The sequence below is a fragment of the Acipenser ruthenus genome, chromosome 13 (assembly GCF_902713425.1).
Source record: "Acipenser ruthenus chromosome 13, fAciRut3.2 maternal haplotype, whole genome shotgun sequence".
NCBI lineage: Eukaryota > Metazoa > Chordata > Actinopteri > Acipenseriformes > Acipenseridae > Acipenser > Acipenser ruthenus.
In genome coordinates, this window is record NC_081201.1 from 34,000,007 (window position 1) to 34,144,185 (window position 144,179).

At 38.0% G+C, this 144,179-nt stretch overlaps 1 protein-coding gene across 2 annotated transcripts; it reads right to left on the reverse strand.

Annotated features, from left to right (window-relative positions):
- Positions 1-24,982: 24,982 nt before the first annotated feature.
- Positions 24,983-67,197, reverse strand: si:zfos-911d5.4 (uncharacterized). 2 transcript variants are annotated; one of them, XM_034030750.3, is made up of 7 exons: positions 67,015-67,197; positions 66,196-66,337; positions 64,959-65,059; positions 64,273-64,421; positions 61,359-61,587; positions 60,985-61,205; positions 24,983-25,156 (listed from the first exon to the last, which is right to left on the reverse strand). In XM_034030750.3, exons 2-7 carry the CDS (start codon positions 66,321-66,323, stop codon positions 24,989-24,991), a joined length of 996 nt encoding a protein of 331 aa, XP_033886641.3. In that variant the 5' UTR covers positions 66,324-66,337; positions 67,015-67,197; the 3' UTR covers positions 24,983-24,988. The 2 variants fall into 2 exon arrangements, with proteins under 2 accessions (XP_033886641.3, XP_033886640.3); XM_034030749.3 differs by having other exon boundaries at positions 67,008-67,197.
- Between the last annotated feature and the right edge of the window lie 76,982 nt (positions 67,198-144,179).

Consider the following 144,179-nt stretch of genomic DNA (forward strand, 5'->3'; position numbering starts at 1 on the left):
ACTTGCTGCACAAAAAAGCTTGTCAAGGCTCTCAAGCACTTTGCAAGCAGATGTATTAATATTCCTTAGCGAGTTTATCTGCAGTTGCAGTGAGTAACCCCTGAGGGTTTGCATTCAAATGCTTGTTGGCTTCATTAAAATACCTTCTGATTTCTGTGATCTTCATAGCTTTATCCTTTTTAGGGTCCTTGTTCATAAAATGGGGATGCTTATGCTCTTATTTTGCACCAATCTGAACCTTTATCCTACACTCCTAGCCTCTGTAGATGTTTTGGATTAGATGTGACTATAATCTGATCAACTCTTGAAATATTTGTAATATCTCACGTACCGTGCACTTGTTTGCTCGATCATGTGGACTCAAAGTACAGTATGTGCAGGCACTGGTTATTTTACAGTGTTTTAGTTTGTTGTAAAAACGACGATGAAAAACAAATAATGCAATACTTGTCTTAGTAGACAACCAATCCCAATGCGTCTCACATAAAAAGAAACCGCTTACCTCTGAACGCTTCTGAGATAACATTTTAGTCATGTGAGAAAATGAATTTCCTTTCCAACCTCAATAAAAGCAAGAATCGTTATTCCCAGCAGGCCAACGAATAATTGCCCACCAGGTAATTCAAGAACAAGCAACAAAGGTTTTGAGCTAAAAAAAAAAATCAAATAGAAACAGATACAGTATGTAGCACTGTAGGGATCACTTGCTGTATACCTGTGCCAAAGCATTACTAACGACAGGCAGTTTGGATTTATTGTCAGCTACGGTCAGGTTGCGGTAGACAGCACTATAGGGAATTTATTCAAACATTGATGTTTATCCCCTTTAAATTGAACTATATTGCAGGTCTTTCAGTTCCCCTTCATTGTTTGCCCTCTGTTGCTATGAAACTTTTTCTTGTGTTAGTTAGTGTGTTCATTGCTGCGGGGCACTGGGTGCAGTTAGTTCTTCCTGCAATTAGTATTCATGGCTAGCTAAGCAGAACTAATGCAGCAAATCTTTGAGGGTTAGGTTACAAGTTTTCAGAATAGCCTGAGGGAAGATGAAACTATGAAGATGGCATGGCCATATATCTATTACGATCTCAAAATTATCAATCATGTTATTTATTGGTAATTCACTTTGAAGAAATCATATATATAATTCCTTATCTATACCTGAGATGATTAGATGAATCTTGCAAATCATCTCTCTAACAATGCACTCAATATAACATTTTTATAAAACAACACAAATTCTAAGCAGAAAATTAAATTGTAATATTTTGTTCAATGAGTAATTAAACAAACTGCAGTAATGCAAGTAAGTGAAGATTGAAAACGCACTTTTTCTTTATGTACAAACTGGGGCACATTGGTAGACCTATTGTTTTCTCCCGTTGTGAATCACTGTTAATCAGATTTATACAATATTGTTAGGATTGCTGTAACAAAGTTGCTTTCATTGTAAAGAATTAGGAGGACAGATGTTGTGATCAGCAAATAGTTAGGTATGTTCATTGTTAGTCAGGACTCACTCCATTCGCCAGAATCTTATCATAGACAACTGTTAATGATGATCCACACCATCATTAATTTCTTCAGAAAAGTGTTGCCAGTTGAAAACCATGTAGTGTTGTTGCTTGGTTCTAGGTTTTTAACATGCTTGGAGGTTTAAAGCTTGTTTAACATAGAGGTTTTTGTACCCATCAGTATGGTTCAGGGGGCAGGAGCGAGGGCTCTTTTCTTACACAGACATTGCTCTTGTCCAGTGAATTATTAGTTGGGATTATTTTTTTGTGTAACGTGCTTACTTGTCTACTAGGAACACAAATCCTTGCCGCTAAGTGAACACAAAATAAATAGAAGTCTCCAGCACTATTTCAATCTACATAGGATAAACACTGGTTTCAAGCCAAATAAACATCACCCCACGTTCGTTCAATGCTTGAAGCTCTTGGTATGCGTTTGCTGTTTTAATGCCCAGATTTCATTTTGCAGCTCATAAATAGCCTTTCGCAGTTCCCATGTTGCTCAGCTCCTGAAAGTGAATTGGGATTATCTTGCAGTGTACTGACCTAATCATTTAAAAAATCAGCAATGCTATCAGTTACAGACAGGTACAAGTGGTCGCTAATGTTTCTGATTGATCAGCACTGTCAACAGAGCCCTGTCTGCCTTTAGGAACCCAGTGAATTCAGGTTGCAATGATCAAAGTCAATAGATCTACTTTTATCAGCTTTGGCTTCAGCCGTACCAGTAAAGTGATGGGAGAGGGAGGAGATTTTTTACACCAGGGCATGAGCTAGAAAGGAAAGATGAGAATGAGCAGATAGCCCAACAATCTGAACAAGATAACTGATAACCATGGCATTGGAATCCACTTCATTACCTCTTATACACAGCCTTTGTCTGTCTGTCTCTCACTCACACTTACAGAGATCTAGAGAACCACTTATCCAATTTTGATTAAACTTGCTAAGGGCATTCTTAGGGCAGTTTGCTAATCTGACAGTATATAGAGGTACCTGTCAGCCTGTCTGTCAGTGATACATCCCATGTTTACCTGTGCATACAGTCAGGGCCGGATTAAGGTTATGAGGGGCCTAAGGCTAATAGGAGGGAAGGGCCTAAGTATGTATTACATATGGCAAAAAATTATGAAGTCATCATGTATCATGTACTGAAAACTGAAATGATCTCAATTAATACTCTGCAGTTTATTAATAAGAGAAGCTATCGCTATTTAATGATAGTAGGTATTGCTAGCAATAGATTTTAAATTCTGTACGCAAAAGAAGTTTAAATAATCCAATTTTATGTAAAGGGCGATACAGGTATTATGCACACAGCTATGAAAATTTCAATCACGATTTTCTTGAAAATGGTTAGTCCTACACAAAAATAGTAAATGTCGTAAAATATTAAACTTTAGAAGATCTACAATTTTTGTTCATAGCATTTTCCGACGATTTAGTTGTTAGAAAACTCGTGGTGATTTTATTTTTTTTATTTATTGGTTTATTCTAGTAATCGTTAACTTTTAACATAAAGTTTTGAAAATCACTGCTTACCATCAGGATTATAATATGCTTTATTTTTATTTTTATTTGTATTGCCCAAGAGATGTGATGGATACACTTCAAAATACATATGCATTATTCACACTACATAAACATGTGTTACATTATTTAATACAAGTCCACAACAGTCCCTAATGTATATGATCTGTAAAAGTACTGTGTGATATAAATTGCATTATGTACGGAGCTCTATTCTCACAATCACATAACTGTGAGTGAAGTGCAGGTAGTAAAACTGTGTAAATGCTAACTACAATGTAACTGCTTCTAGTTATTGTACATGTATTTTGAAGTGTTTCCAGCATAATCTTCAGTAATGCACTTTTAAAATGTATTTTCCATGCACATCATTTCAGCACTACCAGCACACCATGTTTGGCATGTAATAAAACAACAGGAGAGATATGTACTGTACTCATGCAACACCTCTGAACTGCAGGTGTTGGACGACATGTAATTACGTTCAGGCAGCCAGTGTGTTAAACACATACTGGCCTGGCCGTCCTACCTTGCATTAGCTTTGGTGCCACTTTCACTCCTCTCCCAGTCACAGTGTAGTTGAATGCATCATTCTTACGTATGTAGATGTTAAAGCTGGTCTCTCATTTGCGTTTTGGCTCAATGGAGATGAAGATGGAGAGAGGCCGTTACATCCACTCACTATGCATTGGATATTTGATTGAAAGCTACAGCTAATCCATTTTTTATTAAAAAAAACAAAACTATACATGGGTATTGTTTTATGAGATGTGTGTCTACTTCCTACGTAGGTCATGGTGACCAATATATTCTTGGTACTGTCTGACACTAGTAATAATTAAATATATCCTTGGTGAGGGAGTATATATGTTGCTCACACACCTTGTTATAAATACATTGTTAGCTATGGGGCCCTATTACAGCCTCTTGTAACAGCATGCATTATTTTTGTGTTGCCATCCAGGTATGTTTTTTGACACAGCAGCGTTTGAATTTCACACGGGTAGAGTGGCAGAGGTCTTGTGTGTTTTTGGTAGTTGTAGCTCTCTGACTCCAATACAACTGAGACCATTCTCCATTCTGAGTATATCTCTTCTGAAACTTGTGTCATAGGATCTGCTTATAGAGTTGCAAGTTCTTCGCTGCTACACAATCTTTTTATTCCTGAGCAACACAAATGTCATATGTCAACGTTGTAAAGTGTGAACTGGGGCCTCACTTGCAGAATAAAATTACACACACACACACACACACACACACACACACACACACACTCCCACGCTCCCACATTCACACATTAGACACGATTATTTGTAAGTCTCTTCAGAAGAAGCTGAGTGATTATTGCTTAGCCATTTGAAAGGATATTGTATCTCCTCGGAGGAGGAGGAAAGGTATACTTGTAAAAGCTTCCATGGCTTCTTACACAGATGTATCAAGCCATTGTTAATGCAATGAATCTGCTTAGACTCCAGCTCACTTTGATCAATGGTGACATCACCTTTCTCTCCTGAGATCTGTCGACAGCTACACTTTCTATTATCACTCAGTGGCATTGGCTATTTAAAAAAACCGCATTCACTGCACCTAAAGGTTGTTTTGCTTTCCTTTCCCTCTCTTTTGTACAAAGCAGCGGTGGTGATTTATATAAGTGGCGTGAGCTGGTGAATGTAAATCTGTTAGCTGCAAAATGCAGAACATGGCCATATGTTCAATAGTAATAGCAAGGGACAGAAATACAGTTTTAGCCAAGAGAAGTAATTACAGCAATAATCAGTGTAATTCATAGTAATGGTTGAATTGAATTTCACAGCATAGCTCGAAGCACTTATACTTAATGAATGTAGTTTGTACCTGTTTACTAAAAAGGTGTTTTAGCAGAAAATCGATAATGTAACTGCGCTGCTTCTAATTGTGATTGCAATTATTTTGGGATAGAGATGAAGGCACATGAACACCAGACTGCATTGCAGTTTGATGTTTTAATTGGGTTACCTGGACATCATTCATTAATACCTCCTTAGTAACAAAAAAAAGTAGCCTTTTTTTTTTTTTTTTTACAAAAAAATAAAAATAAATATATGGATTATATAATAGATGAAATGACCCTCTGTTGTGTTAACCTTGTAAACTTCATTTTCAATTATGCAGGAATCAAAAAGGCCATGTTTGAAATGAGATGGAAGGCTTGGTCTAGCCCTCCAGAAAAAACGAAATGAAATTCAAAGCTTTTACTAATGCAAATTTAATTATACAAATCAAACGCTCTCATTGGACCCATTTTAAAATCCCACCTTGACGTCACCTGGATTTCATGAATTTTGTGTGCACCTGTACATGTTGATTGTTATTGTATATAGCGCTGCTGTGAGGGTCAAATACAATGTGATGAAATCATTATGGGAATCGTTTAAGTAATAATAATAATAATAATAATAATAATAATAATAATAATAATAATAATAATAATAATAACAATAACAGACGGGGGGGGGGGCTTTGGGGGGGGGCGTATTTATTTATTAGCCCCCTGAAGGACAATAAACACACTATTAAAATGTGTGAGATAAGACCTCCACAATATTTACAACACCACTGCACATTGTTGGATTTCTGGATTTGTCTGTTGTGTATGGATAATGCCTCCAGCACAGATCAATACTGGAAGTAAGGACAATCATCATTTTCCCTCCAATAAAATGTACTACTGTATTCTAAAAAAAAAAAAAAAAAAACTTAAATTGGAAAATGTAAAATTGTATTACTTACACAAAAAGGGATCAATTGTACTGAATGAATCAGTCACAGGTCTAAATTCTAAAGACAATTATTACATACAGTGGAATGAGGTCAGCAGAACTACAGTATTAAAACCCACTGCTGTTTTACATTTAAATAGCCTCAAATGTCATTTTTGCACAACATTTATTTAAAGGCGTTTTCTAACCAATACATTGTCGGATTCTTATCCTCACTTTCTATCCTTTTAAAGAAGTGAGGACTCTGCTACGAAATGAGGTTTCTTTTAGTGAGCGGACTCCTCAATTTTACACAATCTCTTTTAGAATTAGATAGAGAGAGAGAAACTCAAATTGCCTGAGGTTTAAGGTTACATGATAATTTTCCTATCGTTACTTGCCTTCAGCACTAATGCCGGCCTCAGTATTTTACAGCAGGGAGCAGTACGATCTGTTATGCTATAATGATCACTAGCTTTTTTCCAGCCAATGATTACCTGTAATTATGCTTTCCCCTTGACTACTATCCTAACTGGCTGTTGTGCAGCATAGAGGAGGTGTGTGGAGAACAAGGCTGCTTTTATACACTGTCTGCTAGGGCCACTCAATACTGCTGCATTTTTTAATTATTAGGTCCCATTCCTTTTGAAGTCTCGGTTAGCGCAACATCTACTTATAGGATGGCGCTGTGCTTAAAGGTCTGATTAGCAGAAGCGCTGTAATACTCTCTCTTTAGAACTGAATAGTCTTCATTAAAAAAAATAAAATAAAAAAAAATATTGATCCAGGCCAGCATTGTCACACATGAATGTTCTATTTTATTATCTCCCTGCAGTGCCTCACTTCAGAGAGGATGTTTAAAAAGAGAATTGGGATGACACAGTTAGGTGGATTTGATATGTTCATTTGAGTTCAATCTATTCATATTTAATTTAACCACAAACCAAAAAAATATATATGTTGGCCAGAACCTTGTATTTAATGGACAATGAAAGATGGCAGGTTTTTATTGTGAACTTTACCTTGTTTTTAAAATCTGGAGTGTTTAACTTTGTTTTTACATCTCCTGCTATCAGCACATTGACATTCTCCCAATTCCTTTATTGATCTGCTATTGATCTTTTCGTTTTCCAGACTTCACTAAAATGAAGTCAGTGATCTGCTCCAAAGTTTGTGATTACCACATGTTTTCCTAACATTCTAGTGAATTGCTTATATGGAAATGCTACATTGGACAGAATTGTGTATGAAATCCATGGCCAGCTGTATTCACTTTCCCGCCAATTGTAAATGTTATGGTGATACAATGTTACTCTGGGATCAGATTTGTCCGACTGTCATTCTTCATAACTCAGGCCGTGTGTGTGTGTGTATGGGTGTGTGTGTGAGTGTTTGAGAGGACAGTTTGACACTGACAGAGCACTTCCTTTCAGTTGCCACAAGGGAGCTGTTGGGTATCCTTTATGACATCACAGATAAGATGCTGCATTTGGATTCTGCTTCCATCTTTGTGTATAATTGCCTTTTCCTCTACTTAAATGGCACACGCTGGGTTTAAGTAGCGGGGATAGTTTATTGGTTTAAATGTGATAGAAAATATAGTTTAATTTAGTATTTTTCCAGGCAGGGTACCCTTCTACAGATCAGCAGATGCCCAGACTAGTTTTATTGACCCCATTCTAGCTGCTTGCCTGGAAAACGCTGCCTAACTGAAGAGTAATTGAATAGAATTCTAATTGGGTGTGAATACTGGAGGAGGGGTCTTTCTCTTCAGGCTTGTTAGTGGTTTTCATTCGGAGAGCCATATAGGCCATTTTCCATAATCTAGGCCATATTCACAAAACTTAAAACTCATGAATTATACACGGACAATCAACCTTCTTTTCTGGAGTTATGCCCAGTACAGTTAGATTTAGTATTTTAGTGAAATACCGTCTGTGGGCTTACTTCTTTGTTGTAACACAAATTTAATCCAACATTTTTTTTGCATTTTTTTAATCAATTAAACTGTATGGTATCTATAATTAAAAATGTCACATAAATCATCAATAGGTTGTAACACAGGTGGTTAAAATCTCTTGCTGTTAAAATGTATTAAGAAGAATGTGAAAGTGCCCATAGACCAGAAGAGCAACACAAGCAAGAGATGCCACACCTGATGAGAAGTTCAGACAGATTCATTATGATGAAAGGAAAAAAGGAGCATGAAATTGATTCCTTTATTTTAGACTGAGCTGATGGCTTTTAAAAATAAATCTCAATAGAAACACATGTCAATTTTCAATAGTGAAATCCTGGAATGTAAGACTTAACTCTGGCTCTCTGGCTTTGAACATTACCTCGTAAAAATAAAAAAAATAATCCTAATGATTTACAGTAATTATTATTCTTTTTTTTTAACTGAGTTTTATTTTGACAGCAGCAATGTGATTAGAAAACGGAAGCTGGTTGAGGGTGTAGTGTCCCATTGATTCAGATTTCTATTTGTATAACTAATGTAAATCACAAGTTCAATGTGTTTGTCTAGTGCCTGCTCATTTGGAACGGTAATGCATCAGTATCTAGGCTAGGAAATGTTCAGGCCAATTCATCATTACCCATACATTCTATTATTATTGATAGCTTCCCCCTTTAGCCTGTCTATTTATTAACAGATTTCTTGACAGATGACAGCTACCCCTGCGCTATGTTAGATGGCATTTGTTTGGCAATGATGCCAGGAGCACTCTAAGCTGCAGTGTTGCATATTTATTGATCTCCATATTCCCAATAATCTGATGCGTGTCACATTTGACAACATTATGTGGAGGGGTCACCTAGATGGGGCTAATGAAACTGTTTCGAAGATGGATGTTGTTTTCTAGAACATTAACCTTGCAAATAGCTATCAGAATCCTGCTTTTCCGCATGCGTCTGTGTGTGCCTACCCCCCTCTCTGTCTCTTTCTCTCTCACTCTCTCTCCCCTTAACTTTGTCATTGTTGACATTAACATTAAACAAAACCCGAATCCATTAAATCTGAGTATTTATATACAATACAAAATGCGTCCAGCGTGGCATCATTCCAAATGAAAATCTTATTAACAGCATGTGGTGCTTGTGGCAAAATCCTGAGTGATTTGAAAATTGTTTTGGCTGTCTAAAATGTATGACAGATTAGCTAAAGATGATGTAACGGATGGAATGGGAAACAGCTGAATGTTAGAGGTTTGCACAGGCAACTAGAAGCTGTTAGTTGAACCAGCAGTTTATTGGACTTACATAATAATGTCCCAATGCCTCTTTATTTACCCTGACAAGTTTTTTTTACAATTGGATAATAGTTTTAAAAGACTATAGTAACATTTAGGCTAGCACCTATAAAAGTCAGAGAGGATTCCAAAAAGAGTGAATAAGAAAAAATACAGCACACCTGTTTCATTGCATATTATGTTATATATGGAAAGGTTGCTTGTTATCCATTTTTTTCTCATCCAAGTCACAAAACTTACAAAGAGCAATACTACAAGACTATGGCATATAGCTTCTAATTTAACATATTTCAATTCTAATTATTAAGTCACATTCATTATCTAGGAAATCAGAGATATATAATAATAATAATAATAATAATAATAATAATAATAATAATAATAATAATAATAATAATAATAATGAGGTACTTTGAATTTGATGAATATAGCTCTGCTGTGAGTTTTTTTGTTGTAATTTTGTCTTTGGTTCGATTTGCTGTTGCATATAAGCTATTATATCTTGCACACAAATTAAAATCCAAGAAATGGATGGTCAACGTTGTGTGCACATGGCGGGAGACCAGTGCTGCAATGTCTACTGGGTTCCTGCTGGTGGCTCGGTACGACAGTTGGCACCAGATCACATGATCAGCGAAGAAAGCTGTGGTATCCCACAATCCTGTTCAGTTTACACTAAATGTGATTGTGGTTATTAGACTGAGGTACATCATCTTGTGATGTTTACATCCTCCAAACTTGGATATACATTGGGTATTTTTGTATGTTTTATTACTGTATATAACAAATCAATAGCAACACTGACATTGACATTTTAGCATGTTTTTAAATCTTAGTTTTTTAAATGAAATGATCAATTTAACATGCAACAGTTAGAAGTGGCCCAATCTAACGTGTACCACTAACTGTGTTGTGTGATATTTATATTTTTCAAGGCCTTGCTACTGCCCCAGCACCGTGTAGTCCAATTAAATGTGTTAGAGCAGCTCTGTGGATCTGTAAATGGACTTGAAACAATGGGCTATTACGCTATTGATTTTGCTGTTACAGGCCTTAAGGTAAATGCCTTTGAGTTTAAATAAGAAAGAAATGGCAGCTTGAAAATGATTATAGTCTCACAGCTCTTCCCCTGGACAGTTTCTTCTCTTTCTACGCAGGCCTTCTCAGGGTAAGCATTCAATTTCATATATAGACCCCTGGACCCCCAGACTGTAGGCTGTAAAGCAAAGGCTTTGAACCAGTTCAGTTATCTAGCCCTCATCCGCCTAACCAACTGCTGTTTGTAATTAACCACACGCACACACGCTCACGCACAACATTGTCCTCGGCTCCTCAGCTAATGTGCTTAGAAGAATTTAATAACAGGTATTACTGCTGCAGTGGTAATTAAGGACCTTGGTCAATAAGAAGGAATAGATGGTTCGCAATCAGTGAGCCCTTGAGAGTCCAGTGGAGTGAAAGGCAATGAGAGTGGCAATCCATTCAGTGAATAACAGGCTCCCCTGCCACCTCCCTTTAAAAACCATAAACCACCAACTGTGTGATGGGTGAGTAGTGGCAATTCACTGGACAGGGAATGTGACTGAATGGAAGGCAGTGTGTCAAGTCAGTCTTTATTATTATTATTATTATTATTATTATTATTATTATTATTATTATTATTATTATTATTATTGGCTAGTTAGACTTAGTTAACTTTCTTGCAAGCCCCTTTATCATTTTATTTTGCAGACATTTTACTTTCTCTTTGACTTGTTTATCTTGCCACCACACTAGAGACTCACTTCCTGTGCATCAGATATTAGGACCCTGACTACATATCACTCAATAGCTACAGGGCCCTCAACAGGAAGAGATACAAGCATTTTTTTAAATAAAAATGGGGAAATAAAATTGTATTAAAGTGACTTGTGGAACATTGATATATTCTGTATCAATGTTCCACAAGAAAACTAGACAAATAATGTTGCCTTTGCTTTAGTGTCTGCAAAGTAACTGAACCCTGCAATGGTGAATAAGAGAAAGACCTTTCATTATATTGACACCACTCTGAGATGCGCATATTGATGCCGTATGTATTTTCCCTAAATGTTAAAGCTAGTTATTAGGAAATTAATACATTTTTAAAATACTTTTTTTTTTTATGTGAAGTACCTTTTGATATATTTTCCTTAGTAATAAAGGTGGCATTCTAGACAAATTTAAAGTAATTTGCAATCCCATTTCCCCAAGCCATTATTCTCCTCTCCTTCACTGATGCATCTGTAACAAGGAGTTTGGCACTGATAAAAGACAACAGGCATTTGGTGATAGTCAAAGCAGTCTCTTAGATGCGTGTTTTTCATTAAAATTCTGTGAAATGTACTCATGGTGTTTTTGGATAAAGATGCTTCTCAATTATTATTTTTTTGTTGTTCAGCGAGTAATTGTAAGTAGGAAATGGCCTGCTTGTTTGGTTCCTGATCTAGGAATGATTAAAGGTAGAGTTTTTGAGGCATTAGTGGCAGAAAAAAAGAGTACAGTTAATGCTGCTTTAAAAATAAGAGAGACAGATAGAAAGAGAGGGGGCCCTCAGAGAATGGCAGGTACTCAAACCGCTATTAAAAGCATCATGCTTGTTAAGACCTGTAAAAAGGCAGGAAATCAGCGAGTGAAATGCAGCTTCTTCACCAATTACTGAAGAGAAAGTGCACACCTTAAAGCACTCTTTGTATTGTGTCGTACCAGCCTCTCTCCCTTGTGCCATGGCTATTGAGTCGGGTACATTAGTGATCAGCAATGAAAAAAAAATAAAAAAGGACAGGTTTACAAAGCTTCGCTGAGTTCACGTCTCGTTTGTTGTTCGCGACCCTTTTAGGCCTCATTGACTGTGAGCAGAGACAGTTTTAAATGGCTCACCCCACCTCTTCACTCAGCCACTTGCTTTTGTCCTTTTTTCTTCTTATATTTAATGCAGAAGAAATAATTGATAAAGCATTCTACCCGCTCTCCTGTCCTAATGTCTAATGCATATCCACCTGTTTAAACCCCCCCACCCCCACCAGGCTTCTAATGCTCTCTCTGTGGTTCTGTCAATTTAAACAATTAAACAATACCGTTATTAAAAAGAACCTGGTCCAAATATATGCCTGCAAATGTGAAATAAGGCAATATGTTGTGTGCCTCTTATTGTAGAAGAGAGATCATCTTGTGTAGTTTGGGCTGGAGGACTATAAAGATAATGATTTACAATAAGACACCCAACAAACAACATATGCCTATCAAATATATATATATATATATATATATATATATATATATATATATATATATATATATATATATATGTACAGACATGCTCCAATTTGTTGGTACTCCTCCACAAAAAACGAAGAATGCACAATTTTCTCTGAAATAACTTGAAACTGACAAAAGTAATTGGCATCCACCATTGTTTATTCCATATTTAATAGAAATCAGACTTTGCTTTTGATTTTTTATTCAACATAATATTGTAAATAATAAAACAAATGAAAATGGCATGGACAAAAATGATGGGACCGCTAACCTAATATTTTGTTGCACAACCTTTAGAGGCAATCAGTACAATCAAACGTTTTCTGTAGCTCTCAATGAGACTTCTGCACCTGTTAACAGGTAGTTTGGCCCACTCTTCCTGAGCAAACTGCTCCAGCTGTCTCAGGTTTGATGGGTGCCTTCTCCAGACTGCAAGTTTCAGCTCTTTCCATAGATGTTCGATAGGATTCAGATCAGGACTCATAGAAGGCCACTTCAGAATAGTCCAATGTTTTGTTCTTATCCATTCTTGGGTGCTTTTAGCTGTGTGTTTTGGGTCATTATCCTGTTGGAGGACCCATGACCTGCGACTGAGACAGAGCTTTCTGACACTGGGCAGTACGTTTCGCTCCAGAATGCCTTGATAGTCTTGAGATTTCATTGTGCCCTGCACAGATTCAAGGCACCCTGTGCCAGGCGCAGCAAAGCAGCCCCAAAACATAACCGAGCCTCCTCCATGTTTCACTGTAGGTATGGTGTTCTTTTCTTTGAAAGCTTCATTTTTTCGTCTGTGAACATAGAGCTGATGTGACTTGCCAAAAAGCTCCAGTTTTGACTCATCTGTCCAAAGGACATTCTCCCAGAAGGATTGTGGCTTGTCAATATGCATTTTAGAAGATTCCAGTCTGGCTTTTTTATGTTTTTCTTTCAAAAGTGGAGTCCTGCTGGGTCTTCTTCCATGGAGCCCACTTTCGCTCAAAAAGCGACGGATGGTGCGATCAGAAACTGACGTACCTTCACCTTGGAGTTCAGCTTGTATCTCTTTGGCAGTTATCCTTGGTTCTTTTTCTACCATTCGCACTATCCTTCTGTTCAATCTGAGGTCAATTTTCCTCTTGCGGCTGTGCCCAGGGAGGTTGGCTACAGTTCCATGGACCTTAAACTTCTTAATAATATTTGCAACTGTTGTCACAGGAACATCAAGCTGTTTGGAGATGGTCTCGTAGCCTTTACCTTTACCATGCTTGTCTATTATTTTCTTTCTGATCTCCTCAGACAACTCTCTCCTTTGCTTTCTCTGGTCCATGTTCAGTGTGGTGCACACAATGATACCAAATAGCACAGTGACTACTTTTCTCCATTTAAATAGGCTGAATGACTGATTACAAGATTGGAGACATGTGTGATACTAATTAAAGAAACTAATTAGTTTGAAATATCACTATAATCCAATTATTTATGATCTTTTCTAAGGGGTACCAACAAATGTGTCCAGGCCATTTTATAATATCTTTGTAGAATAAGCAATAATTCATCTCTTTTCACAGCTTCTTTGCTTTATTCTATGACATACCAAAGGCATGCAAGTATACATGATAAAATAGCTTTTAATTTCATCACTTTTCAGGAGGAATGAAGCATTATTTCAATGAGCTGTAAGGGTACCAACAAATTTGAGCATGTCTGTATATATATATAAATAGAACTATATATGCCCCAAAATAGAGCATTTAGGTGCTATGAGGCACAGTTTAAATCCAGCTTGGGTCTGTAATAAATCGAATTCTATGGCACCGCCATATAGTAGCTATATTTTATACTGGCTATAGCGTTGCCATTATTCTGATTTAATCCAGGCCTTGATTACTAATGAGTTTGGTGATCTCTCCAGGACAGACTTGAGGCGTGCTCAAAGCAGGAAGCTCACTTTGCCTTGCCCCTACCTGTTCTGCTTCTACATAGAGAATCAATAACTTGAAATTCAGTTTCCACTGATCACCAAAAAACAAAAGCAGTTGTGGAGTGAATGGGAATAAATAAAAGCAAATGTCATGGAAGGGTTAATTTAGTGAAGTCTGGCTTTTTTCATGGTTTATTTATTTATCTATTTGTTTTTTGACAGACATTCTACTTAAAGACAATCTTACAAACTCGATTGGGTTTTAAAGAAACAGACCAGATTATTGCAAAATTGTTGGCTCTATTCCATGAGACTCATTTTGTGATTAGGTGAATCATGGATTTCCTGATTTTGTATTTATGGTAAAATGGTGCAGGCTGTCTGAACTGTTAAATATTTTACATGTATATTGTAGATGAGCATGAGGGATGACAGACTGTGTACAATATAATTTGTAGATATGTCTATGGTCTGTGGTTCTTAAAGTAAATCTGAAAGCTATTGTGATTTTAACATGCTAACGCTTCATTCTTTTAAAATGTTATTTATATTTGAGCACGATTAACGGCTGTCGATTTATATTCATCAATGACTTATTGTATTCCTTCAAATTTAAGATGCACTTTTTAAACCATTTTTTTCCTCTCAAAAATACAGTAGTGATGCGTGTATTAAAATCGCCAACAAAAGACATGACTACCTGAGTACACAAACAGCAACGTGACTGACTGCCAAGAAAAGATGAACCAAAACGTTACTGCCCGATCTCGAATCATCCATGACATACAGGCAACAATTTTCAAAGAAGCATCATTAGCTTCTGAGCAATTCAAAGAAAAGTTTTTACAATTTCAATTTCTCACAAGCAGTACCAGCTTGGACAGATCAGAAATGCTGATCAGGCCCCCGTATTTTTTGACATGTCAAGCAATACCACAGTTCACAAATTGGGAGAAAAACAGGTGTGAGTAATCACGGCTGGAAATGACAAGCAGCACATAACTGCTTCCATATGCGTAATTGAGGTTGTATCTTTGTAAATGCCTACTTATTTGATCTTTTACTTTTTCCTCAAATTGAAGGTGGGAAATTTGGGCTGCGTCTTAAATTCGAGGGTGTCTTATATTTGAGGGCGTCTTAAATTCGAAGGAATACGGTATTTTTCTAATTTAACCAGGTATTTGAACACAGCTTGAGGTATTGGATTTGGAAGAACCAACAAAAACATGGAAGCTTTTAACTTAGATTCAATGCACTTTTATTTTAATGGTGAAATAAAAGTTTGGAGTAAAAAAAGAAGAAAGAAATGGAAATAGTGCCCTAAAATCTGTAGCATGCTCAATGGCGAATTTGCTGTACAGTATGTGGCTTTTAAAGGAGTGCCATTTAATTTATTGTTTATGGAAACAAAGCAAATCTGAAAACAAAGCAAGTCCATAATATGGGCATGTTTCTTATTTGTGTTGATAGCATCTTAACATGCAGTCTTTTTTTTCCACAAAACAAGGCTAAAAACAATATTATGGGGGCTCTAAGTTTAAAGCTGGAAGTTGTTTTCTGCAGGGCAGATATTTTACACATTATTGTTTGGATCTTATTGGAGCTTTAATGCATTTAATACATCTCTTTGTCCTTTTAGAAATAGGTTCAATGGTAACATGGGTCTAGAATTGACCAACAGCAGTCTGAATCTTGTTACTGCTCTATCTGTATTTTTTTATTGGGTGTTGATTTGATCGAAGAAACACTGAAGTAACATAGGAACAAAGGACTGTCCATTTTAAAACCTCATTAAACTAACTAGTTCAAAAAAAGGTAAAAAAGGGTTGCTTTTTTAAAAGTCCATTTTGTTTAATAAAATCTAATTTGCAATTCAGGAAACTGTTGACTTAATCTACTTTTCAAGAGATACAAAATACAGTCCTTAAAAAAAAAAAAAAACAGAGACCAAAACCAAAATGTTAAGAAGAGAATGCGTTTAAATAAATTAAATAACCATGGCATCTCCCAGATCTGTGGTCCCCCTTTTTAGGATTAAAGTCCAGTCTCAATTTTCTGCTAAACCTATTTGGATTCTGCTATTTTGTAATGCACAGTAATTTTTCAATCTACAGTAATGTGCCTTATAGTGTGTGCTCCTAACTGTCTAAACGTCGGAATCATTTTAGCTGTTCTGTGACTACAATCACACTTGTTCTGTAAATCTCATGGTAAACATAGCAGCCTCTGTCCTATAATACAAACTCCTCTTGTTGCCTATTTCCTGTAAAAGCACTATTCGTCATTTTCTAGGAGCTTGCAAATTATCAATACTTACCTTGTTTGCAGCATGCCTTAAACACAGCAACACTAACAAGCCAAACCGGGGAATATTAATGTATGTGGTTGCATGGTTTGCTAGGAAATGGCGATTTATAATTGTGTGTATTTACGGCCGCCAGCACTCGCCATGTTGATGGCAAGCTGTCAGGTCTAAATTGGTATTATGATGATTTATGTCCATATCATTATGTCATGTGCAGTTCTACAGTGTCTGTGTAAGAAAGCCTTGCCAATGCTTATTGCGATTACAGACCGAATTGTGGATGCTCTTATTGCTGTTAATGTTTCAATATCCTAATACTGGCTAGCAAGGTTCCAGCGGTGTAAAACTCATGTGCTTACTTAAACCTTCCAATTAATTTGGTGTTTGAAAGCTAATGCACGCAGCCGAAGCGTATCTGCCTGCCTAGTTCAGTTCTGGCAGCAATTTTTATGATGCTGGAGGAGCACCAGCAGAAGTTCGCCAGCAGAAGAAATGGCATCTCGAGAGCAGATCTGACCTGCCTCCAGGGGTTAGCAATCCCCTCAGAGGCAGACTGGGAGGTCGGCTAAACTCCTGTTTATTTAAGACATGAATCTTACAAAACTGAGAATCAAACCATTTGAAAGAGCGTAACTCCTTAAACACAGCAGATCTGTATACAGATGTAAGAAAAATTAACTATGGCAATATGGGAAATATAAATCATTCAAAAACTTCACAAACTGAAGACCAGTAAACAATTCTTGTGTATGCCCATTAATATCCATTCTTAACTGTATCCATTTTATTCAATGACTTAATTAGTCATCCTAAAGCTGTCTTTCTGGAAGGTTACTTTATTCTGAAAGAGTTTAGAGACCTTTTATATAACTAAGCTGTAGGAGCTGATTCAATACTGTAGAAAACGTTTAGACAACACGCCCCCACAGGTTGTTTAAGGAAAGATGTAGGAAGCTGTGGGATACTTGTGAGCTTACAATAGTATTTAATATTAATGCACAACATCTGGAGTGCCTGGTTCCTTTGGAAACCTAGTTCAGGGTGACTGCTGTCTATCCAGAGAAGGCAAAGTAACCAGTGGCCTGTAGCAATTAGGAAGATCCTGCCCTTTCACATATGGCAGCGTGACTCTGCACAGGACGGTCTGCGCTGCTCTGGCCATTAGCTCGCTGCAGTTCAAGTACTTGGTCCTGTCAGGGTCATTCCTGTCATCTTTGCCGTGCCATCCGGGAGACAGAAGGTGAAAGACAACTCCACGGTCCAGAGGTCAGGGTCGAAAGCCTGGAGGGCAAAGTCTAGCCAGCAGAGTTGGTAATGGCATGCTTCTAAGTGACAGGTCATGAAACCTTTAGCTTTCAGTTCTGTTACTCGTCTGGTGGACACTGCTCAAAATCTGACTGGTATTAGAAACATACAGAGAGGCGCATCCAAAATTAGATGACAAGCGGAATGTCTCTGCCATTCACTTTCACTTAAGTCCAACTGTCCCTCCCGATTTCTTCATACACTCAATGCACCCTGCCCTGTAGTTATCGTTTACATATTTTATATTGACCTTCTAGTACTAAATGTTTATTTCAGGCAACATACTTTTTTGTTTGTTTCTGCTTTATTAAAAAAAAAAGAAAAATAAAAAAAAGAAAACGTGTTGCCTTAAAACACCATTTACCTAGACTATTCAGTAAGGGGCTGGAAATACACTTTTTGGCTTCCTTTTATCTTTGTGCCATTCAAAGGAAAACATAGCGTATTATTAATTTTTTCAATTAACAGTCAATTGTCTTTTCCAAAAATGAGAAAAAGAAGAACATTCTTTGAAAGGGGCTAATGTGTATTAAGGCTGGGCAGGCCCTGGAGCTGGATGGATCTTGTTGGTTGCACTGCAGTCCCTGTGGTAACAGAAAGGAAGTGGAATGGACAAGCTGGCAGAAATCCGGGATGCTTTTGTGCATTGACCCGATAAGAGCGGGTACTTATGAGGACCATACCACATGCTGGCACAGATTTGAAAAGAACAAAAATCTACTTTGTATCACCACAAGAGCCGTTTAGGTACTGTGCAACCATCGGGTCCATTGCTAGCGTGGTAATTTGCATACTTTGTAAAAAGAAACAGGCTGTTAAGACAGGTAAATTCAATCAGGAGGTTGTTTAATGCTTTTAAACAGGTACTTACGTTTCTAAAAACGAACATTTCAGCTTTCGTGTTATTTTTAAACAAAAAGTCCAAATGGACTTGTACCCATACAGCAATACAAAAAAGCTGCAACTTGAATGGCATATTAAGCCTACAGAGAACACTAATGGGCTGCTAATGACTGAAGACTTTGAAGCCGTACCATTCAAGGATCACTACAAAGCACAAGTAGATAATACTAACATACTCATGAGTTTGACATTTGTTAAAAAACATCATGGGCAAGAGTGCTATTACAGAGCAGAGGCTTGCTTTGTTTTTCTCTTCTCATACATTACACAGCTATTTAAATAGATCTTAATGGCTGAACAGCAGCGCTGGAAAGCCATAGAACTTGATTAAAAAAAAAAAAAGAGGTCAGAACATGAAAGATGAAAGATACGTAACAATTTAAATTCACATTCCCTTTTGAAAAAACGCACTCCAAAAGGCTCTAAAAGTGCATCTAAAGGACAGAATGCCAAGAGAACCTGTAATTAAAATGTTGGGTTCTGGCCATGATAGGAATTCAGTTTTTCCGGTTAAATCTGGTGGATTGCTTTTCATAAAGTAAAATGCTAATAAAAAAAATCATCATTGTAACACCAGTATACTGTCACGGTGTACTGTAAATAGTGAATAACGCAAAATACAGTTTTTGGACATTTTCAGCATTCTTATACGCAGGCTTCAGTGCTGAGAGCACAACAAAATAAGAAAAGCTATTCAACCTATCAATGTTCGTCCTCACCACTATCCGTGTAAAAAAATGGTCTCCTGCCCTCTGTCCCATCTTAGTAATGTCACCCTAAAACTACCCAGGGCTTCAAACATTAGTGCTGCTATGTCATAACACAGTAGGTTGATTTTTTTGATTTCTTTGTAATTATTGAACTAAGGAACGCTAGTACAACTTTCAAGCAGTTTGCAAGAAAATCATATTAAAATATTTAGTAACAAAAACTGAAATCTATTGTTCGCATAGAGGAAAGTTTACCTTCTCTGTTGCATCAGGTTACACTTTTGGTCTAGTAATTAAAATTCTTTCATCTATGTCTACAGTGTACAAGTGTTTCTTTGTGGTGCTGTTCAATGATTCAGTGATCCAAAAACAGGAAGAGGTTGTGTTTTTTCCATTCCCAGACACACTTCAACCCTCCCTTTTATTAGGTTATTCAGATTTGAAAAGTCAATGGATACCTCTTGGTCATCCCTGTTGTGTCTTTGATCTGTGTCCATGTATAGCTGGTTCATGGTTAATAGACAAGACATACTGACAACAAAACACATTCTACCAAGTGCAATGAAAAGAAAAGCCATTTACCGTGGCCAACCAGTTAGAAACTGTCCAATAATGACCTTTGACCATGGTCCTAAATATATACAACAAAAAAGGTTTATGTGGACATTACGAGCAAGCTCTCTCACACAACAGCACAAGACAACACCCCTTATTTTAATTCTAGAAAAAAAGAACACACATTTATTAATGGTAACTTTGTTTTTTTTTATACAGCACAATAAAAACAAGAAACACTGCAAGATTGTACTGCTTCGTACCCATCGTATGTCAACTACAAGTCTGTGGCACTCACACAAACCTTTGGGGTCACGGGTAACTTAAAGGGGCAACAGTAATATACAATGTGGTTTGTCACAAGCTGCAGGGCCTGTATGGCTGATGGCGGTAGCCCTAGACTCTTCCTTGTAAACTTGGTTGCTTTTCTGCAAAGGAGAATCCACCCCTAACCAACACGTCATCAGCAAGCACATAAAAGCTGTGTGTTATTCTTCCATGTCGCTCCTTTTTATTTCGGCTGCTCAGTCAAGCGCTGGTAAGCTGAAACGAGAGTTGACTGCTTCGAGTCTGGTGGAAGGGCTGCCCTCAGCCATGGTTCCCTGAGGTTTCCCCCTAAAAAATAAAAAATATGTGAGTCGGGGTTTTTCCTTACCTGAGTGCTGAGCGGTTCATATTTAGTTCTGCGGGGTGAGTGGTCGGGTTGGACAGGCTGGGCTCTCTCCCCCATCGCAGTCATGCTCTGGGGGACGGGCCGTGTCTCAGCTGCTGGTTTTCATTAAATTCGATATTTGGGGTATAGGTGGCAGGGCGCCACTGTGGAGTGCGTTAATTAATTCATGGTTTGGCGGCCTCGTCTTTTTGGGGGGAGGTGGCCCACAGCCACTTCCTATCTGCGGCACTGGGATGCATGTAACTGTTCATGTTTTTCCAGCCGGCCTCGCACAGGTAACCGTCGGGCACCCAGGGACGAGGCCTCTGGTCAAATTTATCTTTCACTCAGGCCCTGAGCGCCCACCACAGTCATCGGGCCCTGAGCGCCCATCACAGTTCATAAATCATCTGCAATTGCAATCATCATCAATCATTCATTCATTCATTCACTGCGGATTCTCCGTGCTGAGTTGCTATTTCACTTCATCAATGTTTTGGGGTCAAAACATGTCACTGGGTAGAATACATGCCAGTCAGTAGAGGTGCAGCCAGTTGGTTGATGTCAAAGAGGTGGGGACAATATCAGTCTCCAGGTGAAATGGCCAAGGAAGTGTAAGACGGAAAGTGTTTGTAAACCCGTATGTTCTTTTTCATCTATTCTCTCGAAAAAACGCTCAGTGTTAAACCCGCAAAATATGGCCCAGGTTTATTTTATGTGAATATGTATTGATTTGACAACGAATACTTAATAAAAACAACTATGAAGGAAATAGAATGATACCTCATTTAATTTCCATACAAATTACAATGATAAAGGGAATACAGGCAAGTCTTTGAATCAATAAAAAGCATGTAGTTCATCCTGAGGTTTAGCATTATTGAAAGGTAACACTTTAAGATCTATAAATTATCACTTAACAATACAGCCAATACACAGTAAGTTGGATTTGCATAGTTAACACAATACAAGAGGTGAAGCAGCTTGTTAATAAATAAATAAAGACAAAAATAGACAGATCTAATTTTTATATATTTATTTATTTTTTGTACCATTACGATGCTTGCGAAGTGGGAATTAATAATTAAGAAAATGTTACAGTATGCCCTTAGGCAAAGGTACAGTTATAAGTGCACTGAAAGTGTTAATTGTTAACAATGTAATTACAATATATTATTAATTCAATGATATGAAATTAACGGCTGCATGCTAGGTTTAGTGTGAAAGCAAATGATAATTTCAAGGAACATCAAATACTAAAAGTAACTTTAATCTAAAAAGTAAAGTTACTTTTAGTATTTGAAGTATGTACAGGTAGTGGACAAAAAAATGGAAATATCAATGTAAAGTCACTTAATAGGGCGTTGGGCCACTATGGTATCCCACTCTGTGGAGTTCTAGGCGGACCGTTTTTGATGAAACTGGCTGCTCGCGCCCCAGGTTGAAATTTGCAGTCAATTGATCTGCTGTTGCTCGCCTGTTTTGCCTTGCACTTCAAATTAATGCACAGATATCACGATCCTGGAGTATGCGCTTCCACCCACTGTTGCCCTTTGCAGTTCCATGCTGACATCACTTTAGACACTGTTGCTCGTGAAACATCAGCAAGTTGAGCTGTCTTGGTCACTGAAGTTCCTGCCAAACGCGCCCCAACAATCACCCATCTTTCAAAGTCACTGAGGTCTCCTCTTGCAGCCATGCTAGCCATAATTATAGGTAACCAGGTCTGTCCAGCATTGCTATACATGACCCTAAGCATGCTGGGATGTTATTTGCTTAATTAACGCATGAGCCACACCTGTGTGGAAGCCCTTGCTTTCAATATACTTGGTGTCCCTCATTTACCCAGGTGTTTCCATTTTTTTGTCCACTACCTGTAGCAATAAACATGCTAAAGACTTGAATGCACCCAACCAATGAGAACTCAAATGCAAAAGCAACTACAATAAAATGCATTACTGCAATTGCGTTTTTTGACCTGATGCACAAGATATTGTCATTATAAATCGAAATACGGACTGCATTAATGTAGTAGTATTATTATTATACAACTAAAATATACCCAAAGAGATAGCCTAACCAAAGAGAGACAGTCTAAATCGATCAGAAACTTATGTGAAAAACATGCAAACAATAACATTCTATAAATACCACTTAAAAACAATCTTTGTTTCCTGAACAATAGAAAACCAACAACAAACATTAAATTGATGAGGTTTCCATTTGTTGATCAGTTCCAAGAATGCAACACTGTTTTGTGTACATAATGGACACACAGTGCAGCTGTAGTTAGTGAGCATAAAGTGTCAAAAGTGATGTGCTTTCTAACACCTGCTGTACATTATCAGGTTCAGGACTGCGAGACAACATTTCATTTCCCAGAGGTCTGATTCAGATCCCATTGTCAAAACCATTATTTGACAGGACTTGCTTTAATTAATTCTAAATAATCACCTGCTTACATTTTTTTTTCACTTCCTAAGCTTTAAGAGATCAATACATATCATGCATCATGCCTAGGACATGCTGTAAAACTGATCACATGTTAAAAAGATGTTGACAGTTATTAACCAGGAATAAGTTTATTACAATAACATGTTAGGTATACACTCTTAAAACACTACAGTATTGCTATACCTGCAGCCTGGCATTATTATTATTATTATTACAGTTCATTGTTTGTAGCCATATTTCTAACACATTTCTAGAAACATTATTAATTGTTTGTAAAAGATACTAGTGTGTTACTGGAAAAATGAACATTGTCAGGTTTATGACAAAATGCACAGAAGCTTATGCTATGGAATAATTTATAGTCAGAGAACAATGAATTCTATTTTAGTGTAAAACTAAACCTGATTTTTTGGGAACAATGGATCCTCTCCATGACAACTGGCCAGCTGGTGGTGGCTCTGTGTGCTATAAACAAATTGTACTGGAAAAAAATGAATGGGAAGAAATGTTTCCTTTATTTTCTCGCACACCTTCAAAATAGTTACTTTTCAAACCAAGATAAACAGACAAGTGAAATTAGCTTAAAGAGGACTCTAAATCCAAGACTTTAACCTGAACTGCATGATGTAACCATCTGACACTACCGACCCCGCCAGACAGGAATAACTTTATTTGAGTCAATTACAGACATGGAAAATTGACTGTATTGACCTGTTAATGAGCAACGAAAGATAAGGCTTCGGGAGGGAAAAAAAAACAAACTAAACACTATTCTTTGTACTAGCTATGAACTTTTAAATAAGATCAAGAACTGAGAGACTGCTAAATGACCTGACAAGTCCTGCACACTATATCAAATGCACAACTAACACATTTAGAGATCTGTGGCTGTAGAAGAACTGGAGTGTTTAAATCATTGAGCTACTGAAACAATATTTGTCATAAGTTTATACCACTTTCTAATTAAATGCCGCACATTTTTTAATCACTCCAATTAGAGTGTTAAAGTCAGGGTAACACAGACCTGAACTGCACTGGAGGAAATTAGCTTGCTGTTTTAATTGGTAATTAATGACTACTTTAAAGTGTTCGCAGGCACTGGAATTGTAATTCAAAATAAGATAACATTAATCATGTTAATTACTAGAAATATCTTAATTCGCATAATAGAAGCTGCTGGGTTTAAAGGCCAGTGGACTCTACAAGCCACGAGCATGCACTGTCTCATTTTAAGATTGGGCTTTAATATTCTGCAGGTTTTTTATTTTTTATTTAGTCAGATTCAATCAAAAAGTAGAACTCAAAAGTGGAAACACGTAATAAAAACAATCATTTTTTTTTTTTTTTTTTTTGCAATTTCTGAAAAACCTTGGTTAAAAAAAACAACAACCATGCATTGACTGACTGGGATTTCATTACGGATGAGGAGTAATGACATACCTCAGTAGGAAGATAATCCGTCCAGCTGTTTTGGGAATATTGTAACCGTGAGCAAAACCCACAAGATGGATGCCTGACAGTCATGCTGAGGGCTTCCAACCGCCCTGTAAATTTATAATGAATCCAGCTTTCCTATAAAAGCAGACTCCTGATTGTCAGAATATCTATACACTATGCACTGGACCTTGTACTTGTAACACAATGCATAGTGCACTGCTTAACTATAATGGTGTGAGAAAAAAAAACAAAAAAAACTTAACTAGACTATTTAAAAAGAATCCCCCCCCTCATCGGTCGCTGACCTACAAAATCAAATGTTCGGTGTTCCCATTAGCTGAAGGAGAACGCAAATGAACTGATCAATAAAAAATGGCTGCATGTTATTTGTGTTGGCCCAGAAAGCAGCTGCCATGGCCAGTTTTTTTTTTTTCGCCCCCCCACCCCCACCCCAATCAATTTCAAATGCTCAGACAGATTGTGTCAATGTGTTTGGCTGGGATCTTGGCATCTGCTTCTTCACCGCAGACCCTGAAGACGATGTGCGTGTTGTAGGGGATGATAGCCGTGCCGCTGAGCGGCTTCCATAACCATCCCTGACCTCCTCTCCTGTACATCTTGACAGTAACCTTTAAAAGAGAGAGAAGACAAGGACAGCAGTTAGCCAGCAGCTTAATGGCAGTGTTGGGGGCAACTACAGAATGGTCTTGGACATCATCAGACCACTTCCAATTCTCCCCTTTCACCAATGAGGGCACTGGGCCAAAGCAAAGGTCGTTGAGCCACGAAAGTGATGCTTGCACTGTATTGGAAAAAGCAGCAAATATCATTAATCGGAGGTCAAAGTGCTTTTATCCCAATTTCTCTATCTCTCTCTCTCATCCTTGTACATGTGGGGAAACTTTATCTTGTTTACTGCACTGAGTAATTTGCATCTGAATATTTTTAAACTAGAAACTCAAGTCCAAAATAAGCGAAAATGTATCTACTGAACTCAAAGCATCTGTTGCCTCTATGGTGCAAGTTCTGTTAACTCTGAAAGCCACAGAACATTAAGCATTCCCCAAAGAACTTCCAGATGTATTTTATTCTAATAGCGTCATTATATGGTAAATTAAAAGGCAGGGTAAATGGAACTGTAAAATTGAAATTACTTGAAAACCGCATCTCTCAGGCTTGAGCAGTCTTTTGAGGGGCTGGCGGCACAGTAAAAGGGATTCAGGCAACAGCAATAAGTGTTAATCATATATTTATAAAATAATAATGAGGGAATGAATAGTACAGTAGGGTAGCCATACACATCACTATCAATTATTGTTAATATTCCAGCTGAGAACACAATAAGACATGTGCAAAATGGTTTGTTTTAAGCAAGGCATATAGCGTGCCACAAGGCTTCTCGTTGATTTTCCTTCCTGTTTTTGTTTGAAATGCATTTTTGTGCAAGAAGTGGTGTCTCTTTTCCCAGTCGCATAATGATGCAAAGAAGCAGTCAGGATCATTATCTGCAGTCACGTTAGCTGCATTTATTTATGTATTTATTTAAATAATTTAACCAGGAAGAGCACTGGTTATTTATGAGCTAATTTGCAGGTGGCTAGTCTGGCAATGGCACGGAGTACAGAATGCTACACAATAACTGAAGCCACTTTAACACATTAGGGACTATGCATCTTTTAAAGTCTGAATTTGCAGATAGGATAAGGCTTAATTACCTTATATTAAGTTACTTAAAAAAGTAAACTTATTAATCTGAACCTCTTTTTTTTTTTTTTTTTTTTTTAATTGTAATTGTTATGTTGATGTCATCTTCCAGAACCATTGCAGATACTTATGAAATCAATTATCCAATCATGTGTCTTTCCCATTGCCTGGCCTGTGTTTGAGTTGGAAGACCACCCCCCCGATGTCTCTGAAGGCCTGCAGAGGTCACTGGGACCCCTGGACTGAGTGAAGCTTGTTAACCTCTATCTAGACCCTTACAGCTACTCAGTGGACTTAACCTTTTGCCTTCTCCAAGCTGTTGCCAATAGAATAATAATAATTAAAAAACCCAACAATTAATTCCTTAGTAAAGTATTTTACGGCAGATTTTTTTTTTATTAGCAATGACCTGAAGCCCTCTTGGTGTTGCACTGGTAGATGTATAGCAATCAGACTTTTATGACTACAAGTTTAATTGCCATCTGATCATACATTAGATGTCTAAATTGCAGTCAATAACCAAATATATATTTTATTCCCCTTCTATGTGTCATTTTTACTATGTGTTCTTTGTGTCCTTTCAGATGTGGGGAAAGCACCGCAGCAGGACTCCAACATAAAGAAGGTTTGAAACTACATTTAAGCAACAATAATGAAAACAGAGAGATGTAGGAAATGCCATTGTTAAAACAACTCTCGTAATCCTATTTAACCTAACTTAAATACATTTTAAAAAAAAATACTGCATGGCTAACTCAACTCCTCTTCTGATTATAGTTATTACTGTTCTTTTCCAGCGTTAATTATAATGCCACTGTCAGCTTTCATCTCCCCATTTCCACTCAGTCCTTGAGGTTAGCTTGTTCTCACTTCACTGGCAAATGGAATTTCAATTTTCAGTTTTTTACACCTGAAACTAGCCTCCACTGCCCTGATATTTGTATGAATTTAACTTTAATGTTCTCGTCTTTCATCTCCTAAATGAGTCTGTATCATATACAGATCGCCCTCCCAATATTGCTTTTCCTGTTTATTTGCCTTAACAATAGATTCATTAACGAGATTTTGTCGCTCAGATAATTGGCCCACATGTATTTCAAAGGAAGATTTAATGGCATTTCTTATTTTGCTACATTCAGAGAAGATTAAAGTATATTACAATACCTTTTTACTGTTCTATTTTCTTCATTTTTAGAGGTGGTCAATTTTTAAATTATTTGTTCTTTTCTTTCATCTCCCAGTATTCAATACATTGTCTAGGCCTTTTAGTTGATAGTTGCAGCGGATTGAGTCCTCTATTCCAGCTCAGCTGCATTGTCTGGGTCATTGTAGAGGCCCGATAGTCCTGTTATTCACCCACACAACATCAAAAGGACGTATAAATATCAGAGGTGGGTAAAAATTACTTTGAGTTGTGTTATTTTCTTCTTATCAGTAATTGTTGGTGATTATTTTAATAGTCAAGAGGTGGTGGGTTTTAAGGATTCATGAACCAGGATCTGCTGTTTGTTCTTTAAGGTATTATCCCTCATTATCCAGCTGCAGGAAAACTAGTGTTCAACACTTCAAATCAAATGGTAAGTTCTGGTTACGAATCCATTTTCAGCTCCGATGCCTATATTACTGTAGTAGTGATTTCTATTCAGGGCATTTAGCAGGTAGCAATTAATTATGAAGGCTAAGCAGCTAGTGTTGCACCTCGCAGTTTAAGAGCTCAGTGTGACTGATATTAAAACATAGCAGTTGACATACAATGCTTGATGACCCATAATTTTTTTTTCACGTAAAAAAAGGGTTAACAGCGTTAGATGTTTTGACTTAGCTATTTTACCACAAGAATTCATATTGATATTAAATCAATATACAGTAAGTCCCTTTAAATATGTATTGCTACTGTGTTATTGGTTAAAGAAAAGCTCTTATGATCCAACAGTTCTGGTTTTCTTCGTTGCATAAATAGAATAGCACATCCTATTGAGCTTTATGTGAAAAATGGTGCGGCATTATCACGTTGGCTTAGCAAACTTTCAAAGTTTTTCCATATAAAGCCCCTGTGGTCTGTCTGCTTCACAAATGGAGCTTGGATTTTTTGGCTTAGAAGGCTGATTTCTGAACCTGGAGTCCGGAGTTTGATCCTCATACAATACCTTTTACATTGGGTTAAGATCGCTGACATCCTTGACCCAATGTAAAAGGTATTGTATGAGGTACATTCAGTAGCCAGAATGTACATACTGATGTTACATAAATACTGCAGACAACACAAGACTTGCTGGATAAAGTAATTGAAAAGAACAGTACTGCAGTTCCAGAGAAAACAAACCCTGCAAAATATATATATATATATATATATATATATATATATATATATATATATATATATATATATATATATATATATATATATATCAGAAACTATACTGTGCTATCAAATCAAAGGCCTTTGGGACAAAAAAAACCCCCAAACAATTCTTACTATTTAGGGTCCCTGCAGTGGTCTACAGAGTAAGCTTTTTATGTAAGAAAACTAGATTTCAGCCCAGAGGGGGCTGCCACTGCTGCCTAATGGATGAAAGTCTGCTAAAAAATACTATTTATTTCTTAGCTTCAACTGTCATAAATACTCATAACCTTTTGATGATTTATGACCTTTACAGAAACGGCAGAATTGATTTTTCTGTTTGTTTGTTTGTGTGTGGGGGGTGGGAGATGTCGGGGTAAGAAAAAGTGAACACCAAACAGCAGCAGGGCGCTAACGCCTTACAATATGATGCAATTATTTATTTCCTTTTGAAAGGAAGGAATGTTCTTATATTTGTCTTTTTCACATCTTTTTAATACATAATTTGCATCAGTGCATTCATTGGTGTCATTTTTAAATTGCTGTAATTAAAGGGTGTTGCATTTTTTTATTTTATTATTATGGCATCACGATTTTACAGGAAACTTGCTCATGCTAAAATATCTTCAAATAGCCCCTAACATTTTCATACATTTCAACTGGCTTAAGCAAACAACATTCTCTACCTTTGCAATATGATTGGGTAAGAGGATCCTTTAGGTATATGAGCAGTAATGAGAACCTTTAATGGAGTTTTTGCATGTACCAGTGAGCTATGAACAAAACAGATGGAGGGCATCAACAGATGAAGTTTTTATATATACCGAGCATCAAAAGAAACTTATCACTATTATAACACATTTATTTTCGAAAAAAAGTAAGGTATATAAATGATGGACATTGACGAAATGTTTTGGTTTCTTTTTAATCACTTGATTTCAGCTGTTGAATTGCAAGGTTGAATAAAAGCAATAAAGAAAATCACATAAAAAAATATATATGCCACGTCTGTCTAGAGAGCACCGCCTTCATGCAATCGGCATGTTGGAGGCTGGACTAGGGCAGCGTACTGTGGCTTGCCGTCTTGGGTGCTCTCAGCCAGCAATTTCAAACCTGTCGAGATGGTATAACCAGACACACTCTGTCAATGACAGGCCACGAACTGGGAGACCAAGATCGACAGATGCCCAAGATCGACAGATCGTTCTGCAGCATCTTCGTGATGTCAATTGTTAATCGGCACAATAAAAAGTCACTGCACCTGCTCTAAAACAGAGTTTGTCATTTTTCGATCACATCTAGTGAATTTTATCCAAATATAAGTGATAAGTTTCTTTTGATGCTCAAATATAAGTGATAAGTTTCTTTTGATGCTCAATATGTGTGTGTATATTATTATTATTTATTTATTAGCAGGTGCCCTTATCCAGGGCAATTTATAATTGCTACAAGATATCACATTATTTTTACATACAATTACCCATTTATACAGTTGGGTTTTTACTGGAGCAATCTAGGTAAAGTACCTTGCTCAAGTGTACAGCAGCAGTGTCCCCCACCTGGGATTGAACCCACGACCCTCCGATTAAGAGTCCAGAGCCCTAACCACTACTCCACACACACACACACATGTATATATCTACACGTGCATGCATGCACTAAGCAGGCTACACCCCTGCTCGTATATCTTGATTTTAAAAGACTTAGTTTGGGATAATCTCCTTTTAAATTGGAATAAGATTTTCTAAAATTGATAAAATCTAGACTCAACTTTAAACAACATTATTATAAAAGATTAGTCATTGTTAGCAAAGAAGTGTGATGTAATAGTAAACAGATATGGCCCAGTGCAAAATAAAAGTTGACCTTCTTTGCTGGGTCTGAGACAGGAAGGCCCTTTACCATACATACAGTTGTTTGGCAAAGTTAACAGGGTGCTTTTACTGGACAATCAAATATTGAGCTCAGACATAACTTTACTGTAACACACAGAAAATGTCTGGGTCAACTCACTAGGTTAAGGCAACAATTGGTTAATTGGATTGTGGCATCCAACTGCACCTAACATGTAGAATAAAAAAATACACTTCAGATACAATTGTTTTGAAGGACTTTTGAGGCATCCAATGATTTCTGTGAAATGTTTTCATGTAAATAATAGTTGCAACGTTGTGTTTTAGAACTAAATAGAAACTGGACTGGGGCTGTATTACCCTATATTTTAAGGCTGTGTACAATTGCGACAGTCAAATGCTAGTGTTATTAGGAAAGCTGATTTTTATCTTCAGTAATAATAATGTGATTCTTAGTGGATGAACTCTGACTACATGCCATAGTGTGCATAGACAATACTTATGCACTAAGTCACTAAATTTTTCAGTTCAGTATTTGGCAGCATATCCAGTTGTGGGTGGTTTGGTAACCTATACCAATCGCACACAATGGTTATCATTATTTTGCTTCTGTGGTGAACTGACCACTAAACATGAATATGGTAAATTACACACTAATGTTCCGCAAACATCTGCTAAAGTATGCAAGTTAATGTAATTCCTTTGAATAACTGCGAATGGCACACAAACTTTGCACGGCAGCTGCTTTACCTGTGTGCCTGCATGTCTGTATGTGCTGCTGAACCACAAAGCATCTTCTGAGCTGATCATTCAAGTGCCAATGCATACAGGGCACATTCTTCAGAAAATATAAGCCAAACTTGGAACCTGTCAGATATAATGTTCTCATTACAATCACCTGCATATTTAGAGCATTGTGTCGCACACAGTGGCTTCCAGGTACAAACCCAGACTAGGTTACCAGCATAACAAGTTTTAGGGGTCTATTTGATCAATCTTTACCCCGTCGGGGTCAGCCAGAGATGGGTTTTATTGAGATGTTTTTAAGCACTGGGGAATCCACCTGGATTGTAGCAGTTGTTATCCTGGCATTTAAAAATAGGTGTTTCCAGAGTGCTGTGCAGGGGCGGCTTGTCCTGGTGGGTCTGTTACATCTATTATGAAATACTACATAAGAGTGACAACTAGTATAGGTGAGTTAATAACTGGTTTGAGCGAGGAGAAATATATAGTCTTCTTTCTGTGCAATTCCCTTATTACAACCACTAACGGGTCAGAGTTTATAGTACATACTTGTTTGTATCCTGGTTTATCTGTAAAATTTGTACCTGCTTTTATTTATTTATTTATTTATTTATTTATTTATTATAATTATTTTAGAAATAAATATATATCTCGTCTGTTATCCCAAACGTCTCCAACCTCTGGATATAATTATTCTTCAAAACACTACTGATAAATTGTTAGCTTAAATGGATGACACTAACTTAAAGTACTTAAACATGCAATTGATTTATTTTGTAATAAAACATGCACAATTAGAGACCATCCATTTGACTTGTTTTGCAGAAAGCACAGAAACACTGACAGAAACACACTCAGTTTACAGTGGGGGGGGGGGGGGGGGGATGTGGTTGATTTTTTCTCTTTTCTTTCAAAACAAGGACCAACATCCAAATCTGTTGCATGTGCTGAAGCAATTTATATTCTAAATCATCCATGGGTTGCCAGCTCATATTTGGCAAAAAAGAAGAAAGACAGTTACTGTCTCGCAGTAAAAGTGTTTATTGAAACAGGATGACTTTATTTTTATACCGTGCAGTGTTAAAAAAAAAGCCTTGTAGTGTCTTCAGCTTGACTGCAGAAATACGATTTCTTTGTTACCTAATGCCAACCTTGTTTAGAACCGAAAAGAAAGTCTGTAATGTAACCAAGCACTGTGAGAAAGCATGGTCAAAAAAAGTCTGCAAGCTATAGAAAAACTAACAAGAAAGTGATTTAGACTGATAAGCCGGTTTAGAAAAGGTGTTTTTTGCTTCATTTAGTAACGTACATTCAATTGTCAATCCTTATATGCAATTCCAATCTCACCCCTCTGCAAACCGTAAAATAATGGCTTCTGCCAACATCAGGGGGGAGTGTTTCCCCCCTCCCCCCAACCAAGATGCCGTGATTACAGTTAAGACAAAAGCCTCCCTGTTTGTTCTGTGACAGCACATCTTCAATCATCCTTGGAGTTTTTTATTTTTTTTTATTTTACCCTTCTCTCTAGTCTCTTTTCAGCAACAACAACAACAAAAACATTAACAGAGAGTCGTCAGATTACCTCTAAACATTGCCCTCTGATCTATGTCAGGTGTACTTCATTGTAAGAATGCAACATATAGATTATAAATAAGGTTTGTGATTATAGATACAGAGCTGTTGCATATACAAAAAAAGGACTTCATTATTGCAGTAATTTACAGTGTACATAGACTGAGCTCTATACATATACAAGCATGAGTTTTATGCTGCAGTGATAAATGAATAAATGTTACTTGTTGTGGCAGGGTGCCCTGCCCCTGTGCGTATTTTATGTTTATATGTATGTGTGTAGTGGTACACAAAGTGTGGGTTATGTAGCACAGCTGATTTAAATTGTATATTTGTATTTAGGTACTGGGATTGGAATAATGGGTGACAGGGAGGAAGTTAAAATCCTCCCTGCAAAAACATGTGGGAATGCGGCTGGAGCCGTGAATTGAATAAGTGATTAAATGATTAATTAAGGCTCCAGCCACAGGTGTATAAATAAGGTGATCACGGGTGATATGGGGTTAGTGTGTTCAGAGGCAGAACGAGATGTGAGTCGTGAGATAAAAAGGAAAGCTAAAATACAGATAAGCAATTGCTACGCTTACTGGTGTGATGCTTGTTTTATTTAGTGTTTGTTGCGTATCTGTTTTGTTTGTCTGTTTTGGCCATCATGCCGTTTATTTAGAGTGTGTTTTATTTTGTTTAAACGTTTTATTTATTATTAAATCTGCGCACCAGTGTATTCATTACCCCCAGTCTGGTGATATCCATTCATTTCCTTGCCTGACGTCACCAGGCATCCTGGTCACACCTGTCACTGATTTCTTTCATCCTTCCCACCAGGGGGCAGAATTGAAAAATGAGCAGTAGAGTATCAGTAATGGAATAGGGGTTTTAGATAAAGCTAGTTTTAGATAACATCCAGCAACAGGACCTTGACTTAAGGTCTCACTTGAAAGGTTGCATCTTCAGCAACATAGTACACCCCCCTCATACTGCTCGTGCGTTGGCAACAACCCTCCCACCCCCAGGTCTTTCTACAAAACGAACAACACTTTGTTGCAATGTCGGGGTAGCTCTATCACCTGTCACATATGACACTGTTGCTGTTGACCCAGGAGTAGGACTTGACAGGCAGTGACTGGAACTACTCCTATCTAACCTCTCCTAGCAGGTGTGCTAAGAAAGACTGAGGAGACTGTTAGAGATTAGCCACTATGTGAAGAAGACCTGTCAATTAACCAGCAAACATCAGAACAGTGAAATGCCCATCAGCCACAACAAAGCAAAAGAGGGCAGTGGCAATGTTCTTCAAAGCAGACACATGACAAGCTACAAAATGCAAGTCCTCTAATACTGCCTCAGCTGGGGCTGGCTAGCTACCACCGCCCAGCCCCTCTCGCTGCCTCTCTCAATTACCTGGCCAATAATCACCACTAATTACCGCGTTATGAAAAGCCACATTGTGCTGGCTTTATTGAGCTCAATCCCCTTGAGCTCAGGCTGTCAAACTTTTTCTTCTTTCTTTTTTTGAATGCTTCTTGTGAGCAGCACTGTCAGCCCCTGGCCTGCTCCTCCCCACTGCAGCCGTTCACAGCGATGATCTCAGAATGAGGGCCAGGGTCTTCAGGCTGCTCGCACAACTGAATTAGGCCTAATCTAACTATTGTCAGGTCTGCCACTCTCTCACTCAGACAATTAACCTCTGCCCATAGGAAGATGCTGCTAACTAAATAAACACAAGCAATGATGAAAGCTACTTTAAGTATTCTTTACAATTTCCTTGCATTCTTAAATAGGGTGTGCACTGCTGATGAACACAAACTAATCTTGGTGTTCCACATTACACTTTTTTATATTTCATATTGTTGGCCTACTGTGTACATCTCTTAATGTATCTTTGTACAAATCTGCATTATGGACGGACATATAATAAATGTAATAAATGTAGATCAATCTTTTATTAATTTTTTTATACATCTAGATCTGTGTTATAATAACTATGTAAAAGCATTTGCTAAATGATTAGGAAGTAGGGAGCGACACTATTCTTTATATATAGTATTAGCTCATTTTTATATGTATTGTATTTACTTATTTATTTGTTCTTTTAGATCGCTACTATAATACAGCAGTGTGGAGTAGTGGTTAGGGCTCTGGACTCTTGACCGGAGGGTCGTGGGTTCAATCCCAGGTGGAGGACACTGCTGCTGTACCCTTGAGCAAGGTACTTTATCTAGATTGCTCCAGTAAAAACCCAACTGTATAAAAGGGTAATTGTATAAATGGGTAAAAAATAATGTAATTGTATGTAAAAATAATGTGATAGCTTGTAACAATTGTAAGTTGCCCTAGATAAGGGTGTCTGCTAAGAAATAAATAATAATAAATACCTGATGTTTGCAAACATGAGGACGTGCTACAGGAGTTACTGAATTCAGATTCCTGGGCAGGTGAATGACCAAGCAACTCCAGATAATGTATATTTTATAGAACCAATAGCGGCCCTGAGGAATCTGAAGCCTGAAGAAAGAGTTAATGAAGGGTCTGCCATTGTTATACATAAGACCAGACAGAGTGCATATAAAACATGCATTTTGACACTGGTATATGGATCATGTTTACAGTTTCATGTACACGCAGTTTTATACAATGTTTGTATTGTTATGCAACTTGTTGACATTTTTATTGCAAGTTGTTTACAATTTCATCATGTAGTGAAGTTATGTTGTGTACTATAACTATAGGTTCAATAACGCATGTTAAATTGTCAGGGTACCTACGTTAACATCATTTATATAAAACAAATGTTCTATTATTGAAAAACACCTCCAAAAGGTAGGAAAAAAATATATAAACCAAACAAGCATGTTTTTTTTTATTTAACTGGCACACACATTTACTTGACCAGATGTGTATAAACCATGTTAACAGAGCTAGCATAACACATCAATCAATACAATACCTATTCAGGCTTTAATTACTAAGAACACTGTATTCATTCATGAAAGTTTTCTTTGAGCTAAAAATAAGACCCATGTTGTGGCAATAATCACCTATGAGACCTTGCTGGCAGCTTATCAAATTTACAGGTGGCTGTAACAAAAACTGGTCATTCCGGTTCTTTGGTGTTTTGTGTACAGATTTGTGCTGGTCGGTATAGTTTAACCTACGCTCCTACACAGAATCTATTGAGTCCAGACTAGTAGCCCAGACAACACTCTGTGTTGACAGGAATGGCCAGTGGGAGCAGAGGGGAGGAGTCTTAAGCGTACCTGTGTGGCAGTGATGCCGTAATGCCTCATCTCTCTTACCCTTTCCAACGCTTCAAATAGCCATGGTGTTTAAAATTGAACTCACACAATGCTCTGTACAGCAGCATCTCATTAGCCGAGCTACAATCATTGCTAACCCCTTTGTTATTTCTGGATAGAGATTTTCCATTTACTAACCTTACATTTGATACAGTTGCAGCGGGGGCAGAAATTACAGGTGCATACCCTTTGGTGGTCATTTTTTTCAAAAATAAAATTGAACACCTTAGTTTGGTAAAATATCTAAACAACAATAGAGATTGACAGAAGCATCTCTTTAAGTCCTAGAGCATTCTCGAAAGAATCTCTTGCAAAATGTCTTTTGCTGTTTAGGTAATGGATTTCTTCTCGGTTGCTAGAAGTATCTATGGCATGGTCTTCCGTTTACTACCATACAAACCTGATGTCTCTCAACGAAACACGCACAGAACAAAATTTTTTAAACATCTCTTCTTTTATTTTGAGCTTAAAAAATAGCAGGAGATTTTATCAGAAAATGGAAACCCAAGTGGAGGTTTAGTCACCAAACAAACCTCTTCGTCCTGGAGATGAGGTAAGCATTGGATCTTATTTTTCTTAAAATACTGTAATAAAAGATTTTGACGTCCAACTCATTAATTTTAATACTTAACAGCAACCATAGCATCCTCATATTGTAAGATGATCTCGGTAAAAGCTTTAATGTAACAGGATATATGGCTGCCAAAAAACAAGGCATTCCGGTCTTTTTTTCCGGACTATGCCAAAACAGTAAATTTATGTTCGATATGGGCTTGAACTGACAACCGTTGTCCTGTGAGTAATGACACGTACTTTGTATCTGGGAAGTCATGTCATCACCTGCATGTTCGCTATACAATATGCACAGGGTTTTCCTTGTTAATTTACACAATGCATGAATATTACTGCAAAGGAGTTTTACCTGAAGCAATAGGTGCCAGGTTTCAACTGAGCCTGAATTTAGTGTAAACCCATACCAGGGTAATAATGACAGCTACATTGCTAATATATCTGTCATTAGACATAAGAAATAACAATGCAGCCAGGTGAAAGGGTTTGGCGCTTCACGTTTTTTCAGTGTGCAACATTTTGGGAGGACATCTTGGTAACTCTATAGTGGCCAGATATACAAAGTCAATTCAGTGATGTCATTTTTACGGAATGTGCACATTTGTAGCTAGCTATCATGCATTTAACATGCACTAACAAACTGTTATTGCATGTACCTGTTCTATATTGATCATTATATCACGTTATTAAAACTGATTTTCCTCAACAAAGATTCATTTATATATTGTGTTAGAAGGGAAATACCCCTTCTTTAAACAAACCGGGTCTGCCAGTACCAGATGAAACAAACTGCCTGCCATTCCTATATTTGGATTCCAGCTTTGTACAAACTAAAAAAAACAAAAAAAACAACTGCCATTCACAAATTAATCTAAGACATCCCAAACCATCAAGAACAGTTCACTTAATATTGTTTTCCCTTTGTTACATTTCATTTTCTGGAACGATAATGCATATGGATTCAGTCCTCAATATATTAAGGCATTTGGAAAAGGCTTCCTGCACACATAAGCAAATGTGCTGAATTTGCCCGCTTACAGTACGCTGCAGTTTTGAACTCTGACCTAGACATACACCTCTATGGATATTTAATCTTGTATATACTCAAATCAAAAGCTGTCAATGTCATGAAGCAACATTGTGTCAAATTGTTTGACAATTTCATAGGTACCGCTGCAATGTTTCTTTGCTGACACAGTGGTCATCGTCCATATCCGCAAGGCCTCTTCCACCATAAATTACTGACGAAATACGAAAGTTCTATTTAAGTACTATTAAAATGACTCAAAGCCTCAACATTAATGCTCTATACCCAGCCACTGGGACACTAAAAACCTACTGAACAATTGATTCCAGTAGGGCAACTGTATGATCAGCCAACCCTTTTGTTTACAGTCATCAGCTCAGGGTTGTTTTGTCAACATCCATGCACATAAACTACTATAAACTGGAGCCAACTGATCAGACCCTTCCAACACTAGCTGCCCATCATTCCAAGGAACAAGCAAGCCCTCTTCACTCAGCCCAGCCATGTCCTAGCTGCTAAGAGCCTGGGGTTTCTAAACAGTCTGTGAACAGCTACCTGTCTGTTTGGTTTACCCGCCCACTCCTTTCCATCCAAGTGGAGTCACCCTAGGGTTAAACCCTTAATAGATGTTGTGATCAGTGGGCTGTAAGCGAGACATAAAAAAACTTTTTACTGAAAGTTAGGAGGGTGGGTAGTTGGCTGCTAGGTACAGTATAGGCTGTGGGGGAGCCTGGAGCTATAGATGCCACTGTTTGAAGCGAATGCTGTGAAACAAAGCAACTAACTGCTGCAGGGGAAAAAAAGGGGGGAAACACAAACGCATTGCCAGCCCTGGAAAACAACAGGGTTAAAGCAGGCCTGGAACTACTCGATCACATGTACTGTACAGCAATTTGGAAATAACTGTTTTTTATTGATATATTGAGACAGTGTGCGTGTGAAACACAAGAGAATAAAAAAGAAAAGGGCCATCCTAACGTTTAAAAAAAAAAAAAAAGCGTCTGTTTTGATCAACCCCATTAGGTGGATAATCTGCTATTTGGTGACATGCACAGTTCAGTTTAATCACCAGATTGCCAAAGCTATGACCTCAATCACTGGTTAACTTTAAAATAGCTCTGCCTACAGCCTGACATAGCTAACAGGAAGCCATTAGAGCTCCAGCAATTACCATTTACATCCATCCACATAGTCCCTATTTTATTTTAATCTGTTTAAGTGCATTTTCTGCGAGAGGTTAAAATATGAATCCCCTTCTCCTGAATGAGGCTGCTTTTCTGGCTGACTTGAGAGCACAATTTATGACTGATTTAATTTGTTCTTCACAAACATTCCTAATGACATTACCGCGGTGCATACACTGACTGCCTCCTCTTATTCCATTAACTCCCAAATCGGGTTTAAAGACCATATTGATGCTGGATGTTATTATGGGTGATTATCAAAACAACAGACAATGGGGCAAAGTGTTTACTAACTGGTTTATCTGTAATTTCACGTAACTACAACAGATGGTAATGCTACAAATTATAAATCAACCTTTTCACTGCTGAAGTACACTGGCTTTCTGCTCTGCAGAAATGCAGCGTCTATAAACACATACATTTACAAAACCTCATTGATTACGGTATTTATCTCCTTTGGTGGAATTAGTGCGCTGCTAACAAACAAATAAATAAATAAATAGTCGAACATGAAATTCAAATTTACTTTTAGAAACCCTTTAATGCTACATTTAGCTGCACTTCCCACTTAGAGCATTTTCTTACCATAATATTTGTGTTGTATGCAATTTGTCCTGCTATGGTACAGTTGCAGCTGAAGGCTTTTATTCCCATTTTAATATCCTCTGCTATTTCACAGCTTGAAGAACACAGAGATAAAACGCTGCTCTGTATCTGCATGCATTTATGCAGCTTTATAGACTGACTTCATTAATATGATTGTGTTATTAACCCTGAAACCCTTTGCAACAGCTATTTACAGCAGGGTAAATACACAGCAAAAAGAGCTGTCAGATGCAGCCATGGCTGGTTGTTGTTTGGAGTTGTAAGAGATTATAACTGTGAGGTCAGTAGAAGAAGCAATTACTACTGTAAACATTGAGTCTACTTGGCGCAGTGTGCTAATACACAAGCCTTTCACCTGTGGAGGCCTGTGTTCTGATTGCGTTCAGGTCAAAACTGGAATAAGTTTTGTGGTCTTGACAGCTCACATCACAACTCACTACAATCTACAGTTAAAGACTCAAGTGTATTTGTGGCGTTTTAGTAACTAAACCCACAATGTAGTCAACCGCTACAGCCATTGCAAGTACTTAAAGGTTGTTTTCTGGTGAATATTCATTAACAGGTGCAATGGTTTAAAATTAGTAGAATACTCTTAAATCTCATAGATGTAATACAGTTATACTGATCTAAATGTATCCCTAACACAATACTTTTTATCCGGCTCCTAGTTTTTGATGATAACTGTAACTTTATGTATGCGTTTAATCTGACATTGTACAGCACAGCACATATAACTATTTTTAAACTATTAAACTCTCCCATCAAAAAAAAAAAAAAAAACCTCCTAAAAAAAACTAAGCACGACAAAGACCTTTTATTCATGTTACACAAAGCTGCAATCTGATTATTTGCAAATTGCCTCCCCATATTTTTTGCAGTCCTTTTCAGAGACCCCCAAAGCACTCAGTGCTTCTCAGTGCAAACAAAGTGATGTGAGGCCACAGTGCGATGTGACACTGTGATAGATATGCTAATTTCTTCATTCACTCCACTTCACTCTCTTTATTCTTTCCAATTAAAGCAAATGCTACTGAAACTGTAATTAAGCTGTGCCGAAGCCATGACTGCCTGCTGTTTTAATGAAGCCCTATTGATTTTTCTTTTATTTCTATTGGTCGCCTGTAACACTCAGTAGCCGAAACAAATGGAAATAAAAAGCGCAGCTACTGAGCACAGTTTGCATTGTGCAGAGAGACTAATTAAAGCAAAGAGAAGCAGAAAGCTGTACAGCCAAAACTAGTGTTTACTTTTTTAAAGCAATTTTCTTTTTTTTTTGTTTTAATAAATTTTGAGTGCCCTATTATTGTAACCCTGATTTTTCTCCCCAATTTAGAATGTCCAATTACACTGTGTAACATTTTTTTTTTTTTTTTTTTGGTTCCTGGGTAGTAAGTGTTATTTCCTAATTGCTTATGCCTCAAAAGTATAGAAAATGGCTATTATTCCCCACAAACTTTGCTTTTGTGACCAGGACAGTGATATTTTGAAATTTACCTATTTTCCAGAACATTCCAGATAGATTCAGTGCTGAGCAAACTTGGAGTAACTTCTAGAACTTTCCAGTAATATAAATAGTAGTATAAATACAAGGGCCTTAAGCCCACCAGTTCAGTTTAGTTCCAGCTGCCTAAGTGGATACATATCTGCATTTTTCTGAGATGGCATCAAGAGGCTGCAATGGTGGCATTCCTGATGGGTCTCCAAGGCGGTTTTACCAAGTTTCCCTGCTATCTTTGCCTTTGGGACAGCAGGGACACCAAGACGCACTACCACAGGCGGGACTGGCCACAGCGGACCGAGTTCTCTGTGGGGAGGAACAACGTCAAGTGGGAGCCACTGGTGGACCCCCGGAAGGTGCTGATGCCACCACTTTGAACGCCGCTACCAAGGACAGTATAACGAGAACATGATGGGAGACTACATTTGGGGGCTGATTCGTGAAAGTGATTTACAGTATAATCGTAAATCTCGAAAAACTACTCACTTCTAAATCTTTTGTAGTCATTTTTGTATTACTTTAGTACAAATACATGTTAATTTGGATTCATATGTTGTTTTTTTCTGACTTTATGTGAACGAAAAGACACAAATTCGCCCGTTTTCTCATTGGAAATAGGTACATTTCAAAATATCACTGTCCTGGTCACAAAAGCAAAGTTTGTGGGGAATAATAGCCATTTTCTATACTTTTGCGGCATAAGCAATTAGGAAATAACACTTACTACCCAGGAACAAAAATTGTGTTACATAGTGTTATTTTTACCCCACCACAGCAATTCCGCACACAGCTCAGGAGAACTGAAGGTTGGGTGGGCGTCCTCTGATCCCACGACCGAGCCAGCTTCCTCTTCTACGCCCAGGAACTCGAGAGCGGATGTCAGTGAGCTACCGGCCGCTGGAGGACAAAGACCAGCACGTGTCTGCCCGAGCTCAATCAGTAGGGTCCGCTGTAGTGCAAGAAAGCCCTTTCTCGATTTGCCTCCCTTACCTACGGGAGCGCCAATGCGACGCTCCCTCCAGAATCCCCAGCGCAGACTGTCGACTTCGCACAGGCAGGACATAAACCTGCGCTCCCCTGACTGTATGACTACACCTGTATACCACGTGGATATGCTCATATCAGCAGATCAGGGAGATGAGAAAAGTATATATTGTATTCTTGCATTTCAGGCATTGCTTTTATCTAGAAACTAGATTTTCTTATCTGCGTTCATTAATTTCATACTAACATGTTTAATTGATAGTATCTCTGTGTAACGTTTGTTCTCTGCAACAATGTCTGAGATAGTCTTTTAATATGAAAGAAAAGAACAATGGAGATTGATATAGAATGGATATAGAAAACTTGAAACAAAACAAAAGTAGGCATGTGTTACTTTAATAAGACAAGTATTTTTTTATATATATATTTTGAAAAATGAAATAATTATAAAGAATGATATATTTAAAAACTGCTCAAGTCTGCTTTTTGTGTCTTCTGTGGCTCGAAGTATTTTTGAACAATGTTCAACACAAAGTTTGTTAGCTGCTTTTATTTGCCTTTGAACCATATCAAAAACATGCAGCCTTGTACATTGAAGAAGCTATGTGGTCATAACACATGTAAGCAGATCCACAATAAATCTATTTTCTTTAAAACAGATTTTCCAAAATATTTTTGTCCTTGGGGAATTGCAGTATCTTGTTACTGCATCAAGCTTGCAGTGATTTGCCTTTCCATTCAGGAGATACACAAAATTAAACGGACACACAATTTGAAGTGTTTCATGGTTTCCTAAAATAGACACTTTCATAAAATGTACAATTCAAACGTATGGAGCGGAAGCTATTCACAACAAGAGAACTAAAAAACCCTCCAGGTCAAAACCAGCTTCCTAAGATTAATATTTTATACTGAGAGATTATTCATCCATAAAATCAGAGTGAAACTAAAGAAATATTTTAGTCTGTGCCATTGAATAGTTTTGCTAAGAGAAGGCAAAACTATGCTTTATGAAACCACATCCTCACACCCCCCTGGGAATTTCCACTGCTCCTGGTCAAACTGTAGACTGATGTGATGTCTAATGATTACAACAGGCTTTTAATGGTTCTGTTAAACAGCGGACCCCAGGCATTTGGCAACTAATTCTCAAACACCATGCTTCACTTTAAAACAGTGTAAAAGCACTTGAAAGTGCAAACGTTTCATCAGTAACATTTCCAATTTTGTAAAGCACCAGATTCTACATTAAAATAAAAACCATCTGAAATTCCGAAATAAAAAGGGTACTGTTGTAATCTCTCTCTCTGTCTCTCTCTCTGTCTCTCTCTCTCTCTCTCTCTCTATATATATATATATAGACAATTTGCGTTTAACTGTTCCTTTTATATCGCTTTTGGATTTCTAGGGAGAGAGAGTGTACGAAGCACAAAACCACAAACAGGGTAATGCTTTTAATTTTTTTTTATGCACTGTTAACTGATGATTTTACAAGGACTAGATTAAAAACACATTTGTGAATGCTCTTCCCAGCTAAACCAGTTAAATGTAAATTACAGCAAAATTGAAAACACATTTCTCAAAATACAGGGGCATCCAACACCTTCAAATATAAAACGTCCAATGAAATACAACTAAATCAGACCAAAATGAATATCACCAAATAATGTATTAATAATACAATTGATAGAAGCTTTTATTAAGAGTAAACAAGTAAAACAATAAAATTAGAACACTTTTGTGTGAAATGCCACCCTCTTAATGGTTTCCTGTATGGAGACAAAGGTAATTTACACTGTGTCCTGCTGAAGATGGCTCTAATATTTAATAAAAGCAGCTGAATAAAAGAAATATATATATATATATATATAAAAGCACAGGCCTGGCAAAATTGCAAAAGCTACTACGGACAGCCGGAAAATGGCCTCCCCCCTTTGTGTAATTAGATTAATTAAAAGCACAAATTAGTTAATGTACCCTGCTTTTTTCATTCCTTTCCTACCCATTTCAGCTTGGAAAGCGTGTGGCTTTGCTTTAGCAATGCAGAGAAGAATGTCGGCAGTAAGTAAAAATTAACAAGCTTAATCTGTGTGTTATCAGCTCTGAGTCATAGATGAAATGTATCTCCAGCAACGAGAGGCTAATAATTCGTGATCTCCCTTTTTTTATATGCCTAATAGATCTTACAATAAATTAACTGCATTTTAGTTTGCAGCTCTGGCTCCATTAATCCGTACAAAGAGACATGTAGTCAAGTTACACTAGAAAGAACTCAACTGGTGCATTTCAGATATGCAATTAGAGACCATTAGCCTGATTCTAATTAGGCCGGGATGTTGATATTTCAAGTACTGTTTTGTTATCGTGTTTCATTTCTTTGGAGCATCTTCGGTGACTGCTTTAGGTTGGAAAGGATGGGGATGGATAATAGGCGCAGGTCATCCGAAAGTCACACGAGGGCCCCTGCATTAATGGGGAGAGCAAAGAGCAGCGTAGCACTTTATAAAAAAAAAAAAAAACCTTGGCTGAAATTAAATTGATCTGCTTGAGGTGCCACATTTAATTGTTATCCAACAGACGGACATGACATCTTACCTCCGCTGCAGCTCCCAGCGAAGCTCACTATCTTGGCACATTAGTCCACCGCACCGATTCGAATTCAGACTGGAGGCAGACAGTCTACCACCACTGCCTGCATTAACAGCTACTGCTTCTCCCTAAACAGCCCTGACTCATCAGTGTCCTTGCTTTCCTCAATGAAAGACAAATAAAAGGTCAAATCAACAAAAATTGAACAAGAAAAAATAAGATAGATATACAGCTTGTTTTCTCATTTCTTTTTGAAATCTAGCCTACTTTTTAATAAATGTAGATGTTTATTTTCTTAACCCAAGCAAAAACAAAGAAAAAAAGAAAGTGCCACATTTATCTAAACTATTTTTTTTTTTAACCACCAAAGAGTAGATAATCACAAACAACTGAATTCATTACAGCCAATTACAGTGTGATTCATCTGTCCACATACCAAATCTGTGCAGCTACACTAACTGGATAATGCAGCTGATTAACCCCTAACATGTTCTACAGCTATTTTTTATTACGGGTAAATCAGAAACAGACCTCCTGAGTGAAAAAGCGTAAGATTGGATCTGTCAATCTTATTCCACTCACTTATGGCTGTTTAAGCCAGGGCTGCCCTTTCTGTGACAGGCATCTCAGGAAGCTGCCTACAGCTGTGAGGCAGGAAACTGCTCCCTGATCTGGTGAACACAGGTGTACAGTGCTGCTTTGATGAGGCTATTAGGAGTCCCTTGTAGATGTACTTTTGGGTATGCTGTCAACACTAACTGAATGCCACAGTGCACTGTGCAGTAGCAGAGGTGAGATTTGTTTTACTGCTGGCCTACAATTAAATGTGGTGCTTTTGGACCAAGAGGTCATAGGTTCAATCCCTGCCTGTGTTTCAGACAACCTTGATACAAGTCTGGTACACTCAAAGTGGGTCCCAATGGTCAATTTATAGTCTCGCTTTGTTTCCATTTATAATTGAATCTGTACAGACCCGTACTAAACATGGACTGCCACGCATGCAACACACAAACCAAGTGCTTCACTTAGCATCTCCTGATGCATATATCGCTACCTTTCGCAAAAATGAACCCCTATTATTTAATTACATGGTGTTCTGGCACGTCACTTCAGTCAGGGACTGATTGTCTATGACTGCTTATTTACAGAGGGCCATTGTGATACTGAAACAAATACAATTCATTAATTAATTAACCACATACACGTTAGGAAGTGGCAAACAACTTCTATTACAGTATAGTATTAGTCTTAAAAAAACACAACATTAAGACATTACAAAGAAGTTACAACATTTAATTTATATAGAATGTACACAGAAGTCAAAAAAATATAATGCCATATACAGTATTATAAACACTGCCTTGCTTAAATGGCCATGGAATCTCAGAACAGCATATATTAAGGTTTAAGTGTTGATTTACAATGTGTATGAAATACTCAGGCCCAGATTTATAAAAGGATTGCGCATGTTTTACGACTGTAAAACGGGCGCTGAGGGTTCTGAATTCTTGGATGGGATTTATAAAACACACGCAATGGCATAAACATGCAATTAAAACGTGATTTGCGGGGGAAATGTCTCTGCGCTTTAGCCCTTGATGCATATGTAATTCTGGGACGTTTCTGAAAGAAACCGCTAAAATTGGGTCTATTAAATATTCTAATATTCTGTCTAATTTATTAAAGCTGCCAGTAATTACGGGCCTTGTATTTGCTTGATTATTTTAAGAACTCTGAAAAGCAGGCGTTAATTTGCCGCAGTCAGACAGTAGGCTATATAAAAGGCAAGGTGATGTGGGAGAGTTTTCTGCAGCACTGAGGAGACATCGTTTTCAAGGACAAAGAAACGTTTAATAACACTTTGCAAAGAGCTAATTTTTTAGCCCTTCTGATCAACTCAGTTTGTAAATTGCGGCTTAAAATTCTGTATTGTTTTGCATTGTTTGTTTTTCAATACATGTTTCATAGCTTACATGACAAAAAAGAAAGTCTGCAAATAGAGAATATAGAATCCATGTAAAAAAAGGTTCTTAGAAGCACCTAAAAAGGTCTCCCCACAGTGACAAAGCAAGGTTCTAATGAGAGCCTTTACTTCTACAGTGTAGGCATTATTATAAGAACGGTGGAGGAGATTAAGAAAAGATGGAACGATATTCCGAGGCGCACTAAAGAAAAAGTCTCATATACAATGAGGGCTCATCCTCCACCGTTATTTTACTAATGCCTACAGAATTTATTTTTTGTAATCTGGCATTCTGGTATTTAACAATACTGGTTCAGGCAGTACTGTTAAATTCGAGTTTGAAATAAAATGGTAAAAAAAAAAAAAAAAGACAGAGGGACAGATGACTCAGTTAGTTTGTAGCTACAGCAAATACAGTACAGCTGGTTGTAGGCAGATCTGAATAATGTAGCTATATTATAGACCATACAGATATACTTTAAAATCATACATAGTCAGAAATAGACATACATAAGAAATAGGAGAGTTGTAACTGTATAAGAATTTAAGAAGATATAAGTCGCAGTTAAACTGAAGACTGTTCGTATGAAGCTGTATGGAGTTATTGTTGTTGAACATATTGCTGTACAATGGAAGAATTTTCCACCCATTTGACTGCCATGGATGTAAGTAAATAAAACATATTGTTTCTGAAGTTTGAAAAGTCTAAATGCCTGGAATTACTCTATATGAAATAAGAATGTCTTTGTGTGCCATTCATTTTCTTTTGAAATGTGTACCCTACACACGCAGGGTTGACCCAAACCCGCTATTTATTGTGAGAGGTGTGTAATTCTCCACTGCTAATTGCGGTGAGGGGTATTTAAATTGTTTGATTGCGGAATCGCCTGCTTCACCTAATTAGCCTTATAAAATAGGTTGTCATTTTGACGCTGAGTGCGGCCGTACTGAACACGCACATTACGTAGCTTTTTGTGGTCGTTTTTTCCCCTTTATAAATTTGGATCTCAGTGTTTGGTATAAACGTTTGCTAATCCAATGATCCATTCAAGTATTATATATAATCCTAGCTATTGATGACTGGCTTTAGAAGCTGATTTAAGAATGTCCCTTTTTTATGGTGACATCTGTTTTATGTAAGAACGGTTTGGGCACTCCAAATCCATCTTCTTGCTGCCTGTTTAAAGAACAACATGCGCCAATTAGATTTTCATTCCAGTAATGTTGGACATCTGCTGTCATATGCTGTGTATCACCACAATTTATATCAGTCTGAAGTGACAAGGAGCCAAATTATCAGGCAGTTTAAGTTAGTGGATCGCTTCCTTTAACATCAGTGGTGCTCTATTGTAAAGCTCGTTTTGATTCACTGTACACTCAATTTCCTGTAAAACCCATTGTTATTATTAATGTTTAGAATTAAGACCTCGGCCTACAAACATATTTTACATTGTGTTTTTCTTACAGGCTCTTAATACTAAAAATACCCTATATCTTAACACTCGTCCTCCATGCCATTCCAGTATGGCAAAATAACAAAAGATACACCTTCTGGAGTGACTGTCTTATGTTATTTAATGCAGCGACTGCTCCCTTTTGCTCCAGGGCTGGGGTTAGATGTGTTGATGAATATATACTTATAGGGGTATCATGAAAGGGTAACTTCTACAATCATTTTCTTTTCTGCACCAAGGTTATACTGAAAGATAACTACAAAGCCAAAATCTCAATATGTTTTCCCTTACACATTTTCAGTACATAATACATATAGACTTGGTTTCAATTGTGTTCCTTGACATCTACAACCATGTCATCAATGGTCAATGGGTCCACAACAGCATACATAACCAATCATAAAAAAGAGGTACCAGTGCTTGTTTGTATGGTCCCTGTTTAGAAAGCTTAAACTCATGACATATTAAAAAAAAAAAATCACCCAAACTTTTCTAGACTGTTAAAGAAACCAACAACAGTCAAGCAGCATCATTTACCCATCTGTCCCAGACAAACCTGATGAGGGCAGTCCAGTTCTATAATAACAGTGGACTTCACCCTGTCCAATGCTGTTTCCTAGTGGAAACCCTTTACAGCTGGTAATTGCAGCATGCAATGATTTTACTCCACTTTAAACAGCTGCCACGAGTGGCAGGTCAGTGCAGCTGATCAGGGCTCCTCTTGCCTCTGTCTGTTTACAAGTAGCAAATCAAAGATTCATCTTATTTCTGGGGCTGAAAAGCGAGTCTGGGGAGCTATCGGGTGACTCTGGTACATCCAAGCCTCCCACAGCAGCTGCTACTTACAGCCTAATACTCATGTATTTGCAAAATGAACATGGTAAACATGCTGCATAATTAAGTGCCTTAGTGCATAAAATAAAATCTTTTCTGAAACATTTATTCACTAGCGTTAAGTCTGCATCGCTGCTATGGCTTTCCCTGTGTTTCGGGAAACTGTTTATTAATGTTGATTGTAAAAGATGAAATAGGAACCTTCCCTGTTGTTAATACACTTAAACTGAGCCAATATGACCACAAACTCTTTCAGTAATTTTTAGCAGGAGAACATCTTTAAATCTGGTGAGATTGTGTATTGGGTGGCTCTGTAACACATCAAGGAACTTGCTAACAACGACAAAACACAACTACAAAAAAAGTATAAAGCACTACTCTGGGTACACAAGGGGAATAAACAGTGAACTCCACTTTGTTATCAACAAATAATGATATATTTACAGCTGAACATACAGTACTTTTATGAATATAACACTGCATAATGAATTCCACCTGGTCCAGTATGAAAGGTGCAGTAAGTGTGTTAGATTCTGTTTAATTTCTGAATTTCCTTTACAAATAACCATGTTCAAACAATTATACCATAACATACTTGAAATGTCTGCAACCAATCATAAAACTCTGGGAGTCATAAAATCATAAAATTTTGGGAAGTAGAGTGATGTTATTGTTCTACACATTACTCCAAATATTGAATATAGGACATAAGTTAGCCTTTCACTGTAAAAACACATTTTAAAGAAGGTACAGTAAATGTGGCTTGTAATTAGAACATTATTTGTTGCAATTACAATTTCACAATTTGTGTTTCTTTGTATGTACTGTACAGTCGGTTAAATGAATAATGTGTGTATTTTTTTCATCTACAATATTTCGTTTCTTGTTATTGATTCGTATCTTGTAGGATCCAGACACTAGATAAAGTGCTGCTTTCATTTTCAGAATTAACATCCCATATACTGCATCTATCTACATTCTTAGCAATATGCCATCTTCAGTTTGACTGTTATAGATTTTTTGATCTTCACTCAATTTCATCATTTCCATATAGATTTTGTTTTGCTTTTGTATTTCAGCTTAGTAATACTTGATTTTCCTCGGTTAAGTGTTGTTCTTTCAGTAAATATGCTCAAATTATGACTATTTTTTTTAGTTCCAGATGCTTACTCGACATATGTTACCAAGCATTTAAAATAACCCCCACGGGAAGTAGCCAACATTTTTACATGTTTTCGAATCCCGTCCCCCACCTAAATAGAAAAGCATAGATTTTGTGACATCTATACAACAAGCCTCGTGTTTCCCTGTGAAAGATGTTGTAGGGACCACATCATGATGGACCAGAGTGCTTCCATTTACAAATATTTTTTGTAAATAACATATCAGGTTTTAACAAAGCATGTCCCGAAAGGGATTCCTATATCCACAGGAGATTCAAGATTTCATGTTTGATTGGTATCATATGTAAAGCATCTGGCTCAGCTGGTGCTGTGCCCCTCCGCCTGGGATCTGAGGGGATTCCACAGGAGTATTGCAAGCCTAAGGTTCAGCAGTCCAGCCTCCCCCAGAGAACTAGCCTTATGTTACCCAAAGGACTCCCTCCATTACAACACGTAATGGATCTTGTGTCCCATTATAGCCTACAGGTCCTCCCACAGGACTGCGAATACGAAGACCTCTGCTTGCCTTTACCCTTGACTTCACTTTCTTAGAATGCACTAAATATTCTTAATTTGACAGCAGTTGAATTAAAATGGACTTAAAACAGCATAATTTGCCACAGATGATCAAATATTGATAAATGGGTAAATGTGCTGCTACATTAATTTCACTTTATATAAGGTGGTACACAATACATAGCCATGGTTTATTTGTATTTTTATGAAAAATTATTTTAAATTAATTGTACATTAAACCGAATATATATTTTCTGTCTTGATAAAGGTTAGGGAGTATGGGCTATTGTTTATTGCTATATGTGTATCAATTCACATAGCATTAGTGGTAAAGAAAAGATGTATAATGTAGATCTATTTTGTTACTTTTCATGCTGTCATTTATGGACTGTTTATGGTACAGATCCTTTATAATGCTGTAGTCAGGAGCCATAGGTATGAGACCATGCAATTTGTGCTCCGCCTTATAACAAGATCACAAGTACTACTGTGATGGCATTATGGAGTAAACAGAATCCATTACCATAATGCCTTATAACCTGTTCTGTGGTATAAAGGGCTGCCTTATAACGAGGGAGCACTGAATAACAAACACATTGTTGAAACAGATCTGTCTGAAACAGATTTCTGATGTTGTGTGGTGTATTGTTCCTTTCTACTCTGAAGGCACTACAGAGTCAGTTAAATGATGTACTATTGAACCAAAACCCATTGCAATTTACACCTGATTTCTATGGATGTCCTGGAAGACTGCTGCAGTACAAGGACACGGTGGCACTCGGAGTAAAGATCATGTGGCACTACGGCTCTCCTACTTGCACAGGTCTTTCTTTTTTCTACATAGTTGTCGTCGTAGTTGTAGAACTAATAAAAGAACACATTCTGTAACTGAGATACATAAAAAAGAACATGTTTCTAATTCAGTTGGTGCCGCCTAATCATGATACTGATAATTGGGATTTCTGTTTAAATGGGATACAACTCGAAGACGGTTCTTCCCAATGCTATTTATGTCGTTTAATTGGGACATCACTTTGTGTAATTGGGATACAGTATTTTCAAATGATGAACGGAGATCGCTTTTGAGAGCAAGACAGGTCACGTAGCACAGTGCAGTGAGTACGTGATTACACTGTGCCTTGTGTAAATTGCGTAAACCACATTGAACTCTTGAAGGAGGAGTCTCCTGTGGTTTCTTGCGCTGCTGTTGCAAAGAAAGTTGGTGTGTTAACATCGCAGTTGCCCTGCCTTGTGATAACATGTGATTTCATGTGTAATAAAAAACAACGATTAATTTTGTTTAGGAATAAAAAAAAACATTGACCATGTATTTAACATTTAATCATAATGTAATGTGATTTCATTCTATTTCTTTTTAAGAAACAAAAAAGTGTGACTAAGGTTGTCTCAACTGCCTCTCGTTTATTTGGGACAGCAGCTTATTCTGGATATTTTTTCTGCTCCTTAGGCGTCCCGATAAAGCGCCGCCGACTTTATATTCATTTTGGCTTGCAGAACAGCAAGTGGACTGTAGTTAAGTGACTGTGTCCCTGTGGAAAACCACTTGGTTAACCACTAGAATGGGAGCTATTTTTCACTCAGCTCCTATTTTCTTCTGTTCTCAGTTTCAAAAGGCACCAAGGAAGTGAGAAAGCCTATGAACATCTGGTTGTGAACACAGTGATTGAAATAACAATGGCAATCAATTTAAACAATACCATAACTGGTAGCCAAGGTGATGAGTCAAATACAGAAGAATAAACATGGCTGCAGCATATATAATAACAGTAACTCATTTGGGCTGCTGCCATATTGCCTGGAAAGATTATACGGCATATTCACTTCATCAGCTAAATCAATTAATTGCCTCACTCTAAAATAAACAAAACAGAAATTCCAACTGTTCGCCTATTAAAGCAGTGAGCGGGCTGGGTAGCAGCTTTTAGATGCAACATTTACATGTAATTAGCTTCTTATATAATTAACTGCATTCAGTTAACAAGCGTCCTGCAAACAGCTAGCATTGTCTACCTAAATGAATGCTCAGTCACACAGAACACTGAGTGACTAATTATCGCTCAACATACCAACGTTAATGGCAGTGATTTAAAATAGAGAGAGAGAGAAAGAGAGTGAGTTAGTTTAATGGTGTGAAATAATGCATCCAAGTCATGTGATTCAGAGTGCGGAATAAAATAATAAAATGCCATCAATGTTTAATTTGTTGAATTTCTAGGTTAAACAGTCCTTACTCCACTCTCATGACTTTCAATGCAGGGATAAGAGCTTGAACAAGGGATAATAAATGAAAGCTTTCTATTATCATTGATAGGAGATAGTGGTCAGAAATGGGGCCTGGGAGCCAGCAGACTATATTAAATAGATGTGGGTATTTTCCATGAAGTACTGTACCTAGGCACCCTAATTAGAAGTGTTTAAGGATTACTAAAAACAGGGTTATTTTTTAAATTCATACTTGGTACTAGTAACACTTAAATGTTGTGCAGATACATTGTAAAACAGAACAGTCCTCTCATTTAAGATCACACATTGGAACCAAGAAGGGATTTAGATAGGATCGAGGAAGCAATGTTCAAGTAACATATTCCTGAATCATAGCTGTAATTGAAGAAAAGGACAACATACTGTATGCAGCTGCACTATAAAATCTACCAACCCACTTAAAATGATGTTCCAAAACTTCTACTACTGTACTGTATTTGGGTCCTTCATAAAATAATTGATTATGTATTTTTGTTCAAGAAGAGTTTTTCTGTCATTTTAGATAAAGTATGTTTAATTGATTTAATATGATGACAGAATACATTACATGCCTTGCGTGGATCAATACAAATCCCTTACAACTTTGCATTTGTTTTGTTTTAAGCTCAAAAATACCTGCTTTCCTTAAAATGTCATGACCATTTCACATTATTTTATGGTGCTGCATTAAAAGGCTGAGTGATTATTGGTCGTCATTTAAATAGTCAAAATATCTAAAAGTGAAATGTTCATTGTGGTTCTGCAGGTTAATATAACTGTATTCAAGCTTTCATTTGTAAAGGTTTCATGCAGGCAGTTATATTAAGCTCCAAGACTTAATATACACAATTTAGTTTTCTTTTATACAGGATCTTTTACCATTTTCTGGTTACTATAGCAACTGGAATACACTCCACCGCACCTTATGAATACTATAATAATCAGCTCTTTATTTCTTCTTTGTCAAAAATATTTAGTGCTGTGTATTAAACCTACTTGAAACAATATTGTTTAGCTGCTGATTCACACACAACAAGAAACGGGTACAATCTGCAGGGAGTCACAAATTAATTTAGTCTGAGACAGATTTATTTTTTCAAGATCAAAGTGAAACTAAGTCTGGATACAGTACCATATCGAACACCCAATGCATGAAAAGCACAGAACAATCTAATCACTTTTGCAGTCACAATACGAGTACTGGATATTGACAAACACATGTTTAAAGGGCATCTGTATTAAGTTATTTGCAACACTCAGATTTTAAAGATAAATCTGATCACATCTCTCAATGTTATCCAGCCTTGTTATCAATTTTCTACCCCAAATAACAGTTCTTACACTGGTCTACATGACACATGATACAGCTGAAGTCAACATCATTGTGTTGGTAATATTGGTGCTCTAGTCACTGTACCCTGGTGTAAAATATAATAAAACTAGGGCACTGAGTTCAAAGACTGAAATTTGAAAAGCTGCCAAAATGCTATCATTACGATTGCTACAGATTATATAAAAAATGAATATGCAACTAAGTGAGAGTATCCATTTCTACTAGAAAGGTTTTTTATTTTATTTATTTTTTTACTGTTATTCCAAGTTAGGGGTAGATGTACTAAGATGGGCCAGTCGCAGTGCAAACATACCGCAGTTTGCATTTTCGTTACGACAATTCGCAAAGTGCACATTTTGTCTTATGTACTAAGAAAAAATATGTTAATGAAGAGAGCCGCAATACACTAATTTAAATATTATTTGCGTCATCTTAGCGAGATCTCTAGCGAGAGTTGTGCTCTAGAAAGAGTGCAAAGAAGAGCGACCAGAATTATCCTGGGTTTAAAAGGCATGTTGTATGCAGACAGTTTAAAATAATTGAATCTATTCAGTCTTGAACAAAGAAGACTATGCGGTGATCTGATTCAAGCATTCAAAATTCTAAAAGGTATTGACAATGTCGACCCAGGGGCCTTTTTCGACCTGAAAAAAGAAACAAGGTCCAGGGGTCACAAATGGAGATTAGATAAAGGGGCATTCAGAACAGAAAATAGGAGACACTTTTTTACACAGAGAATTGTGTAAGTCTGGAACCAACTCCCCAGTAATGTTGTTGAAGCTGACATCCTGGGATCCTTCAAGAAGCTGCTTGATGAGATTCTGTGATCAATAAGCTACTAACAACCAAACAAGCAAGATGGGCCAAATGGCCTCCCCTTGTTCGTAAACTTTCTTATGTTCTTATGACATTTTTTCAAATAAAATTGCGGCAGTTGAGCTGTGGTTTGCTGCAGCCGAGGGTGCCTGAAGGATGACGTCTATACATGCAAGGGTGCAAGAATCAAAATAACATTTTAAATGTAACCGTCATCTGTACAATGTATTCTGTTCTGTCTTTATTTGACCTGTTATATATATATATATATATAGTAAGACAGCGGGTTGTGTGAGACGGCAGGGAGGGGGTTAAAACCTCCCTGAAGAGAGAAACGTGTGTGGAATGCATCTTTTTGTTTGATTGTGTTGCTTTATTGTTTCATTTAATTTGCTAATTGATTTGTTAATTGTGTTATTGTTTAGTTTAACTGTTTTATTATTTAATTATCCCCTGCACCTGGGCAGTAATTATTAAATTAGAACCAGGTGCAGGGTATAAAAGAGGAGCAGTCAGAATGCTCAGGGCTGCTGAGTAGAAGGAGGCAGAAAGGGTGCTCTGTCTCCGAGTAGCCAGAGTTAAAGAAGTAAGTGCTGTATCAAACCTGTGTTTTTGTAAGGACGGGGAAACAGCTTAGCTGTCCCGTGGTAGACAGGGTGTCCCTGAAAGTTGAGTTAGTGCTCCAAAAGAGCTAGGTGTTTATTTTTTGTTTATTAAAAATAGCGCAACCGCGCTTGAAAACTAAATTTCCTCTGCGTTGGGTCTATTTTTAAAGGGGCACGAACCCGTGTGGGCAACGATCTTTCACAATATATATAAAATGAAAGGCAGTTTAATCCCATCAGATTCTATAGTGGGGCCCCAACCTTCACCCTCAAAAAGCTTTAATCATATAAGCTTTAATCATATAACCCTCAATAATCATACAGCAGCCCCTTGCTAAACCGGACATGTTTGTCCGATATAAGGAGGTGTCGGGTTTAAAAACAATACAATAAAATCGCACACACATACATTTACAGTTCTCAATGTATTTTAAATATAAATCATTGTGCTGAAATAACACTAATGTGTTTTGGGTAGGTTACACATTACATTATTTAAAAATATAAATCTGTACAGTAGGCCTATACAGTATACAGTACAGTAGTAAAATCAAATGAATACCTAGTACACGTTTTTTGTACCTACTGGTAACACAAAATAAATCACTGGTGTACAATGCAAATAAAATATTATTTTATTGAAACTAAATGATTTTAGGGTTTTTTAAATTTCATTTTAATTATTATTATTTTTAACTTGGTCTTCTTAGTAGCCTAGACAATTAACACACAATAGATCACGGTCCTATACAGATGCTCAGAATGAGCTGGAGGGGTTAGTGGCACATGTGTGCCGGCTATTGCTCCCAACACGCTGGGAAAGCTTTTCAAAGCTTGTAAGTACACCCTGTCTTTAATGAAAATTAGGTACTTGGGTGTTCGTCTTAAAAATGCATTGAGCACAACCGGCAACACACAAGAAAAAGCGGACTGGGAAATGCCAGCAACAATTGCAAATGTTTAAAACATGCTTTCAAAAGTTCTTAACAAACTGATGCAATTGTAAGTGTCGCAATTGCCCGCAGCTTTAGTACATCTCATTACATATTTTTGATCCCTCATTTGAACTGCGACTGCAAAGCATTCGTTAAAATGATGCTGACAGCATTGTGTTTGTTTAGTACATTTCACGCTACGCTTCTGTCTGGTTTGCATGTGGTTTGCAGCGATTGCGACAGACGCAATACTTTAGTACATCTACCCCTTAATATCTTGCTTCATTGGGTAAAGTACAGTATTCACAAATAACTTAATTAACTCCAGTATTTTCTTTGCTTTTATATTTGAGGGCACAATGCATCTTTACGGGGATCCCGTAAAAGTAAAGTTGTTGTTAACAAAATAAATTAATTCAACAATGTGGAGTTTTAAAGGCAAGTCAAAAACAATCTCTTTGTTGATGCCCCGAATTGTCAGTTGACTACCGTGTAAAGCCAACAGTTTTTCCAACATGTACTTTTCTATTCTGTACAAGATGTACTACAGTACATGTTACAGCTAAGAAGCTTTTAGAACTTGATTACAGTGCCATCTACTGGCAAGGAATTCAAGCTTTAAATCAAATCTGACATCTTATTGCAGGCGAGTAAGATGCAGTATTAAACAAACAATTAATGAATAGACATTTTTACCCTCTACAGTTACTTGAACATGCCACTTTTACCACATGTTGAGATATCTGTGGTAAGAATGTTAGAAAGCAGTTGAGTGTAGTATATTGGGTGATATATGGCTCATTTCATGGTTACGGGTTTTAATGTTTCATTCATCCCAAATAAGAAATAGTAATGCAAAATAAATAAAATAAAAAGGTAATTAAAAAATACATTGTTGTGCATGATCTAGCAATACATCCTTAAATCATCTGCGCTTGCTTTATGCCGCTATATATTTAGAATAATAGTTTGTAATGGAAATGGTTATATATTTTTTTTTGTTAAATGCCCCTTACACTAAACATGAACATTTCAAGAACATTGGGCCAATATAAGGAGAACAAAATGCCTACGGTATGTTTTCACACTTCCATGATATACAAGGGGCACCATTTTTCCTTCTCCCTGCACTGGTCGCGTTGGAAACAAAAGGAGAATATGCCGACAGCCTGCCTGTTCCTGTGTATTTCTATTGAAGTATACAGACCATGTTATATACAATGACAAAAACATACTTGCAGAAATGTCTACAGCATTTGCCAAAACTAATTTATGTGGATTTCTGACTGCTCTTGTTAGAACCTAATCACTTCCTTTGCTGTCTGTCACCTTCTATCCAATGGTCTAGCTGCAATCAACTGGCCTAAATGATCTGGTGTTACTGAAACCAGTGTGTATTGGAATGCTCCTTGCAATTAAGCAAGCTGCAAAATGTTCCTTTTTTGCTTTAATATTGGATGCAGAGTTAAAAATAAATAAATAAATAAATAAAAATATATATATATATTTTTTTTAAATAAATAATTGTGTCACAAACACGTGTGATATGGCATTTGGAAACAGCTCAATATAAAGTATTCAGATCATGAAAGACATCTGACGATGCACATTTTTAGTGGACTTGAGGTTTTGACACATTTAACAAAAATTCAAAATACTATTATTGGTCACATTACTTTTTATAGTTGCCAAATACACAGTAATAACAAGTGGGCTTTTTTAAACAAAAAATACATATTCTCGTTTTTAAACAACGGGACTAGGGAGGGTCACTATTGCTTTAAGAGATATATATATATTTTATTTATGTGCGCTCCCTACAAAAAAAAGTAACAAGATCCACTTGAGCTGTGGCAGCTTAGTTAGTAAATCAAAGGAAAGTACTGTGAAGTGATTGGCCTTATGGCACTAAAGTTTTCCAGAAGGAATTTACAACAGTGGACAGCTGAAGAATACGGTCACCTACCTGAAAGCCAGAATATGACTCCATTGACTACCATGGGAAACACTACTGCTACTACTGCAGGGTTTAAAGGAACAATAACCAACATTTCCTTACCTCTCGTTGGCATAACAACATTCTCACAAATCCCTATGTTTTCCTTTGTCTTTTATATTCCAACAGTTTTGTTGTTTGACTTTTTTTTCACTTTGTGTCAGCTGAAGTCAGCTTTTGCTGTCACATTATAAATCTAATTCTTATACAGTGGATATTAAAGAGCAGCCCTGGTGTGGGTATGCAATATCAGAGTTATCTTAATGAATGTGTTCTTCTTACTGTTTAGAATCACTTTGTATACCATTTCCCCTTCCATCATCTCATCCTGGTTTGTTTAAAGCAGCCCTGTGGCTTCAATCATGTCTTCTCTCCAAGTCCTGCTGGTACACTAGAGTGTAGCCATAAACATGTCCCCCTGCAAAACCGTGCCTCAGTGGATATAAGACTACCGCATTCATCTATGTTGTACTTCTTACAGATGTATATCTTAAATCCACTAAAAGTAGTGTTGCAGAGGGAGAGGTTGATGCACTGTTAAGCTCAGGTGGGATCCTACACAGTTCTGCACAGGAAATACATCTATAGCATGGTGGATAAATAAATGGACCAGAGTGAAAAATAAGTAAGAATTATGTTATGATTATGGGAGGCTTTTTAAAAATCTTAATTACTATCATTATGTTTCTTCACATTTACAACAGCAATTGAAATAAAGTATTCCCCCAAATAAGTATGAACATAATGATGATAATGACAGCTGACCCAAACTTATTTCTTACACAAAAGGAGGCTTTTCCAAGAATGGAACCAGTGATCTAGTAGTATAATGATTCCCATTCTATTCCCAATCTATTAAGCCACCCAGCCTTTAGACTTGAAGAAAGGGTTTAACATGGACCCCTGTGGAAAAATGCATTCCCGTGAAAAAACAAAACAAAAAGCAATACAGTGTTTTTTGTTTGTTTTTTCCCTCCCGAAATGCAACACTCCAAGGTCTTTCATTTCTGCTTTATTATGCTCTCTGTATCTTTGCTCATTTTTCACCAGTATTGCATTAAGTATTGATATTGATTTCTTGTAAATGGTACTGAAATGGATGGCGCACACTTTTTTTGTTATTGTTCTGCAGCACTTGTATGTAATTTATTACAGCTGCGACGCAGCCTGCCCCTTGCTGCCAGGGTTCAGATTGAATGTGCCAGGCTGCTCAACTGGTACACTCAGCAACATCCCTCATCGTCATGGGCAAAAATAAAACACACATATGGATTAAGTATGGATTGTACATACTGTAAAAATGATTACCGTTTTCAAATCCTAACAGCAGGTCTATTTAAACGCTGGCTATTCAATGTCATATTATGTGTGTTTGTTTAAACGTCCACATTAAAATTCACGGGGGTAACATCATAATCTAAATTAAGTATCAAAATCCTGGCTTAATTCAAAACAAAGATTTGTCTGAATTGCAGGCATTTTCTTGGCTTACAAAACTGTATATCCACTGCTGACCTTTGAAGAATTTTCTTTTTTTTTTGTTTTATTATTTCCTTATCAAAATTCAGGTATATACAGTATATAAATCATGTGAAAGTCACCTACATCTCTAAATTAATTATATTATAGTTTTATTTTGGATGTACACGAAAGGTTTAAATGATTACAAAATCTTTTATTTCAGGATGTTTCGGACAACAGCCCTTCTTCAGCTGTGTAGAAAGAAAAGTACACAGCTGAAGAAGGGCTCCAAAAAAAAAAAATATATATATATATATATATATATATTAGTGCTGGGACGAACACAGGATTTTCATGCTTGGATATTCGCTCATAATTTAAATATTCGTAGTTTTTCAAAAAGTAATAAAAGCCATTATATTGCTCTGAATGCAGGAACAGACAGCATAGCAGCAGGGGCGAGGGGGGTGGCCGTGGCCCCTGTGTGTGTGCCTTTATTTTACAGCAAGACCTAACAATATGTAACACGTTAAAATAGAAAACTATCCCAGGAGTAAAGAATAAGTGAATTAACTAAAAAACAAAGGATGCCAAATAGCAGTTCAAGTTTAACGTTGTTTTGTTTATTCCTATATAGTACTTAAAGCTGACAACGCATTTTATTTCTTTTTTTTTTTCATTCCTTGCCATTGCCGTTTCTTCACAGTAACATTTTAAGGAAGTTAAGTACTGTTTAAGCAAGACATTTCAGAATGAGAATGAGAATGAGATAGAGATCACAATGCATGAGCGCGCAGGCATGCATAATCTGGTTTGTTTACTTTTTGCTGTCTAAAACTTTTACATGAGGCTGAAAATCTACTGTGTTTTTTTTTTTTAATACAAATCTCACATATCACACACGCTCTTTTTCATTTGCCTGTTGTGCCAATTCTGGTAAAGATAGTAAATAACTGCAAGGTATTTTTTTCATTTGTAGCGAATATGAACATCTGATTTTTGCATCCGAATACATGTCAAAAAATATTTGTTTGAATATTCTGATATTTGTCCCAGTACTAATATGTATATATATCCTTTTAGTCTCTCGCACTAAGTGTGATAGCACCTATAACCTGATTAGGGGTTTGACGATGGGCTGGCCAGTTTACCTGAGGTGAATATCCCAGGAAAGCCCAGAGATACCCAGCTGACATGTTCCACTGGTGGGTGAACTCCAACTGGTCCGTCTCCTCCCGGTTCAAGGCTATGTGCTGGCAGCCTCGATAGTCCCCTTTCAACTGCTGTCCCCCATGCAGATTGACAGTGTCCCATGTACCCGTTCTCTGCAGCACACTGCTCAAATCGCTCAGCTGCCTGTATGACAAGTGACCTGTTTAAAATATAAAGCAAGCAATAACGATGCAGTAAACAATTTATTCTGTTAATTGTTTGGTTTTCATAACCTTAGTACACTACCCCCGGTGGGACCAGCATGACTGCAAATAAAATAAATAGAAAAGAAATTCTGGTGTGTTATACTCACCAGATAACAAATATGGTGTCACTGCATCTGAAATCCATGCAAGGTACCCTTCCTTAAAAGAGCTGATGAATGAATCCAAATCACAATGGGCTACCACCTCCTTGCTCTTCTGTAGTTCAGGGTCCATATGGCAGTCAGGATTGAGGAAGACCACCCTGGAGAGGAAGAGAGACTGACGAACACAGACCCCACTTCGCATCAAGTGGTTCCACAGATTCTTTGTCTTGGTCTGAAGGAGAGAATTAAAAAAAAAAAATTCCATTATGTGCCAATCAAAGCCAAAGTAGCAGACATATAATAAAATGCTTAAAAATCGATGTAGGCTTCCCATCTGCATTTTAAAATATTTGTAATTAATGGATGATACACTTACTGAATTGGGTTGACATGAGGGCTTACTCATAATGATTCCAGAATGCAGAGTGACATAGAACAACACCTTGTTTTCCCAAACATTGCTGTATATGTATTGTGAGCCAGGACCTAACCTTATGGGACTGAACACTTTATGATAGCAGCACAAATGTTTGGGGGAATGAGGTCACTGTGGGTCATTGTAAATAAGCTCCATTCCATTCCACAGTACAGTATTTTATAGACACAGCTTCCTTTCATACAGGAACCTTTGCATTATTCTAACGACACCAGGAGAATTCTGAAACTGATTACATGATGTACTTTTTTTAGGCATTCTCGGTAGAACACTTTAAAATAATGGCCGCAAACGCATAATGAATTCTAGCTGAATACCTTTGCTCTTATTGTATTACTTGTATTACTTGTATTGTAACACTTGAAATGTATTTGCTTACGATTGTAAGTCGCCCTGGATAAGGGCGTCTGCTAAGAAATAAATAATAATAATAATAAAATAATAATAATAATAAATACCACAGGAATAACATCTGTATATCGTATGCACTTCCTCTGAGTTCTGAAGTCATTCATTTTGAATTCAGCCCTTACTATATTCACACAATTATTGTTTTGAGATTCAGCTTTTATTAGGGAGCTCCCCTAAATCCCTTGTTTAGAAAGATAAAGGGTATTAATGCTTGTGACAGAGTAGCCGTCTGCCATGTGAACGCGTGCATTCACTGCTGAGTGACAGGCAGGAGATCGAGACGGTGGTTGATGTTGATACACCCTGCAGGCGAACAGGATTTGTTTACATATCAACACACTGCAACACTCACGTGACACTACCAGCAATGGCAGCGCACAGAGCACATACAACACAGTGTATGAAAACTATCTGAACTAATCTTCTCTGTTCAATAATAAACTAACGTTGCTGAAGAGGTTGATCATGGAGGATAAACGGTTAGGGCCGATATGTGACGGGCAGATATGCGACGGATTACTGTACTAAACATTAATCACCAAAGCTGACGGTTTTCTTTCTTTGAATATTGAATATTCACAGCCCTGGAAACACAGAATGAACCCAAACACTTGGCTTTCAGCTAACCCTCAGACTAGATAGAAAAAAAACAAAAAACATCATCCTCTCATTTCAAAGAACTAAAGCCGAGCTCCCTCCACTATTAAGAAGCTTCTCCAGGGAAAGGTTATTATTAATGATGGGTAAGAATTATATATATAAAAAAAACCTTTTGGGTGGGTAAAGTGGATAATTACCCACTCATTATCTATACAGGACGGAAATCAGATTTCACAAGGAGTTTGCCTATGCTAGCTAAGTTGAACACCTGGAATAATTACGGCATAAGCTGCCTGCATTTAGAATTAATGTAGGAGATGGACCAGAGCAAGCAGAGTAAATTACTTATGTCAGCCGCAGTACTAAGATGTTCGCGGGCGCCCCCACTTATCCCAACCTCCGCCAAAATTTTGCTTCTGTTCGGAAACAATTAATCCCATCCTGCCCGACAGTACATAGCCTGCCAGCTGTGTTTAGGCACTTGTTTTTCCTCCAATGAATATAATTATAGCAATTGAAATGAAGAGCTCAGCTTCAAGAGTTTAATAAAGTATAAGTATTTGCTATCTCTGTATAGACAATGTTACCCTGACTCAGAAAAATAGCACTCCTAGTATAATTTAGATCAATCAAAAAATATAGGAGGACTATGAAACTACTACCTTCTCTGTGCTTGCCAAGTGAAGTCCCAAATATCGGTGCACAAATTCATCTATTTCGTGTCCATTAGGGCCTGGTGGAGCCCAGAGGAAAAAAACATGGGACTTGATTTAATTTTTCAAATTGGGATACTGAATCTCTTACTTTTATGGAACACTTACTTCGAATATTTCTGTTAATCACCACTAGAACATAAAGGGGTGCTCAGCTGCCTGTGCATAATTATATTTAGGTAGCTGAAGACATTTACAAAGCCCATGCTGTTTTTGAGCAGGCATGCTTGTCTCATAAGAGACTATATACCCATCCTGGGGTTGGAGGACATCTGATTTCACAGGGAGATTTATAAGGCACAGGGTTTGGTAGACAGGCCTTGATTTTGTGTGTTTATCTGCAACATTTTACTGCTGATCAAACACATATAACTCTAAATCACACTTTACAGAAACATACAGGGATCAATTCAATACATTTAATTAAAGGAAAAGGGTCTATAGCATGGGAGTTTTGCTTACAAGTGATGATCAAAAATGTAATATTTAGTTGTTTCACCTTCAAACGGAACTAGGTTATATTCGCAGAAATTAATTTGTCTATGGCCACATTCTTATTTTTTCTATGTATACTGAATTCTATGTAGGCCCATGCTGCCTGCTTTGCCACCTTTAATCAATGTAATTGTCTCATAAAGATACAATACATACTGAGGATGGCACTAAAAAAATGGATGCAAAGTAAAAAGAATAACCTAAAAATGTATTTTAAAACGATAAAATAAATAACAAATGGTAACAGTGGGTATAGGGTTACCTTGATGACCTGGATGGGATCAGCAACCTGGCTGATAGATGTGTTTGAGAAATGCTCTGTTTCTTCTGTGAAGTTTAAATGCCAGCTGTGTTCCTGGACCGATACTTTGCCCTTCCAGGTTTTAACATCAAGGCAGAACACACCACGCCCTTGACAAAAGAAAAATAAACCAGAGAGGCACAATGTAAATTTGAGCAAATGTTGTTTAAGAGCACAGCAATAATGTGTGCCTCGTGCAATTGTAATCCACAGTAGCAAAAAAGGGACCAAATATAATAATGTCTGAATAAAATGATGCAAACACACACACAAAACAAAATGTACAAAGCCGCTGTTTGACACATATGCAGAGCTGCTGCTGTAATAAGCTAATCACTACTACAGCTATGGCCAAAAGTTTATGAAGCAAACTGAATTCATTCTATAGGGTGTTGCGAAACGTTTGGCCATAGCTGTAGCTTGTTTACACATATAGTAGTTCATGTTTTTCTCTATTATTTTGGGAGGACATCAGTAATCATTTAGCATAACTCTGAACCCATCACCACAGAGCAATTACAAAAGGTGACATGTTTTTTTTTTATTGGTTTACAATATATATATATATATATATATATATATATATATTTGGATATAACATGGTAAAAACAAAGTAAAAACAGACTTCCTATAAGGGTTGTGTGTACCTGTAAGGAGAACCAAGTCAATATCTTCTTTCCCTATTTGAAACTGATTTGGAACTCTTAAGTTGCAGAAGATGGCTTCCTTTTGCAGCCCACCATGTTTTCTTAAAAATAAAAAATCAGCAAACATGTATTATTTAAAAAACAAAGTGTGTATTTTTTAATGCGGTGTACCATAACTCAACACTGATATGCAAGCACTACTGTTTAGCAGTGTTTAATATTCAGTAGTACTATAAAGTGGAGTGTATAGGGATGTTTTTGGGGGTTTTCATAGTATAATAATAATAATAATAATAATAATAATAATAATAATAATAATAATAATAATAATAATAACCTTTGACAAACTGATGACAAATTTTAGAACATCCCTTCGCTGTTCCTCAGGAGAGAGTGTAATACCATTGACTTGATCAAAGTGAAAAACACACTTGTCCTCAACATCAGGTTTCGCAAACAGTGAGCCATCACTGCGAGATTTTGGTCTACAAAAGATTCCTTTAAAATCCTGTGCACTTAGTTTGTCTACAACACAAACAAGGATCCCAAATTGCCTCTCAACTTTTGTCTAGCAGTCCAGCTCACCCCTGATTGTATAGTCCTTATGACTTTCTGCAGTCCCTCCTCTCTGTTTCTTACACTGTTTGTGGCTAGGGGTCGGCTTGAAGTTGCATGGTATTGTGTCCCTATTCTCCCTAAAAATTACAACATAATAAGTAACACTAAATTATTTTTTCATCCTAAAATGTAAGGGTGCCAACTTGTTACCTGCAGATGCAGAACAGCCTCCCTCCTGTCAGCAGTTCAGCCTACAGGCACAATGTTTTGACCACCTTCAGTTTCTCAGTAATTTAACTCGACTGGAAATACTGGATCTGAAACAGCCTAGTATCACATGACCTTACCTACTCATCCACCAATCGTGAGCTAATGCTATGGGCCTTCCATCAAGAAATATCTGGCTAATTGACAAACGTGCCAATCACTTGTTCTGTTTTTTGTCCCTATTCACCCCACTTTACGGAAGTAAACATAGGAGACATAAGTGTTTAAAGTTGCCTGCATTCCTAATAGTGATATTTGTAAAAAGTCATTACTTTATGATATGAAAGCACATAGATTAAATGAGAGATCTTTGATTATTTAACTAAAGGGGCGTTGCTGTTTTGTAGCTGGACAGAACGCACAAGCAACAATGTTCCATAAAATAACAGAGCAGATTTGAGCACCAAATTACCTCAGCTTTGTCAAGAAATCCTTAAAACATTGCAATTCCTGAACATTCTCCTCCTGTTTACCAAACTCTGCTTGACCTGAGGCTGAGGCATGGTAAAACTGGATCAGCTGACTTCCAAGTTTTAACATCTTTGGATTTGTATCTGTAGAAGAAAAACAAAATATTTGAATATTTGCACTTAATATTCTTTACTAAAATGTAGACAAATCTCTTTCTAAGAGGTGGTGGTGGTGTCAGTTTTATTGATCCAAACCACCACCTGTTATGTGTTGTTTCTATTTGAACTCTATAACAATCCTTCTGGGGTATTCCCTAAGGGGGAATTTATTGACAACCTTATTAAAAGGTCAGACAGATATCAAGGTTTATACATTTAAGGGCAGAGGTATTAGATCTGCTGCTGTTAAGATCACTTTAACTTTAAAGCTGTGGTAATCATCGCAATATTATTCGTGTAGCAACAACTAACCCCGTGAGTTAAGTCATCCGCTTATTTTAAAGCAGCTATGTATGTGCTATGGTGGTCACACTCCACATGTTAATGTCACATGTACTTAGGTCAAACGGCCGGACATCAACTAGGTCTTGTTTTCCGATTTTTTTTTTGTATTTTGTATTTTGTATTTTTTTTTTTAAATCCAATTCAGTACTGAATATGGTTTACCGGATGTTAGAGCTACATTTATTCTCTAAAAATAACATTTTAAGATTGATTTGATATATTAGTAAGACCACGGCCGCTTTTCAGCAAACAAAGAGATACCGTAGCACATGTAAACAAAGCCCACATATAACGTTGTCAAAACACAAACCTATTACTTTGCCGGACAAGGGAGATGTAGTCAGAAACCCGTCATCTCGTTGTAGTTCAGGGTCCGTCCGTGTTTGTACTTTTCATGTAGTTTGCCTATGTTACTTAATACTCAACTGGAATGTGATTGCACCATCTTCCTGCTTTTCACACAGCCCCATGTGAGTCTTCCTGGAAGATGTAAACAACACGCCACGTGGAGCGTCTGCACTGTCAACAGAAAGAGCTGACGTCAACCCGCACAACGTAAAGATAAACTACAACGACAATCCATCAGTGCTTCCCATGGGTTGCAGGGTTGACGTGTAGCATAGTCAACACAACAAAGTATCTGACACGACTGCAAAAATAGCCGGTAACTGAACACTAACGGTGTTCAACATATAAAACCACGGCAATTAACCATAGCGCTGTGTACATTTGTTATCAAAGTTTACCACAGCAAATTTGCACGGTATTTTCTGTAGTTTCCCCATACTGTAGCATGGTTATATGTTTTTATTTATTTTCTTTACTATACCTGTATGGGCAGTGCTTAGGTATGTTTTACCATGCTTTCACAGAGAGAGAGAGAGAGAGAGAGAGAGAGAGAGAGAGAGAGAGAGAGAGAGAGAGAGAGAGAGAGAGAGAGAGAGAGAGAGAGAGAGAGAGATCTGATGGTGCAGTGTGTATAGCTACAGCTGTGGGAAGAGTCTGCCTGGGTGATATTATTCTTGTCTTCAATCTTCCATTTCTTCCATGAGGTTCCGGTTATTATCCCAGCCCTTTCTCAGATTAGGTGTTTAGTGTTGGTCCTGATGTGGGTGGATTTTATGGTGTTGCGGAAGCTTCCTACACCTGTCTTTCAAATTTACGGTTACCAGATTTTGTGAAATTGAAAAACTGACATTTTTGTCTTCTGTTCATTGATGCCTGAAGCACTTAAAGTAACTGTATATAATAACAATTATTATTTTTTTTAAAAAAACATTGTGTTTATTTATTGCAGACCTTAACAATTAATTATTTTCTTTCTATTCTGACCAAATCTGTTAAATGTACAAAAAGCCAGGTTAAAAAAAAAAAATAAAATATATATATATATATATATATATATATATATATATATATATATATATATATATATATATATATATCAGCTATTACCATTTTTAACATGGTCCAGGAAGTTAAACAAAATATTAATTATTAAACACATCATCAGAATTATTAAACAAATAATCCATAAGATTGTTTATTTACATTTTGAATAATACATTAGTCGGTTGCCAACTTGCTGAACACACTGCTACAGTTTTGTGATTATTAAAAAAAGTGAATACAAAACTTGGAGGATTAAACAAATTGAGTCCAGGACAATCCCAGTTTTCCCAGGACATCTGGTAACGCTATTCATATTCCAGATATGAAACACACATCTGCTTTTTACGCTGGGTAGAACAACATCACAAGCTAGTCAAGTGACTTGCCTGTTGTTAGGCACACATTGTCTCCATGGTATTTTTTTAGAACCTGCCACTTATATTCAGAAGTGATTACAATACATGCACTGCAAGATGATTCCGGTAATTCAGTAGTACTATTGTAAACAACCTACAGTCATTTCTATATGTTTGACCTTGTACGCGTAAGACAGAGCATGCTACAAGGAAATAAAATATACTGATAAGCAATGTCAGTGCAGTTTATTCCCACTTAAGTCTTTTTCTACTCCTTGCAAAGCAGTAACAATTTCAAAGCCTTTGAATTTCTTTAAGAACCTACAAAGAGCAATAAATATGTATGAGCTGTTCAGCAAACAATGCCCAATGGTGTCATTCCCCTTAAAAACAACATTTCCATGGGATGCAAGGGGCTTTAATATTGCCTTAAATATTAAAAAGAAAGAACAGAGCCTCATTCATTTTTAATTTACTGGATACAACTGTAAGGAATCGTCTATCGTAAAAAATAAATAAATAAATAAATATGAGATGTTTTCTTTTGAAATGAAACTTCACTCTTCAACCAGCATTTCCTTAATAACAAACGGAGTGCTTAGTTCCTAAGTGAGGCATGTTCTGTTTTGTCTTGATTTATGAGGCTTGCAGGCTGAACTGTAATTATGTATAGTAGGACTGTAGCAATCCTTACCCAGTAGCTTTCAAATGCACAGGAGTTCACCAAAAGCAGATTTACATTTTTTGTCAGTTTCCCCTCTCAGCATATGACCAGTTTATTCCTACTTTTTATTGTTCAAATTAAAGATTACAAATGTGCAGGAAAGTTAAATTTGACTTTTCCTTTAAGACAAACACTTAGAAAAGAAAAAAATACAGCAATGTAAAAAAACCCCTTTTAAATCAATGGTAAACCATCACTCAATTTACCATTTATTTGATGTCCACACTAGACATGAACGACTGCCTGTACAAGAACTAAAATAATGTTTAATTCATTTGAGAAACAAACTACCGGCATATTGATTATCCAGCTCATTTTTTTCCAAAAATTAATTTAGGGGAAAAAAAAGAAAAAAAAAAAGCAAACCTTTCAAGGATACCATTTTGTCTTGCAGAGTTATAGAGCGTCTCTATTAACAATAATTACCTCACACTTCTCATATAACTATATTCATCACTGATTATCATATTTTTGCAATCAACTTCTTCCTTAGGCGTTTAAGACAAAAAAAAAGAAAAAAAGAAAGAATGCATTTCATTTTTATTTCTTTGCCTTGAGGCTTCCGATCTGAAATTACTGGGCAATAAAGATTGTGTGCGTGTGATTTAAAACAGAATGGGTTTGTTTGATCATTGCTTTGTGGGGAAATGTATCTTTTTGGGATTTTTTCCATTTGCAGCCCCAGCTATGGTACATACCACGCTTCCATGGGTACTCCCTTATGATATCGCTCTGATGAATTATTAATCCAGAACTGTTGATATATCGTCAACCTTGTACATACATTCTTCCAAAATGAGTGTTACAGTAGGCTGGGATTTATAACAAAAGCTTGACATATGCTGCTAATTCACCTAGACAGTCTTGTCAGTTCCAGCTTTATAAATAATTGATACCCAGGGCTTGGAGTTCAGCTTCTGTTAGTACTTCAGCTGCTAGATTTCAGCAGCGTAATGGATGAATATTTGTTTATAATTTCTGTACACAGACCCTATGTCAGGTCCCCTGCCTCATTTGCATAGGTAGATTGAGATGCTGGGAGTGTAACGAGCATGTGAAGGTGATGAATTGTTTGCTCCTCGCTGCCGCTGCACTTCTGTAAATGTTTGATTAGTTTTGAATGGATTACTGTTAGATTATCTGGTTCAGGGGTTAAAATCGGCACCTCTTTGCTCCCAAAGCTTGCCTGATCCCTTCTTGACAGCTTGCAAGCCGCACATGCCTTGGTGCTGTTATGAAAACGAGGGCCAAGGCTATGCTTTTTCACTGGATGGGCCTGCTACAGTGTTGTGCAAAACACAAATAATAGGATATTTAACAGGTAAGAAATAAAATGCGTAAAGAATCCCTTTCCCAAACTGCTTTTTTAATTTTGATTTACGGTGGCAGCCCCCCACTAGTCTGCTGGCAGTTCGATTTCAGATTAGGTCTGTGGTATTACCTAAAAGTATTTTGCTTGAATACGTACAGCAGTTCAGGGTTGCAGTAAATGAAACCAGTCTTGATCATGGTCTCTTCCCAGCCCATAATAGATCCTTACTCCTGACTCTACAGTTAGACTGACCCTTTTATTCGCAGACTTGGAAGGGTGCCAAGGATTCAATCGCCGTATTGCTGTTGGTTGATCTTATGAAAAAAAAAGGGTGCAATTATCAGACAAAGAAGATGGAAGTGGATGGGGCCATGTTCCTAAAACGGGAGGAGGCAACATCTCAGATCCTGCATTGAGCTGGAACCCAGTCAGGACACAGAATAGAGTGAGACGGGACAATGAGGAGAGACGGACAATGGGGTGCAAATTAGAAACAGAAGGACTCACTTGAGGAACAGCTGAAAGAGCAGTGAGGGCAGACCTGCAGAAAAGTAGATTTATTTTTATTTTTATTATTAGACACTAGGCATTAAAATAATAAATGGTGTCCTGCACTACAACAAAATATTTGTTTTCTAAAAGCATATTATTTTGTTTTAACAATCCCACCATTTGTGTGGGAGGAGTCCACAGGTTAATAATACTGAGGGGCAATACATTTTACATTATTTATTACTTATTTACATTATTCTACATTTATCTGTACCAAATAGAAGATAATGCACATAATCTTGTTGACTGTAATCCAGAAATCCATACAATCTAGATGCATGTCTTGATTTGAGGGGCACTTACAGAAAATTAAAAGGTTCCTTAAAAGTTTAATGTTTAACAGGACACATAGTAAAGCAAATGTATTTATGGTTAAACTATGGTACATAAAGTTAAATGCAAAGTATTATCAAACTTCAAACTTCTCCAGAATTGCAGTCTGCTATAGTATTCATTAAAACTGAATAAGTGTCCCCCAATGTTCCCAATGTGGCGGTGGTTTATATATTTCTATCTTTCCCCATACTCCTTGTGCTGGTGTGGATATTAAGTGAGTTTAAAATTCTGCACTTTATTCTCTAGCGTGAAAAACCTAGACAGTCCAGATCAAGCATCAGGATTTAATGCTGGCAGCTAAACTGAATTGTGCTCCACCAGCACTCTATTGAGCTATTTCTTTGTCAGCCCTGGCCGGCATACGTTTCCATGGCTTGTATGGCAATCATGTTTGTGATTAAATGGGTAATGAAACACGTGCTCCCTCTTTTTGTCTGCCCTTCTGATTAAGCCTGCTTTCTATTTACCCCCCGTGATTTATGGCACTCAACTGTTGAGGTGAACGCGGGCCCATCAGTTCTGCAGCCTATTACAGCTCCGGAGAGTGTGTCGGGTTGCCTGCAAGGCTTGAACCAGCTCCTGACAGCCACGGCTCCCCACTACATTACCCGATCTGTTTGGCTTCCTGTTGTGACCTTTCATACAGTAAAATATATTAGTCCAACAGCACGGTCTCATTAAAAGAGTGAATTAACTAAAGAGTCTTTTTAACTAAATGACAGGCAAAGGACTGAGAGCTAATAGCCATGGGCAGTTAGAAACTTAACTCATGAATCAGGCTGTTAATGCTGCTTGATGCCTGGAGCACTGAGGGCACATCTCTCTCTCTCTCGCTCTCTCTCTCTCTCTCCTTTTCCTTCTCCCTCTCGCTCTCTGCTGGCTCTCATAAGAAGAAAAGCTCATTACTTTCCTCCTGATGGGAGAAAATGAGTGAATGGACAATAATAAAGCTTGAATTTTTCAATACTGTTAAAAATGGGGGCTGACAGATTGCCGACAATGAAGGGGACAGGCCTAGACACTGCGTACAGAGCCACCGAATTAGCAATACCATATATCATACAATCTAATTAAATCAAAGCGCAGAATGAAATTAGTTTTCTGTGACTGAAACCACCGCTGAAAGAGCACTATTAAATGAACTGTAGAGGTTGAATTAAATAATTCACAGTGAGGGATTTTGCATTTATACAAAAATTGTGCACTTAATTGTCCATGCTATATTACAGATTTGGCCTTATGTTAACAATGAGCCTTAAGCACACTTACTGGAGCATATCATGCACATATTAAACTAAACGCAGATGATAAGGCCTAAACCGCTAGGTGAAATAGAGGGATAATACTATTAGAGAAGCCTGGACAATATGCCTTACAATTGGAATTACAAGGCAGAACCATAAAATGTGGTGAAGCACCATGAAATTATATTTAATATTGACCAGTTTTTGCCACAGTGAAACAAATGCTCTGACTAGTTTTAGCACAAGAATAAACACATAACAGATTTTGCTGGATTACTGATTCAGATACAATGGATGCAAGCTTTTAAGCTAGAGAAAGTGTTGGGCCAGTGCTTTATTTTATAAGGAAATCAGGTAAAGCTGGTAACTATTTTAAGGTCCTTTTCTTTCTTCTTGTTAAAACTGTTTATTTTATTTTGCACATCAGTTTTGTTGTTCCAAGATGTGCTACAAGGGGAAAACAGGGGAAATTGAATATTTCTTCTGAACAAGAAAGACAGTTTCTACAGTACTTAATGACCAGGAAGTATACAAAATGAAACAACTGTAAATTAATATACAGTATGTATCTGTACATTTTAAAGGGGTGATAAAAACAGATTTAAAGTAATTTGCAACATTATCACTGTGCGCTGAGGATCTTTTTGTTCCTTGCATTATGTTTTTAAAGATATGTATATTTTTCAAATACAGCACTCTAGTAGCTAACCACTTCCAATGCTGTAGGTCAACACAGGACGTGATGCAACAGTAACTCTATTGTGGATTTATTGTGTGGTATTAAAAAAAGAGAGATATCAGCAAAAGAAAAGGGTGCGAGGGCTTTGATAAGGATACTAGTGAAAAGAACAGGTTTTTAAAACCTTGGTTACACCTTCTTCAAGGGACTTAAGAGTATTTAGATACAGTGGTATTATGCTTCACAAGGTGTTAATAATCACTGCAATCACTGCAATTTGTCTGTAACTGTGCTGTAACTTACCTTGACAGCAGCTATTTTATAGATCTGCAGTAAGAAATCTGGTCATCACCACCTGTGTAGATTGCAGAGAGATTGTTGATTATTTTTAAGACCATGAAGTTGTGGAGATACTGTTTCTGCACATTGAAAAGGTTTGCTTATGGAAGCTGACTTCCCAACATCTACATATTAGCATTTGGAGTACTGCACTGACCCTAATTTATACCACACTCAAATGTTTTGTCTAGTGTCTTTGTTTTATTATCATACATTTATGATATTGGTTTGGTTTCAACAGCTGCGATCAGTAAGCATTTCATTAAGAGGGCGTGTTTTGGACTATAGGTCAGTTTGGGTGATCAGGATTTGGATTAGCAAGGGCCAAGTCTACTGAATTTTAATATTGATAGTATACTAGGCTGCTGTTTTGAGTAGAGTTGTCAACTAGAGCCCCTGGTTACAAGGAGGATGGTTACAGCAAATGTGAGTCTTTATAGTTTTTAGTGTTACTAATGAATGTGACTTGAATAACCCAGATTGTCTTTGTCTACCACTGTACTATATTCTATATTCAATTTAAATTTCTATTTGGAAACCTTGAAGCAGTGCAGCTCCTCTGCTACAATCTCAGACCACGCTTACATGTTTCCCAATCAAGGGTGTGTTTTGTATTCAAGCTTTTTTTACAGTAAACGTACTCAAGCATTTCTTTCTCTTTTTTTTTTTTTTGCTGTCAAGCAACACAACTTTATTACAGTTTCAGTCAATACCATAATAATAAAAGAATGCGGAGTGGAGAAAGTACTGAATTACACTTTTAACAAGAACATACTAGATGCACATTCAGTGAATATTGAGTTTTAAACTTGTCTTATGGTGATTTGTGGCCATGTCAGTGCAAATATTTTTCAATGTCATTGCCGAAGCCTGTGCTGTCACTTACATGGTCAGCTGGGGAATAAGAGGCATAACACTGTGATCTTGCTATTAATGGGAGCTGTTGAGAATGGCAAAGGTGATAAAGTACTATTTAGTTATAGAGACCATATTTTTGCTTCGGGACATTATTATAAAACATGGTGTTATTTTGTCAGATTTCAATCACGTTTCAAACAATTTGTTATAAAACATACACGCTGCACACATCTGTAATGACTGATGGGTTATTTTCCTGCTGCCTGCAGAGAGGCGTTCTATTTCTTTAGTCTCAAGGTTTAACTTTAACAACTATATATTAACTTTTCTTCTTTAAGGGTTCAATCTTTTTAACAGCAGGGTTTTGGCAGAGTAATTTCGGTGAAGAGCAATGCTTTTATTATCTCTCCTGCGTCTTCACTGTCATTTCAGAAACGAAGGCCTTACACATTTGAGGTTTCCATTCAGGAGTCAGGGAATAATCTCTCCAAGTAATAAGAAGCATTGAGATACCTTTTGTTTAGCGAACTTGAGTGTCAAGTGCCTTCATGAAAGTAACCACAGGGGTCCACTGCCTAATTTTATTCAATAAAACAGATAGACTTGAAGAAAGAAGAAAGGCCAGGCTTGCAGACACAAACACACAATAAGCTCTTACAAAAATATATACTATAGTATTGTACTGCAATATTCAGGAAGCAGACTGGGATTGCATTTTTAATCATAGTACCGCTGTATATATATATATATATATACTGTATATATATATATATATATATATATATATATATATATATATATATATATATATATATATATATATACAGTATATATATATATATATCCCTCCTAAAGTCCAACTTCCACTGCCTCCAAGTATGCAGGAGGGTGACAACAGGTTCTCAAGACAAAGTACAGCGGGGTCCCCTGACTCTGGCAGGTTCAACCATGCTGTGAAAGCTTGAGTAACATACTCGGCCTTAGTGGAAGGGGCACTGACCAACCCACCTGGCCAGCGTGGTGAGTTATGGCCAACCGCAGCATGATGAAAGCACAGACAGAAACATGGCCCTCATTCCCCAGAGGCTGGATTGCCACTGACCAAGGCAGCAGCCAGTTAGGCATGAAGGCAGAGGGTGCTAAGAATCACTGGGTTACGATTTTAGGCTGTCACAGAACACACTGACCCTGGCCACGTACAACTACAGATCTCTTTTAGGTGAAGAACTATATTCAATGGGAAGAGCACTATAAGTTCATCATCGGTGACTTCAATGCCAAAATAGGAGCCCAGATGAGAATTTCGTCAGCAAATTTGGACATGGTGACAGGAAAGAGAGGGGCGACAGACTAGTCGAATATGCAGAGAACAAGAACTTATTCATCATGAACACCTTCTTCTAAAAGAAACCCATCAGGAAACGGACATGGAGAGGACCCAACAAAGTGAAGAATGAAATTGACTACATACTCACCAACAGGAAGCACACCGTACAAGATGTCTCAGTACTAAACAATTTTAACACAGGAAGTGACCACAGACTTGTAAGATGCAAAATACACCTAAACACAGCACTGGATCAATGTAGAAATGCTCCAGAAGCAAAGCCTGGTGTTTCAACTGGAACTAAAGAATAAATTCAGCGCTCTTCAAGATCTGCAAAAAGAAGGGGCTCCCAAGTGGCGGAACCAGTAAAAGCACTCACGTAGAGCGCAGGATGCGCCCTATAGTCTGGACGTCGTTGGTTCGAGTCCAGGCTATTCCTTTGCCGACCGAGGACAGGAGCTCCCAGGGGGCGGCGCACAATAGGCCAAGCTTGGGATTCATTGACTATGAAAAAGCCTTTGACTCTGTATTAAGCTCTCTGAAAAAACAAGGAGTTCAGAAAATGTATAGAGACCTGATCAGCACAATATACAAGAATGCAACATCCACAGTAAGACTCGATTAAAAAAAGGAGTTTGTCAAGGAGATACAATTTCGAAATCAACAGAAGTGCGAAATCAACAGAAGAGCAAAAACGGGCTGGAGTGCCTTTGGAAGATTAAGCATGGTTCTGAAAGGGAAGCTACCCTTATGCCTCAAGCCAATATGTGCTGCCAGTGCTAACTTACGGATGCGAAACCTGGACCCTCAATGCAAAAATGACTCAAATATTACAAGCGACTCAACGGAGTATGGAAAGATGCATGCTGGGAATAACAAAGTATGCGATGTTATTATAAGAGTGAAAAAACTGAAATGGCAGTGGGTGGAACATGTAGCAAGAAGAACAGACCATCGTTGGACCAAGGAGATACAAGGAGATACAATGTGGATGAGGGATGCAGCAGACAGGCTTTTGTGGAAGAATCTTGGGGAGGTCTTCATCCAGCAGTGGATTTAAAAAGATGTATTTCTGTATCTTTAAAAGTCCCATCATCTTTCTTCTTTTGCTTTTTGATACATTTTTAAAATTACTATAAAGATCCGTCCCAGTGACTATAATGCAATAGTACCTGCAGTAGATATGCTCAAGTGAGATTTCACAGTAATACTTCATTGCAGTTACTGTTAATCTGTGTTTATTGTAGCAATATGATACATCAAAATCTGATTAGTATTGTTGTTTTGTCTCAATGTTTTCCTTGTTGACAGCCCCAGTGATAAACTAAAGAGAAGTCCAGGAGCCCAGGCAGTGTGATCACAATGTGATTAAGGCCAGCATGGTCGCACTATGGCCCGTAGGCTGAATTGAAACCTCTTAGCCCTTGCCCCAAGTAGTGAAATAATAAAACTTCGTCTTAATGCAGAACAGTTGCATCACTTTGAAAAACAAGCTTCCCAGACCCGGCAAGCGATTTTGGTTTGACTAATGGTGGTAGGGCCTTCTCGACCAGGTCCTGCTTACCTCCCCCCCCCCCCCCCCCCCCCCCCCCCCCGCCCCCGGTTCCTACTGAAAGAGGTCTACTTGAAGTGTATTGTCCAAATATGATACCCATCAAAAAGCAATTAATAATCTTTGACAACAGTATGTGTGCATACAAGGTAATAAGATCTTCTTTAAAGAACTAGAATTATGTTTTGGACCATTTGTTATAACAGTTGATCAATCAAATGAACAGTCAATTCTGTAGCTTATTTGGCAGATATTAGCAATACTACCCTACATATGGGCTGGTTTGCCTCACCATTTACAAAACTTGTATACAATGAATATACTACTACACCATACATTTTGCCATATGTGATATTGCGCCTCTGGTAAAGCATGTGGAGGTACAATATATAGAACTATATATATATATATATATATATATATATATATATATATATTAAATATGTACTATATAGATAAAGGCTTGTATACCTGTTTCGGGTGGTTTTACTTAAAGTCTATAAAAAACATATAAAATTTTTATCGCTCACAAGCAGGTGTTTGAAGGACGCCCTTCTGATACGGTTAAAATCTGAATAGCTGCCAGGCCCGGGATGTTTGTATTGATGATGAAGTTTGGCACGGATCATAAAGTCAAACACTTATCATTCATTGCCACGGCGTCTTGAAAAAGAAAAAAAAGAATATGAAACGTATAGATCCAAGATCTTATCTATTCAGCTTTCTCCTGTGAACCTCCAATGTGCCGTCAGGGGTTATTGCTTTTTATGAGAGAACCACCAAAGCACCATTTGGATGAAAATGTAACCCAGTATATTACCCCCTCTTTGCTGTCTTCCTCTTGCAGACAAAGGAACGGCATTATTAGTACAATAATAAAGCAAGTTAAATAAAGCCTGCCGTTGTCATGGAATATGTTTAAATAATGACAGAGTATTGGCAGGAATCTGAAATCAGAATAAAAGGCTGTATATTGCAGTCTGCTTCTTAAATGAGCTCATAGCAAGTGAAGCACAATAAAAGGAGGTTTGGAGTGAATGCGCTGGCTTTCGTGACCTCCATTTCCAGTGTAGATCAGTTTGATAAAATAGGCACAACCTCAATAAAACTCCAACAATAGAGAAAAAATAAATAGAAATCATATTAAGCAGTAGCGATATTGCATGAATTGTAACAAGAATGTAGGTATAATGGCCTTTTGTGGGTTTTAATATTGTCGCCAATCACTGCACAATACGAGTCATATCATGGCCGCTTCGAAATAATATTTATCACCTTGAAATCTCCTTTTCTAATAGAACTCTCACATTATTTGTGCCATGTGTTTAAAAGAGCTGATGCATATTTAATAAGCTCTGAGCACCAGGCAGGATGCGGGCCAGGGAGCAAGTTTAGCCATGGCAATACGACTCTAAAGGGCTCTAACATTTTTTACACAGCTAAGCACAGTTAATTAGATACCAAGAGCTTTTCTTTCTTCTTTTTAATACAGTACAGTTCATTCAGTAGCACATGCACACATACACATGTAATATGATAGCACATGTTTAAGGCATTTTAATAAAAAACAAATATATGTTTTTATTACACAAATATAAAATGTATTGTTTGCGAAGTGCCTTTTTAAATGGCACCAATAATGTTGTAGGGCAAAGTACCGGGTATATAATAATTTCTTCACCTGCAATTACCATGTCATGTTTTAGCAGGATTTTTTAAAAGCTTTAACTTATGGGACCAGATTCAGAAGATCAGAAGATCAACAAATATTACATTTAATAAATGTTGGAATTAGTTTTTTGTAATTACAAATGTTAACAAGTTAAATTGAACAAAACACCCTGCTTGTATCAGCAGCTGAGACGGGCTCTGTTTTCAATGCATTTCAATGTAGTGTTTGTGTGTGCTTTATATGTAGTAAATCTGTTTGCATCCACTTACCTTGTAAACTGAGGACATGCATCTCACATATTATTTAGACTCAGTTTGTTCTATTTCCTTTTAACCTAAAACCCATGTTGCTGCCTACAATTTGTTCTATACCCACGATCGAACTTGACCGAGAAAATCACAAAATATCTCAGAGCGTTATCTCAAAGCGCCTTTAACAGCAGGAAAGCAAAGTCACATGACCCCAATATGGTGGACATCTAAGGTCACAGGTCAAAGTAATGGGTGCTATTAGTTACCAAAACACAGGAAATATGAAATTGTTTAGCTGTTGAAATGGTTTATGAGATGGTGGTAGTGGCAGGTTTGTAAACTCATGCAAGCTCCCCTCACAGGGCTGCTTAATAAGCAAGGTAATATACAGCATATAGAAATAACAAGAAAACTGTTTTAGGATCAGAGAATAGTGGTGTAGTGTATGTGCCTTAAGTTGAAAAGAGTGAATCGTCTATTAAAATGAATGAGCTGTCATAAGAATAATAGGAAGGTGATCCATGGGCAGGTGGAATAGAATTAAACTTGCTGAGATACAGGAATGATGGATTTGCAGGAGCATTATAGGTCCTTTACTGTGTTTGTTATTTGTGGAAATGTTCTGATGTTAGAGAAGGACAGGACAAGAATATCAAACTGTATTTTATTCAGAATTGTTTTTTGTTTTTTTTAACTCATGAGTTAAAGCTTTGTGCATAGGGTCCAGCATATTCTTTACATGTGACTATGAGGAAAAAAAACAGTTTGAAAGGGGTATGATGATACAGTAGACGCAAGATTGCTATGTGCATTTCTGAGTGCAGCCATTTTACAAAGGGGACAACATGCCCCCAACTCCCTCTTAGATGATAAATGAAAGAAATTCAGTAGCTGTAAACATCACTCACATTCCCTGGATGTTTCCCTGACAGGCAGACTGATAAAAAGCAACTTTTTAATCCCAGCAGTGATCTTTTAACCGATAGGGCTTATCTTGCTGAAAGGTGACTATTGCGGTTGAACAAAGTAATGCAGTAATATGTTTATGAGTTAAAAACACTATCAAATTTCATGTAAAATCAGCTTTAGTGCAGGAAATGATACTTATATTTTATGTCTAATTCAGGAGACAGCTATATTTCTTGCAAGCAGAGCAAATCTGATTTGTGTGATGGTTCCCCGCCCCGTCATGATATCACTTGGCTGGTTGGAAGATAAAATGTCGCTTAGGATAATGTAATTGGCCTTAAGGTATGAGGAGTTGAATTATATTCTGTGATTTATAATCTGGAAATTAAAGACTCACTCATTTTCTAATTTAATTCCATCTTCAATGGAAAAATGTTCACTCTGAACTAAATTGGCGAATAATGTTGCTAATTCAAATGCAGATGCAATTTCAATTCTGGTAGCAGTTTGCCATGATTGACGAGTCCCCAATGGATCGTTGCCACTCTTATCTCCCAATCTCACAAATTCTCCCGCAGTTGTGCTAATAACTTGAGCTACAGGGGAAGGAAAAAAAGGGGGAGAAATGTAATTCTCAACTACCCAGTCAATTCAGACACTGCCATGCTCTTATTTGATAGCATGTTTTTCTTAGAACATGAAGTTCATACATGAATATTACTACTACTACGACTACTACGACTACTACTACTACTACTACTACTACTACTAATAATAATAATAATAATAATAATAATAATAATAATAATAATAATAATAATAATAATATAGGACCTTTCATATTAAATAATGCACAATAAATCAAAAAATAGAAAGGGGACAGAAACTCATTCACTCCACAACAGGACAGCATGATGCTTTTTCTGCCATCTAGTGAGAGCTAAGGGAAGCACATGATATATTCAGGTATATTTGTGAAGTTTCCATCTGCAGAATTAAGAGTTTAGCACATGTGGGGAGGGAGGGGGTGGGGGGAGGGGGGTTCAAGTTTTGCCAAACAAATTTGTAAGACTTAGTCGATCCTTTGTTCAAGGCACTACAGGGTATTGTGTTGTAGTTTGTAATTTATGTTCCTTTACACCTGTACTTTCACCCTACCTGGTTCCATTGCAGTGAACTGTCTGCAGTACTAGCAGAAAACAATAGCTCTGGTTCCCAGTGTAATGGATTGATTCACTGGGAGACAATCCAAACTGGGAGCCAGACACAAACAAGCAAGAGAAGAGTCCTTTCACAGATTTGAAGTAAAGGGTTTTAAGTAAGGTCTTCAGGTCCTTATTGGGGTCTGCTTTTTCAAAACAAGGATCTCTAAACAAAATTGCTAAGGATTACCAATACTAAAGACCACTTTGATTGTAATGTGAGTTTTTTCCTTTGAGAATGAATTGGATTGGCACATTAGTGATCTGCTGTTGCAATGAAAACTGTAGTATACCACACTTTGGCCACTGCTATAAATACAGTAGCATTGTTTTCTATTTAGTAGTACAGTATTACTACAAGTTAACAATGTATAACCTTATTATACATTTTAGTTTTAGATCACTGTAATGACAATTGCAATTGTTTTCTGTAGCGCTTCTAAAATTGAGTGTGGTTAAGCTATAGTCTATTTATTGCAATGTGCACCAAAAAAAAGAGAAAGAAACAACAAGCCAACAAACAAATACTGTACATACAGCAAATGCACCTAATGAACGCATTTTGCATTGCCCTATTCACTGCACCTCACCCTGTGGTTCTTTGAGAGGCTGCAGTGCAAGAAAAAAGCTCTACAGTTAAAAATGACATCTTACACTTCTCCCAAGTTATCAGGGGATCAATGCCCCATTTTGACTTTATGCGGTCTCATTATGTTCTATGTATTATGTAGAAGATGAAATGGGGCTTCAATACGAATGCATCCATTTTAATCCACAATCCCAGCTGTACCACTTCAGGTGTTCTTATGGATAGCCCTAAAGGACATCTTCAATCAGCTGAAGATTATAGAGGCCTTGGTGTCTTCTAAAGCTCTTCAGCCTTTCATAAAGTGTCCAAGTTAATGGTATTACAAACAACCCTTTTGGGATAGACACATTGAGGAAAAATGCATGCAAGATTCTCAGTTCTAGCTCAGGCCTATGACTTCAGGCTGCAACATTCACGGCACGGCACAGAAATCTGACAGGTATCATATGTTGGACAATGGGATTCTGGTTCTGTTGCTGGGTATTCTCCCCATCAAATTGCCAATAATCTGCTGCAGGCACCTGTTTTAATGAGCTTCTGTTAAAGGTGGAAGTTTATTTTCCACAGTAGCAGCTCAAAGTCATCAAGTTGTCCTGCACTTTTACAGCCTGCATATAATACATAGCAGACCCCGTTATTGATACTGCTTACCAGTATCAGATGGAAATTACTTTACATTGAAATTAGCTATACTTTTGTAATGTAATGTAATTATGTAATATAACAAATATGGTATAGGATGCTGTGTAAGATAGAAGCTGATTTTCACCCTCTCAGGTGGGTAGCTGCCATGACCCCTGGAGGTGTGGATATAAACTTCTATATATATCCAATATGAATTTAAAATCCATGCTTTGGAATGTATAATAAATGTAATTATGATTTCCATTACATGAGAGTAGATGTTAAAACTTCATGCTGATTTGAACTCGGCTCTCGCCACGATAAGCACCAACTAAGACGTAGCTTTACAGTAAACTAATGTGATCCATATGTGTCTCCATCCATTTACGTTTCTTTCCATATGATGATGTAGATATCCTTCTGTCTGGTGTTAATGGCTGAAGTTTAATGCTGGCTCCAGGGATCAGCTCATTTTGCCTCCCTGGCACATCAGCACACACAACGGCTGCGATGCTGGCTCCGAATGTATAATAAAGATCAAGAACTGTGCTATACATACTTTTAAAAGGCTGTGAATTAAATATCTGTTCAATTATATTTTAGGGTTTAGAAAAAAATATATATACAGTATATATCTAGAGAGAGAGAGAGAGAGAATATTAACCCTAGCATCTATAATAAGGATGAGCCTTTGCAAGAAGTTAGAATTGTCCTGCCAGATCAATGTACTGTTACATGGTTAATTTTTATATTGCAAACGCTCAGAAGATGGTCTATTGTCTGTTCCAAGCTCTTAAAAGTCTTATGTCTAATTTATGAATGAACATTACTTAATGGAGGGAGAAATAATATCCTGTCTAATTACTTTGTGGCTTAAAGATGTACATCTTGAAGTTTGTCCTTCAGAGTTTGGTCGACTAAACGTTATATTAAAAAATAAATAAGTAGTAAATGATACAGAGATAAAAAGCATTAAACTACCTAGGTCTTTAAAATTGTAATAAGTAATTCATATATACTCTTTTTATGTAATAGCCCCATTTACAAAATGTCTCTGAAATTAATGCAGGACAAAACCAGCAGTAACTGAGCCAACTAATTTTTGCTCATTTGATATGAATTATTAATAAGAGAGAAATATACCATATGCTCCCAAAAGAACTGCATACATTTATTTCAAACAAAATTGCTACTGTTTTGTGAAGAATATAAGTAACCTAACTGCTTTCCACAAAAGAGGTGACTTATATAGTGATTTAATCAAGTATAAATCAGCCAGTGTAATTAGGGTCACAGCTGCCACCCAACCTAAAGCTGGCATCTCTTCCTTCATCACCTGCATTACTTTAATCAGCTATGATTATTTTTCTTCTGATCACATTATTATGAGTTAGGGTAATATTTTCTGCTAGCGGGTTCCTGCGTTGGCTGCTTAAGTGAAAGACGTAAGGGGGTGCAACATTTTCTTGCTGTCTGTTTGATCACTTACAACAATAATTTTCATGCTGCATCAACATATGCATGCAGTGCAGTAGCTTGTAAACCTGTGTACATTAGATTGAGAATTATTATGATTATTTCAAAGCTCTAAAACTTACCACTAAGAGATTCATTTATTAAATCTTTTCATTGAAAGCAGTGCTTTTCTGTATGCCTATCCTAAATGACTGATTAGGAAATACCCACACTTGAAATTGAAAGTAATATTCTATATGACCCTATAATCCCCATTGGTGTAGCACATATTATATGCTACAGTACTTTGCCACCAGATCTACAATTGTGTTCTTTGCGCAAGAAATGGCGGCTGGGGGTTACCCTGCCTGCCACTTAGTAAAGGCATAACTGCCTGGTGTGCAGGGTGAGACATGCGGTCAGCGGTGCGCAGCTTCGCCCCCTGGCTGTACGATGTCTGAGTCACTTGTAAACATAGGTATAACACTGTACATTTCCGATCTATCTCTTTTTGACAGACTTTTATTTGTTGGGATTTCTCTTGATGCATGAAACTTGAAAGAAGCATGACTTAAAAACAGAAGCATGTAGTGCAGAGAAAGCTGGTAAAGACTGGCTTAGGCACCACCAAGTGCTGGGTCAGTATTATGGAAAGTGAAACATAGTTTGAACAGTTTATGCATTTTTTATTATTATGCTGGTAAGTAAAATAATGAATTTTAATAGAATATCAGAGGAACACCAACTTTTCTCCTAGATACAAATCTGCTGACAAACATTTTTACTTTAATAAAATCTACAGACAAAACTACATCTGAGCTCTGTCTCTAGTGTCCACTGTACTATACCATACATACAGACCAGTCATTATATGGTCGCCAATAGGAAACATAGCCATGTAAATAAATAAGGTACATTGATCATTGTTATTGCTATCGATGCACAATCACTCGAACTCTGAACAATCCCCCTTTTGTACAAAGAGGTGTCTGAAATGCATTCAGTTGACAGGCTAGCAATGTAATTAATAAACAAATACAGATAGATAACTATATTTATAACATAGAGAGCTGGCACCTTTGTGAAAGCTACCAATTAGTTTGCATAACTAAATCTAATTTGTTTAGTATGCATAAATGATGCAAAGCAACTGAGGGCCATATGCCATGGTATGAGTAAATAACAATGGCTCTACCTTTACCTCACACTGAAACAGTGCCACTATTTATCACTTGTTATTATCTTGCTGGGAAATGTCTACAAATACAGGGAAATTGTATTCAAATTTTCTGATTGTATCATTTGGTCAAGAATGTTTTTATGTTTGCCAAATAATATAATAATTAACTATACATCTTGCATTCATAAATACTTGGTACATTACAAATCTGATATGAATACATCTCTTTTGACATTATTGTAAAACCAACCCAAAATAACAAGATGTATAACAATTACCATATCACAATTCACACTTTAAAATAATTTAATAATGGCCACTATGAACCCATGTAATGCCCTTATCTTGGCATACAGTGTAGTAAATTGTTGTAATACAAAGTGAAAGCAGGGTACATCACAGATGTGAAGTGTGAAAGTGCATGCAAATATCCCAGGGTAAAGTCAATATTTATAACTTTGTTAAACAGTAGCCAAGGCTTTTTCTTGGGTTTTGTGTGTGCGTGTGTGTGTGTGTGTGTGTGTGTGTGTGTGTGTGTGTTTTAAATAGGTAACAATCACAGCAAATAAATTATTTTCCCAATTTTCATGGTAAATATTGTGTGTGATATTGGAGGCAGATGTAAAGCAGCTCACCTGCTTCAATTCACAGTGAATGCTAATGATTGCCTGAGTGACTGTGTAAAGATGGTGAAGCTATACCTGTATCAGTACTACAGTTTGTTAAATAGACAGCCTCTTATTGCACTAAATCAAATTAATTATTCACACAAATATATCTACCAAGTGTAAAGTCGTGGGTCTGGTAAAATTTAAATTACCACACACCTAAATCAGTCACATTTCTGTAATCAGCCAGATATTTGTAAAAAAATAAAAAATAATAAAAAAAAGGCTCTGGAATCCTGGGTTCAATTCTAATCTCATCTTGGTCTCCAGAGAACAGCAGGCCTAATGCACATGGCACAATTGTCACACAATGAACAGGTTCTGCAATTAACAGTTTCCGTTTCCTTTCAGGCAGCTTGTACGCACATAAAAGCTTAGAAAACCGTGCCCAGGGTGTCCTCGTCAAAGCAGCTTGGCTTTTGTTTTGTTTTTTATATTTGGGGTAAAGCCAGCCAGCACAGTAATATCCAGTATGGATTTTTATTGGCAGCAAACTGAAACACACCTGCTGCATTGTAACATGAATTGTAACTCAAGTACTGTCACATTTGTCTACTTGTGCTTTTGAGCAATGCTAGCTCAACATTAAAGAAAAAGGTCACCCATGATACACCTTTGTAGTCCTCAAATGCAATGCAGATCTGTACAATGCAGGGTAAGTGGTGAAGGGAAACTGGTTTACCAGAAGTAGTGTCATTTATTATTTGCTGCATCCTTCGAAAGCTCTAACTTGAAATGCAAATTAATGATTAGCATCATTATGTGTTCCTGTAATTTTATGAAAAGCGTTCTCCTTATCGTACAAAAGACTTGTTTGGCGCTAAGCACACCTAGAGGGGAAGAGCATGAAAGAAATGAATGGCTTTGCAATAAATGTTTGAATTTGAATGATTAAGTTGGAAATTATAAACTACACTGTCTAAATCACTGCAAATAGTTCTTAACACAACTGAAAGGACGATGATCATTTTTCTTTTGAAAAAATACAAATGAAGCACATTATGAAACTGACTTGAGTCCAGTGTTGAGTCCGACACCTCAGGGTCAATCCCAAGTCAGATCTGAGTCCAGAGGGAGAGTTTATTTTTTAATTTAGCCTTTTTAATTTCTTGTCGGATTTGCTATTTTTAGATATTGTTAATTAGGGTGATTCACTACCAATGAATGAAGTCAAAAAAATGTAAAAGGCTCAATTACTAAGTTAAACAGACAGCTACAATTTCTGGTTTAAAATATCATTTGTACACTTAGCAAGGTTTATCTGTGTGTTCTCTTTGTGCACTTTTTAAAATTAGGAGCTTGATTTCAATAGCTCAAACATGAACAAGTACTGTACACTGCAGGCCGTGCTTTTGAATTTTACAATTAATCTGGATTACCATTCCAGAGGAACAGGCAGCACAATACCTACTCCTAACTCGAAAACAAAAGTTATCTATAAAAGAGCTTTGCTCACTGAGTATGTAACCCAACAATACCGAGTTAGCCTAAATAGACTTCATTTGAGCAGACTCAGGTTGCTGTAATTTGCAGTACAGTTGGTAGCAGTGAAGTGGTAATTAGACAGCTAAAGTTTAATTGTTCAATTATTATTGGGTTTGTGAAGGGGCAATGATGCAATTTCACAGTGTTTGAAAACACTGTTTAAACCCCGTTGCCACACGTTATTTGTAATGGTAAGTAATTAGACAAAGGACTCTTTCACTAAGCTGTTTCTGATTCAGGCTTGCCTAATGAAAAGCCTTTATTCCCCTGCCTGGAGCATTTGTTAGTGGCAAATTATAGGTCACTACCATCGAAAGGTCTCCCTCCCTTACATTTATCAAGAAAAATTCAACAAATCACCTTTTGGTGACAGACAGAGAGGACAGGACAATTTATCCTTGTCACGTTGCTAAACATCTAAACCTTTTTTTTTTTCATGAAGGGGGAATAAATAGTCACATTGCAGATATGATTGTGTTTATCAGTAGTGCAATATAGGATATTTTATTCAACGTTCAATTTTTGTTTCAAATTACAAATTCATGAGAGAAATGTGTTTGTGCCCATGTATGTTTGTTAGTTCTTTAGGTTTTTTTTTTAAATGAGAAGAAAAGCTATTATATAACTGTAATATTAGTATACATAAGCATGGCCTGCATTTCCCACTACCCCTTAATAAGATGATGGTAATTATCCTAGAGAATACAAGTCATTTAATATGAACATAAATGTAAAATTAAAATAAAGTGTAAATGAAAAGATGGAATAGGTGTAATTGCAGAAAGCATGGCTTTAGCAGCAGGTAAAACAAATAGCAACCTCTGAACAAACTTGAACATATGTAGGATGTAATATCATTACCAACACCATTTCTTTGACTCAATGAGACCAAAGCCACATTCACAAGGGGGTCAGCAGCAAGCAACCCCAGCGGCATTCAATTAGAATCACAGGTAGGACACATTATCTTAGTTGAATATAAAAACAATACAGCTATCTCAAAACACATTAAAAGGTGAGAACTAACTGACTAATACAGTAAAATCAAAACCAATACAGTCGAATCAAGAAATTGACCTCAAAAACATAAGTGTAAATGTCCAGCTTTACACTATTTATAAATTGTCCATGGGAGATAATAAGGAGCCTGTTTTTCATGTTTTATGTAAATCCAGTGTATTATTTTAACGAAAGCTTTATTAATCAATAATGAGATGTGCTTTTCCAGAAATTCGAAACAATTTCAGCACGGTTAGGGGACAAATAAATTCGACCAGTGATGTTCATTTTTACAGGATTTGGATTGGCTTGTTCATAAACCCACAGTGTTTGTGCCACTATAGGCTGTTGCTTAAAGACACTCCTGTTAAAAGTAGGCCTGTTATACAGTCTATAGCAGGCCTGCTTTCAACACAAGTGTCTAACATGGTTATTTTAAGCAGATTATTAAAGATTTAGAAATTGTGTTATGCAGATTTGTTTTAAGGAAGGCAGAGATTGAGATTCAAACTCATTTTAGCAATTAATAAACATGGGCTCCCTGTTACAGTATATAGAATGCACATAGTGGACTTGTTTTCAGTGTTTAAGTAACATATTCCATTTTACACTACCTATTTGGGCTCTTAATGTTTTCTTTATAAACCTGTCACCTAAGTTGCGTATTAAGGCAGGTATTTATTTCGCAATGTGCATCAATCTGCAGTCTGACTATAAAAAAAAAAGAAAAGATTGCTGCATTAAAGCAAACATAATGGGATTTAACTTAAAATGTAATTATCGCTGTTAACAATTTGTAATGGACTGATATTGTTATAATTTAACTTGATTAACTGAGTACATATAAAGTGCAATTTATGCTTTTTAGAAAACATTAGGCTCATTAAGTATCCTAATTATTTTTTTAATAGCCAAGCAAAAAAATAAATAAATAAAAGAAGGTCTCCTGCACCAACAAAAACAAATATAATCAGGAGATTATTTCATTTTAAAAAATGCTACAGTTCCATGCAAATATTAACTCTCAACAATTTGCACAGGAATTGGATACATTCTTTCCTGGACGTACGCTAGACTGTAGTTTAAATCTTTTTCACATCTCAGAAACATCAGAGACGCAGGAATGCTTTGTCCGTTTCTAGGCTATGTCTGGAATGTCCTTGTATCCAGGTCCCTGCTGAGAAATGTTGTCTTCTTTCTAATTAGGAGATTCGAACAACTGATTTCTTCCCACATTCAAGCAAAGCTGTCCATTTGGCAGCGGGCACCGGTGAATAGTGGCGCATTCCTCACCAAACTCTGTGACTGGTAACAAGTAATCTTTCTATTGACATGAAAGTGCTAATGTTAGAACCGGACGCCCATTCATAGGAAGAGAAAAGGTTGTTAAATGTGGAGAAAAGAAAAAGCCCAGAGTATACTCGACCAATGGAATGGAATGATTTGTTAAATATTAGCATCAATTATGGCATTCCTGCTGTTTTTAACAAGAAATCTAAAGGTGACTTCTTTTTTTTTCTTCTTTTAAGCCCCTTTCGTCAAGCTGGTGTTATGCATGGAGTTGGCCTGGGATATGCATATACATGAATATTGTTATGGCCGAGACGCATTCCTCTCTAACATGGGCACACCAAGATAGCCAGCTATAGTGCTACATAAACCATGATATGAATATTTTCTTTTATATGGGCTTATAACTAAGCATACCGTTCCACCAGTGTCCAAATTTAGTAACTGCATATCCTCCAATTGCGATATTTATTTATCTGACAATGCCTTGTGGGCAGAAAAAAGGGAAAGCTGGAACAGATTGCTTTGTAAACTTCTTGCTTCTTTTTTTTTTTATAACACCATAATGCCATACAAGCATGTATTAAAGTGTGAATTGCCATTGAACTTAACCTAATAATTAAAAAAAAAAAATTCTAAATATAAAAACCTACAATTTATCATGTTTACACCAGCTTTCACAATAAACCACTTACATTACACCATACCACTGTTTCCATCTAGAGGACACTTACAATACTGCATTCCGCTCACAGACAGGGGATTTAAATCAGGGCCTTTATAAGGTGCCTCATTCCTGTTCTATTCCCCCCATCTTTAGAATTTAGAATGTGTAAAGTGACAGACGCAGTAGCTCAGGTGTGGTCAGTGGGGTTAGCTATGGCTTCACTGTCGTTGAGTGGGAGGGGTGATCTTTAAAGGCTTACCACATGATTAGATATGCAGACGACAACTTTATTAGTTTATTATTAGTACAGCAGGTGATAATTTGCGCAGTCTGCACTTTGTTCAAAGGTTACAGGTTGTCAGTATTGTCAATGTGTCCATGCTTATGCTATCCATTTATCATGCCTGCCTATTGGTAGGTATTACTGAGCTCTTTATATCAGAGCTGCTGATAGGCCCCTTCCTGGGGTGACGTCCTCGGTCCTGTCTATCGGGGGATCAAAACTGTCAACCCATGGAAGCTCTTTTTGCATCGAACCTGTGAGGGCGACCGATGCAACCTCGCAAGGTTTGTTGGTCGTCTTCTCTTTCAGGGAACCAGGGTTACGGTAAGTAACCTAACGTTCCCTTTTCAATTAGAAGACGACCAACAACATACTTATGGGAAAGTATACCAGAAGAGTTGCGAGGGAGACAGAACGGCAGCATACGAGGGACGCGTCAGAACAGCATAACCCAAGCTTAGCGGTTTGAGCGTGCAACCTCAAGGACCCTCGTGCCTAATGAAGGCAAGGAAGGATCTATCACATTAAGACGATAGAACTGCAGTTGACCCAGAAAAGTTATTTTAGTAAACGCTCAGTTATCAACACAGAAGGTCTTACCTTATCATCTTGAGAGGCAAAAAGCGGAAGAGCTTCCATGGGTTGATTGTTTTGATCCCTCGGTAGGAGGGGCCGAGGACATCAACCCAGGAAGGGGCCTATCGGCAGCTCTGATATAAAGCTCAGTAATACCTACCACTAGGCAGGCATATCCCATAAGGATGTTGTTGGTCGTCTTCAAATTGAAAGGGAACCTTAACTGAGTGAAGAAGACAAATGTTTCGGCCAGCGTCTTCTTCAGTGTACAGAGTGCAAGGAACATCCACGCTTTGCCTGTTGTTTAGAGAATAGTATTTCAATTGTCTTGCAGGGGGACTGAATAGCAATTTTGCTACTTGATACCGACTAATCTCAGAGTTATCTTGACTAATGTATTCAGCTTATTATTTCGATTCATTTTTTAGATCTCTTGTTTTCCGGAATGCTTTTTTCAGGCTCTGTTTTCAAACTGGAATTGTGCATGGAGTTGGCCAGGGATATGCATTTTCTGTTTGTGTTTCAGTCATCACAGCCAGGTGACTGTTTACCACGATGTCATGGCTGAAGCAGAAAATGATATGTCCTGCCCACAACCAGTTGTGTGAATGTGTGTGAATGTTGAGGCCTCCTGCTGGTGCCTGTGTTTGAAATACAGACATTGGGAATGACATGAGGAAACTTAACATACAGGCAGAGTACCTTGAGCTTGCCAGCTCTGCAGCTTAATAGCTGTATAAAAAAAACAATACCATAATAATGTTAAAAATGTTCAAAAGCTGCTTTCGTTCCAGCATTTCATTAGCTATACATTTTACTCAAAAATGAGCATAGGTGTATCAAGGTAATTTCTTTTGAATAGAATTTCCAATCGATGAATTGTTTGGCATGGCAGTTGCGGTTGCCACTTTAGGTGCATGAGCTAAATGTTTGGAAAAGAACTGAACAACTGTCAGTTAAATTAATATAATAAATAATACTGTCATTGTCAACTGTCTAACAGCAACATCCCTGGTGGCTTCACAATAACAAAACAAACTTTTCTTCAAACTCCAATGATCGCTTTAAACATAGACACAGTTATTGTTTAAGGGTGAATAAGCAAATCTCAGGCAAATATATATATAACAATTTTCAAGGTTTTGCAGTTATGAGAAATGCAGTTTGCATGTGCATCTGATTAATGCCTTGGAAACACAATATTTAGTGTTTGCCCCCAAAAAAATACATAACAGTTCTTTGAATAAGAAAAACAAACACATCCTATTCTTGAGCCTGATTTGCATTAAAACTGCAGGATAATGGCTAAATCAGTTACTAAAAAGGGTTAAAAAAAAAAAAATACATTTGACCAAACAATTATACAGTAGGAGAGTGTCTCTTTAACTGTCAGTTATATCTATCTTGGTGTCTACTTTTTATAACAACCACCAACAGAATGCTGATAGGGCCTCATACTGTACAGTGATTCGATAATATTCTTTTTATAGCTCACACATTGATTAATTTATTAGTAAAAGTTTCTGATAACAGTTTGTTTTCACCAATGAAAGCTCACTTTGTACTGTGAAACCAAATAATGCCATGACACCATGTTAAAAATACTGAAGAAAAATTATCTTATTTGGGAGGGTTACCAGTGAGTTTACTTTTTCATATATTTTTTTTAACAGTGACCTTGAAGGCATTTACATTAAAATGAAAATAAAATTCAATAAACAGTTAAATGGAGTGTAGAAAAGAATGATAGCCAGGCTTTAAAAGACAACGAGCTACTTATTATTATTAATACCAACTACCTATGAGCTCACTACACAAAGTATCAATCAGCTACTAGGAGATGGATGAGCATTGATGGGCTCAATGGCCTTATCTCATTGGTAAAACTTTTCTTATAATAGGGATTTAAAATCTTGATTAAAACTCCCTTAACAAACATACAACTGAGATTTTAAACTGACCGACTGGTTGATGGAGGATCTACTGCAGCTGAAGTAGGTAACACGTTCTGGGAAGCAGGCAACACGTCCACAGTTCGCAGGATATCAGCACCCCTGTCATAGACGTAATAAAGAACTGCTTCATTGACACCTCAGTACAAAAAGCGGACATTCCAGGTTTCCCAGGATGCTTAGAACACATCAATGTGATCTGGCAACAAATTCAATCAGCTACAAAGGAGAGGAAGGAGCTCCATGTGACTTTCCTGGATTTGGCTAATGCATATGGTTTAGTGCCACATGAACTTCTTTGGGCAGCATTTGATTTTTTCAGTGTACCGATGACAATAACAAATTTAGTGAAAGCCTACTTTGGAGATTTCTAATTTAGTTTTTCAACTTCAGAATTCAGCATTACATGGCAATGCCTAGAAGTTGGAATAATGGCAGGATGCACCATTTCTCCACTGGCTTTTACCATGGCAATGGAAGTAATCATTAGGGCATCAAAATGGTTAGTGGGAGGAGCCTGCACTAATCGGTTATTGGGTAAATTAACCAACAACATTGAATGGGCACGAGTGCAATTCAAGCCCACTAAATCAAGGAGCATCTCTATAATTAAATGTAAAGTAGTAGATAAAATGTTCTACATTAGTGGTGAGGCAATACCAACAGTGTCTGAGAAGCCAGTGAAAAGTCTTGGGAGATGGTACGACGGGGATCTAAAGGACACAGTTCGTGTGGGAGAAGTTAGACAACAAGCAGTGGCAGGGTTGAAGAGCATAGACAGCAGCGCTTTACCAGGCAAACTAAAACTCTGGTGCTTTCAGTTTGGTCTCCTGCCAAGGCTGCTGTTGCCACTGACTGTGTACGAGGTTTCTTTGACAACAGTAGAGAAGCTGGAAGCTTTATTCAGTTCATACATCAGGAAATGGTTGGGAGTTCCACGCTGCCTCAACAGAGTGGGACTTTATGGTAAAGGAATACTGCAGCTACCAGTCTCCACAATAACCAAGGAGTTTAAGTATGCCAAGGTCCTACTGGAAATTACATTAGTAGAGTCATGTGACAAACGCATAAGGGAGGCAGCACCTGAGTTGAAAACTGGAAGAAAGTGGGCAGCAAAGAAAGCTGTGGAAGATACAAAGGCTGCCCTTCGGTGATATCATGGGGCAAGTTCAGCATGGAAGAAGGGGTCTTGGTCTCAGTTCAGCTCCTCCTACATGGCACAAGGCAGCCCCAGCTCAACGGAGGAAGCAGGTAGTCAGGATTTACCCAGTGGAGGTGAGTTGTCAAGGATTTGTGGCACACTCAGTGGCCAAGAGTTGTGTCGCACAGTGAAGAACTTATCTGAAGCAGCAGAGAGGAGCAGCAACTGGCTTTGGTTGAGACAGAAAGATTCTGGTTGTGGATCTCAAGCACAATAGATAGAAAGAAACGCTGATGTATGGATAAGTAAGCTGTGCTGAGTTGAGTGGGGGACGGAGGGGAGTGATGCTGGGACGCCAGAATTACCGTCGAGCCCTCTTGAGGTGTCGTGGGCTAGTCGACGAAACATCGAGGATGGAAGGTGCCTACTTAAAGACCCAGAGATGTACCCTTAGCTCAATTCAGATGGTTGTCATGCTGATGTGCTGGGGAGACCGCACTGTGGTTGATCCCCGGAGTCAGCATCACAGCTGTTGTGTGTGCTGATGCGCTAGGGAGGCAAAATAAGCTGATCCCTGGAGTCAGCATTACACGTCAGCCATCAACACCAGGCAGAAGGATATCTACATCATCATATGGAAGGAAACGCAATGGATGGAGACACAGATGGATCACATTAGTTTACTATAAAGCTACGTTGGTGGTGCTTATCTTGGCGAGAGCCAAGTTCAAATCAGCATGAAGTTTTACCATCTACTCTCATGTAATGGAAATCATCTGAGTTTTAATTGAGTTAGATCTGAATCATGGGAACTGATAATACAAGTTTGGCTTGCTCTCTTTGGACCTCTTTCTATTTTTTAATGAAAGCAGCTCCTAGAGACTTAACCAGGTGGAAATATACAGTCTCAGGTTTTTACAACACTGACAGATATTTAAAAAAAAAAAAAAACAACAAACAACAACCAAAAAAAAGCACCTGCTCCCATATTCTGCCCAAGTGCAGTTTTATCAGGGTTAAAGTTGTAGTTCAAAGTTACAGTTGAGCCTGCAACAAGTGTCAGTAACTCAGAAAATTACTCAAATTAACACCTATGCCATATGACATATTTACGATTGTTTCTTATAAACCCACAATCAATGTTAATTCCTCATGACTAATCATTTATCAAATAGCAGAAGTAAAAACAACTCACATTAACCTGCCATCCTAGTTTTGTCTCTAATGAATAGACTGTCCATTGTATTAATTTCTGCTTCAACCATTATCTTTAAAAGGTGGTCGGTTACTACGTTGTTGTGTATTTTAATTTGAATAACAAGATTGACCTTGCTTCGCATGTAGGTCACAAAATATGCTGTACTTGGTAATTGTACTTTGTACACTGCTAAACAGAAAGGCTATGTGTGTTGGTTCAAAAAAACTGACTGCTCCTGCAGAAAAGGCCTTTGCCGTAGGCCTGTTTGCTGTCTATTATCCACAGTCTCCAGGGTGCTGCCAAATAGGGGGCATGTGTTATACAGACATTTATCATGTAATTACAGCTTTAAGATCAGTTTCTGATGGTCTGTGATGATTGCTAATAATTACTGTGCATTTCACGCCTCTGAAAGACCCAGATGGGGTTCTAAGGGAGGGTAACAATAGGCTTTTTTTTTCAAACCTTAAAAGGTGGCCATTAGGTAAATTAATTGTAGCATATGTGTCCAGTATCTAATTAGTATCTTGCATGAGGAAGGACATTGAAGGTCTTCAATACACTCTGTCACCTCTGTAGCCCAGCGTGCAGAGGTTAACTGCTTAGGCGTATGAATATGTTTGCTGTATAAAGCATTACAGTATCTATGATGGATGGCTTTGGGTGACATTGTTGATGCACATACAAGCAAATGCTGTTACCCCCCCCCCCCCCCCCCCCCCAATTGTCCACCGAATAAACCAATGTAGTATTTGGTATATAATTGTTGCCTTCCTGCTTCAAATGAATAATATCTAAACTGTTGAAGGCTGCACATCCTTTTTCAATAAGGGCGTTGTGTGATTGTAATATATGCTTTGAATTTATTTATTATTATTATTATTATTTATTCATTTTTTTATACGCTTTGAATTTTAACCAAACACCAAGTGGCGCTCAGTCTGAGTGGCTGTTTGTTCAAGATTTATTATCATTAACCGGCTTTAAAAAAAGGAAAATGTTTAAATTGCTTTATGAAAGACACATTACAGGATGATTTTGTGAGGCCTAGCTACTACAGTAATCATGAAGATAAACCTGGATTATTTTTTTTTCACGAAAGAGTGTATAAACTTGCAGGCATTTACCCCAGATAACACAAGATTACCCCCACCTCAATAGAGCAAAGTAAATACCTGCCCTGGTGCAATGAATATGAAAAAAACAAGTGCCGTGGTACATAGAAAAACAGTGACTTTGTATTCAGTTTTACAGTATTCTGACATGTATGACATACCAACCATGAAGAGTATACATGCCACACATTGCTGGAAAGAACAGGTTGTACAATGAAGCAAAATAATGTCGTTCATCACTGCATGGCTCTACCAAAAAGAAATGAATTACATTGTAGCAAACACGCAAAAAAACAAACAGTTGTGTAAATACATACATTTATTGGGTTTACCTCAGCCATCCAGCTGGGGTTACTCCATATGCGCCCGATTCAGGCGTGGCTCAATGCCTTCCAGCTACATCCCAAATGCGACAAACATCGGCTGACCATGTCTTGCATATGCTGGGAAGCCCTGCGCTAGTGGAGGCAAGCCTCTCACCTGTGCGAAGGTGTAAGGGTGGGTTTGATCCACATGCATCAGGTGGTGATGACAGATGCATCCAACTCAGGTTGGGGTGTGGTCTGGGCCCTAGTCAGATCGCTGAACATCCCTGCACATAAATGTGCTGGAACTTCACCTTGCGCTCCAGCATTTCCTTCCAGTGCTCCAGAGGAGACATGTCCTTGTCCGCACCGACAACATGTCGGTATTAGCGTATGTAAACCGTCAGGGAGGACTTTGGTCCCTGGGGTTACACCACATAGCCTTTCGGCTACTGATCTGGGCACAAAGGAACATGCGATCCCTCTGGGCTGTGCATCTCCCTGGTGCGGTGAATTGGGCGGCGGACCTCCTCGCAGACGTAGTCGTTAGTACACTGCAGAATGCTAGGGCCTCCTCCACAAGGTCGTTGTTCGCCTATAAGTGGAGGTATTTTCAAAATCGGTGTATGACCAGAGGTCATGACCCCGTCTATTGCCCTATAGCAATTATTTTACAGTTTCTGCAAGACCTGCTCGTCAGGTAGATCCCCCTCTACATTGAAAGTGTACATAGTAGCCATATCAGCATGTCATGTCCCCACTGATTCAGTGTCCCAGGTGCTCATATACTAGTAACCCATTTTTTGAAGAGGGTTGAAGTGGTTACGTCCTCCTAAGAAGGACGTTCTCCCCAAATGGAGCCTTGATGTGGTATTGGCTCTCACTAGGGCCTGTTTGAGTCTATACATTCCATAGAGTTGAAATATCTCTCTATGAAGACAGCCTTTTTGCTAGCCATCACCTCTGCTAAGCGGGTTAGTGAGCTACAGGCTCTGTAAGTGCACAGTGCCTGTATGCGTATTTGGGATGATGGAAACAGGTTATCGTTGGGCACGAACCCTGCTTTCCTCTCCAAAGGTGGCTATGGCTTTCCACCTGAATCAGTAAGCAACTGTGCGGGTGGCTGCGCATTCTACCAGAGGAGTGGCTACTTCATGGGCCGTTTTTAGAGGTGCCTCATTGGCTGATATTTGTACTGCGGCTAGCTGGGCTACTCCATATACGTTCACCAGGTTCTACCGACTCAATGTGGTAGATCCCTCTATGCCTTCATTAGGTTGCACGCTCACACCACAAACATTAGTTTGGCGGTATCGAGACGTCCCTCGTCTGCTGTCTCTGCTCATGCTCCCGCACGATGTCTTTCATATACGTTCCCAAAAGTATTGGTTGTTGGTCGTCTTCGAATTGAAAGGGAACGTTATGTTACGGATGTAACCCCGGTTCCCTGAAAAAGAAGACGAACAACACACCTGGCGAGGTTGCATCACTCGCAAACTGATATATTATGCAATGCATGAAAATGATTGCACAGTTCTCAAGGTTTTTGTTTTTTGGTATTAGCTCTTTTTAAAAGCCGCTATAAGCACAGAGGTGCCATAATTAAAATGCTTACACTGTAGATTGTTTTATTGTGTTATAATTGCTTTATTTCTCTTGGAAATGTACCTTTTGCTTTGGGCCCTAACTTTCTAATATCATGTACATTTTTTTCAATCTTGCATTCTTGAGTTTTGAATTATTTTTCTACCTTGAATAGAGAGAGTTGGGTTAATTTGATCGCTGTAGGCAAATTCTAAGAAATTAAAATGTATTTATATTCCATTTTTCAATTTGAATTTCCCCCACATTGTGTGCAAGACAGCTGGAAATACATGCATGCTGATCGCAATGATTACAAAGAAAGCAGCAAATTTGTTTTGCAAAACACACACATTACAATGCGCATTATTGATGGCTAAGCAAATTACATTTGAATACAGCAACAGCGCAGATTATTTACACTAGTTGAGACTCATCGTTTACAGTTTCACAGCCTGTCCACTTTTTATAACCTTTTTATAGAACTTTGTTCTAGATGGTACAGTTAGGAAAAATATACAGTAGACAGTTCAAGCTGTTTTTACTGTGTTGCAAGATGCCTTATTTTTATATCCCTTCTTTTTTATGTGATGTCGAAACATTGAACATTAGAGCATACATTTAAACAGACAAGTAGATGTTAACTAAATAATCATTACACCCCCTGATCTTACTGGATAGGATGCCTAGTGTTGATGAAAGTAAAACCGACACGGACAGTAGTAAGTCAATTTTTCCCCTGACATCTTTATATCTTTTTATTTCTTTTGCCTTTACAGATCCAGTGCATGTGGGTGCTGAGCAGTGGCAGCGTGCTTTTGTAATTTCACTTTTTGTGATGGGAAGATAGGAACAATGATATAATAAGTGGGGACTTGAAGGGTGGGGGTTCTGAAAAATACACTAAAGTGTGAATTCTAGTTGTTTTCATATTTTTTTTCCCCCAAGAAAAAATAGTTTATTTCAAAACAAACTATATGTGAAAAGGCCCTTAGACTGTGACTGTCTGCATATGTATGTCATTAACTGCCTCTGTGGCTTGAAGAACTGCACCTCCTTGATCATTGTCATTCATAATTTGAATGACATATTCACTGACAATGATGAGCAAAACTATATATACATACACACATACTGTATTTTCGTGAACCACATTTCACTGTATTTTCTGTATGGGAGGCTTGACGTGATTTTAGGAGTGAGGTTGTTTCATTATCTGAAAAGGGTGGCTCCCGCTCACCATAAGGTGAGATCCTGAGCCACAATGTTGTAATATATCACTACATACAGTATTTCTAACCCCTATAAGGGACCTCTCTAATTCTTATTATTTCCTTGGTTGGGGTCAATACTAAAAAGGAATGAGACTTAATGGGCCTTTACCATTCCCAATATTTCTATGTTCTTACGTACAAAACTTAGCAATGTATAGTAAAGGCAGAGAAATGTGCAGGCCCGCTAGTTTTAAAATAAATAGCTCATTGGAGCAAATGCACCAAAAGTCGTGTGTGACAACTAAGCTACACTTAAAAACAGCCCAAATTATAGTAAGCATACTGGACAAAAAAATATACAACTGCAGTTTTAACCATAAAAACATCTCTTACTTGACCCATAGTTCATTAATGTTGCCCATTTCCTGATACATTCAGTACTTCAATAAGCGGTAAGTGACCATTTAAATGATGAATGCACTTTTTAGGTTAATAACCTGTCCTGGAAACTCTTTGCTAATGCAACTAAACCTTCCTTTTGTAATCAGGTGCTCAAAAGCTTGTTTTATTTAGACATGTAGGCGATCCACTGCTGGCTTACACAGTGCAATATTGAAAGATGTAAAATTGGAGTAAGCAAATGCAGTTTAAACTCTCCATGTATCCCTCAACTTTAAATAAATAAATACAATATAAACTTTTTCCTAAAAGTGGTACCACCCCTGCATCATTTGGATATTTCTCCAAGAGTAGATTTTTATCTGAGATGCAATCGCTGCCATGCAAAACAGATAGTGAAAAATGCTTCGTATAAAGGGCCATTTTGTTTTCATTATTTATAGTGTTGGTGCCAATTATCAATTATGGAAAGCAAACCACACTGAATATTCTTGGAATGGGCTCTGCAATATTTTCTGAATTTATTTTGTATGTATGTTGAAAAAACACATGATGGAAGCAGAACTGTTTTACAAAGGGGTTGAATTTAATCATTGATTTGAGCACTGGGATATGCATTGTATAGCTCCAGGGCTGGTCCTTTATTTGAATCAGTCCTGGGGGATTTCCTGTTGCTCCAAAAGTCCTCTAATAAACTCCACAGGTGGCTTATCCTAGCATAGGTAGAGGTTGATCTAATTGATTGTTTTTAGTATTTCTGTACAAATATTCAAAAGTCATAAATGATCAGTCATGGACCAAAAACAAGAAAGGGCAGCAGTGTGGAGTAGTGGTTAGGGCTCTGGACTCTTGACAGGAGGGTTGTGCGTTCAATCCCAGGTGGGGTGATACTGCTGCTGTACCTTTGAGCAAGGTACTTTACCTAGATTGCGCCAGTAAAAACCCAACTGTATAAATGGGTAACTGTATGTAAATATAATGTGATATCTGTATAATGTATAATGTGATATGTTGTAACAATTGTAAGTCGCCCTGGATAAGGGCGTCTGATAAGAAATAAATAATAATAATAAAGAAAGAAAACACATCCGAAATAGCAAGATCAGACATTGTAGTAGTATTTATTTTCTAGCCTGCCAAAGTTCTTGTTTAGCTGACATGTGAGGTTGATGAGGAGAGAGAAAAACAAAGTTGCAACTTACACTTTGGTTGCCCTTATTAGACATGTGTAAAATGAAGTTGCCCAGCATGACAAGTTCTTAACAAGAGTTAACGTGCTAAAGAAAAGCCTACAAAAAAATAATAAGAAAAAACCCAGAAGAAAGTAATCGCTTAGAATTCGAACCAGCCCTTATTCTTCTTACATGAAACATTTTATGTTTATTTTAGTTACTGCTTTATCATGCCCAATATAAATCAGTGAGGTCAAACACTTGCAGATCTAATCTCACTGTGAACTGGAAACAGAGTAGCTCTCCCCGCCAGCATCATACAGCATACAGTGACCCCAAGATGAACCAAGGGAGGTGGGGGGGAGAGGAATCATCAGCAGGTGCAGTCTGACAGAACTCAATGTCGCATTCAAGTTTACTCTTTGTACAATTCTGAGAATGGCAGAATTGTTTGTTTGAATCCAATCCCCCAGGGCTTTCCCCAACGTTCTCACAATTACCTGAGCAAGAAAAGGGATTCTTTTTTGAGCATGGCAGGCCCCGGTCAAGGGCAGTTCAGATTAAAGGCAATGATTGGCACAAGTTACTTGGGGAGAAAAGCCAACAAAATCAAAAAAATGGAACCGTCCTGTTTAATAGAAACAAATTGCTCTCCACTTCCCAGTGACACAGATAGGGGACCATTTGTACCCGCTGCCCTTTGTTGGGAACAACAGAAAGGAAATGTACTCATCTTGGGAAGGATAAAGTTCGGGCTTTTTGTTACACTTGGTTATCTTAGCCCCCCGAACAAGCACAGCGGTTAAGTAGTTCAGCTGCCTTGTACATTCTGTTTGATTAAAGGTCTGTAATTCTGGCCCGGATAGAAACAGCTCAGCTGCGTGAAACACAAATGAATGAAAGGCTTGTTGGAGATCAGTCAGCGAGACGCAGCAGGGCTGCCTTATTCAATGGGCCTGAATGAGAGCTTGTTGGTTTGCTTGTCCTCCTCTGTTGGGGAAGGACAAGGCCTTTACATTTTCAGGGGCTGCATTTCATAAGGTTGCTTACAAAGGCGTTTTTAACCAAGGGAAATGCAGCTCCTTGCAAATCTATATACAACTGGAGATATTATAGAGAATGGCAGGAGGTATTTGGGTTACCTTTGAATGCACACCTTTTATCTCGACATGAAAAAGGTCACAGATGAGGGGGAACAGAAGGGTGATGTTAATTGACACCTGACACAGGCCCTTTCAAAAAAGATTGCAACAAAACATTTGACATGTTATGGGCCATTCAAGCAGACATTATTATTATATACCATTAAAGTACATTTCTCTAATGTGGGCTAGTGCTCATATGGTTTTAATAATCAAATTTGTGGTTCAAATTTGTGGTTACATTTTTTGGCATTTCTCGGCTTTTGTTCAAAACCTAAAAACATGCTAAACATGTTCCTTAGTGAACCCCTCAGCAAAAGACTTGTTCAGTAATTATAGCACACAGTGCTTTTCAGCTTTCTTAATTTCTTTTCTTTCTCACTTTCCTTCCATAAAACCTTTGGATGTCCGAACTCGAAAATGGGAAAAAACACCAAACGGAAGTGCAGATAAGGAACAGTTTCTGTTACTTCAACGCACAAGGACTTCACTCTCTAATGGCAAGCCTTTGATCACTAGCTTAGACCAATAATGGATGCAAGATCACTACGGAACTTTTTTATTTATTTATTTTAATGCAATTCATACAACAGGAGTGATTTAGCAGTTTGTGTTAGAGGTTTAATGGGGTGCTGCATAATGGCATAGTGCAATGTCACCTAAACTAAGTCTTGCCTGGCAGGAAACAGCTGCTCTTACTGCTGATGTAGTTGACCATAGGTAACAAATCATTCCGCATTGGTGATTCTGTAATATTCTAGCTACTTCATAGTCAAAACCGGGTATTCACAGTTTTGGGACTGTAGGTGAAGCTGAAGGAATAATTAATTTATTCCCTTTTAATATCCTATTATGTGTGCTTTATATGTTTTTTTTTTGTTTGTTTTTTTTTGTTTTTTTTACCAGGCCTGCCCACAAAACATAATTTTTCAAACACAGGGTCTGTTTCAGAAAAGTCACCTAAAAGCTAAATTTTCTCAAATGATGTTTGGTTTTAGAAATGAGCACTGCTGGCGGAACTGCCCCTCCAACTCTGTCTCTTTTCCTTTGACCTGAAAAATACGTAAATACAGTATTATTTTATGTATTTGACCTTTTCTGCTTCATGAAAGAACATCTCCATTTGAGTGCACACGCTCTGAATGTTGTCTGTCAATGTCAGTGGCAATAAATACACTAAGCCCAACAGTAATAGCAACTCTCCGGTTTGAATGACACATTGTAGAAATCAAACAATTGGATGCAGTCTGATTACTCTGAATAAACTTTATGAATACACTGAACAAGTTACTGAACAAATAGCCTAGATATTTTTACTTACTAAAACATTTTTTGAAAACTTTTGCTAATACATTTTAGCACCTTCATGAACGTTCACTCAACTCCTAATTAAAAAATAAAAAGTTACCTCTACTTTTATTCTTTTACATGTTTAAATTGTTTTTAGAGCTAGATAAAAATAGCTCACAAACCTTGTTCGCTTTTATGTAGGAGCTACCTGAACTTAAAGAGTACAAGGATGCTGTGTGGTCCAGTGGTTAAAGAAATGGGTTTGTAACCAGAAGGTCCCTGGTTCAAATCCCCCCCCAGCCACTGACTCACTGTGTGACCCTGCGCAAGTCACTTAACCTCCTTGTGCTCCGTCTTTCGGGTGAGACTGATGCATAGTTCACACACCCGAGTCTCTGTAAGTTGCCTTGGATAAAGGCATCTGCTAAATTATCAAATAATACATAATGACCTTTTTATTTTATTGTGTTACATGTTTCCATGTGTTGCTACAACTGTTTATGTAAGGTGTGTGTATTTATTGTTTTAATTATTATTTTTTTTTTACATTTTGACCATTTTTTTAAACTTTTAAATTGCATTCCCTGCCTCAAGATAGCTTCCCATATGCCCGCATGGACCTGTCAGAACTACATTTCCCATTTTTTTTTTTTTTTATTTATTTATTTCTTAGCAGACGCCCTTATCCAGGGCGACTTACAATCGCAAGCAAATACAAATACATTCAAGTGTTACAATATAAGTCATACAATAAGAACAAGAAATACAATAATTCTCAAGTGTGACAAACCACAATTCAATAATACAGCAGATAATAGTGAAAGTTACATCAGGATATGATTAAGTAGTGATAGTTACATCAGGATATGATTAAGTACAAAATACTACAGATTAAACACTTGGGAGATTACAATATTCTGAGGTACAGGATTAAATGCAGTAAAATAGGGGGCAGATAAGAGCAAAATAAAGCATATTTAAATGAAGGGTGATAGTGTCCCAGGATACAACAGAGGAGTTCTACAGGTGCTGTTTGAAGAGGTGAGTCTTAAGGAGGCGCCGGAATGTGGTCAGGGACTGGGCAGTCCTGACATCTGTAGGAAGGTCGTTCCACCACTGCGGAGCAAGGGTGGAGAAGGAGCGGGCTCGGGAGGCAGGGGAGCGTAGCGGAGGTAGAGCCAGTCTTCTAGTGCAGGCGGAGCGGAGAGGTCGAGTGGGGGTGTAGGGAGAGATGAGGGTCTGGAGGTAGCTGGGTGCAGTCTGATCAAGGCATCTGTAGGCTAGTACAAGAGTCTTGAACTGGATGCGAGCGGTGATCGGGAGCCAGTGGAGCGAGCGGAGTAGTGGAGTAGCGTGGGCGAAGCGAGGTAGAGAGAACACCAGGCGAGCAGCAGAGTTCTGGATGAGCTGGAGCGGACGGGTGGCGGACGCAGGGAGGCCAGCCAGGAGGGAGTTGCAGTAGTCTAGGCGGGAGAGTACCAGGGCCTGGACCAGGAGCTGGGTAGCATAGTTGGTGAGGAAGGGTCGGATTCTTCGGATGTTGCTCAGGAAGAATCTGCAAGTGCGTGCCAGAGTGGAGATGTGCTGGGAATAAGAGAGGCAGGGGTCCAGGGTGACTCCAAGGTTTTTAGCTGAGGAAGAGGGAGAGAGCGTGGTAGATTCCAGAGGAACAGAGATAGAGAGATCAGAGGAGGGGGAGGAGGAGGGAAAGAAAAGGAGGTCAGATTTAGAGAGGTTGAGTTTGAGGTGATGCGAGTGCATCCAGGGGGAAATAGCAGACAGACAGGTAGAGATACGGGAGGAGATGGTGGAGTCAGAGGTGGGGAAGGAGAGGAAAATCTGAGCATCATCAGCATAGAAATGGTATGAGAAACCATAGGATGCGATGAGGGGGCCCAGGGAGCGGGTGTAGAGAGAGAACAGGAGAGGACCCAAGACTGACCCTTGGGGGACTCCAGTCAAGAGAGGGTGAGGTGTGGAGGTTGCTCCACGCCAGGTTACCTGGTAAGTGCGGTTGGAGAGGTAGGAGGAGAACCAGGCCAGAGCAGTGCCAGAGATCCCCAGGTCAGCAAGAGATGATAGTAGAATAGAGTGATCAACAGTGTCAAAGGCAGCAGAGAGGTCGAGGAGAATTAGGACAGAGGAGAGAGAGGCAGCTCGGGCACACTTAAGTGAGTTGGTGACAGAGAGAAGGGCGGTTTCAGTGGAGTGAGCAGAGCGGAAGCCAGATTGGAGAGGGTCAAGCAGAGAGTGGTTGGACAGGAAAGCAGAGAGCTGGCGGTGTACAGTCCGCTCGAGGGTTTTGGAGAGGAAGGGTAGGAGGGAGACAGGACGGTAGCTCTGGAGGGAGGTGGGGTCGAGGGTAGGTTTTTTGAGGAGGGGAGTGATAGAGGCTTTTTTGAAGGCAGAGGGGAAGATGCCAGAAAGTAGAGAGGTGTTGAGGAGGGAGGAGATGAAGGGGAGTAGAGCAGGAGCAGCAGCTTGAAAGAGGTGAGTGGGGAGGGGGTCCAAGGCACACGTGGTGGGTTTGTGACCCTGGAGCAGGGAGGAGAGGTCAGAGTCTGAGAGGGGCAAGAAGGTGGAGAGGGAGGGCGAGTTAGTAGGGGATGTAGTGGGTGTAGGGGTTGGAGCAGGAGGGGGTGCGGGGGAGGGAGAAGTGTTAAAGAGTTTGCGGATATCTGAGATTTTAGAAGAGAAGAAGGAGGCAAAGTCGTCAGGGGAGATAGAGGAGGGAGGAGGAGGGGGGGGAGGGTTTAGGAGGGAGGAGAAGGTAGAGAATAGTTTACGTGGGTTGTTAGTGGAGGCTTGGATTACAGATTGGAAATAAGCACATTTAGCAGAGGAGAGAGTAGAGGAGAAGGAGGAGAGAAGAGTGCGGTAAAGGTCTAGGGCAGCAGGGAGTTTGGTTCTCTTCCATTTCTTTTCAGCAGATCGCAGTGTGATTCTTGCCGAGCGGAGCACAGAGGAGAGCCAGGGATGGGGAGGGGAGGGGCGAGCGGGTCGGGAGGTGAGGGGACAGAGGGAGTCGAGGGAGGAGGTGAGTGAGGAGAAGAGGGTGGAGGTAGCAGAGTCTACGGAGAGTTGTGAAAAGGAGTCGATAGGAGGGAGGTGAGAGAGAGCAGTGGAGGCAAGGACAGAGGGGGAGAGAGAGCGGAGGTTACGGCGAGAGGTGACAGTGGGGGTAGGAGGAGCAGGGAGAGGGGGGAGAGACAGAGAAAAAGAGATGAAATAGTGATCAGAGAGGTCCAGGGGGGTGACAGAGAGGTTGGAGGGGCAGCAGGCCCTGGAGAAGGTGAGGTCCAGTTGACGGCCAGCTTTGTGGGTAGGAGGGGACGGAGAGAGACAGAAGTCGAAGGAGTGAAGGAGAGGGAGGAATCCAGCAGAGTGGCTGGGGTTGGAGAGATGGATGTTGAAGTCACCCAACAGGACAGTCGGGGTAGACAGAGAGGGGAGGGAGGAGAGTAGATAGTCGAGTTCATCCAGAAAGTGAGTGAGAGGCCCAGGGGGGCGGTACAAAACAATGAGCAGGAGTTGACAGGGAGAGGTTAGTTGGACTGCATGAAATTCAAAGGTAGTGACAGAGAGGGAGGTGAGATCAGAGGGGACAGAAAAGAGTAAGGAGGGAGAGAGGAGAAGACCCGTCCCACCTCCCCGTCCGGTGAGACGCGGGGTATGGGACAGGACGTAGAGAGAGGACAGGGCAGCAGGAGTAACAGTGTTATCAGGGGACAGCCAGGTTTCAGTGAGAGCAAGGAAATCGAGCGAGAGGTGGGAGGCAAAGGCAGAGATGAAATCAGCTTTGTTAGCAGAAGAGTGACAGTTCCAGAGTGCACCAGAGAGTGTGCGGGAGGGGGGGAGAGGCAGAGAAATGAGGTTAGAGGGGTTGGAGGAGCAACAGCGGAGGGAGGGCAGAGGACGAGGACGGGAGGACAGAACAGGGATGTGAGAGACAGTCATAGCAGGACAAGCAAGACAAAAGGCACAGTAGGAGCAGTGGGGTGGAGGATACAGACCTGACTAGTAGATGGCTTCTTCCAGAGCGCTGGTAGGTTCGGATCTAGTCGAACAGCGTCTCAGCGCAGGCCTCCCCTCGCTGGACTCCCACAGCTAGACTCCCGGCTCTTTTGTTGAGGCTCTTCTGTTGGCTGGCGCTTCGTGCTGGCGCTAAAATAAGCTGCTTGAATAAATGTTGTTACCCCTGCTTGGCAAAAGAACCAACTAAACTGTGTGGAAACCAATCAAATAGCAAAATCAACTGCTAATCAATTTAGCCACTCACCTGGTACTAATCACACACAAACTCAGCCAATTCAAACACCACCTTACAATGTCACCAAATGTAGTAGTTACAATTACAAAAAGCAGGAACTTATCTATCTGCCTCTCTCCCTGGTTCCCATCATCCTCCTGCTCACTGGTAAATCCATCTCTGTTACATATGTGGGCCAGAGGTTTAAAAAAGTGGTCAAAATGTTATAAAAAAAATACAGCAATACACACACCTTACGTAAACAGTTGTAGCAACACATGGGAACATGTAACACAATAAAATAAAAAGGTCCTCATGTACCCTTTAAGTGAGCAGTTGTCCAGTAAAGCCCTAGGGAATGCTTACGTAATCATGTATTCCTGTACAGACAGTACAGCATGAATTCAAACAAAGAAAAGTCTGCAACAGTTTGTCAGTGCTAGTATAGACCATGCTTGGCAGTACTGAAAAATGTAATGAGTGCATTTTTGTTTGAAATTGAATGCCTGTAAATTTTAAATATGCAGGTATGTCTGGGCTCGCTTTTGTGTTCCAACCCAAAATTGCACCGAGGAAGCTTCACCCTTCAATTGTAAAAAGCTTCTACAGCCACTGGAAATTAGGACTAAACAATTGCAACTGTAATCTCTGGCCTTGCTGGAAACTATGTGTAAGTAATGGGAGGGGACAAAAATGACAGCTGGTCTTGTTTCAAACTCCCTCACTTTAGTTCAGAAGCACACACTATTGTTGAAAAAAGGACATTAGTTACTAAACCACGTAAATAATAAACCATGCAGAAACAACACTAGAGAATGACAGAGAAGACACAAATAGGCAAGAAATTCGGATGTTAATTACAAAAAATGTACATGATATAAAAGTGCAGTATATGAAATAAATCCTTGAAACGAGTACAATGGTTAAATGGTCTTATTATTCTCTTTTTCCACCATATTAGAAGGCTGCAGTTTGCATTAAAACCAGACTACCATATATATCTCCTTCAGCCCAACTTGTACTTCTATTCACCTTCGGTCCAGTCAAGCAGAAACCGGGTCAGAGCTCCAGCAAGGTTTAATGCCAATGGGTTGTTCAGGGGGGTGAAAGGTCAAGTGTAAGTGTTAAAGGTCAACCCAAACCTGGGTAAGATAAGATAACAGCCTTCAAGTTTATTGAAAAGAATGAAAAGTGCACACAATCCAAATGCTGGGAGCGAGTAACAGAAGTGAAATAAAATATATGATTTAAAAAAATAATAATAATAAATAGATCTTGAAATGATTGTCTTTCACACAGAGTCCATTTGCCTATTTTAATACACCTGCCACCATTCTATATTCTGCTTCAGATTCTAGGATTACATGTGCCGAGTAACAATGGATAATTTGTTTGCAAAGCCCTCTAATAAAAACTGTTGAAAAAGCTGTCACTATATGCTTTGCCACAGTCAATCATTATTGTGACAGGCTATTTAAATATGTCTGAAAATGTATACATCGGTCTTTGTAAGAAATGCCCACTTGTACTAGGTTAAAGAAGGCTTGCAGTGAGGACTACTCTCCTGTGCATGACATGTAGTAAGTGTTCAGTAATCCACATCTTAATCTCCCCTCTACTCAGCACAGCTTATAGTAACTGATACTCCTGTGACTGTGACAGAGTCTTATTGTGTTACCTTCAGAATCTCTGTCTTCTTCTTGTTTTTCGAATGGAATGTCAGATCCCCCCCCCCCCGATGTTTACTTTGACAATCCTTAAAAGGAGCATTTGATTTCACTCCGGTGATGAGGTAATGGCCGAGGCTTGATATGCTTCTGTCTTAAATATCGCGCTGTTACACCTGGTTTAAATTGGCCACACATACTGTAAACCATTATTTGGTATCTTGCATGATGGTCGGTTCGACATGTAGGCTTTTTTTTTATTTCATTCATTGTATTTGTGTGTGTTGGTAAAACTGAACATACACAGCTGTTGATTGGCATGTTTGTCTTATAGAGAATGGTATTGTAGTAATGACTTTCTGCATGAGGTATTAATTATGTTATTAATTATAAGTTTTGCATTATGTGTGTGTGTGTCTGTCACAAAGACGGCCGGAGTGGGTGGCGTCAGACCAGAGCCAGGAAATAAATAAACAAAACGAGAGGTAGAGTTTGGTGGAGCTGAGCGAATGCTTTCGCTCAGCATTTAATAAATAAACAGAACAGAAAATAAAAGGTTTTAAACACAAAAACAGGACACGGCACTTGAGCCAAAATAAACAGACAAACAAAACGTACTACACAGACAAACACGGTGAGCTTCTATTTTTCTTATTTTACTTTTACAATTACCTCCGTCTCCAATCCCGTTCTCCACTCACCGAACTGTGCATCTATATATACTGTTGTGCTGGGATTCAATTACTAATTAATTATTCACTTGAATCCCAGCACGTTAATTAATTACGTGCAACCCCGTGCTCACATATTACATTTAACCAGCACGTGAAGTGATTTGTGCCCTCCTCGTGCCTAAATACAAATCTACATTTTTAAATCACATGTGAAACACAGACCCGTTTATATCCCGTGTACCAATGACTATACACCAACATTAACACACGCAACGTACAACACTTAACACACACATGTACACAGGGGCGGGGCACATTGCCACAGTGTCTTATAGAGTTAAGTTGTTTTTAATCATTATGTTTAAATATTGTGTGAATGTGTTGTTTATAGTCATTTTAATGTGCTTACTAATTCAGTTGCTTTAATATGCTTTTATATTCATTTTCTTTACAGTATTGTGTAAGTTTTGAGTTCTTTCATTTTCCATCGGCAAAACCAGCTATGTGCAGTTTTGCATAGTCTAACACGACTCAGAGTGACAGATGGGGGAAGGTGCATTAAAAGACAAAATGGATGCGCCCTGCTATATGTAGCACATGGCGGACCATAAGGTCAGAGAGCACTGCCCCTCTTTCCCACAGAGGAAGTACAGTATGTGGTAGGCTCGCTGTGGCTGAAGAGACTACCTCAATTACTGGACAGAAACCAGTCGTGATGAAGGGGAGTCAACAATTGTTTACAAATGTATAAATATCAAACATTGTAAAGTTTTGTCAGTCTTTTCATCTTTTTCGAATTGACTCCATGGATATCCATGCTTTCTGATACAAACATATGTACTGAGCTGTACTGAGGCCTTGTCCAAAGTCAGTTTGAATTTTGAGCCTATATGATTCTACTGGAGGTATATTTTTCTTGTATATCAAGTTTTTTTGATCAAAAACCATTTATCAGCTTAATTTTATCACTACAGTATTGACGGCAGACATGCAAGACTAGCAAGTGAAATTATTCTGATATCCATCTCTCGTGACTTTTTGGTTGTAATTGATCACGGGCAAAATGAATGAATGAACGAATGAAGGAGTCTATAGTATCGCCCTGTATTGTGTTGGGTATGGCTAGAGATGTGTGATGTGTAGTGATGTACTGGGAAGGCATTGGCCGATTAGTGTGTTGTTTGCTATGATTAACTGTCAAGACGAGATCCTTAAAAACTAGTAGAGATCATTAAAACAGAGAATACCTCAGACCAGTAAATAGCTTTGTAGGTCACTTTATTGTTTATTTTAAATTGTATTTTTACAATATCTATTTATATATCCACCTGGCTTATATTATTATTATTATTATTATTATTATTATTATTATTATTATTATTATTATTATTATGATGATGATGATGATGATTTATTTCTTAGCAGACTTCCTTGCCCTTAACTTTAAGCCGTTTGCAATCCTTCTTAGTCTAATTTCATTTTTCTATTTATTGCAGGACACACTTTGCCCAAGAAATTTAACATGTAATAAATGTATGCTAAATTGACAGAACTTTAAAGGACTTGATAGGTCTGACCCTCCTTGAGGCTTGTGATTTGACTATGCCATAACACAGACAGACACAACCACACACACACACAAACACACTACAGGACAGTAGTCAGTTATAAAGACTATCATTAAATACTGTGCATGCATTGAGGACCACATACTCAAAGTGGTGATTAAATAAGGTATTTGTGTACTGACCTGGATTTGGGGACAGATACCAATCCAGTAACAACCATGCTGTAGAACAATGAGGCTTGTCAAATGTCGAGGCTGAAATCAGCTATAAAGGAAACTAATTACCGAGGTGGAAAAGTAAAACGGCTGGAGGAAATGTGGTCAATGCACCAGGGTTTAGAGGTCAGTCCCCAGCTCTCAGTTAACCCATCAGAAGCCCAGCCGTCCTCTGCAGTGAATAGCTGCAGAAGGACCTAATGTCATTATATTCTGAGCAGTGGGGATTAAAGGGTTAATATTCACTTTGGGATCTAATACCTCCAGTCAGGGTAAGAGCTAACCATCTAGAAAACCAACAGCAGGGATGAACTAGTGCATTCTAGAAGTGGCAACAAATAGTGGACCAGTCGAACAGAGAAGTGACTGTCAATCTCAGAAATGGGAAGTCATTTTGAAGTGTGCAGTTTCAGGTGGACACTTGTGGTTGCAACCCATTACCATATAAATGACATTTTGGAATGTTAATACATAGAGGTAGATTTAAAATACAAGTATTACAAAACAGTATGTTCACAAATAGAGATCCAGACATTATCATATTATATTATTAATATTTATTTATTTAAAGTGGCGCCTAGTCGACCTATTCAACTATTTTTACTGCATCTATTAGTAGTTGTTGTACCCCTAATACATACAGTACAACTAACATAAGTTTAATTTCTAACCTGTTCAGGCAGCTAGACTGCATTTTAACTAAATTGAACTGCAGTTCAATTGATACATAGTTCAGTGCATTATAATGCTATTATCTCAAACTGTAGTTATAATGAATGAGCAGCTAAAAATGTTACAGTGCAGTGAAACTGCAGCATACCTGCAATTGGTTTGACTACTTTTTTATTTTTTATATTGGCAACCAAAAGAAAAAAAAGGAAAGTAACTTTTAACATCATTTGGAAGTCCCTTATAGTAACTTTTTTTAATCAATTGTATGCTTCTGTATCCATCTCACTGCTGTCCCTCTCTCCTCCTCACTCTATTTAAGTTACATATTTAAACACTTGATTTTGAAAACTCTCTGAATGTAGAACATCTTAGAACTGCACTTTCCACAATATCAACCCACACCACATTAACTCCACACTAACCCTGCATTACAGAAACCTGACAGGTGAATAATGCAGAAATATCGATATGTTTTATTGTGAAAGAGACGCTGTATCCAACAGAAAACATTAGGGAACTAAACTAATACCTGTAGGCCAACTCTCTCAGTGTTGTATCAATATATGTGTATATATATATATATATATATATATATATATATATATATATATATATATATATATATATATATATATATATATACTGTTTTGGGAGGACAAATAAGATCCCATTCACACTGGGGAGCCACCTTTTCTCATATGTGAACGCTTCAAAAAATAAAATGCAGTCCAGGCCCAGCCTAGATTTAGGCCACAGTTGCGATTTGGCCCCGGGCCGGCCTTTACATATATATGAACACAAAGCAGACTTAGGGCCACATTTGTTAACCCATTTTGATTATGTAGATCGATCAGTAGCAGGGATCATAGGAATCCGTTAGCTGCGGAATAACAAGGAAAAACACGTTTTTTTTAATGATAACACGGAGAAGTGGCTTATAACTTAAAGTAATAAACTAAAGTGATTAAGATCACTTCCTTCAGTATTCCTTGCAACCATTGTTTTAGGCTCCCTACATGTACAGCTGAAAAAGCAGGAGCCTCTCTGTTAGCCCATTTCAACAGTATTTCAAGTCAGTGAAACAGACAAGGCCTTTGTTTCCCATCCCGTCCTATGCTTAGCCCCTCCAAGGGATTTTACAGGTGACTTCTAGACAGGATGTGAACTTGTGACCTTCTAGTCGAGACTCCATGGTATTTATCTTCTATCTACAGAGCTGACAAACTACCTAAGACAAAAGAAGCTATCAGGACATTGCTGCTTAATTGCAGGGGATTGGTGCAGAGGGCAACAGAGTGGGGTCAGACTGTAGTTTAACACTGCAGCAATTGGGCTCAAGAAACAACAAGGTATAATAACTGCAGATCTACTGTGTGATGCTGTACCTATTTACAATATTTGTTACTTATCGTCTCACTGTTCTTTGCTCTTTTAACCAGTTATTGTTTTAATCATTAGCATAGTAAAGAGATGGTAAAAAAAACCAAAAAAAAATACAAAAACATGGTAACCTAGAGCATAACGCAAAAAAAAGGGTGAACTGAAAAATTCCTCTGCAAACCGGTATGCAAGTGCAAACCACACTTAGATCTATTTTACAGCTTTATCTCAAAGCCACTCTGGTAACTACAGTATATTGTGGCAAAACACTGCCATCTAAAGGCTCTAGAGAATCCATGACTGTTAATTCAGTAGGGGACTATGGGAACACTGTTAGTGTCACAAAACTAGTAAAAAAAAAGAAAAAAAAAAAAAAAAATGGCACATTTTGAGTTCTTAAAATAGTTTGTTACAGTTTTGGCTGAAATTGGTACAAATTGCACTTAGGAGTAAAGGACTTGATACACCTGTCTTTCTGTTTTGAATTACTGACACTTATTATAAGATGTGTAGAAATAAGCATTTACTATACTGTTATTGAAACAGGCAGAAGGTGGAAATGGTAAAGGTTGTAACCCCTTCACTGCTGTGTAAAAGCAGATTCCCCATCCTAGTACCAAATTTAAAAAAAATGGAGTCATTATAGCTAATACTATTGGGAACAAATGGACAAAAAATTTAGGATAGCACCCCTTACTGAGCTTGAAGTGTTGATTATAGCACAGTAAGTTCAGTAGGAAATGTTATATCTGTTTTTCAGAACAAAGAAAGTAACAGAAATGTCAAACTACCATGGGACTTTTTCTTTTTTTTTTTAAGTCATAGCAGTACATATCTAAAGGGATTTACTGTACTTTGATAATGTTAACACATTATTGTTCTAAAAATAGTACAATAGCAGATGGATTAATCTTGAGATTAATCTTCTGAGCAGTTTGAGAGTTCTAAAAACCATGCAGTTGGAAACAAGTACAACAGAGAGTTGGTAAAAATTAGTCCAGGTTGTAAAATAGCGAACTTGAAATATCTAGTCCTGTTTTCAGTAGTATAAAGACTCTTTAAAAAATAAACAAACATTATACCAGTATTTCTATTTAGTTTTTTTTTTCCATAGCATGGTTTGGAAAGGATTGGTACAGTATGTTTTCTAAGATTTGAAAAACCACCATGTAACCTGGTTGTTTTATATTGGACATATACAAAAGGTTTTTCAAAATAATAAAAAAAAATACAAATAAAAAACACTTGCTAATTAAAATACTGCATCTTCTATTTTGTCAAGTGTATCAGGCATTGCAAACAAGTGTCAATGAATTTTGTCTTGCCATAATAGACAGTGCCAAAGGGTCGCACTCTATAATGTGTAGGTTTCTAGGCAACTCATGAAACACTTTTTTCTATGGTGTTCAGTTAATGAGCAACAGACACGAATCATTTTGTTGTGGCCCCAAGAAAAGGTGAAAAAGAGAAGCCATTGTCCAGTGTAAAGCACTACAACGGTCCCAATGGTGTCAGTGGCTTGGGTTCAGGAAGAGTCTTCTAGTTGTAATTTAATAAGGTGAGTTGCTTTATAGAAACAGAATTTGAAATAATGGAAACAAAAGGTCCCTTTTCTAAAAGTGCACCCCTCCCTCACACACCCCCAGGCCCCCCACGCCTTTTATTTAAGCACATATAAAACGTAGCTGATTAGCAGCTGAACTGCAGTCGTTTGTGAATCTGTAGGATTTCTGTTGTACACCACAGTACATCAGCTGTAGCAATACTTGAACGTAATGTCCAACGTTACAAATAACTTCAAACACTGCAGCATCAACCCCACATCTATAGATTTCTTCTCATTCCAAAGGGGCTAAATGTGTGACCAAATCAAATCATACATGTATGGCTTATACACATGTGCATGTTATGTATTATTCATTTTAAACTTAATAAACAATATAATCAGCCTTGTCTACAGATCAGCTCCCACAGCTTTCCAAAAATGCTCCAGTATTTTGATGTTCCTCTCTGCGGTTCTTCACGTTTACTGCTTTCACGGCACTAAAGCAGTATGGAGTTATGATTGAGTGTAAACTGCTAGTAGCAGCAGTGTACTGCCCTGGACTACATTAAACTGTGCTAAGATCATTCAAACCCCCCTCAGTGAAGCTCAAAAGTCAATAATGTATTAAACATGTTATCTGTATTCTTCATGCTGTCATACCCATCCAAATAAAAAAAAGGTGGCTATTGAAAACATATCCTGTTCAGTAAATGCTCCTGATGAAGGGCTTAAGATAGAAATCAGTAAAGTATTTTGAATGAGCGCCACAAGAATCCACCCCCTGAACAACCTGCCCGTCCCCCCTCCCCCCTCCCCCCTCCCCCCTCCCCTTACCGTTCCGCTCTTTCATGTATCTTCGAATTGATGCTAAGTTTCCAAGACAAGGCCGCGATTGTGGTTGTCACCAAACAATGACATATTTCTTTTCTTCCTTTAAATTCTCGGTATCATTCTGTATAGAGGAGCAATTTGTCTGTCATGGGGCTAAAGCAGAGGCCCACTCTCAGCCCTCATTAAACTGACAGCGGGTGATTAGCAGGAAGCGGAGCCAGCGGCCGATGAATTTAGCTACTGTTTGGTGGCGAGCGGCGGCAGCAAGGTTTTTTCAGTAATTAATTTGATAAATATATTAATTATGAATTGGGTTGACAGTACAATCAGATTGTCAGCCTAAAGTAGCTTTGTGATGAAGTGCTCGGGTTTCAGGAGCTGTCATCCCTCAGTGTCAGCCCCTTATCACCGCCCCGGCCATTCACTGTGTAATTTCCTGTGTGTTGTAATTAAATGGTGGCTTTCTGATTGCAAGTGACTCCCTTGAACTTGAGCTTCTCCTGTTTCAGGCCATGGACAGCCCATGTAGCGCGCCCATCGCAAAGACGGTTCAGCACAAATGGGAGCAAATGGGGCCAGCTGGAACTTGAATCATGAACTTTATTTAAATGTTCATCAATCGGCAGATTTATGTTGGAGGGGTATAAGGGAGGAAGTTGGGATCTGTTGTTAATAGCACGGGCATTACAACCAGCTGACCTTCAATGCTATATGACCTTGTCAAATGCCTGAATTAAATTAAAAAAGTTATTGATGATACAGACATAACAAGGCAATAGTGCCAATAAATAACATCTATGGGCAGTAACATGGTGTGACAGGATTGAAAGGAGTCCCTGTTGTAATTCGCCCTCCCGACCACCGGCTGCACTGTGTAGGGCTGACCGTGATTGGGTGAGGAGGCTGAACTTTGACCAGACCGGAAGTTCCATCTTCGCCCAAGGAGGAACCATGCGGCCGCCGAGTCCCATCATTGCAATCGGCTGTGCTGTGCTTGTCGATTGGCTGACGTGGGGCAGCTTGCTGATTGCAGGGGCGGGACTTGGCAGTATTTAGGCAGCATGGTTTTGCCATTCGGTCTCCCTGGCCTGAGCTGAAAACACGGAAGAGACACACTGTGCTTTGTTGCTTTGCTTTTACAAACCTGCTGTAATTCACAGAATCCTGAAGCTTTGGAAAATCCTGGTGGATTACTGCAGTATAAAAACCCATGACTATTCTTTATTCATTGGAAGGGAGCCAAGAGGCGGTGAGAGGAAACCCACTTCAGCAGCACGGAGAAACCCTGTGCTTCCTTTGTTGTTGTTTTTTGTAACCGCAATGTTTTTGTTTACTCTTTTTATTTGAAACCTGAGTTTACCATTGCTGGTATTCCAGGTAGTTTTCTTGTTTGTTTTCTGCAATACTGGACTGTTTATTTTCATTCTGTGTTAAAATAAAATCCTGCCCAGATACCATTGTTGGTACAGGGCTCCAGGACTTCCGGCTCCTGTGTGCTGCCATTTCTGGTCCTTCCCTAAGTTCTGCCCACTACCCTCCCACACATGGCTACTCTAAGGAGGGGCTATAATTCTGATTAAATACAGCCACGATCACATGAATCTTTAAAAGAGCAGAAAAGCAACAGTTTTTATTTAATCTATTTATACATTTGTAACGTGCATGTTTATTATAGTTCCCCTATTACAATTAATTAATTAGTTAGATGAAACAAACAAATATTGTTGAGGGAGCTCCCTCCTTATTCTTTCTGTATGCTAGATATGATATTTACTGTACGCTACTAAAGATTATAAAGGGCAGGATTTCTCCCATTCTCTTATACTGTGTAGAAAATGCTCCTCCATTTAAATAAATAGCCCGATTTAAAGAAAGCGCAATATTACGTAAAAACTAAAATATCTGAAGAAATCTTTTTATTTCTTTATTTTTATTTTTAACCTTGCTGAAATTCGTGCTTTGCTCAACATTAAAAAGTGTGGTCCTTGTTCCTCTAAGTCTCACATTTCTTAATATAAAACTGAAGAAAGTGCTGCACTGGGATACTGCATCTCAGCACACTGGTTAAAAAAAGTAGGAAACTGAATAATAGCATTGAAGGTTTCACCACATGTAAAAGGCCTTTTGGTGTAAAAGAATGGTAACTGCGGCTTCATACTTTTAATAGGCATTGAAAGTGTCTGCATCTTGTCTGTACCTTGGAGGAGGGTGCTCTCCTAATTCATGGTCACGTCGACGCCACTGTCGGATCCAGCAGCAAACTGTGGAGCTTTTGTGCATCTGTCAGACACCCCTGCTTATTACAAGAGCAGGAATGAAAAATATTTAGGGGGCTTTGATGTTCATATCAAATTGTACTGCTCTGACGACCGGAATATATTTGACACTAAAGCCACTGCTATTTTCCTGTTTATTATAGTAAAGATTTGCGGATGCCAGATAAAGGATATATATATATATATATACAGTACCACGATTGCCATGCACATAATAAGCTTGCCACAAAAACAATACTCACAAGTTGCCCCAAAAGCCAAGTGCAAGCGTTCCATTCTTGTGGTATCGTAGGTACTCAAACCGTTTTTATTGAAAACTTGGCTACTGTATGCTGCCTTAAAGTTTAACTTAGTCAACTGTTAAATTGTTTTGCTCTCTCTATATAGTATATTGTCTAGTTTGATGTCCTGGTGTCTAAACAACAACTTTTAGAGTCAGACCCTATGCATTTTAAGCATTATAGTTTTTAAATAAGCAAATTCAAGATAAGCATATAAATACACTCACTGAAAATCCCTATGGTGAATTGCAGATGTAGATATCTGTGTCAAAGATTCATGTTCTTGATACCAAAATCAATACAAAAAAATCAACAATAATAATGGTGAATATAGTAACTATAATGCGCCCCATGCTATACACACGGTGGTGTGCTGCTAGCACTACCCACATTCTCTGTGGTTTTTTAAATTATTTGTTCTCAAAACCATTTAAGCAATTACACTTTAATGTATCTATCAACAAGCAGTTGTTATAATGATTGCTACATTACCTTGAACAGAAAAACAAACAAAAAAAACAAAGCTTAACAAAACATTGTGCAGTTTGTTGTGTCACCGTGGCAACGGGGGTAAGTGGTGCACACCCATTCCAACTACCTTACTTCCATTTCATCCAAGAACCATTGAGATGATTTCCATTTTCTTCTGAATGTACTGTAGGTTTATTCAACATGCACACCCATTTTACAATCTACTCCAGAAAGACCACTTCTTTTGATGAACCTAGAGGAGCTGTTGTGTTTGTTTTGAACAGCATAATAAAGACTTATTTTTTTTAGACTAGACTGTTGTTAATAAGGTAACAAAATCTAGTAACATTGCCATAGCTTTTGAGCCAGGTTAAGTTTGAGCGACAGAACATCCTAGAAGACTTTTAGTAGACCAGTGCAGACCACAGGATAGGGGCCACAGTGAGGGCCAAGGCTTCAGGTTGAAACAGCTTCTTCTCCTTGATTGCAATACAGTCTCTGTACCTATAATACTCACCCATGTTTACTCATCAGTAGGCTGTTAAACATAACGTGACCCACACGTGAAGGTGTGCAGTAAGCTGGAGCTTGGAGTCCCCAGCAAAACATGGGGGGGGTAAAATCTTTCAGAATTTTGTTTTTTAATTTTTAAAAAATTGAAAAAAGTAAATGTTTTATATGCCGTTAACAAAAGGTGGAACAAGAAAGACATTACACAGTTAAGCAAATGAGATGGTGTGTAAGGTTTTATTTTTTTAAGACAAGATTGTCATAGTCCAACCCCACCCATTGTATGTTAATACATTTGAAAGTTATGTTTAACAAGCTATACCTGAGCTTGTCCCATGTTCTACTTCTCCAGTTTGAAGTACAGGGCAAAAAAAAAAAAAAAAAATGGAGCAGGAACCAAAAGGAAAGGAGGTGACGACAGCAGATTCTATCTGCCAATCTCCCTGTGGATATTGTTGCAGAACTGGCAGACAGACAGACAGGTTCTGTGGGGTGATGGATCTTTTCTATCAGCAACTTATCATTTTGAATGAAATCAGGAGCCTTTCATGTAAATGTACAGTCAGGTCTGCCGTCAGGATTGAGCCAGGGTGCTCTGATAACGACAAGGGAAGAACAAAACGAAACTCTGCTTGCAACTGCTCTGAAAACCTCCCTGCATTCTTTGCAAAAGAAAAAGTTGAAGTTCTTAAATACAGTATAAAGTCAGAATACAATTTTTAACTGGTGGTTAGGATAAGAAAGATTGTTTTATGCATTTGGTCCATATATTCATAAAGCTTTAACTAAAGTGTGTTTTCATGGAGAAATAAATTGCAGTACGATATTCATGAAACTGTTGTAGACAACATTTACTTTAAAATACATATTTTTTGTTTACATTCTTAGTGGTTATTGTTGTAATTACACATTTGTTTGATGTCTTTAGGTGCTGTCTTTGATGATGAGTTCATGAGCTGCTTTTCAGTTCTTGTTGTCTGCCATTGATATATGTTTCATAAACTATATCAGCCAAAGTGGTATTATAGATGTAAGCCCCAGAGACATCTACTGCAAAACACTGTACCAACAATACAAAATAAAACTATAGCTGGCTCCTGTGGCTAACTATACAAAAATACTCAGTGAAAGTGAGCAGGAGCTTCTGTTCCAAGATGTATGTGGTTTTGAAGCAAGAAGTCAGGCCTATGAAGTGCATGGATTTCAAGTGTCTGTTAAAGACAGAAGGTTATGACATTAATTTCCTTTTCCCTGAAGAGATGCCTAAAGTTAAGCAATGACATCCGGAAATCCCAAATAAATATGTTGATTATCTTTCAATACTTCAACACCCACTCAATCAACAGTATATTCTTCCTGTTTTCCACAGATATGAATTGCTGGCCTGAGGCCTAGGCTTATAGGCCTAAGAACTCAGCGAGAGACTCCTTGGTATGCTGCACTGCGTAGCCATGGCAACCAGACGGCTTGAGGCTATGAAGGAGGAAATTGGTTAGATTAAAAATGGAAAGTATTGTGTATAGTAAAAATGCAATGCAGCCACTTCCTAATTTCTACTATGAAAGCATTGTCAGGTTGAGCCACCAATGGTATTCATGGATTTATTTACAGAACTGAAAATCAAGATTACCGCATGCAGTAGTTTATGTTACCTCTACTGAAAATCCTAGCCAAAGACGCAGACTACAAGTGGTAGTCATGACACAGCTTCACAGTAAAATTACAGCTCTGCTGTGTGCTGTCGCCTTTCAAAATGAGTCCTTTACAGATAAACACAATTGTACAAACTGTCATGTTATACATTTTCAATAACAACATGAACACTGTCAATATTACCTTCTGTAAATAAATGTACATTACATATAGGAGTGCAGTGATTAACGCAAAACATTCATAAAAATATATTTTTTTTTTATTAAAACTTTAACTTGAAACAGCATCAGCTGCAGCTGTGCTATTGTATATTGAGGGAAAAACTTGCAAGGAAGACCGCAATCGGGACCCTACAAGTTACAGTGGAGCGCACCTGATACCTCACTCACAGAGCCCTGCTCACTGTTCTGGCATGTCAATTCAGTTTGCAATCTTCTTTTACAAAGAGAGGTTTTAAGTGCAACACAATTTCCTCTTTTAGCCCTACAGTAAGGTATCCCCTAACTGCTGGAAAGCATCCCCCACCACTTCCTGCTTAATGATACAAAAGTGTTCACTATTAACACAGTCAAGAATTCAGATAAGCAAAGCATTCAACTCAATTTCAGATTCATTCTTAATCCTCTTTAACCGGCCAATAATACTGTATTTATTTTTTAAATTTGATAAAATTGTTCTTCCACGAGTTCTGGTAGAGCTTTAAAGAATCAATTTTGCTGGGTTTTTAATCCCCTCAGAGAGTGAAAGTAGCCTTTACTGAAATAAAAAGTACTCTTTGCCAGCAACGCGATACTAATCTTCTTAGTTTTAATGGTTTAGAAATGATATGAAAGATTAGGTAAACAGTGCATTTGATTAATGGGAAGAGAAGTCAGTTGGCCATTCAGCAAACGTCAAATTTGCCGCTTCACAATAGTCCTTTCTGTTTGCTGTTTTATCCCTCTTCAAGAGCTAAATAAGCATCCAACGTTTTTCAAAGGTTCTCTTTTTAAGTCTGCCACTGATGTGCTTTCAGAAGTTTATTAGAGTTCTCTGCTGTATAATTGAAGACACTTAAATCATACAGTTTAATGTCAAGGAAAGCTAATACAGTATCTCCATCAACAACAGCGGTTATAGCTCTTACTCTGTTACCACAGCTATTTTGATACAGAGCAGTTACTCAACTCTTTCTTTGGCTTCAGTTTCTTTCTGCTGGCTACCTGTTGCTCAGGAAATCTGGTACGAATTTAATGACGAGCCAAATGTTTAGTCCAGTTTAAAGCTGTATAAAGATTTACATTATAAACTCTGGACAGCAGGATCCACACAGAGTTCTTTCGGCACAGGGCAATGGGAAACTGGCTGAAGTAGCAAAGTTCCTCCATGGTTACTTGTACTGTATAATCTACCAGTTTTAAAGAAATTAATGAACAAGTGTGCATACCAAGATCCAGACAGATCACAGGTGTGTTATATACCTTTGCTAACACAGTACTTACTTTGCTCTGTGATAGTAGCCTACATTCTATTGCACAATATGCAGCTGGAGTTCGCTTTTTAAAGACTGCCTATATCTGAGGCATACAAATGTGTCTAACTCACTGCATCTTGTTGAAAACAAAAACGCAAACAGGAACCTCCTTGGAAGGCAATTTAGGACACTGGAGTCTCCGGAACCTTTGTCAATATCTTTGTATGTTATGAATGAGCAAGTGGTTCAAGCCAGTCCATTTACAGGTTCAATACAGGGGTATGATTATTTTGATTTAATTAGCTCATTAAACAACTTTAACTGCTGTGTCATTTATTTTACAGTATGTACTGTATAAAACCCTCCAGGGAGATTATCAGCTGAGAAACAAAACTCATCTGTTATGTTATCCCTGACTTAAATACACACAATTCCACCCTAAATATGCAGTAATGTTGGAATGAAACCAACATAATCCTATACAAAACAGACTCATTCAAACAACAACCTCTGTGAGGTGAGTTGGAGCAATGCCTCTCTGCATGCATAACCATACCCTTCCATCACTGGACAACACTGAATGATCTCGTACTGTATCTCTCCTTGAGAACGCTGGAACTCGTTGGAATCCTGATGTATGGGACTGCTACTATACCTGTGCAAATAAGAGCTTCATGTACTCTTGGTTAACTAAAGAGGCCTGGTAAAATCATGCATTGCTGGCCTTTGGTTCATCGAGGATTCAGGGTATTGTTTGATACCAATTCCCTCAGTACATGTAACACAGCATCTCTACACATTTGCCCCCCAAAATATGATACAGTTTTAAAGAATGCAATTTTGATGCATGTAACAGACACAGCAGGGGGATCTACTGAGTTGTTTAACAGCTCAAAATACAGCTGGTTTAGCTTCATTCAGGGTCAGGCAGAGCTTTAATGAGCTCTTGCATGGCACAGATTTGGCTGCCTACAGACTCTGCTAAGGGTATGCAACCGATTGAGCCTTTAGCCATTCGTCAGCGCACATCAGCACATAAAACTGCACTATACATCATAAGAAAAGCGATATTTCATTGCAGTCCACTGATGAAAACAACCTGACCTGTAAAGTCCCAAGGGGTTGATTGGATTCTTTCTGAAACTGAGTTGGCATAAGGACTTTGGTCCTAATAACTTACATGCCGAGCTACTCTGTCGAATTGTGTTCGCTCAGGTAATTAAAAAAGGCAAGTAATAAAGTAAGGAAGTTTAACCCCTAAAGACTATGTCCCCTTTACAATTGGGCTTCGTGAAGGAAATAAACCACATAGACCAGCACGTCACCTGCTTCCTCACAAAGCCAGCAACAGCTGCATTTTAAATGAAGTTCTGCGGGGGCTATGGTTTCAGTAAATCCATGGGCTGACTACCATCACAGTGAAATTCTAAATCAGGCTACTCAAGGCTGCCCAGGTGTTTGCCCTCCACTTGACTCGTTCCTGCCGCACTGAGGTTCAGATGACTAAGCAGTGACTCGTTCAAACGGAATGTCATCTTGCATTTTAGATGATCTCCCTAAAACAGATAATCCTGCCCATGGTTCAGCTGCCATGGGGAGTGCTGAAGAGTGTCTCTGGAATATACAGCTTTCACCCCTGGCCATCCATCTGACAGTGTGATTTCATGTGATCGGCAGTTGGAAGTGAGCAGTTTAATGGAATGTTTATAAGTATAAGTGATTCCGAATCTTCCACATATCCCCTCACGTACCACCTACATGCAGGTGGAATCCCACACAGGTCTTTGATGAGAAATTTTAATTCCTTTCTATTGTCACAAAATGAAAACGATATTACACAAGCATGCATGTGAGACCATGAGCTAAATTAGTTGTTTGGTTGTGCAGAAGCTGTTTTTTCTCCTTGTCCTAATTAAAGACAGAAATACTCCCCAGAGGGTTGTCTCTCAGAGCGGTGATTCACACCCTTTTACAAGGTGGGGGCCACTTTTCCGTTGAAGGATTTTTTTTCCATGGGCCACTATCAATGTCCAAAAACAAATATATCGATTTATACATCAAACTACACCTCTGTCGGTACATTAGATACTGAGAAATAGTGTATGTTTATAACTTTAACAAACTTTTCTTAAATGCAGAATGCCATTGTAATTGCAAATAGCACTATATCTTAACACAGCGATAGATAAAAAGAACTAGGCTCTTGTTAGGATGCTCCACTTTTTTTTACTGAGGTGCTATGTTATGACTCTGAGTTGTGCAGCAGATAAAGACCCATACAGCATGTTTGAGGGTCCACCGGGTTTTGCTTACAGACCTTAAAACATTATGCAGCTTTGTTAGTATACAACTGTCATTCGTGTTTACTGGCATGATATACAGAACAGATATCATTGAATGCATAACACTGCCAATCTGGCATGAACTGACAAATGGCACAAGTGCAGACAGATTCTCCTGTTTCAACCCTGCTTCATGCTGAACGCAAGTCAAGTGCAGCTTCCTGTAACCTTAACTGGGAGAACAATCCCACCTGCGGGCCACGTTCCTGCTCGGCTTGCTTCAGAACAGCTTTTAGAGGCCACTCCTGAGCCCCTCTCTGCCTGGCTGTCACCGAGAATTCTCCTGGGTCACTTAGGTCCCCACCTGCCCGGGGTGCTTTGTGTTGCCTTGTGCGATCTCCTTGGGAGGGGCAGACACAGTTAGCTCTCTGGCCACGTCCATCGGAACGGCTAACTCCCCATGTGACAGGCAATCTCCCATCACGGCCCCCGGGCAATGACAGCATCAAGTGGCATTAGTTGCTTCTTATTTTGCTCACCTGCCTATTTGCTGTTTATTGTTGGGAACATTGTAACAGAAAGAAATGCTGGATCGGTTGTCAGCTTCTCTATGCTATGCTTTTGCCCTCCAACCATATGTTTTTTTGTTTTGTTTTGTTTTTTACTTTTAATCCTCTTTTGGGATATTACTTGGTTATATGTTCCATCACTGGGTATTAGCCACAGCTATCATTTTCACCCCAGCGGCGGTATTTAGGGAAACCATTTGTTTAGGAAAAACAAACTAGGATATTGCTAATTTAACCCTAGGAGGTCACACCTCACTCGCCCTGTGCTGCTGTTTTTGTTATTATTTGTAGGTGTCAACAATTCATGGCTGCCTGAAATGTGGTGAATTCATAATAAAAAAAGACATCCAACACCAGATGATTCTGACAAACAATATGGTTAAAATAACATGCTGCATTGAATATCTATATACAAGCTGTGCCTTGAAAATCTTGGTAGGTATTATGTTTACCCATAATTTAGTTGTAGACAGATTCATAAAGCTAAGGCAGAGCTACTAATATATTGGTTTAATTTCTAGCAGCTTGTAATCTTTCCATTACTTGCAAAGATTACAGCACTTTCCTTTAATGTGTTTTGAATCGCCTGAAAAAGTTTGCCATTTTTGAAGGATGCAACCAAAAAATATTTTTGAAGCATAACTAAAATGACAAATTAATGCTCTCTTCCTCAAAGTAGTCTTGGCCTACTGGAAACAATTGTTCACAAAATAAATATAAAAAAAGTTTTTGTGACTCAACCTCTATTTTACGTTGTAAATCTGAGACTTTTGTTTGGATTTACTGTAGTTGCAGTTTTAATACAACAGCATTCAAAAGCACATGCTGAGTTTTCATAAACTTTTCAAGAAAAGAGGAATGCAATGAAGACTGCTCTGTCAGTAATGTGCATATGAAATATATACACAAATGGACACCTGCTCCTATTCATTTCAATCAGGTTATCTGGGTTCAGCTCATAACTGACTAGCCTATCATTTACTGTGATGACATGTTCACACTAGGTCACTATTACTCTAGAATAAAAAGGCTACATATTCACCGTGGAAACTCATCAAGTCATTTCAGACTCACCCACTTGGCTGAACTCCCACAACAAAAACGTTTTGGAGACTGGAATGATTAATACATATTCCTATTTAAAAAAAAAAAAAAGTGTGATTAAAAATAAGGTAGAGTATGGCTACCCTGGATTTCTATTAGGAACTTTCTGTCTGGTTAGAATTAATCAATGTATGTTGATCTATTTCAAGACTTTTTTTAAGATACTGTTTGATATTTATGAACACATTCTGAAGATTCTGTATGTAAGGTTTGTTTAACCAAAGAAGATGTACACATCTGAGACAAGCACACTAATTAAAATCATTGAAATGCTGAGAACTCTGAAAGCGATCCTCCCCCCACCCCCTCCCCAGCAAGGGTCTTCAATGACCAGCATTAGACATGTTTCAAGAATAGTCGTGTGGTTTTAATCCCCTTTTCATCAGAACACAACACCTACTTTGGAAATCTTTCCCAACTCCTTACAAATAGCGCCTCCTGGTGGCCTAACTCTGTCTAATGTTATTCTTTTTGTACAAAGTAGCTTTTAGAGCAAAAACAAGTAAAAAATGTGTTACTATAGAGGTGGATTCTGATAAGTACTGTACCTCAGATATATAAATTACCCTCGATAAAAAACAATACCACTAGCATTGTCCGAAGTCCATTGTAAGACTGCATGTAGTCCTCAGCACTAGTCCACCTGAACGTTGAAGATGTCACACATTAATAAAAAATACATAATACAACATTTTATTAAACTAGAAAAGGACTTGGACCTGCAATTTAGAGTTTACAATCTGTGCTTAATTTAAACATGCAGTGTGGCCTTCAGGGCACAGAGAAGAACAGCCTTTTAGTCCTCGGTGGTTCAGGTGCAGTCTTTTTATAATTAAAAAGATGCTTTTTCATATGTTCGCTAAATATGATTAATTTAAAAAAGTGGCACTGTTATAAAAAGCCTATTCCTGCTTTAGCACTTGAGAGGGCTGTAATAGTGCTCAAGTGCTGCTGCTGGCTCTCTGATAATGGCCCGATTACGCATTGCTATTAATATGAACAGGGAGAAGTGGCTGAATCCTGGCGAAACTGTACGGCTGCTGCTTTAAAAAAACTGTAGAGTTTAAATGGGGGTCTGTCTTAGACCCTTCAGGTTGACCCTTGACCCAATTAAACAAGCCCCTGATTCTGTTTTTGCCTCATTCTGCCTGATAAAGCCTTTTTTCAGGTATGTATTATGCAAAAGGGTCAATCCTAATTATGTCCACCTCAGTTCTCCTCTCATACTACTGATTTCACTCTCTAGGTCAGGCCCCAAATTAATCGATTTCCTCCACTACACTCCAAAATTGGACGCTTGTACTGCTGTATGGAAAAATTGTTATCTTTTATTGTACCGGACAGTGGTGTACTGCTGTAACTCCCAAACACTTTTTAATTGTGAATCCTTTAATAGATGGGCTATAAAACACCTTTCTTTTAGCATTTCTGAGGTTTGCATCATAAATCACTGTTTCCATTAATTTGTAGTCTCCCTAAGCCTATGAACCCCTAGATTCCCGTTTACTTTGCCTACAGAATGTTAAATATTGCTTTTAAGACCAGTTACAACTTTGTTCAAAATACAGCATGATATAGATAATGTATGTATGGGGCGACTTTGCTTTTGCAATACAGTTATTATACAATTTGCTATCGTTTATAATCACTTACAATGGATACCTAAACTAAAGTGTTACCAAATATTCTACCGGTAATATGATGCATATTATTCTGGCTGTTAAAGCAGAATGCAAGTGTACCTCATCACCAGCCTGCAAGGATCAAAGTAGGTCTACTCATTTTTCATTGTCCATTTTAAGCAGTACACACCGAATCAAAGTGTAAAAGGTATCTGAATGATCGTGCATGAATGGTGTGCTGGAGATTGTAAACTCGTGTGTACGTGTTTTTTTTTGTTTTTTTTTAAAGACCACTTCTTCCAGCAGGTGGTGCTATGACCATATTAACAGCAGATAGATGATGCCAAGATGCACCAAGTTCTAATTCAATAAAGGATAATTTTTATTTTAAAAAATGAAATAAATTACTGTACAGGTATTCAAACGTTACATCGGCATGTTTTTGTAATGCATATAACACATAATTACAATAACATTTATATTTAGTGATCTATACTGAAAAATGCCTTGCTGTCAGGTAAATTAAAGATCTGTATCCATCCTAGAAAAACAAATCAAAAGGGGATACCTTCTTTATATCTATTCTACTGGTGTTTTATTTAAACCCCTTGCCATTTTTATAAATTACACTTTATAATGGGAATATTAACTACATTTCATACATGTGATGCACTTAGGGTGACCAGACCTCCCGGTTAAGCAGGGACAGTCCCGGTTTTACATCAAAGGTCCCGGTGTCCCGATATTTTGCTTAAAATCTTCAAAAGACCCGGTTTTCAGCCCCTTCACGTAGCTCGACACACACTAATAATGTCAAAATAACGTACACAACCGCTTGAAAAAAAAACAAAAAAAAAACGAGATACTACAGTTGCCTGAGTCATCATTATATACTGCGAAGGATTAAAAAAGACGAAGACAGCTGTTAGTAAGTATATCTATAAACATGTTAAGGTCACTTTTCAGCTATTGCAGCGCGGTTGCTGTGTAGTGAGAAATTAAAACAGGCCCGTCTGTGAATCACAGCAACTTTTTAATAATTTCACTTGTTCCTGCTTATAACCTTATATGCCCAAAAGAGACCAGCTGAGTTCATGATTTATGGTTCTCAATGGGGAGTACTGCAGGAGGAGCATTAGAGAGTGTATAGAAATATGCTTGTATCTTTTCTGGAACACCATCATGCTTCCCCAGAGCACCACAGCCTGTCTTCTTCAGTCCTCAGTATGTCCCAGCCCTGCCTCCACAGAGACCCGGTGGTTGCTAAGTGACAGTGATGAATCGCACTGCTTGCCTGGGCTGGCTGCTCCGGGGATATTTATTTTCCTCTTCAGTGTGTTCATCCCTCCCCCTGCCAAGTGAAATAATGATAAACAACAACAAAACAAAAAAAAATCACGGCCATTGGTGAATTGTTTGTATAAAATATGTACACTTACGAGTGTGCTGTGTAATTTCTAATGCAGTTTGTGATTCCTTCAAATCCCTCCAATCAGAATCTTTTTAATTTTTTTCTTTTTTCTTTTTTTGGTACTCTTAATGTCACACACAGGCTAGTTCGGATTATCAGCAGACTTGGTTGCTGGTCAATTCAAAGAGAATAACCAATTTTTATTTTCCCTTGGTATCAGATTGATTATAGGTATTCAAATGTTACCCTAAAACAGCAAAATTAAAATAAAATAAAACACAGTAACAATGACTAAGCATGTTGTAAAACATAGTTACAGAATATATTCTATACTTTCAGGCGCATGTACTTGCACCTGTTGAAAGGACTTTGTGTACAGCAGCAACAATGATAACTATCTATATTCATATCCTGCTGTGATTGGTAAACTGAGCGCCCTCAAAAGGCGTGTGTCTTCTTGTTTTCCCTCTTCTTCTCTGTGCAATGTCTCAGAATATTTCACATCTGAAAAAGCAGATGGAGCCTCCCACACATCAGTCCTCTGGGCTGCCATGCCGTGTAACTAACAGTGTGTTAAGTAGATAAAGCTGGGGGGCTCACACACTTACAGGAAATAGACCTGTAGAATCCAGCCTAAGAATCAAGTTGCAGAGAGTAAGTTAACATAAAAATACAGCAACTACATGTTGAGCAAAATCACTGTATAAAATGCATAGGATTCAAGTCCTGCAGGATCTAGCTTCATAAAGCATGTTATAACTTCAGCAGGATACTAGCTATATATATATATATATATATATATATATATATATATATATATATATATATATATATATCCGTTCAATTCAATTCGATAGAGTAGGTAGAGTTTAGATTGACTCTGCACACTTGATTTATACGAGCAGTACATGTAGCTGGGCTCTAGATGGAGCTATTCCAACCATAAAATCACAAATGAGATGCATAAGAGCACCTTCAAAAGCTGTCTGATTGACCCAAAGCATTGAAGCACAATGGAAGTGCTGTCATTGTGTCCAAGTTTCAGATTGTTTTATGAACTTATATTGAAATAAATTAGCTTCAAAGGAAAACTGATACAAGGGTGCACTGGAATGTGAAATATAGTGTTTGATGGAAGAAAACGTGTAAAATAACAAATTGGAGTCTCTGCAAGTGCTCCCACAGAGGAACATATTTATCAAACTTACTGTGAGTGCTGTGTTTTTTTCCAGCTTTTGAAATGTTTTGCAGGTATGAATAACAACATGTTGTTGACATCACAGTCCTCTGCAACTGTCATCTTCCCCCTGATAATGACCAAATCATAGTACTGTTTAAAAGTGCTAATAAACAGGTGGTCTTAAAATCCACAAATTATGTGGGAGAGGTGAAATATGGGCACTCATCAGAGTGCTCACTAAAGACATTATTATGAAAGTGGTCTTGTGGACAGACAGATAGATGCAGATATTTACAAAATACAGAAAGCGTCAGTATTTTGAAAAGATAAAGAATAGATTTGATTTACCTTATTAGGCTGATGACAACCTCCTTGTCTGTCCCTGGCTGACGCAGTCCCATTTCTAAACTTGTCGTTGATGCTCTCGCTCACACCATTCATTGCTGCTGTGTCTGAAAGGCAGTCCTTGTGGAGCATTGATTGCTGGGCCACAGGGGAAAGCATGGAGTCTGAGATCTTTATCAAACCAGATCTTTTTTTTCATTGTCTTTATGGCGAGATGTAGTTAACCTGACATGACAGCACATAACAGTCGGAATAGAGCTTTGGATGATTGCTAATAGATTTGCTGCACCTTTGGCTCTTTAAATCTGATGAAGAGAAGTGCAAGAACAAGCGCCAGCAGATGCAATGACTTCACAACAGCACTAATCTGTAGTCAGACATGGTCAGGCAATAAATGATAAGATGAGACAGACAGCATATCCTAGAGTTGTGATCAAGGAAATGCTGAAGAGCCGCCTGGATAATGATAGCATTGTAAAACTTAATGTAATAGGACAAGAAGTGTGGTCGAGCATACAGAAGCATGGAGAAAGCAAGGCATAAGGTATTACCAGCAACTAAATGTGTTTAAATTGTTATTTGTTAGGTAGAGAAGCAATAGCTTCTAGAATGTATTTGTTTTTAGAAGCAATAGCTTTTAGAATGTATTTGTTGATTTTATAATAAAAATTACAATTAGACAAAAGTCCTGATGATGTAATCTGGTTGTTAGCACTTGTGACATTTTTTGGTACATTAGGCAAAACTAAATAAGAGGAGGATTAACCCCCATAGGAACATGTAGAAACACCCACATAAACTAATTGACAAAGTCTTTGAGTGTTTCATATTATTAACAATAATACATTAATTTACACAGTTCAAAAATTGAGATGTACAGTACAAGAGTCAATATCTAATGATGGTGGGCTAATAGTTTAGAGTCTGCTCTAGGTAAGGAAATCGGTCTGTGCTGTGACCCTTGATTGAACTTGCAGAGCAGCTGCTAGTGGTACATACACAGTCTGAAGACTGTCTGTACATTATGTCAAATAAATGATGGATCTTCAAACTAACAGACAACTTCACAATACTTTTTTTTTTTTGTAATTAATCATCTTTCAAAAGATGCCTTTCAAAAACGGAAACACTTCAGATATAACTGTCATTGCCTTATCCAACTTGATCTGGGTAATTAAAATTCATACCAGTATCAGGGGGGAAAAAATGAAAAGGTTTCAATATAATTAATTATATGCACCATGGAATTTAAGTTTCCAAATGCGATGACAGCCTTATTATATATTCATTATGTGCCCTCACTCTCAATTAAGAATTCTGACTTTTCACTGCATTACAATATTGAATTTCAAATGCCAGATTCCTTGTTTGTTTACCTCAGTGAAGTTATGCAGATCCGTGATGAGTCATTCCATTGACCTGTGCTTTGATTTCCCCATATCTACAAATCTATAAACCAGATTATGCTGCTAGTGTGGGCTTGGATTGTAGGCAGACATTAAACATGTGCAAATTATTTTAAGGGTATGTTGGTATATTTTTAGACTTTGAGACTTGTTTATCCCAATACCTTTTTTGTTGCAGTCACAGAAAGAAGCTTTTAAACAGGAGGAACCATGTACAGTCTTATAACAGTTAAAATGGACAATATGCTAACTAGAACAGAGTAACTTGTGTTACATGCTTAAATAGCTGTTGTTCCAGTTGTTCCATTTTTGCATTTGTGCTTCCAGCATGCCCCCCTCAATCAGCTGGAGCCAGTGAGGAGCAAGAAGTTTTGACTCAGAGAAAACATAAAACATTTGTGAAGCATAACGTAAAGAAAGCACAAATAAAGTACACATGTACATATTTCACATTACTGATTACTGCTGTATCCCATAACCACATCAAAATTGAGTGATGTCATTTCCCTGACTATTTTATGGTTTTTGCAATTATCCTAAATTGTTCTGGGTTCCATTGCTCCTATATTGAGCTATTACTGTATCTGTATCTAAATCTGAGCTTGTCTGGAGAACCCTGGACTGAAAAACCTTCCCCATTCCAACAAATAATGTGATAATGTAACTTTTAACTCCACCTACTCAGTATACACACACACACACACATGCATATATATGTGTGTAAATACATGTCATTTTCTCGGTATACTAGTTACTTTATTACCATAGTTCCAGCTTAGACTGCCCAATGCTGCTTGCACACTATCGTTTTGTATATCTTTCCACCCGCACTAACACGTGTCAGTGCAATAACTGACCCGGCACCCTGGATGTAATAAGCATTAAAGGAGGTCCTGAGGTTGACAGATCTACAGCGTGTAACCGTGTTAGTGACGCACTGAACGCCTGCTGCTTTAGAGTTACTTGAAACTTCTTCGCATGTCATACACAGCATGGATCCCAAAAGCAGCAAGCTCAGAATTACTGTAAGTTATTACAGTCTTCTTAAAAGATGACACATGACTGATCTAAAGCACAGAGCATTCACAATCACGTCAAGCATCTTGATAAGGAGGTGAGACAATGAAGTCAAGCACTAGCTCTGTGAAAGTACACTGATCTCGAAGTGACCAGCTTTCTGAAGTATGGAAAGAAGTCCTTCATTTGGCTATTACAGCTGATATAAAGCAACACATGGTAAAACCAATAAAACAGTTGTGTGAACATAGTGCTGTGTAAACTGCTTATTATTGCTAGGTAAGACAGTGCACAATGTTCTGATTGAAGCAGAAAAAAAAAATTCATAGGTTGACAATAGATTCTATAAAGTGGCAGAAATCTTAGTAAATGTGGCCCAGGGTTTAATTTTCATGTGATGCGATGACAAATCAGATATTATCAGGCAGACACAGCTGCAAAGGAGACGGCTGTTCAAGACTCATTATTATTATTATTATTATTTATTTCTTAGCAGACGCCCTTATCCAGGGCGACTTACAATCGTTAGCAAATACATTTCAAGTGATACAATACAAGTAATACAATAAGAGCAAGAAATACAATAACTTTTGTTCAAGTGTGACAAACCACAATTCAATAATACAGCAGAGAGTGATAGTTACATCAGGATATGATTAAATAGTGATAGTTACATCAGGATATGATTAAATACAAAGTACTACAGGTTAAACACTTGGCAGATTACAGTATTCGGAAGTACAGGATTAAATGCAGTAAAATAGGGGGCAGATAAGAGCAAAATAAAGCACATTTAAATGAAGGGTGATAGTGTCCCAGGATACAAACAGAGGAGTTCTACAGGTGCTGTTTGAAGAGGTGAGTCTTAAGGAGGCGCCGGAATGTGGTCAGGGACTGGGCAGTCCTGACCTCTGTAGGAAGGTCATTCCACCACTGCGGAGTAAGGGTGGAGAAGAAGTGGGCTCTGGAGGCAGGGGAGCGTAGCGGAGGTACAGCCAGTCTTCTAGTGCAGGCGGAGCGGAGAGGTCGAGTGGGGGTGTAGGGAGATATGAGGGTCTGGAGGTAGCTGGGTGCAGTTTTATTTAACAATAAAAGTGAAATGGAGATACCTTCACCCCTAGAACACCCCCAGTATTAACAAAGAAAAAACCTTCACATAGTAGTGAAAATAACTCTCAATGTATCCATTCTACTTCAATCAAGTGTCCTCTTTTTTTTTTTTTTTTTTAGCTATTTCATGTAAGTGTAAAACTAAACAGCTTCTAAAGTTTGCATTACTGTCAACATTACCTCGCAGTGCAGAATATCTTTCTGTTAACTAGTTGCATCTCCTTAGGCCTTTTTGGATTTCTAGTAAGTAATTTAAGAAGTGATCCTTCACTCGTGTCAAGGCATTTTATCTAGATTAAATTATACTAGAGGAGAGTTAAAGAACTCAAAATGAAAACTGAGTAATAGAGAAAACCACACACACACTAAATCTCTTGCAGAAACAAGTTGTAACAACACATGGCTCTGTTTTTAGGGATAAGGATCAGATTTTTAGCAATGCAACTTGCCAATGAAGACACCACTTACCGCTATTTTTAGACATTTGAGTTTAGCCCTCGCCATGGTATGTCAGTGCACACTACAATACTTTTATTAGCAAGCTTAGATGGGCATGTACTTTGATTTAGCCACAGACATACCAGTGCAGATGTATTCCTGTTACCAGATTTATGTTAGAAAAGGTCAAGGTATCTTTATATATAGAATAAAGTGAATCCCTCCCACAGATCACGAGAAGCCCTCAGGCAGCCAACAAAAAGTCAGTGACCTTAACAAATCCGAGCACTGAAAATATCTGTGCTAAGATCAGATGGCTGGGTTCCGTGAAAGAGTCATGTTGAATCAGGCGCACGCGGAATGACAGTGGCAGCAGCTGCTTGAATATGGGCATGGGAAATACATGATTCTGTGAGCTTGACATCACCTCGCTGTTAACTCTTGAAGGAAACAGAGGTGTATTGAGACAATCAGGTGACACTTTATAAAAAGCAATTATAACACAATTAACTAACACATGTCCATCTGCCTGTCTTTAGACATCATAAAAAAAGACGAGGGAAAGGTGGAACAAAAAACATAGAATGACATTTGGAATTACCATCTTATTAACTGGTCGTTCAGGGCACTATACAACAAAGGGTAAGAAAACAAATATTAGTGACACATTCTGCATCTATTCAGATTCATACCCTGGAAACAGTATAATATCAGACTGTTGCATTACAGGGCTACTTACAGGGCTGTGTTTCATTTCAAATCCAAGCAGATATATATATATATATATATATATATATATATATATATATATATACTGCATCAATTAATTGAGCACATAATCACCAAGAGACAGCATCTCTATTACCCCTGCCAAGGATTCATTAATTACCGTAATTCATTATGGAACTACTTTAGACTTGATCCAACCTTAGGGCCCTGGGAAGCACAATGTTGCTGCAGCGTGGGCATACCTGCTGGTGCCGATTTGAAATAAATCAATCATTTTAAGAGGAATGTGCCGTATAACTGGTAATATGCCCTAAATGCCACCCCATTTTAATTATCCAAGTGATGGCACATTAATAATATATTATAAAGGTCAAACCTGTATTTTATGAAAAACAACCAACAAAGCAGCAAGTGCAAGTTTAAATAATACAGGTGCGATATTCAAATCAGTTTTTCAATTAGAGCTACAATACGTTCAAAGGAATCTTTGCTCATGCTGTAATAGTGGGTTTCTATAGTTGAGACGTAATTTGGTTTAAAAGTGAATTAGAAATGTAGTTGGGTGAATCATAGTTGGAGGTTCTTCTGTGTTACGTCACTAATTCACTATTCCTTAATACTATATATAAGTGTGTAATACACACACACATTGCCCTAACCCTAACCCTATCCCTGGTGTTAAGCATTGATATCACAGACATTCTCTGTGTCATTGGAATCTAGATGATGTCGGAAAGACCCATGGAACCTGCCATATCCGATTGAATTGGTTCCAGGAGCCCATCGTATATGTGAAAATATGGTTTCTCAGAGTGAGTTTTTATACTACATTGTAGTTTCTTTATTAATGTTTGGGCATTATAATTGAACAAATTCAGGTACAGCCATGAATCTAAACCACCAAAGTGTGTAGTACTACATGTATACAATAGAAAGAAAATCTCTCGTCTTTTCTAGCGTCTGTTTTTTTTATAAGCAAATGAATCTATGATGTCCCGCTAAGAGCTGGTTTACTGTTTTAGACACATAATACGAATGTACCGTTCAATTGGTACCAGGTCCATCGTTTAATAGAGAGTATTGTTTCTCACATGATTGTATATAATAGGTTCTACTGTATACGAATTATATATATATATATATATATATACACACACACACACACAGTACAGTACTTAAGAAAAACCAACAAATGAGCATCAAGCTCTAAAGCAAGAGAACCAACAAGACAGAATCCTAATGCTCACCAAGTAGAAATACTTGTGAAAGCATGACCTGGGGTTGCTTTTAAATAATTTCTACCTCAGTTAAAATATTAATGCCTTTAACTCAGCACATGGGAGGAAAATGGGTAATTCCTATAGCGCTGCCGTGGCACCTCTCACACAAAAGGTATTTGCATAATTCCCTTAGCACACTGAAATCCTGCTAATTATTATTATTTATTTTTTAGCAGACGCCCTTATCCAGGACGACTTACAATTGTTATAAGATATCACATTATACATTATTTCACATTATACAGATATCACATTATTTTACATACAATTACCCATTTATACAGTTGGGTTTTTACTGGAGCAATCTAGGTAAAGTACCTTGCTCAAGGGTACAGCAGCAGTGTCCCCCACTGGAGATTGAACCCACAACCCTCCGGTCAAGAGTCCAGAGCCCTAACCACTACTCCACACTGCTGCCCATGTAAAATGTAAAACATCAAAGACAATAGAATACAATATAATAGAAAATGCTGTGTAACTTAAATAGACAGCACGGCATGGTGTTGCTCTGAGGGCAAAAGCAAGGTGATGTTTGCAGGTTGTGCAACGCAACCACTGATGCCCATGTGTTCTGATTGGTTGCCACTGCGCTGAGCAAACCTCTGATTGGCTGCTGACTCTGCTCCAGAGTTATCCGTGTTGAAAAAGGAGCAAAACTATGATTAATTGTCAGTACATTCTTACAATGTACATTTAGGAGGGGGCAGGGGGGAGCGGGGGATTTTTTTATGTTTCAGTGTAAGTTATGATTGGTAAAGTTTACCTGAACTTTGTTAATCTATGAATAACTGACAGGATGACTCAGACAGGGGAACGGTTATTTGTCATGAGTATTCCGAGTCATGAATTTCAAAGGAAACATCTTTGGCTGGGAGCAACGATGACAGTTCTGTGAATACTGATGTAGGAACATGCTTGGTCAGACCATAATATATTACCCATTTTCATTTGGAGATTGTGCGCTTGATTATTAAGTGTCAGTAATGTGGTGGACATCTGCATAACAAAAGGTGACTGGTTGACTGTGGAAAATGAGGCCTGTTCTCCAAGTGTATTAACATGGCTAAGAAGAGAAAAACAAGTAAACATTGTTTATCTTTATGTCAAACACATAGTATGATTTTATATCATTTACTGGTTCAATTTACAAAAAAAAAATCATGTGATAATTAGTTTTTGTTTTAATTAAATCAAGTTTGTTATTAATAAAACTGTTCTCTACTTTCAGGCCTCTTCGCAAGAGTGGCTATCAAGCTTGTAACCTCGTCTCACTGTCAGGGGCCAGAATCAGTGAAGGCGATGCATGACACACCCCAGCTCGCTACACTGACATCCCTTATATAATTACACTGTGATAAAGGCAGTCTACTATAGGAATACGATTACTTTACCAGGATATTTTAGGTCATCATGATGATGTTCAACCAAATAGTCTCCACCAAAATGAAAAATGTATGACAGATTAATGTATGGATCAGTGATTTTTTTTCTTGCATCAAACTTTTTTCAAGGCGTTATAAGGCAAACAAAGTACTTAAGGGAATGTCAATTAAGACAGAAGCAATTACAGCACAGCTCCTGTGTGTAAAAACGGTAAAGTTGACACTAATGGCAAGATTTATGTTCAAGGCTTGGATCAAGTGAAACCTCGCTGATGGCAGTCTTACAAGGACTAAAGATTGAATTTAATTTATAATAGTTGCAGGCATTTATGAAGCAGTTGCAATGCTTGGCTCTTTAGTGATACAGTATGCAGCATGCAAATGCATCAATATTAAAGAAATCAATAGAAATGTTAGTGTGCCCTAAAACTGCATAATGGATAGGATATGATAAATGTCATGTTCCCATTAAATTATTAGAACTGTGTACTTTATAATCTTGTAACCTCTGGGGCTCAGACAACTTTGATCAATGCCTTTTAGAAATACACTGCTCCAAAGAAGCTGTGTATTTAGACAAGCCTAGCATTGATTATGCACACTGGAAATATCTGCATTGATGAGTCCTGAATATAAAATGCTTAATTGAATACAGTTCATGTTAGTTAATTGCATCCCAAACTGATTGAGACTCTTTATGTCTGCTGCATGATTTTAGAAATAGTGCAAAATGGCTCTGACTGGTGTAACACACTGTCTAGGTCTCGTGATGGTTCACCCACAAGCTTCCAAAACGTGTTCTAGCTCCATGTAAGAGACTGGAAGTGGGGTGTTCAGGATGTTTGTAATGAAATACACATTAATTGCTATTTAAAAAAAATATACAACTGAGTCAAAACAGACCTGGGAAATGTCCACCATGACCTCATAATCAGGAAACTTGAATGGCCATTGTGACAGAGACAGAATGATTCTTGGTGATAAATCTCCCTCCCAACCTGTGAGGACGCGTACATAAAGGGAACAGAGTACCCTGGACTGGATGGCCAGACAAGGGTTAGATGGAAGTCGGTCATCTAGAAAGGGGGCTAGATACACTATATCATCAACCCGGAAGGGAAACGACGTGGCAGCCGTGGATTGGAAGAGCGGTTGCACTAGTTAACCAAGGGGTCATGATTGACGGTACAAAAGGGGTTGTAGCGAAGTGATCTGTTCCTTTGTATGGTTAAAGCTGAACCGGAAGGAGACCGTGTATTGTAATCGTGAGTGTTTTGTTTGTTTGTTTTGTCATGTCTAAGGAATCACTTTGTTTGTTGTTATTAGACGGCTGAACATGATGTCGCCAAAGGCCAGCACTTACCTGGACAACACTTCACTATTGTTTCACGAATAACTGTATTTACACCACAAGCACTATCACACTCACTGTGGACTTGTGTTTGTTTTTTGTGTTATGTGTGGGTGTTTAGGAACGGGACTGTTATTATTTTGGGACCAACCCATGGATTAAAACAGAGCAATACACGCCGCTGTATTGCCTGTTAGCATTGTTATTGTTTCCTGTATTTGTGTCATCAGACCATTGGATTTACAAATAAAATATCATTGCACCTGGATTATCGTTGTCTGTCTGATCACTGCTGCATTCCTGCACCTGCACACTGTTAACCACTTTGCCACACCATCTGTCTTGTTTATTTTTGCAACATTGAGACTAATCTTGTGCTTTCATGAATTTAAATGTATATGGTAGTATTGAGTTAATATGTATTTCTGCAGTGGGTGCAATGGAGATACAGTACGTAAGGAAGTACAGAAGTCTATATTTAAATCAGTAACCCTGCAGGGAAGCTGTTTTTAGAGTAATTAGCGACAGCTCTTACAATTAGATTAGCACAGGCAAGCCTTGAATTAGTCAGTTTTAGGTGTGGGTGTTCTGAGCAGCTATTTATTTAATTCTTTATTGCATTATATAGTGCTTTTTATACAAAAGTATCACAAAGCAATGTACCGTACATAGCAGAAAAAAAGAACAAACCACAATACATTTGTATAGCATGTGACACATACAACTGCCACAGGCAGAACATTTAAATAACAGTGTACACATAATAATACAAAAGCAGCAATTTTAAAGTTACATTAAAACCCACTAAGATAAGAAAGCCATTTTATAAAAGTGCGTTTGTAGTTTTGACTTGAAAACTGTAACGGTCCCAGCTTCCCTGACAAACGAAGGCAGAGCAGGGCTTTATAACAAAAAGCCTTACCTCCCGTGGTGCTTTTGTTGGCCCTAGGAATAACCAGCAGCCCCGCATCCTGTGAGTGCGGCTTGGAAGATATGGGGACAGTAACTCCTGCAAATAACTAAGTGCTGATCCATTCAGGGCCTTGTAAGTTAAGAGCAAAATCTTAAAATCAATTCTATACTACACAGGGAGCCAGTATAAAGAGGCCAAAACAAGGGGAATATGTTCACTTTTTCTGGTACTGTACAAAACACGATCAGGCTTCAGATAATAAAAAGGAAGAAAACACGTTGGGATCAAGGTGACCAGCTGTCTTGAAATGCCGAGGTTTTTTTTTTCTCTATATGAATTTAAATGTAAATGAAAGATACAGATCACAAGGAATAACATATTTTCATTCATAATACTTAAATGATTATAGGAATAAACTATAGTTATATTTTAATGCATTTAAAAACTTATCATCCATCTTCGTTCTTGTATTAGAGAGTTTATATCAGACGGAAGTGATGTCACTTTAAGAATAACCGTGTTTGAGCGAGGTTTGCCCCTAACTGTTAAAATAAACTGCAAACAAAATGAAAACCAGCCTAAAATATTTATAATTAACCCTGGTCATCTGCCTTTAAAAAGAGGCTGAAAAGCCAGCTTCTTGGTTCTTCTTTTGTTTGGCGCTTGGCGTTTGGCGTTTGGCATTTGGCGTTTGGCGCTTGGTGTTTGGTGCTTGGTGCTTGGTGCTAGGTCTGTGCTTTGCCTGGCTGGAGGGGATGAAGGAGGACCCTCACAACTGCATGTGGAACCAGGGTGAGCTAAGGACCACTGCAGGTTTAACCGGGATCCTTAGGACCAGAGCTAGGGATTCATTTAGGGGATTTATTAATCCTATCCAAGTTTATTTTAGTTTATGTAGGGAGAAGGTTCCTGAAGCGGGACCTCCCTTTTTTGGTAGGAATAGCGCTTGGCCCAAGCTTGGCCACCTTTTATTTCCTAGTTGTTTTTGTACAGTGTTTTGTTTTTGTGCTTTTGTTCATGTACCGTATCATGTTCATTGCCGGTACCCTAGTGGCAGCCACCAACAACTGCAACTGCCTGCTTGTGATTAAATAAAACCGAGATGCCTGAGCAGTGTTTCAAACTCAAACCCTCTATGGCTCTTGTTCTCTCAGCAGATACCCACACAGTAACAGCTAGCCCCTGTTACACATGGTCAACTGAGGACAGAGAAAATGCAAACACTGCACAAAAGATCTTCAGACATTAAAAAAATGTAACAGTTTCTAACAACCATCAGTGAGACCCAGCAAAATCATCAAATTTCCCTGGTGGAGCTCGACCCAATCCTGGCCAATTTCATACAGTGTGTCTGCAAGAAAGGAGGTGAGGAATACCAATCTAATTATCTCAGGAGTTCACAGTATTGACAGATATTTTGCTCACCATAGCAACAAGTCTCACATTTTCCATGGAAATGAAACAGAATATATGTATACACAAATTGCAAATTTGAAAGGATGTTTAATTAGGCTTCTGAACAAATGCTAAAGCTGTTTAATGTAATCTAAAAGTCCCAAATCTCTGCAATGTTTTGCTTTCTCTCAAAAACAAGGGTGAAAAAACAAGAAAAGAAAAAACAGTTGAACCCTGTCCCCGGTGGAAGGATTCCCTGATACATATGTGAGTTGATGTAAATGGACAGTGTCTCAGTTTGTGCATTGGCTGGTTGTAGCTGTGGTGCTCATTCAGGCATTCAGCCAGTCTGCTAAAGCATGAGTCATCTGAGCTTGGCTCTACCAGAGAGCATTCTGAGCAGAGGAAATCAAGGTAGCCCTTTTGTGCAAGGATTTAAAGGGACAGGAGTGCACTGACTCCTGATGCATTGGGTTGAAAAATAGATCCAGGCTCTTTATTTCTTTATCGCGTTGATGTAAAAAAAAAAATAATTCTAAAATGGTTATTAAGATAACGGGAATTTATTTAGGGAACTGCGTGTAATAATCAATTCTTTGATAGTTCACACACACACACACACATATATATATATATATATATATATATATATATATATATATATATATATATATATATACATATATATATATATGAAAATAATTTTTACGGCAATTGGTTCACCTCCACTTACAAATCACTTCAAGTAAGACTTTCTGGTTACATCTTAGTTTAGGTATCTGTTACAGTCTATAAATATGGTATTAATTATGGTATTCACAGTTATAGATAATGATAATAAATGAAAGCACTGAATGGCAATCATTTTTTTATTTTCTATTATTTGGTACCACTTTAAAATAATGGCTGCAAATTCATAATAGATTCTGACTGAATAACACCTGAATATCATATGCACTTCCTCTGAGTTCTGAATTAATTAGTTTTGAATTCAGCCTGTTCATTTTTTGTGGATTTCATTTACCTGTATTTATTCCATTTTCTTTTGTAACACTTTATGTTCACATGCATATAGCATTCATTCATGCATGAATCAACACTTCTCACAATCCCCTGGTGGGCGAGTAAGAGAGTGCTGCCCATACAGTCACTGAGTATAACTGCTGCACCACCACTTAATATTGGGTGCTAATGATATTGTAAGCACCAAGTATTGAGAGGGTTAAGTGCAACATGGCATGAGAGATGATAGACTGCCAGTGGTAGACAACACAGTTCTGGTACCTGCTGTAGACTCACTGTTGCTAATTTAAATACGGCTGATTAACCATGCTAAATCTCAGGAGCTGTCGGCAGCAAAAGCCCCAAAAAAGGATAATTATATAGACATGCTGTGCTCCCTGATGTAGCATTGATGAGGAGTGATTCCAGCTTCAGCAAGGTGTAACCTCTCTCTCTGGAACGCTAATCCA

What these genes read in the sequence shown, in the direction of transcription:
- si:zfos-911d5.4 (XM_034030750.3), bottom strand. Translation starts at nt 66,323, where the DNA reads ATGTTAAAACTTGGAAGTCAGCTGATCCAGTTTTACCATGCCTCAGCC. An exon ending in ATCCCATCCAGGTCATCAAG is followed by an intron (nt 61,588 to 64,272) that starts GTAACCCTATAC and finishes TCTCTCCTTCAG; the next exon opens with ACCAAGACAAAGAATCTGTG. An exon ending in TCCTGGGATATTCACCTCAG is followed by an intron (nt 25,157 to 60,984) that starts GTAAACTGGCCA and finishes TCTCTTTTAAAG; the next exon opens with GTTACTGTCAAGATGTACAG.